This window comes from Giraffa tippelskirchi, chromosome 8, assembly GCF_054371585.1.
Source record: "Giraffa tippelskirchi isolate mGirTip1 chromosome 8, T2T-mGirTip1v1.2.pri, whole genome shotgun sequence".
NCBI lineage: Eukaryota > Metazoa > Chordata > Mammalia > Artiodactyla > Giraffidae > Giraffa > Giraffa tippelskirchi.
Genome location: NC_137282.1, coordinates 95,258,026 through 95,367,577, shown reverse-complemented (window position 1 = coordinate 95,367,577; position 109,552 = coordinate 95,258,026). Strand labels below are relative to the sequence as shown.

Sequence of the window (109,552 nt, the reverse complement as noted above, 5' to 3'; positions counted from 1 at the left end):
CCACGAAGTTATTAACTGCAGAACTAAAAGCTAACCAGAAATAAGTCAAAAATCCCTCAATAGCAGACTGAAACATCCACTCATGTCATTGAAGGGGAAGAAAAATTTCCCCTTCTTCCTTTGTAGGCTTTTTGGCTGGCCCAAAAATGCTGGGCTGGAAGAAACACAGGCTGGAATCAAGATTGCTGGGAGAAATATCAATAACCTCAGATATGCGGATGACACCACCCTTATGGCAGAAAGTGAAGAAGAGCTAAAGAGCCTCTTGATGAAGGTGAAGGAGGAGAGTGAAAAAGTTGGCTTAAAGCTCAACGTTCAGAAAACTAAGATCATGGCATCTGGTCCCATCACTCCATGGGAAATAGATGGGGAAACAGTGGAAACAGTGTCAGACTTTACTTTTTTGGGCTCCAGAATCACTGCTGATGGTGACTGCAGCCATGAAATTAAAAGACGCTTACTCCTTGGAAGGAAGGTTATGGCCAACCTAGATAGCATGTTTAAAAGCAGAGACATTACTTTGCCAACAAAAGTCCGTCTAGTCAAGGCTATGGTTTTTCCAGTGGTCATGTATGGATGTGAGAGTTGGACGGTGAAGAAAGCTGAGCGCCGCAGAATTGATGCTTTTGAACTGTGGTGTTGGAGAAGACTCTTGAGAGTCCCTTGGACTGCAAGGAGATCCAATCAATCCATCCTAAAAGAGATCAATCCTGGGTGTTCATTGGAAGGTCTGATGTTGAAGCTGAAGCTCCAATACTTTGGCCACCTCATGCAAAGGGTTGACTCATTGGAAAAGACCCTAATGCTGGGTAGGATTGGGGGCGGGAGGAGAAGGGGACGACAGAGGATGAGATGGTTGGATGGCATCACCGACTCGATGAACATGGGTTTGGGTGGACTCCGGGAGTTGGTGATGGACAGAGAGGCCTGGCGTGCTGCAATTCATGGGGTTGCAGAGAGTCGGACACAACTGAGTGACTGAACTGAACTGAACTGAACTGGCTGGCCCAATAATTAAACTGACATTAAACAAAAGGAGAAAAACAATTTTAATTTCATACATACAGGAGTCACGTAAAAATATGAGACTCAAAGAAGTGACCAGGAGTTTTCTTGGTGGCTCGGTATCAATATAATGTCCTTCCAGTGCATATTCAGGGTTTATTAACTTAAGGATTGATCTCTTTGCAGTCCAAGGGACTCTCATAGTCTCCTCTAGCACCACAATTTGAAAGCATCAATTCTTCGGAGCTCAGCTTTCTTTAAGGTCCAACTCTCACATCCCTACGTGATTACTGGAAAAACCATGGTTTTTGACTATATACATCTTTGTTGGCAAACTGAGTCTCCGCTTTTTAATATGCTATCTAGGTTGGTCACAGCTTTTCTTCCAAGGAGCAACTGACTTTTAATTTCACGGCTGCAGCCACTGTCTGCAGTGATTTTGGAGCCCAAGAAAAGAAAATATGGCACTATTTCCACTTTTTCCCCATCTATTTGCCATGAAGTAATGGGAACAGATGCCGTGATCTTTGTTTTTTGAATGTTGTGTCTTAAGCCAGCCTTCTCACTCTCTTCTTTCACCCTCCTCAAGAAGTTCTTTAGTTCCTATTCACTTTTTGGTATTAGAGTGGTACCATCTGCTTATCTGGAGAAGGCAATGGCGACCCACTCCAGTACTCTTGCCTGGAAAATCCCATGGATGGAGGAGCCTGGTAGGCTGCAGTCCATGGGGTCACTAAGAGTCGGACACGACTGAGCGACTTCACTTTCACTTTTCACTTTCATGCATTGAAGAAGGAAATGGCAACCCACTCCAGTGTTCTTGCCTGGAGAATCCCAGGGACGGGGGAGCCTGGTGGGCTGCCGTCTATGGGGTCGCACAGAGTCAGAAATGACTGAAGCGACTTAGCAGCAGCAGCATCTGCGTATCTGAGGTTGTTGATACTTCTCCAGGCAATCTTGGTTCCAGTTTATGAGTCATCCAACCTGGCATTTCGCATGATGTACTCTGCACAGAAGTTAAATAAAGCAGGATGACAATATACATCCTTGACATATTCCTTGACATTGACATACTCAATTTTGAACCAATCTGTTGTTCCATGTCCAGTTCTAACTGTTGCTTCTTGTTCTGCATATAGGTTTCTCGGGAGACAGGTAAGGTGATCTGGTATTCTATCTCTTTAAGAATTTTCCACCTGGAGAAGGAAATGGCAACCCACTCCAGCATTCTTGCCTGGGAAATCCCATGGCCAGAGAAGCCTGGCAGGCTACAGTCCATGGGGTCATAAAAGAGTTAGATACCACTAGCAACTAAACAACAACAAAGATTTAATAGATTTAAATAATATCTTGGGCAAGATGGATTGCAATATAAAAGTATATTATCATTCTTCTGTTTGAGTTGTATAATTTTTCCATTTGTTTGTTGTTATTAAAAAATGTATAACCAAAAAAAAAAAAAGAATTTTCCAGTTTGTTGTGATCCACACAGTCAAAGGCTTTAGTGTAGTCAAGTATGTTAGGTCAAGTATGGTGGCTTATATCTAAAGAGATATATCTGCTTATATTTTTTTAATGGAAGGATAAGCCAAAAATTATAAAATGACTATAAGAAAGAATAGGTTGAAAAGGATAAGAATGTGTGTCAGACTTCTCTGAATGAGTGGATTTGATTGTGAAACCATGTGATTGTTATACAAAATTATAAAACCAATCAAAATTTAAAAGGCAATCTTTAAAGTTAAAGAAAAAAAAGAAATACACTTAAATAAATGTATATTTAGTTAGTGGCTTAACCACACAGAAATTTATTTCAAATGCTTTAAAATACAGTAATTTGACCATATGTCCCTAGTGAGATATATTATAAGGCAAAAAATACTGCATAAAATCCACCAATTCTGTAGTCATATTGTCAGTAATAAACTGGTACATAATTAAGTTACTATTGTTTAAGAAGTAAGATTTTCAGTGTGAGAGAAAAGAAATTGAAAAAGAAAATCAGAGGTTAAGAAATAACCCTATACTATTACATTTGAACTAAAAATATCAGTATGAACTCATATGATATATTATCTCCTTAAAAAAACAAAATAAAAAATTTACAACACAAAGACTTCCTTACTCTGCCCACTGAAAAAGCTTAGCAACAACGACAAACCCAACAGCAGTACACATGCTAGCACACAGACTAATGTTGACTTGAAACAAAAACACTGCTAAAATATTTCTCCAGCAAAGATTGGTTTATTCAGGATCAGAAGAGAACTGCACTTTGGGGTCAGCAGCCATGCCAAACCACATGCAAGTCCTGGCATGGCAAAGGAAGAACACTTTTATAGAGAGGAGAAAGGCTTGTCAAAGCACCTGCCCAATAAGATGGGTTCCTCATAGCTCTAGAGGAGTTCCCCAGGTAGGGATAACCACTTCTAAAAAGACTTTAGCCACAGAAGAGGTAGTCTGTCTTCAAGGAAAGTCTTCAGTCCAGTGCACAAACATACAGATTATGACTAAAACAAAGAACTCGTGGTTTTTCACTGAGTCCTCCTTGTCAGGAAAAGAGTCTTTCCTCTTCCTGTTGGGTTCTATTATCATCACAGGTTATGAGAGCTCCCCCTTCTGGTCTCCCAACTCTATTTAAATAAGGTTTCTATTCATTAATTTTTTACATCTTTCCCTTTTGATCAGGATTTTTCTCTGAACGCATTGCTGATCAAGAGTCAGGGTTTCTAGTCTCAACAGCTTTTTGTCCCTCAATGTCACAAAGGACCATTACTGGGCATAGTGTCTCACATTAGATTGGAAACCCATTAAGGTCACATTTGAGGGGAAGGAGGGAAGACTGTCAAGCACTTTTTATCTAGAGTCCTGTTATCAAAATCGTCGACATTGGAGATCTTCTGAAGCATTATGCCATCATCAAAGGTTTGGCAACAAACTTCCAACAGGGCCTGGTCTAGATATCTTGGGAAAGTTGTCTCATCAGATGTCATCTGCTTCAATTCTGGAAAATCTTCACTTTCATGGCACCAGATGATGTGCAGTTTCAGTCAGGGTTTGGTGCTTTCTTTAGGTGTAGCTCAGGAATCCAAGAGTCTATTCTTTGGAGTCTAGAGGCACAAGCGTTGTTTGGAGTACTCAATAAAGGGCTTTCCAGCAAGACTGAAGAGAGTTCTTCTGGATGTATCTTTTCTAATAGATGAATCTCCAAAAAGCAAGTTGTGACAATTAAGGTCTCTGTCCCCCAAGGGTGCAATTTGAAAAGACTGATCCACCAAAACATGGTTATTTTTAATAGAAGCCATTAGGCATTTGCAATATTGGAGTTCCTCTCCTTTTATTAGTTGTGGATCAAAAGAAGCAGGAGCCAAGTTCATTGGATATACTATGACTATCTCTAAGAGTTTATAAATTCCAAAAGGAATGGATGTGAAGTTTAGCGGGATCATAGCAAGGCTTTAGGTCTTTCTGAATTTTGCCAATTGAATCTTAACAACACCCTCAGTGCGTTAGACTAAACCAGAGGACTAAGGATGGTAAGCACAGTGAAAGTGATATAAAGCCAGCCAAACAGCACAGACTTGTAAAAGCACCTGGCAAGTAAGATGGGCTCCTCATAGTTCTAGAAGAGTTCCCCAGGTAGGGGTGATCTTTTGCAAAAGGACTTTAGCCACAGAAGAAGTAGTAGTCTGCCTGCAAAGAAAGGCTTCAGTCCAGTATGAAAACATATAGACCATGACTGAAACATACTTATATCCATTAGATGGAGGAACTTGTATGAAATCCACTTGCCAGACCTCAAATGGTCCACGATGCAGTTTAAAATATTCAGACTTACACACAAAAATCTGATAAATCTGCTCATGAATATTACAATTGACTTCAGAATGTTTTTAAATGAAATTCTCATCTTCCTTCAAATGTTGAGTCCATCTGAGCAGTTTTTAAATTTCTTTTACTTTTAATTATCTCTTTAGAACTGTGGTGTTGAGAAGACTCTTGACAGTCCCTTGGACTGCAAGGAGATCCAACCAGTCCATCCTAAAGGAGATCAGTCATGGGTACTCATTGGAAGGACTGATGTTGAAGCTGAAACTCCAATACTTTGGCCACCTGATTGCAAAGAACTGACTCATTGGAAAAGACCCTGATGCTGGGAAAGATTGAAGAGGAGAAGGGGACGACAGAGGATGAGATGGTTGGATGGCATTACTGACTCAATGGACATGAGTTTGGGTAAACTCCGGGAGTTGGTGATGCACAGGGAGGCCAGGCGTGCTGCGGTCCATGGGGTCGCAAAGAGTCGCACGTGACTGAGCAACTGAACTGAACTGAGACACTAAGCAGGTTTTGATTATATTTAGGAGCCATCATTTACTGGAGTTAAAGATTAAGAACGTTGGCAATGTTCCTTTCACGCAACATCTAGAGTATCGGGGAGTTCTTTTGCCAGACTTACTAAATCTGGAGTGAACATAGTTTTCCATTCCATCTTCATCGTTTTTACTAGAAGGAAAAAGTCCCAGTTCAGCCCACTAGTACACATGAGAGTTTAAAACCACTCAGGTGGATGGAACCATGAAAGACCCAGAATTGCAAAAGCAAACATGAGGAAAAAGAACAAAGTTATAACCCTCTCAGACTTCAGACAATACTACAAAACTATGATAATCAAAACAAAATGTTACTGGCACAAAAACAGGCATATAGATCAATGGATTAGAACAGAGACCCAAGAAATAAACCCACCTCTGGTCAGACAATCTTCAACGAAGGAGGTAAGTACAATGGAATGAAAATACAATGGAGAAAAGACAGTTTATTCAGCAAGTGGTGCTGGGAAAGCTGGACAAGCACATGTAACAGTGAAGTTAGAACATTCTCTCACTATATACAAAAATAAATTCAAAGTGTCTTAAAGACTTACATATAGACATGCTACATGAAACTCCTAGAAGAGAATACAAGCAAAACATTCTCTGAAATAAACTGTACCAGTGTTTTCCAGGGTAGTCTCCCAAGGCAAAAGAAATAAAACAAAAATAAACAAATGGGACCTAATCAAACATAAGCTTTTGCACAAAAAAAGGAAACTATAAACAAAGTTCAAAAAGAGAACCTATGGACTGGGAGAAAATATTTGCAAACGATGCAACCAACAAGGACTTTACTTCGAAAATATTAAAACAGCTAATGTAGCTCAATAACAGAGAAACAAACAATCCAATCCAAAAAATGGGCAGAAGATCTAAATAGACATTTCTCCAAAGAAGACATACAGATGGCCAATAGGCACATGGAAGCTTCCACTCCCATCAGGAAGCTTCCACGAGCCTCTTATCCTTATCCATTAGAGGGGCAGACAGAATGAAAACCACAACCATGGAAAACTAATCAAACTGATCACAGGGATCACAGCATTGTCTAACTCAATGAAACAATGAGCAATGTCATGCAGGGCCACCTAAGACGGTGGGTCATGGAAAAACGTGGTTCACTGGGGAAGGGAATGGCAAAACACTTCAGTATTCTTGCCTTGAGAACCCCATGAACAGTATGAAAAGGCAAAAAGACAGGACACTGAAAGATGAACTCCCAGGTTGGTAGGTGCCCAATATGCTACTGGAGATCAGTGGAGAAATAACCCCAGAAAGAGTGAAGAGACAGAGCCAAAGCAAAAACAATGCCCAGTTGTGGATGTGACTGGTGATGGAAGTAAAGTCTGATGCTGTAAGGAACAATACTGCATAGGAAACTGGAATATTAGGTTCATGAATCAAGGCAAATTGGAAGTGGTCAAACAGGAGATGGCAAGAATGAACACCAACATTTTAGGAATCAGTGAACTGAAATGGACTGGAATGGGAGAATTTAATTCAGATGATCATTATATCTACTACTGTGGGAAGGAATCCCTTAGAAGAAATGGAGTAGCCCTCATAGTCAACAGAAAGAGTCCAAAATGCAGTACTTGGGTGCAGTCTCAAACACGACAGAATGATTTCTGTTTGTTTCCAAGGCAAAACATTCAATATCACAGCAATCTATGTCCCAAACACTAATGCCAAACAAGCTGAAATTGAACAGTTCTATGATGACCACCAGGACCTTCTAGAACTAACACCAAAAAAAGATGTCTTTTTCATCATAGGGGACTGGCATGCAAAAGTGGGAAGACAAGACATACCTGAAATAACAGGCAAATTTGGCCTTGGAGTACAGAATGAAGCAGGGCAAAGGCTAACAGAGTTTTGCCAAGAAAACTCACTGGTCATAGCAAACACCCTCTTCGAACAACACAAGAGACAACTCTACACATGAACATCACCAGATGGTCAATATCAAAATCAGACTGATAACATTATTTGCAGCCGAAGATGGAGAAGCTCCATAGAGTCAGCAAAAACAAGACCAGGAGTTGACTGTGGCTCAGATCGTGTACTCCCTAAGGTAAAATTCAGACTTAAATTGAAGAAAGTAGGGAAAACCACTAGATCATTCAGGTATGATCTAAATCAAATCACTTATGATTATACAGTGGAAATGACAAATAGATTCAAGGAACTAGATCTGATAGACACAGTGCCTGAAGAACTAAGGAGGAACATTGTACAGGAGGCCATGATCAAGACCATCCCCAAGAAAAAGCAATGCAAAAAAGGCAAAATGGTTGTCTGATGAGGCCTTACAAATAGCTGAGCAAAGAAGAGAGGCAAAAGTCAAAGGAAGAAAAATAGATATACACATTTGAATGCAGAGTTCCAAAGAATAGGAAGGAGAAATAAGACAGCCTTCCTCAGTGATCAATGCAAAGAAATAGAGGAAAACAATAGAATGGGAAAGACTAGCGATCTCTTCAAGAAAATTAGAGATACCAAGGGAACATTTCATGCAAAGATGGGCACAATAAAGGACAGAAACAGTATGGACCTAACAGAAGCAGAGATATTAAGAAGAGGTGGCAAGAATACACAGAAGAACTATACAAAAAAGATCTTCATGACCCACATAACCACAATGGTGTGATCACTCACCTGGAGTCAGACATCCAGGAATGCGAAGACAAGTGAGACTTAGAAAGCATCACTATGAACAAAGCTAGTGGAGGTGATGGAATTCCAGTTGAGCTATTTCAAATCCTAACAGATGATGCAGTGAAAGTGCTACACTCAATATGCCAGCAAATTTGGAAAATTCAGCAGTGGCCACAGGACTGGAAAAGGTCAGTTTTCATTCTAATCCCAAAGAAAGGCAATGCCAAAGAATGCTCAAACTACTGCACAATTGCACTCATCTCACATGCTAGTAAAGTAATGCTCAAAATTCTCCAAGTCAGGCTTCAACAGTATGTGAACAGAGAAATTCCAGAGGTTCAACCTGGATTTAGAAAAGGCAAAGGAACTAGAGATCAATTTGCCAAAATCAGCTGGATCATCGAAAAAGCAAGAGAGTTGCAGGAAAACATCTACTTTTGCTTTATTGACTATGCCAAAGCTTTTGACTGTGTGGATCACAAACTGTGGAAAATTCTTCAAGAGATGGGAATACTAGACCACCTGTCCTGCTTCCTGAGAAATCTGTATGAAGGTGAAGAAGCAACAGTTAGAAGCGGACATGGAACAATGGACTGTTTCTAAATAGAGAAAGGAGTACATCAAGGCTGTATATTGTCACCCAGCTTATTTAACTTCTATGCAGAGTACATCATGCAAAATGCCGGGCTGGATGAAGCACAAACTAGAATCAAGATTGTCGGGAGAAATATCAGTAACCTCAGATATGCAGATGACATGACCCTTATGGCAGAAAGCAAAGAGGAACTAAAGAGCTTCTTGATCAAAGAGGAAAAGGAGAGTGAAAAAAGCTGGCTTAAACCTCAACATTCAAAAAATGAATATTATGGCATCTGGTGCCATCACTTTATGGCAAATAGATGCGGAAACAATGGAAACAGTGACAGACTTTATTTTCTTGGGCTCCAAAATCACTGCAGATGGTGACTGCAGCCTTGAAATTAAAAGACACTTGCCCCTTGGAAGAAAAGCTATGACCAACCTAGATAGCATATTAAAAAGCAGAGACATTACTTTGCCAACAAAAGTCCATCTAGTCAAAGCTTTGGTTTTTCCAGTAGTTGTGTATGGATATGCGAGTTGGACCATAAAGAAAGCTGAGTGCCAAAGATCTGATGCTTTTGAACTGTGGTATTGGAGAAGACTCTTAAGAGTCTCTTGGACTGCAAGGAGATCCAACCAGTCAATCCTAAAGGAAATCAGTCCTGAATATTCATTGGAAGGACTGATGCTGAAGCTGAAACTCCAATTTTTTGTCCCCCTGTGTGAAGAACTGTCTCATTTGAAAAGACCCTGATGCTGGAAAAGACTGAAGGCATTAGAGAAGGGGACAACAGAGGATGAGATGGTTGGATGGCATCAAAACTCAATGCACATAAGTTTGAGCAAGCTCCGGGAGTTGTTGATGTATAAGGAAGCCTGGTGTGCTGAGGTCCATGGGGTCACAAAGAGTTGGGCATGACTGAGGAACTGAACTGAACTGCTGAGGAACATGGAAAGATGTTAAAGATCAGTAACCATTAGAGAAATGCAAATCAAAACTACAATGAAATGTCACCTCACACCTGTCAGAATGGCCATCCTTAAAAGGTTTATAAATAATAAATATGGAGAGGGTGTGGCAAAAAGGAAATAAATAGAATTGCATATTATCCAACAATCCCACTCTTGGGTCTATATCTGGAAATGACTAAAACTCTAATTTGAAAAGATACATGCGCTCCAATGTTCATAGCAGCACTATTTACAATAGCCAAGGTGTGGAAGCCACCTAAATGTCTTTTGACAGATGAATAGATAAGATATTGTACATATACACACACACACACACACACACACACATAAATGGAATACTACTCAGCCATAAAAAGTATAAAATGCCATTTTCAGTAATATGGATAGACCTAGAGATTATCATACTAATTGAATTAAGTCAGAAATGAAAGACAAATATCATGACATCACTTGTATGTGGAATCTAAAAATATGATACAAATGAACTTATTTACAAGATAGAAATAGACTCACAGAAATAGTAAACAAATTTATGGTTACCAAAGTAGAAAGAGAATGTGGGAGAGATCAGTCAGTTCAGTTCAGTCCTCAGTCATGTTCGACTCTTTGCGACCCCATGGACTGCAGCACACCAGGCTTCCCTGTCCATCACCAACTCTCAGAGCTTACTCAAACTCATGTCCATCAAGTCAGTGATGCCACCCAACCATCTCATCTTCTGTCGTCCCCTTCTCCTCCTGCCTTCAATCTTTCCCAGCATCAGGGTCTTTTCCAGTAAGTCTCTTCTTTGCATCAGGTGGCCAAAGTATTGGAGTTTCAGCTTCAGCATCAGTCCTTCCAATGAATATTCAGGACTGATTTCCTTTAGGATGGACTGGTTGGATCTCCTTGCAGTCCAAGGGACTGTCAAGAGTCTTTTCAACACCACAGTTCAAAAGAGATAATTAGAAATAAAAGAAATTTAAAAACTGCTCAGATGGACTCAACATTTGAAGGAAGATGAGAATTTCATTTAAAAACATTCTGAAGTCAATTGTAATATTCATGAGCAGATTTATCAGATTTTTGTGTGTAAGTCTGAATTTTGTTTCAATCAACAGGCTTTGGATAAGCTCTACAAATCACTCAATGAAGTCATTCAGCAATTGCCTGAAACAGGGTATAAGTTAGCAGGCTGATTTCTCAGTTGTAACTCTAGAGCTCTTTCAGGACTTTCGCAATTAGCAGTTTTCATTCAATGCTGGGCCTGGCCATTGCCAGCAAACATATAAACAAGCTGATATAAATCAGTCGATACTTCTGAATCACTATATTAAATTCCTCAGCAAATCCACGACGACCTTCAGTTACTTTGGGGAAAACTTTGGCTATGGCCTGCAGTTCAGCTTTAGTCCAGAAAGGATGAGAAATTGAACGTTTAGCCTCCAGATCCTCAGAATGCTTAATTTTAATGTGACAGGTTGTGACAAGTTCAGAGAAAAGAGGAGTAAGGAGAGTTTCAGAGAAAGAGGGAAGTTAAGTGAGAGAGTTAGTACTGGACAATGGTAAAGTGCAAGCACAGGTGGTGTAGAAGGGAAGGAGCAAGGTGGTGCTGAGGCAGAGAGACAAGATGGCACCAGAGGCAGAGCCTGAGACACAGAAGCCAAGCAATATGAGCCTGAGGCTTCTGGAGCCATTTTAGCTTTCTTTAATCATTCGTTTGCCTCAGTTAATCTCAGATTTATTTTCCAATTTTAGACTTCTGATAATTTCAGAAAGCCTCAAAAATACCCATTGAAATAAGTGTTCCACTCAGTTCTGGAAAGTTCTGAGCTATTATAGTCCAATTCTAACGAAATTAAGTTTGAGGATTTCAAGAGTTCCCCACAAAGGCCACTGATATTCTAAATTGCCTTTGGTCAAGTCAGGCTATTTAGTTAGAAGTGCACAAGAGAGAGAAAAAAAAAGAAGTGCACAAGAGGAAGGACCTTGGTTTTAAACATAAAATTGGCCACAGTTTCTGTAGAGTGTACACCCTCAGAATACTTAGATAACTGGGATCCGATTTTCTAGATGTTTTTCCTCTAGCATAAAGAACAATTTCCAAACAGTTTAAACAGCTTACAGCACAAATGTTTACAAGCCCATTCTAGCCAATCTTAAGGAGACAGCTTGGCCCCCGAGAAGCCAAAATAAAGGCCTTCTCTTCTCTTCTCCTCCCCTCTCCTCTCTCCTCTTCTTTTTCCTTCCTTCCTTCCTTTCTTTTTTGCTTTTGCCCATCTCCATAAGATAGTCCCAAAAAAATAGGTTGGAGGCTAAATCAGCAGTTCCATTTGAAGCAGCCCATTCCCAAAGAAATTGGGCCAAACTCGTTTTCAGCCAACTCGTTGAAACATTCTGATCTCAAGATCAGACCAAAGTGCCAAACAAGTACTCAAAGCAACTACTTCAAATAAATCCCAAATACAGCCTGGAAAACTCCAAATCTGAAAAGGGAGTGAGCTCATGTCCAGGAAAAGAGGGAAAGATCTCTTCTTAGAAGAATTCCAGCTAATAAATGAAAATCTGCACTCTGCGTTCTCTAGACGAGGAGGTCAGGAAACTACAGTTCTGGGAACAAATCTAGCCTAATACCTGTTTTTATAAATAGATTAGAATACAGCCACCTCATTGGTTTACATACTGTCTATGTTGGCTGCAATCATGCCACAAACACAGAACTGGGTAGTTGTTGACAGAGACCATATGGCTACAAAGCCTAAAATACTTACAACTAGGCCCTTTACATAAAATGTTTGTCAATTGTTGCTATCGGCCAAGAAAATAATTGCTGATGACCTGCGGTTCCTAAACTATGAGGTTACCACAGGGAACTCACAAGGACATCAAAGAGCATTTTAAATTTTTGAGGAACATGGCAACATCTGTCAGATGCCATGTGAACCACCTTGAGATACTTCACAGTTTTACCATTAGATCAAGCTAATTCTTTTGGCTAACATCACATCTTTGCAAAATTGAGTTTGCAACAGTTACTATGATCTCAAGTAAGTATCATGCAAAATCCAGTGTGGGACAGGACATGAAGATAGTGATGTCCCATCTGATTTCCCGGTTTGAGAAGTTACACTGTGCTCAATAGGTATACACACCCAATTAGTAAGCAATTGTGGTTCTTCAAGAATAAAATAAAATAGTTTTCTTTCAATTTACATATCTATTTAAATGGTTTAAATTGTTAGGGCATAAACACATATTAACTTGTTTGGACCTAACTACTTAGTAAATGGAAACGAAGGACACTGAGAAAAATTTACTCAGACACCAAAGATGACATGAACTTCTGGTCTAGCAGATGATCATCAATGGCTACTGATTATCAAAGAATGGTGAAAAGCTAAAGGAGAATTTTGAAAGAGAAAATATTTGAGCCCACTGAGTGGTTTAATATCGCAAGTGAGACTTCCAGAAATGTGCTTCCTAATATGATGGGGGGTACACAATACCACTTACAAAGACTTGATTTTAAAAATCAAGCTTAAATATGATCAAGCTTCTAGACTTAACTGTCATTGTTGTTCAGTTGCTAAGTCATGTCTGACTCTTTGTGACCCCGTAGACTGCAGCATGCCAGGCTCCTTTGTCCTCCACCGTCTCCCAGAGTTTGCTCAAATTCATGTCCACTGAGTAGGTGATGCTATCTAATAACAATCTCATTCTCCGCTGCCCTCTACTCCTTTTGCCTTCAATCTTTCCCAGTATCAGGGTCTTTTTCAAGGAGATTTAACTACCGGTCAACTAATTCTATAAAGTCTGTCTTCCTTGTTGCATGACCACTCTGTTCCATTAGCTTGGCGGTCAACTAGTAATTTAGAAGAGATGTCTTTATTAAATGCCTAGAAGCAAAAAGTAAAAATAAACAATCAAGATTCAAAAACACTCTTCCAGTGCTTGCCAATTAGTTGTGTCATTGGGCACTCCTTCAATGCTTAGCTAGATACTTTACAGTTCTGCAGTAGTCTTCACTTCCTCCTTGCACCAACTCTAAAGGTCAAGCAGAAGTGAAAGCTTAGGTCTTCTTAGGTCTTTTCTGAGTATGTGTCCACACCAAGGCAGGCATGTGGCCTTCTAGATTCCCCAGAATAAGAAGAAGCTTTTCAAAACACTTATTCCCCAAGTATCTGCTCCCCTAGCCTCTTCCTTCCCAGGCTTTTGGCCTGCTTATTATTTGTCTCATCTGTTATACCCTGATGGCAGTGGCTAATATATTTGCTTTAAATCCTTTTGACAAACACTGCCTGGGAAGCTAGCTGCCTCAGTCCTAGGGAGGCTCCAGGACAGCCTTGAGCCAAACCTTCAGGGAACCACCAGATAGGTCAAAACACACAATTACAACTCTTTTTCTCTTTTTCTTTTTTTGCCCTCACAGCACTGCCTGTGGGATCTTAGTTCCCTTACCAGCAATTGAACAGGGGCTCTCAGCAGAAAAGCGAGGACTCCTTAACACCAAACTGCCATGGACTCCTCACAGCTCCTTTAGAATAAGTCCATGTTGCTCTCTGTGTTACCAGCAACCTAAGCCAGGGATGTGGGCTGCTGTCTTCAAGGCCACTGACAAGCTGGAAATGATCATAGCACTCACTTGCCAATATTGAGCAGTCTCTCCTTAAGTGTTCCCCTGGTTGCTGTAATTTTTTTTATTAGATTCCAGAGTACCCAAAAAAGTTGATTCTGACAGTTTTGCCAGCTTATTCATTGCTTTTGTGGGAGGGACAATTTTCAAGTTCCCTATTCCGCTATCTTTGCTGATGTCATTCTATACCATTTCCTTTCACACTTCTCAGCCTTCCCTAAAAATATTTTCTCAGGTTGAAAAGCAGAGAAAAAAGAACATTTTGCTATCACTGGAGTTATCAAAAGAAATGTACTGTTGATCTGAAGAATGTACTGTTGATCTAAAGAGCAGTTGCAAAAGTTTTTAAATAAGGATACCATTAGCAAAATAACTTTTATCTACCTTAAAGGCGAGGAGGGCATGGCAACCCACTCCAGTATTCTTGCCCAGAGGATCTTACGGCCAGGGGAGCCTGGCGAGCTACAGTCCATAGGGTCACAAAGAATCAGACGCTATTGAAGTGACTTAGCACGCACCTTAAAGGAAACGTTCATCACATCACCTGCCTTGTATTTGTCAAACCCTCAATACCAGAGGCAGTGTTTGAGAGCACAGGTTTTGGAATAAGACCTTAGTTTGATTTCTAGCTCTTCTGCTGCTTAATAGCTTTTGTGCCTTGGGTAACTCACTTAAATTCTCTAGGACGGCTTCCATATTTGTAAAATAGGGGTAATATACACTTCTAGAATCATGGTAAAGACTTAAAGAGATATTGAATGTGAGGGTACAGTGGATAATGATTCAACTGTCAATGCAGGGGACACGGGTTTAACCCCTGGTCAGGGAGGATTCCACATGCTGCAGAGCAACTAAGCCCACGCACCACAACTTCTGAGCCCAAGAGCCACAAATACTAAAGCCAGAGCACCTATAGCCTGTCCTCCACAACAAGAGAAGCCACCATAATAAGAAGCCTCTGCAACGAAGAGTAGCCCTGCTCTCCACAACTAGAGAAAGCCCACACAGCAACAAAGATCCAGCACAGCCAAAAATAATAAAAGAAAATATTTTAAAAAGATATTTTGCATGTAAAATGCTTGGCACTCAATATTAGATATTTGTTAAATTTGGGTTATTTCATTTTTCATTAACATATTACATTGTTGGATTTATCCTGGTTGTTTTGCTTCAAAAAAAAAAAAAGTCACCGGCTTCCTGTATAAGAAGAGCTTGCTGCTGCTGCTGCTAAGTCGCTTCAGTCGTGTCCGACTCTGTGCGACCCCATAGACGGCAACCCACCAGGCTCCCCCGTCCCTGGGATTCTCCAGGCAAGAATACTGGAGTGGGTTGCCATTTCCTTCTCCAATGCATGAAAGTGAAAAGTGAAAGTGAAGTCGCTCAGTCGTGTCAGACTCTTAGCGACCCCACGGACTGCAGCCTACCAGGCTCCTCTGTCCATGGTATCACCATATGCTTTTCAGGAGGCTTACCTTAAGCTGACTTTTAATAACGAGCAAATTTTTTATACTTAGTTGTATGTTTATTTGGGGTGGCTCTGGGAGAAACAGGGATGGGGAGAGGGTGTTTAAAATCCTCCCAAATCCCCTTTCAGGCTAGTGAGTAATTTGCCAACACGTTAAAAATAAAAAAAGCTTAAGTGTCTAGACAAGGAAGGAAAAGTGCCAATCCAACAATTTTTTTTTTTCAAACCAGCTTCCCTTGGTATCCATAGAGTTCAAGCACGTGATGAGAGTACAGCCAGAACATCCTGAGATGAGAGACAGATAGCGGGAAGTCTGCCCTAGATGGAAATGTAAAATCAGCCCTTCCTCAGCGGCTTCCGGGGTGGTACCGACTGCAGGAGATCGCATCCCTCCTCTTCGACGCCTTAAGGGCCTCGGACAGACAAGAGACTCCAGCACGGACGTCAGGAGTCAAAGCAGAAGCGATTTGCCCAACCGGGCCGCCCCCCTTTCCGAAGCCGAAGCCGAAGCAAAAGCCGAAGCTGAAGCGGGAGGGTTGGGCTCTGCGGCGGGAGGCGCGTTGATTGTCGCAGAGCCCTCTGGGAGTTGTAGTCCGCGACGGCGGGAGGTTTGACTGCGGCTGCCGGCTTGGTGCTCTCAGAACTCCATCCCCCGCCGGCCCCCGCGACGTAGGCCTTTGCCTTTTCCTGTCCAGGAGACGAGAACCCTCGCTGCCGCAAGTTGAGAAGATTGGGGAAGGGGTGTCTTCCTTCCCGCCAAACGCTCTGAGTTTCTAGGCTTGGCCTGCTCAGGTAGAGCACGTTTCGGGTTTTGCAAACTCACCTCCGGGGAAGGACCGGAGGGAACAGGGGAGAAGCGGCCTGAACGACTGAGCTTGCATCGGAGCGGGCTGTCACCCGGGGAAGTTCTTTGGGGAAACGCGTCGGAACGGTGGCTTCTTGCGGGAGCGGTGAGGCCAAAGCTGGGGCTCGTGGAGTTCTGTCCGGAGGGGCGGTGCGCGGTCTTCCAGGGTTCGGGTGCGAGCAAAGCAGGGATTCAGTCCGTGGCTGGGAGACCTCGAGGGGCTGTGGGAGTCGTGTCTGTCGGAGCCTTAGGGAAAAGGCAAGGTTACAGTGGGTGAACACCCAGGTGAGAGGAGGGAGGCGGAGAATTGAGAGAATTATAGGAATGGGAGTAGGAGAGAGCTCGAGAGGGGAGGTGGGGAGGAAACCCCTTTGATGCCTTGAGCTAGGGCCGCAGATGGCGGGGGCGAGGGGTGGGGAGTGAGGGCCAGACCAGTAAGTCCTTGTCACTCTTTTCCCCAACCCCCAACCCCCGGCTCGATTGTGAGAGCTGGTGCCCTGATAGTAGGTGGCTTAACATCTTCCTGTCTTAGAATAATTCTGAGTTAGAAGGGGTCTTTGAGAGTTGCTATCAAGTGCGTTGCGACTTTCCAGATTAGGAAAGTCAAGCCCACCGAATTGAAGAAATTGACTCGCTCACCACCAGACAACCAGTTATTGACCAACATGACTGAAACCTAATTTTCATGACTCTCAAGCCTTGCCTTAATCTACTGCTGAGATCAGTAGATTAGCAAACTCTAACCTGTTCTCGCTTCTTTTATCTTTTTACTGCTGTCATATGCAAGGTAACCAGGCAACCCCTGAAGGGGAAGGCTTTAAACTTTTCAATGCGTGAGTGCAAAGTCGCTTCAATCGTTTCAGATTCTTTGCGACCCTATGGGCAGTAACCTGCCAGGCTCCTCTCTCCACGGAATACTGCAGGCAAGAATACTGGAGTGGGTTGCCATGCCCTCCTCCAGGGAGTCTTCCTGAACCAAGAATCGAACCAGCGTCTCTTCCCTCTCTTGCATTGGCGGGCGGATTCCTTACCACTAGGGCCACCTGGGAAGCCCTTAAACTTTTCAATAGGTTAAAGAAACCTTGTTTTAACTTGAACAAAAATCTTGCATCACAAACATCTACAAACTTCATGTTAAGATGACAGATCGTCATCTAAGATGTCACCTATAGATTCTTTGCCTGGAAGAAAATAAAGTTCACCTTTCCCACTGTATGCCCACTAGATCTCTGAGAACCTTTAGCCTTAGATTTCCTCTCTCAATCTTAAATGCTGCATATCTCAATTATATATGTAAAAGTAGTATACTGTTTATTGTGATTTTCATAATACCCTGAATAGTTACAATAAAGGATAAACAGCATAGGAGGATGGGGATGCATGAATTACGAATTAAAATAATGATTTATAGTATTATTTTTTTAAAAGGAGAGATGACCATAAAAATAAAAAAAAAATCATTAAGAGGTTAAAAATCTCTACCAGGCCAGCATTTTATAATACACTTAAATTTCAGTCCTTTACCAGTATTCTTTCTTTCTTCCTCCCTAAACATAACTTTAGAGCATTTATAATAGTGTTTCCCAGTGTGGGAGGAGAGGTTCTTTGGTGCTACTACATTGTATGAACTGGTAATTTCTTTATTAAACTACATTCTCTTCCAGCACTGTCAAATTTACACCTCTTGAAAGATTTGTTGATCCACTGTCACATCAGAATTTAAATATTATAGCTCCTGTTGGTTGACCATTAAGCAATTCATAAGGAAGAGGTTTGGATAAGTCCATTACTGGACTTTATAGAAGTTATAGACTTGCAATACATAGAAGAACATAAATATACATAACAAAACTGCTTTCACCAAGCTGCCCTTTTAATGATATGATTCCATTTGTTTTTGTTGTTTTTTTTAATATTTATTTATTTATTTGGCTGCATCAGGTCTTAGTTGTGGCATGTGGGATGTTTTAGTTGTGGCATGTGGAATCTAATTCCATGACGAGGGATCGAACCCAGGCCCCTGCATTGGGAACACAGATTCTTAGCCACTGGACCAACGGGAAAGTCCCCCATTTGCTTTTATATTGGCGTACTGGATAGGTGTGTAAACTATGACCAAACTTGGCCCACTGCAAAATGTATTTACTTTTTATGTAGTTTTACTGGAACACAGCCATGCTTATTCATTTATATATTGTCTTTTGTGCTACAAGGCAAAGTTGAGTAGTTGCGCAGGCCATATGGCTGGCAAACCCTAAAATATTTACTATCTGGCCATTTAAAGAAAAAAAAATTTATCAACCCCCAGCCTGGTAAACTGAATATAAATGTAGTATCTAAAACTCTACCATATGCAGAAATATTAGTTAATAGTAATTCTCACTCATAAATACTTATATGGTGGGTTCATAATCCATTTCTTTGGGCAAAAGCCAGTGCCTGTTATTGCAGATTGTTGCTAGCATCTTGGCATATATATTGAGTTGGCCAAAAACTTCATTTGGTTGTTTTCTGTAAAATGCTCCAGTAGTGCTTTGTTGTCTTTAACTTCATTTGAAACAGTTCTGTTAGATTGTATTGTAACAGCTGTCATTATCAGTGTGCGTTAAAAAAAAAATTCATCAAAATTGGTGAATTTTTGTGTAACTATTTTAATATTGAAGATGGAAGGAAAAAAGCAACATTTTTTGGCATTTTATGCTTTATTATTTCAAGAAAGGTAAAAAGGCAGCTGAAACACAAGAATAGACTTGTGCAATGTATAGAGAAGGTGCCATGACTGACCAAATGGGACAAAATGGTTTGTGGTTTGTACTGGAGATTTCTTTATTTTCTTTCTTTCTTTCTTTATGGCTGTGCTAGGTCTTTGTCGCTGTGTGGGCTTTTCTCTAGTTGCAGAGAAGAGGGGATATTGTCTAGTTGCGGTGCATGGGCTTCTCATTGTGGTGGCTTCTCTTGTTGTGGAGCACAGGCAGGCTCTGGGGTGCACAGGCTTCAGTAGTTGCAGAACATGGGCTCAGTGGTTGTGCCTTTCGGCCTTTAGAGCACAGTCTTGGTAGTTGTGGCACACGGACTTAGTTGCCCAGTGGCACAGGGACTCTTCCCAGCCCAGCGGTCAAACCTGTGTCCCCTGCATTGGCAGGTGGCCTCTTTAACCAATGAGCCATCAAGGAAGTTCGGTACTGGAGATTTCTTGCTGGATGATGTTCCACGGGGAGAAGGCAATGGCACCCCACTCCAGTACTCTTGCCTGGAAAATCCCATGGACGGAGGAGCCTGGTAGGCTACAGTCCATGGGGTCGCTAAGAGTCGGACACGACTGAGCGACTTCACTTTCACTTTTCCCTTTCATGCACTGGAGAAGGAAATGGCAACCCACTCCAGTATTCTTGCCTGGAGGATCCCAGGGACGGCGGAGCCTGATGGGCTGCCATCTATGGGGTCGCACAGAGTCGGAAACGACTGAAGCGACTTAGCAGCAGATGTTCCACGGTCAGGTAGACAAGTTGAAGTTGAGAGTCATCAAATCGAGACACTAATTGAGAACAGTCAACTTTGTATCATGAAGGAAATAGCCAACATACTCAGAATATCCAAATCAAGCGTTGAAAATCATTTGCACCAGCTTGGTTGTGTTAATCGCTTTGATGTTTGGGTTCCATGTAAGTTAAGCAAAAAAACCTTGACCATATTTCTGCATTCACTTCTCTATTTAATGAAAATTCCATTTTTTAAAACAAATTGTGATGGGCAATAAAAATTGGATACCGTATAGTAATGTGGAATGGAAGAGATCATGGGGCAAGTGAAATGAACTACCACCAACCACACCAAAGGTCGATGTCCATTCAGAGAAGATGATGTTGTGTATATGGTGGGATTGGAAGAGAGGTCTCTATTATGAGTTCCTTCTGGAAAACAGAACTATTAATTCCAACAAGTACTGCTCCCCATTTGACCAACTGAAAGCAGCACTCAAAGAAAAGAATCTGGTATTAGTCAACAGAAAACACATAGTCTTCCATCAGGATAATGCAAGACTGCATATTTCTCTGATGACCAGACAAAAACTGTTATAGCTTGGCTGGGAAGGTCTATTCATCTACCGTATTCACCAGACACTGCATCTTCAGATTTCCATTTATTTCAGTCCATCCAAAATTCTCTTAGTGGAAAATTTTCAATTCCCTGGAAGATTGTAAGAAGAACCTGAAACAGTTTCTTTCTCAAAAAAAAGAAAAAGTTTTGGGAAGACAGAATTATAAAATTGCCCGAAAAATGTCAGAAGGTAGTGGAACAAAATGGTGAATGTTGTTGGTCGCCAAGTTGTGTCCCACTCTTTGCAACCCCCTGAACCCCTGGACAGCAGCACGCCAGGCTTCCCTGTTCTTCACTATTTCCCGGAGTTTCCTCAAGCTCATGTCCGTTAAGTCTGTGATGCCATCTAACCATCTTATCCTCTGCTGCCCCTTCTCCTCCTGCCTTCAGACTTTCCCAGCATCAGAGTCTTTTCTGTGATGAGTCAGCTCTTTGCATCAGGTGGCCAGAGTATTGGAGCTTTAGCTTCAGCATCAGTCCTTTCAGTGAATGTTCAGGGTTGATTTCCTTTAGGATTGACCGGTTTGATCTCCTTCCTGTACAAGGGACTCTCAAGAGTCTTCTCCAGCACCACAATTGAAAGCATCAGTTCTTCGGTGCTCAGCCTTATTTATGATCCAACTCTCACATCTGTACATGAATATTGTAAAAACCATAGCTTTGACTATATGGACCTTTGTTGGCAAAATGATGTCCCTGCTTTTTAATATGCTGTCTAGGTTTGTCATAGCTTTTCTTTCAAGAAACAAACATCTTAATTTCATGGCTGCAGTCACAGTCCACAGTGACTTTGCAGCCCAAGGAAATAAAATCTTACACTGCATCCACTTTTTCCCCATCTACTTGACATGAAGTGATGAGACCGGATGCCATGATCTTCGTTTTTTGAATGTTGAGTTTTAAGCCAGCTTTTTCATTTCCTTTTCACCCTCCTCAAGAGACTCTTTAGTTCCTCTTCACTTTCTGTCATTAGAGTAGTTTCGTCTGCATATTGGTGAATATGTTGCAATTGGTGAACATGTTGTTCAATAAAGTTCTTGGTGAAAATGATGAAAAATGTGTCTTCTGTTTTTGCTTTAAAACCGCAGGAACTTTTTGGCTAACCCAGAACTATCAATTTGCTTTCTCAAAGAATTGTGAAAGGAAGTTTCTGAACCTGGAGTGGAAAGGACTGACATTCTTTGAAATATGCTGATGCTCACAGTTAATACCTTTTAAAAGACGTTACAAGAGCTTCCTTTTGTTGTTCTCTATGTTCTTTTTATGGAGATAATGTTTCAGCATAGGTATTAGCAAGCAAGTTAATAAGCTGTTTTTGTCTTGAGACCCCATACTAAAACCAATCTTAAATGATTAGGGGCTCATTATTAAGTGACTTATCTTTGACATTAATCTTGCATTTGGGACTTTGTTTTAAAGGTCAGAGGACTGAATGAAATAGCAGTGAGTATGTCTGTTTATGTCATTTTGTGTATTTAGTTTCCTGTATTAGTGTTAGTCTATGACAAAAATAATGCTTTGGAATATTTAACAATTTAGTCAATCATTGATAGCACTATCCTGTGTTACCATCTAACTAATATTAGCTATGAAACTCCAGTTCACCTCTCAACCTAATTCATCAGATTTTAAGATATCTTATAGTTCTCATCAAGACTTTCAAAAAAGATATTAAATTTCCTCTGAGACAGCTTTCTGGGGGAATTTAAAGTTGAGGCAACTGAAAATTATCAATTTTCTTACAGTTCTTCATATTTATTTGAATATTATTAAATCTCTGAAAGGCACTGGGAACTTTGGATTTGAACTTTGAACTCATTCATGATTTATTTTAAATCATTGAAATATCAGTTTTCTACTTGTTTGGAATAAAAGGCTAATTTGACAATGCAAATTTCAGCTTTGCTCAGGAAAAAAATGGATGTTTGTGATTAAACTGGAACTTTTATGTCAGTTCCTGAATGTCCTTCATATTTTCTTCAACCCTGATTACTATTTTTTGTTAAGGCTGACTGAAATTTAAGAACCTTTCTAGATTTTCCTGTTTTCTGGTTTTCCTAACTTTCAATAATCAGTGAAAGTATCATCTCCAGGAGTTAAAAGAATCCTGTTTATAAGTTCAACCACATCCTAGTTTAGTTTAGGAACCAATACAGTGGAGAGCATTGGTTAGCAAAGTAAGTCAGAAATGTAACCATGTATTTCCACCATTGTTTAAGCAGGTAAGTTTTTCCCCTATTCTGACTTGGTTATTGACTTTTTCTCTGTTTCACTGCTACTAGAAGGATTATTACTGTCTAAGGAAATACCTAGGGCTTCCCTGGTGACTCACACGGTAAATATTCTGCCTGCAATGCAGGAGACTCAGGTTGGATCCTGGGTTGGGATGATTCCCTGGGGAATAAAATGGCTACCTACTCTAGTATTCTTGCCTGGAGAATTCCATGGACAGAGGAACCTGGCAAGCTATAGTACATGGGGTCACAGAGAGTCAGATATGTCCATGGGGTCACAAAGAATCAGATATGTCCATGCGGTCACAAAGAGTCAGATATGATTGAGCCACTAACACCTACTTACTTACTTGGGAAATATCTAGAGTTTCCCTGGTGGCTCAGTGATTAAGAATCCGCCTACCAATGCAGGAGACCCAGGTTCAGCTCCTTGGTCAGGAAGATCCCCTGGAGAAGGAAATGGCAAACCACTCCAATATTCTTGCCTAGGAAATCCCATGAACAGAGGAGCCTAATGGACTACTGTCCATTGTGTCAAAGAAGTCAGATACAACTTAGCAACTGAACAACAAAGTGTTCCATTGTACATATACCACATCTTTATCCATTCCTTCATCTATTGATGGACACTTAGGTTGCTTCCATGTCTTGGCAGTTATACTAATGCTGCTCTAACCATTGGGGTACCTGTATCTTTTTGAATTAACATTTTCATTTTTTTTTTTTTGGATATATACCCAGAGGTGGAATTGATGAGTCATATGGTAGTTCTATTTTTAGTTTTTCTGAGAAATAGCCATACTGTTTTCCACAGTGGTTACACCAATTTACATTCCCACCAACAGTGTATAAGGGTTCCCTTATATCGGCAGCCTCACCAAGACTTGTTATTTCTTACCTTTTTGATGATAACCATTCTAATGGGCGTGAGGTGATATCTAATTGTGGTTTTGAATTTCCCTGATGATTAATGATATTGAGCATCTTTTCCTGTGCTTGTTGGCCATCTATATGTCTTCTTTATAAAATGTCTATTCAGGTCTTCCGCCCATTTTTAAATTGGATTGTTTGGTTTTTCATTGAGTTGTATAAGCTGTTTATATATTTTGAATTTTGACCCCTTATCAGTCATACCATTAGCAAATATTTTCTCCTATTTAGTACACTGTCTGTTTTGTCAGTGGTTTCCTTCGTGTTCTGCAAACGCTTTTAAGTCTGATTAGGTCATGTTTATTTTTGCTTTTATTTCCTTTGCTTTAGCATTTGTTGTTCAGTTGCTCAGCCATGTCCGACTCTTTGCGACCCCATGGACTGCAGCACGCCAGGCTTCCCTGTTTTTTACCATCTCCTGGAGTTTGCTCAGACTCACATCCATTGATTCAGTGATGCCATCCAGCCATCTCATCCTCTGTCATCCCGTTCTCCTTGCTTTAACATACAGATAAAAAAATACTGCTGTGACTTGTGTTAGCATGTTCTGCTTATGTTTTCCTCTCGCAGTTTTATGCTTTCCAGTCTTATATTAGATCTTTAATCCATTTTGAGTTTATTTTTGTATTTGGTCTGAGAAAATGTTCTAATTTCATTCTTTTACATGTAGTTGTACAGTTTTCTGAGCACCACTTTTTGAAAAAACTCTTTGCTCCATTGTATATTCTTGCCTACTTTATCATAGATTAATTGACTATAAGTGCATAGGTTTATTTCTGTGCTTTCTATCCTGTTTAATCGATCTATTTGTCTGTTTTTGTGCGTATGTCATACTGTTTTGATTTTTATTATTATTTGTTTTTGTAGCTTTGTAGTATAGTCTGAAGTCAAAGAACATTATTCTTTCAACTCTGTTCTCTTTCTCAAGATTATTTTGGCTATTCAGGGTCTTTTGTATTTCCATACAAATTTTAAAACTATTTTTCTCTAGTTCTGTGAGAAAGGCCCTTGGTGTTTTAATAGTGATTGCATTGAATATGCAGATTGCCTTGGGTAGTATGGTCATTTTAGCAGTATTCTAACCCGTGAACATGGTTCATGTGAACATATCTTTCCATCTATTTGTGTCATTTTCAATTTCTTTCATCAGTGTCTTGTAGTTTTCCAAGTACAGGTCTTTTGCCTCCTTAGGTAAGTTCATTTCTAGGTTTTTTATTCTTTTTTGATGCAGTGGTACATGGACTTATTTTCTTAATTTCTCTTTTGGGTAATTCATTGTTAGTGTGTAGAATTAACAACAGATTTCTGTATATTAATTTTGTATACTGCAACTTTAATGAATTCATCAATGACATCTGGTGGCAGTGTAGGATTTTCTGTGTATAATGGAGGCTCCTTTATAGGTTATTCTTTTTCCCTAGCTACCTTTAAAATTTTTTCTTTGTGATTCACTTTTGACAGTTTTTTGTTGTTATTTTTTATGGCTTTGTTGGGTTTTCATTGCTGCATGGGTTTTCTCTGGCTGCGGCGAGCGTGAACTACTCTCTAGTTGTGGTACAAGGGCTTCTCCTCACTGTGGCATGCATGCCTGGGCACGTGGGCTTCAGTAGTTGTGGCTGCCAGGACTTAGAGCACAGTCTCAATGGTTGTGGCGCATGGGCTTAGTAGTTCTTTGGCATGTGGGATCTTCCTGGATTGGGGATTGAACCCATGTCTCATGCATTGGCAGGCAGATTTTTTACCACTGAGCCACCAGGGAAGCCCCTTTTGACAGTTTTAATATAATGTGTCTTAGAGAAGATCTTTTTGCATTGAGGTAATTAGGTGTTCTCCTAGCTTCATGGACTTGTATATCCAGTTCTTACCACAGGCTTGGGAAATTCTCAGCTATTATTTCTTTAAATAAACTCTGTTCCTTTCTCTCTTTTCTGGGATACCCAATGTCCTAATATTGTCCTTCCTAAAAGAGTCAGTCAGCTCTTGTAGAATTTTCTGATTTAAAAAAATATCTTATTTCTCTTCCTTTTCTACTGGTATTATTTCTAGATTTCTTTCTTCAAGCTTGCCAATTCTGTCTTTTATCCAGTCTGCTCTATTTCCATTGCTTTGCAATTCATTCTTCATTTTACTTATTGAATTCTTCAGCTCTAGAATTTTCAGTTAGTTCTATTTTAGAGTTTAAATCTCTTTGTTAAAGTATTACTTCTGTTCATTAATTTTATTCCTGAGCTCATTGAATCTGCCTTTCTGAGTTTTCTTGTAGTTTGTTGAGTTTCTTCATGACAAATATTTTGAATCTGTTTCAATTAGGTCACAATATTTCATTACTTTACATTTAGTTTCTGGAGAATTGTCATTTTGTAGTGCAGTGTTACTGTGGTTCATGGTGCCTGATGAGCTGTTTCTCCATAGACAACTTTCAAGTGGCAAACACCTTGTTGCTGGATTATAACAGATTCAACAGATTAGAAGTTAGAGGCCTTTCTTCTGTTTTCCAGTAAGTGGTGCACAATCTTTTGGTTTCTCTTACGTGAACTACCTGTAGTTATATTTGAATCTTCACTCTCCACCCTCCATCACCTCTGTTAGCAGTGTTACCCTGGGCACTCATTATTGCTTCCTGCGCCTCCAGGGTTGTAGGTACCTTGCCTTCTGCTATAGCCGGAATGGTGGTCTCTTACTTTATATCCAGGATCTCCTGAATTACAGGCTCTGACATTGCAGGGGGAGGGAGAAGAGAGAGAAGAAGAGCCAGGGTTGCAGGGGCACCTATGCTGGGCGCAGTGTTGTAAGGGTCTCTGTCTTGGCCTCTGTGTTCCTGGCGGCTGCTGAGGCAGGAATCGTGTGCCCACCGCCCCTGCTGCCATCCAGTTCTTTGGGCTGCAGTCTCAGTTGCTGGAGCTGGAGGGGTAGGATTACAGGCACCACCATCACTCTTCTCTTGGTCTCTCCCGCCCTCAGTTTCCCCTCTTCTATATATTCTATCTAGTCTGCTTACTCTTAGATGGACAGATGTGTGGAATTCTCCAGCGTCCTAGTGTGTTGGGTGGAGGCACTTTTGTTGTGTTATAGATGTTTTACTGGTTGTACTTTGAAGGGAAAAGATAAAGGTAGCTTTTTATTCTACCATGTTGCCAGCATCCTCTCTTCAACTTTTAAATACATCCATTTAGTTTTAAATTTTGGCTATTATGTTTTGTTTTATTAATTTTTCTTTGTTGTTATTTATCTGAGCCTAAGCGTTCACTCTGGTCCTTTTCAAACATGCTGTTACTTTTTGAAAATATTCACTTTTTCCTTTATTTGTTTAAAGGTAGGAAGCATAATTGTTTTATAATCTTATTCTGATAATAAGAATGTGGTTGAAGCCTTTGTGAAGCTATTTCTTCTGTTTCTTCTGGTTCTTACTAGTAGCATTTTGTTTCTTTATATGCTGGTTTATTTTTGACAGTGTACTGTTCATTGTTCTTGAAAAATTGTTTGCACGTCTTTTTTGAGGCCTAGGATCAATGTTTCTTGGATCCTCAAAGAAAAGATTTATATTTGCTTCAGAAAGTTACCTATAAGCTCTACCAAGGAAGTAACCTGAAATTATGTTCACAGCTTTAAGTGTTCACCTTGCAAATCCATGAGGTACAGTTTGTAGTATATAATATTTCCACCTACACAGACACACGCAGAGACACATACAAACACACACACAGGCTGTGGTCAGTGTCAAGAAAACTTGTTTGCAATTCTCTTGTGAGGGAGTGAGTCACTTTTAAGTTCAGTTCAGTTTAGTCGCTCAGTTGTGTCTGACTCTTTGCAACCCCATGGACTGCAGCACACCAGGCCTCCCTGTCCATCACCAGCTCCCAGAGTTTACCCAGATTCATGTCCATTGAGTCGATGATGCCATCCAACCATGTCATCCTCTGTCGTCTCCTTCTCCTCCTGCCCTTAATCTTTCCCAGCATTAGGGTCTTTTCCCATGAGTCAGCTCTTCGCATCAGGTGGCCAAAGTATTGGAGTTTCAGCTTCAACATTAGTCCTTCCAATGAACACTCAGGGCTGATTTCCTTTAGGATGAACTGGATCTCCTTGCAGTCCAAGGGACTCTCAAGAGTCTTCTCCAACACCACAGTTCAAAAGCATCAATTCTTCCGCACTCAGTTTTCTTTATAGTCCAACTCTCACATCCATACATGACTACTGGAAAAACCATAGCCTTGACTAGATGGACCTTTATTGGCAAAGTAACGTCTCTGCTTTTTAATATGCTGTCTAGGTTGGTCATAACTTTCCTTCCAAGGAGTAAGGGTCTTTTACTTTTATGGCTGCAATCACCATCTGCAGTGATTTTGGAGCCCAAGAAAATAAAGTCAGCCACTGTTTCCATTGTTTTTCCGTCTATTTCCCATGAAGTGATGGGACCAGATGCCATGATCTTAGTTTTCTGAATGTTGAGCTTTAAGCCAACTTTTTCACTCTCCTCTTTCACTTTCAAGAGGCTCTTTAGTTCCTCTTCACTTTCTGCCATAAGGGTAGTGTCATCTGCATATCTGAGGTTATTGATATTTCTCCCAACAATCTTAATTCCAGCTTGTGCTTCATCCAGCCCAGCGTTTCTCACGATGTACTCTGCATATAAGTTAAATAAGCAGGGTGACAATATACAGCCTTGACATACTCCTTTCCCAAAATGGAACTAGTGTGTTGTACCATGTCTGGTTCTAACTGTTGCTTCTTGATCTGCACACAGGTTTCTCTGGAGGCAGGTCAGGTGGTCTGGTATTCCCATCTCTTTCAGAATTTTCCACAGTTTATTGTGATCCGCACAGTCAAAGGCTTTGGCATAGTCAATAAATCAGAAATAGATGTTTTTCTGGAACTCTTGCTTTTTCGATGATCCAGCAGATGTTGGCAATTTGATCTCTGTTTCCTCTGCCTTTTCTAAAACCAGCTTGAACATCTGGAAGTTCACGATTCACGTATTCCTGAAGACTGGCTTGGAGAATTTTGAGCATTACTTTGCTGGCGTGTGAGATGAGTGCAATTGTGCGGTAGTTTGAGCATTCTTTGGCATTACCTTTTTTTGGGATTACTTCCTGTTATCTCCTAATCTGATGGTGAAGCGCCCTGCAGTCACAGCTGTGTGGGAAGTAGGGATAGGGGGTGATTTCTTACTACACTCATTCCTTGCTTTGGATGAATTTGGGGGTTTGTCTTTTTATTTCCCTACTATTCCACAAGATCTTGAAAACCCCAGCACAGTTTTTCCTGGCACAGCGAATACCTTTAGAACAGAACCAACTTCTTCAAGCTACTTACTTTCTAGATTCCTTAATTTTACCTACAAATGGCCTGCTTTTCCTTACTATTTTCAAAAAAATTTTTTTTATATTTTATCCAGTATTTTCAGTTGTTTTCTGCAGGAAAATGAGCCCAAATAGCCTAATCTGTTGTATTACTGGAAATGGATTGCCTTGCTTCTTTTTTTTATTAAGCTGAAAAATAAGTAGTAACTCCTTTTCACCTTAACAAGTTTCTGATAATTTAAGTATTTTAGACATATATCTCATTAAGATATCTTCAGCAAATTCCTGTGTTTTTTGATTTCTTCTACATGCAAATTTATTACCTATCAGTAGTAAAATAATTCTTATATTAAACTTTAAATTATTTCTCTTTTCTGATTTATTACAGGACTGACTTCTTTAGTGCTTAGAGTCTGAGAAAAATGGCAAATATGGATAGTGATTCTAAGCATCTTCTCATCCCTGAGGGAGATCATGAAATAAATCCTGGACCTATGAATATCCAGTTTGATTCATCAGATATAAGATCTAAAAGGTAAGTGTTTAAAATAAAACATTTATTTCATAATTAAGACTTTTAGTTATTAAAATAGAACTCATTATAACCCAATATGTCGAGATTTTATTATAAAATATCTAATTTCTTATAGGATCTGTATGTTTGTATATAAAAGGGAATATATATGAATACATATTCTCACTTATATTTGACTTTTTAGACTAAACTCCGTATCTCTGTCAGGGATGGCTGAGGTAAGTTTTATGAAGTAGTATGTATATAACTCGTTTAACAAATACATATTGATTGTCTGATCTGTGCAACATATTGCACGAAGTCAGGCTTCCCCCAGTGTCTCAGTGTTAAAGAATCCACCTGCCAATGTAGGAGATGTAGGTTCAATCCCTGGGTTGGGAAGATCTCCTGGAGGAGGAAATGGCAACCCACTCAAATATTCTTGTCTGGAGAATTCCATGGACAGAGGATCCTGACGGGCTACAGTCCATGGGGTTGCAAAGAGTTGGACATGACTGAGCAACTGAGCACAAGTATGGGAAGTGCTGGGAATAGAACAGTAAAAATAATTCATAATCCTTACCTTCTTTGAGCTTAAACTCCAGCAGGTAGTTTAAGAGAATTAAAGTGTAAAATTTATTTCATTCCTTACCTTGAAAATCCAAAAGAATCCACTGAAAAATTATTATAAATGCAATTTATAATAACAATTTATAAAAAAACAATTCAGTAAGGTGGTTGTTTACAAAACAGGCAAAAATCAATAGCATTCTAATAAGAAAATATAATGGAGGAAAAGATAAAATACATAGGAATAGCCTTAAGAATGTGCAAAATCTATATGAGAGAAACTCTAAAATACTAAAATAACATGCACAGTGTGTATTCAAATCTGAGATGATGATTAAAAGTTGTACTGGTTTTGGTTGTTCTTTTTTTTTTAATATAAAACTAACATAAACTGTTGCCCATACCTCTGATGCAACAATTTCTTAGAACTTAGAATTTTATTTTTGTACTTACTAGAATTCTAGTGCGATCACAAAATCGAAAATATAAACAAAATATATCGGTGAAGATATTACAAATCTGATTCTTCACATACAGTCTGATTCTTCTGAATCACTTTTTGACTTGCAGTCATCAAAAATCATTATTTTTTCCTACTCACACAAAATTGTCCTTACTACCATTAAGAGCACTGATAGTATAGTATTTCTTGAAAGAATTTTCTTCCAAATCATTGACACTTTTTAGTTTTGATGCTTGTGCTTTCCTGATCTTACCAGAAGGTGTCACAAAAAGCTTTCTAACAACACTGTGGCTCACATTTCTTCCTTAAATGGTCTCTAAATGGTTTGATCATTGAAATGACCACATATGAGCTGTCATGCTACCAGGAGCAGTTGCATCCATGACTGTCACCTGGCTGACAGTGATTAAAAGATGTCCTGGATTATTAGATGCATCCATATTTTAGAAAGGACTAAATGTGTATGATACAGTTAATAAGATATTACATGTAACAAAAAGGGATATTCTGTTCTGAGTAGGGAAGGCTCTAAAATACAGTTTCATGCTCTTAAAATTTTAACCCACAAAATTAATGTGATCTGCCCTTCATCAAAAAAAATGCCAGCAACCAATGCCAAAGTTTACATGGCCCAGAAGTTTCACTTCTAAACATTAATTTGCAGTGTCAAATAGTATGTGTACAGAGTTGTTTGATGCACTGTTTTTTTATAATAGCAAAAGATTAAAAACAACAAAAATGTCTTTTCTTATAGGACTGAATAAATTATGACGCCTTGATACAATGGAATATTTTCACCCATTAAAAACAAGGAAGTGACTTTATTATATGTCAAAATGGAACAAGTCTTCAACTTATTTTGTTAAATGAAAAAAGTGAAGTACAGAGCATTCAATGTATATAGTGTACTGCCATTTGGGTAAAGACATTAATAAGTTATATATAATGCAAATATATATAAATGAGTCCAGGAGAGTAAATAGGAAACTGTAAGAGTGTTGTCTCCTCAGAAGGAAACTGAGTGCTTGAGATGGGACATGTGACAGTTACTGTTAGGTAAATACCCACCTATTCAACAACCCCACCTATTCCTTGAACTTCTGTTTTTCAGTTTTCTCAAGCTCTGTTTCCTCTTCCATTTCTCCCAGGACCTAGGGCTTTCTTACTCATCTCTGTGTGCCAGTTTTTCTCAGGGAATTCACTCAAAAATTCCCTGCAGACAGTGCTTTGTAAATTATACTTTTTCTTCCTCCCCTTATTCACTATTGCTTATCTATCCTATTTGTGCACAGCTCTGTTGTCTGTTTAATGTTATGATGGCAAAAAAATGCTGATTTTGTTAAGGCTTCAAGCAGTTTCCAATACAGGAGATGAAAGAGGATTGGTTTAAACTATTCTTGATAATCTCGTTTCCATTCTCCAGATACTTAATTTTTTAGTCTTTGCTAGCAGCTTGAGCAATATGAAATTTATCACATGAGAAATGTATCATTGCCATTTAAAGTGGCCATCAGAGAAGATAATGAAATGAATCTTGTAATTTTCACTTGTATGTTTCAGTATCAGTGAATAGAAGCACTAATGAATGCTGATTAAATGCTCAGAACTTTCTTGAAACCTCTAAACTCTATGATAAATAATTGACCACTGTGACAATAGAACATAGGTCATTAAAGTACATTCCACTGCAATAGGTTGGCAGGAGTTCAAACAGTTCTCTGAGTATTTAACCATTTAGATTGAATGGAGGTATATTTTCTATAATGAAATTTGTCAAAATAAGAGGAAATCAACTATTTTCAATCATAGGATAACTGTCTAGGTAAGCATGTTTTAAGGAAGGCAAATTTTTTAGGAGTTTAACAGTATTGAATGCTAATTTTCTTGTCAAATAATTTAAGGAACTTACTTGATGAGGGAAAAAAATAGGAATGCCTTAAAATATTGTTATTTCTACTAAAATGTGGGTTATTTCATTTTATATACATAAATCTCAGATACGCTGTATTTTTTAATTTATTAACTTTGAAAATATTAGTGTTAATTTAGCCTGTCTTCACATATTTGTGAAATGATGAAGTATTGTTTATACTTTTTTCTAATATACATTGCAATAAATACCAAGGAGTTAAAATAGCATTTATCCTTATGCTACCTAAAATCATCTTTCATATAGCCACACTTTGGGAAACTGTCTTCAGCTGTTAGAATATAAAAAATAACATTTGATACTTTTTGATTGCTTATTCTCAGCTTAACTTGTGGTTGGCTCTGTCTCTTCCACTAGGTGGCAATCAAAATCATGTTCCAGTTCAAATATAAAAATTTTAAGAAATGCTTGGGACTGAAAGTGTGTTGGATCTGCTTATCATTTTGGTGGTCTGGGGGTCTGATTAGACTTAGGAAGGAGCTTGTCACTGTAGAGGAACCGTACATGTCACAAGCATTTGGATAATTTGGAGAACTTTTGCAAATTACACAAATCCACATTTCTCTCTGCATGCCTCCTCTCCCCTCCCCTATTAGTTTTTCATCTGGTTTGGGGTGAAGAATGTGCATAGGGGGACAGAAAGGTTTAGAAATCTCCTATACTGTATTTGATATATGCCAATGGCAGTCACTGGCCTTAGAGATTGTTTTCCTGCTTTTCCCACACTTTTTGGTAACCAGATATTAGAGCTGGTATTCAGGATTGCTTCATGCTCTGCTGCTGCTCTGGGATTATAACCTTTGGGAGTTGACCCTCCCAGCCAGCCTGAAACCAAATTGGGATTTGAACTTCCCTTTTTCAGTTTTCCCAAACTCTTGTTTCCTCTTCCATTTCCCCCAGGACCTAGAGCTTTCTTACTCATCTCTGCATGCCCAGTTTTTCTCAAGGAATTCACTCAAAAATTCCTTCTAGACAATACTTTGTAAACTATACTTTTTCTTCCTCCCCTTATTCACTAATGCTTATCTATCCTATTGGTGCCAGATCTGTTGTCTGTTTAATGTTATGATGGCAAGCAATCTGATGTGTCAAAGACCTAGTCTATTACTTTTTCATGACTATTTTCATTTTAATAAGGAGAATTCTAGAAATATAAAAGCCTAAGCTAAGAATTAGATTTTTCTAATAACATTTCAAGTACTCTGGTAAGCCAGTGGGGTAGAGGTAGATATTTAAAATAGGCAGCATTCTGGGTGCCCGTCAAAGATACCAAGCATGCTTATGCCCTCTGTTTTTTTAAAGTGTCTATTTGTCTGCCCATGTGCAAACTGGCCTCTCTCACTTTCATCTGTCATTAATACTGTCACTAGATAGCAACCTGAATTGACTCTTTTTGGTATCTGTGATCTGAGAGAGAGAGAGCAAGTGAGCGGAAGCGAGCGAGCACATAACAAAGTGAAGAGTTTATCTATTAATGTGTTCTAGGCCAACAACAGTGATCGGAAGTGATTATTTGATTATTGGGGCTCGGTTATTTCATAGTTGGGGATTTATACAGATCTAGAAAAGTAGTTTTTCCAGGAGTGTTGGTTTCCAGAGCCGTGTAATTGAATTTTGAGGAACTTGCCATCCATGTTAAATAGGCAGAACCAGGGCCCTTGACCATGTTATCAGTGCCCTGGAGCTGAGGACAATTTGCTGATTGTATTACATCTTCTGTTCCCTTCTTCTTGCCTCTCTTCTTTTCTCTCCCTCTTTAGTCCTCTTCTCTTACCTCTCTTCTCCCTACTTTCCACCATTATTTTTCTCCAATGTAACACTTTTTGCTAAATGCTTAAAGAGGGCAATCCTGGCCATGGATTTAGAGATGCTTTAAGTCTAGCTATGAACTTTGTTAGAATGGGATCTTATTTCGAGTCTCATTGGAACCTTTTTATTCTCTCCAGTTCATAGGTCCTTTTACTTCTGCCAATCTTTCCAGATGTCTTTGTGTGCTTAACTATCCTTTTGTATTTATATCTGCTTTCCTGAGGTGCTTCCATTTCTTTCCCTAGATCTGTCTGTCCTATCTGTTTTTGCTGTTTCTTCCCTTGCCTGAAAACTAGTTCTTTATTTTCTTCCCTTTCTTCCTCCCTCATTAACACTATTTGGGCAAATCTGAAGAAAGAGGGAGCCTAATAGTGGAGTGTGACTGGTGCTCCTTAGGGCCAGTCAATCCAGTGTGTTTTGATGGGAGGAAAGGGTATGAAGAGTTGGCCTAGCATTTTTCTCTGTCTACTCGGTTCTACTTAGTGTTATAACACCTCCAAGTATATAGTTGAAAAGGATTTTAGTGTATCAACAACAACCAAAAAAAGTGCAGTGGGCTACAAATAAGAAAAGAGTTTTTTTGGTGGGGGGAGTCTTAAAATTATAATTCAGGAGACATGGATTTGGGTAATCCTGAAAGAGTGTTCTGAGAAAAAGAGTCAGGGGCTTATAAAGACAGAAAGCTATGAGATTGTTAAAAATTGCCTGGAAAGAATTGTTATTCATCCTTAAGGAATCACGAGTTGTTTTAGGAGGGGACAAGAAGTAAATAGACTGTTACTGGTTATTTTAGGTGAAGGGTCTGATAAGTATCTTGAGTTTCTGGCAGATGTTCTAAATAACTTGCTTATTGGGTCAAAAGGTCAGACTCCATCCAGGCTGAGACAGGCATAACTCATACTTCCTTAATGGCTTCCTGGCTCCCTTTCAGAGAACTCGCAGCAATACCAACTCCATTTGGATTTTTCTTTCATAAGTAATTATGTCATTACTGCAAAAGCGATGAAACCCATTGCAAACCCATTCAATTTTCTTATTAAAGAAAATTAAAACTCCTTTTAACAAACAGACAAAATCAAATATTTTAAATTGGAGGCACATGAAATTTAGGGATCTTGTCAAAAGCCTAATGGATGACTGTAGCCCAAAGATAAGAAATTTATATAAAAGTAACATACTGAGATTATGTATCTTTGGCTTGCCTGTTATGTTTTAGTCTTAGTGTCAAATTGTCTCCAAAAGTCTACTATATAATTTTCCTATGGCTTCTTATTTTAACATTTCATCTTGCAATCTGTTCTGTATTGCTTTGTCCCCAAGTATAGTTTCTAAGGGCTTTTAAATATTAAGAGATAAGTGAATGCCTCAACACTTCGAGCTAAGAAATACTTTTCTATAAAGCGACATAGAAAATTACTTTGGTGCTATACTTATTTTAAAAAGTTTGATTCATTTGCAACAACATCACACTTCCTCATTTTTTCTATTTCATTTAGCTTATAATTTAACTTGGCATGTATCACTACTTCAATTAAGGTTATTTCTCTTTTATCAAATTTATATCTGACTTGTTATTTATTCTAACGGTAGTTTTTATATCTACCAATGCCTCTGATTTTTTATTTTATTATACTTCTTCCACTGAACGGCTTCTAATCTTCTCTTAAATCCTGGCTTATTCATTATAAATTGATGTACCAGTTGGTCTTCATTCTGTCTTTGAGTATTGTTATGCCCTAGCTCTTATATATTAAAATTGTTATTACTTTAGTATGTTACTTTCATTTTGTTTCTCCTTTGTTATAGTTAATTATTTTTATAAATATTTTCTATTTTATTTCAGCATTATTGAGACATAATTGGTCTGTTTTATTAAGGCTAGTTAATTTGGGTGTTAAAAATAATTGCTTAAAAGAGGGCATGATCCTTAAACATTGCTAGTGGAATTGAAGCATGATATAGCCACTCATTATTCCTTCCAGTTTTATTGAGATATAATTGACATCCAGCACTTTATAAGTTTAAGCTGTACACCATAATGGTTTGACTTTCATCATGAAATGATTATCACAATAAGTTTAGTATACATCCATCATCTCATATAGATACAAAAATTTAAAAACAAAAAAATATTTTTCCTTATAATGAGAACTCTTAGAATTTGCTCTCTTAACAACTTTCATATATAACATACAGTAATATTAACTGTATTTATCATGTTGTACATTATATTCCTAGTACTTATTTATTTTGTAAATGAAAGTTTATATGTTTTCACTGCCTGTCTTCTTCCATTCCTCACCTCTACCCTGCCTCTGGTAGAGTCTTTATTTCTATGAATTTGTTTTTGAAGTATAATTGACCTGTAACACAGTTCTTTCCTCTTATACAGCATGATGATTTGACATTTCTGTGCATTTTTAAATGATCGCTTCAATAAGCTTAGTTATGATCTGTCTCCATACAAAAAAGATACTACACTGACTTTGTTTCCCGTACTATTCATTTCATACCCATGACTTCTTTTGCAACTGGTACAGCCACTTTTGAAAACAGTGTGATAATTCCTAGAAATGTTAAATATAGGATTATCATTTGACTTAACAGTTCTACACCTAGGTATATATTCAAGAGAATTGAAACATATGTCCAAACAAATATAAAGAAATGTCCAGAACATTTATAATAACCAAAAGTGGAAGCAATCCAAGTATCCATCAGTTGGTATATGTATAAACCAAATGTGATATATCCATACAACATAATATTATTTGACCATAAAAAAGGATTAAAGTGTCAATATATGCTACAATATGTATGAACCTTGAAAACATGTTATGTAAAACAGGCCACACAAAAAAAACATGTATGATTCAATTTATATGAACTATCTAAATTAGGTAAAGACAATAGAGACAGAAAGCAGATTAATGGTTGCAGATGCTGGTGAGAGGGAATAATGGAACTGAAGATTTCTTTTTGGAGTGATGAAAAGTTCTAAAGCTGATTATGGTGGGACTTTCCTAGCAGTCCAGTGGTTAAGACTTCACATTTCCACTGCAGGGGGCACAAGTGGTGCCCCTGATGGGAAAACTAAGATCCCACATTCTCCATGGCATAGCCAAAAAACAAAAAATTGGTTTTGGTGCTTGAGGGACAACTTCCATGAATGTTCTAAAAACTATTGGATCGCACATTTAAATAGGTACATTTTATGATATGTGAATTAATATTTTAATAATCTAAAAATAAATAAGAATACTTTATTAAAAATGATAAATTCTTTGACCACGCCATGCAGCATGTGGGATCTTAGTTCCCAGCCAGGAATCAAACCCATGCTCCCTGCAATGGAAATGTGGAGTCGTAGCTACTAGACCTATTAGACAGACTGCCAGGGAAGTCTTGTTAATCTATTACTTTTCTTTTAATTAAAGAGGGCAAGGAAGACTTTTGCTCATGACAAGGGCAGACTAAGGAATTTGGACCAACCAATTGAAGAAAGTAGGGAAAACCACTAGACCATTCAGGTATGACCTAAATCAAATCCCTTATGATTATACAGTAGAAGTGACAAATAGATTAAAGGGGCTAGATCTGATAGATAGAGTGCCTGATGAACTATGAATGGAGGTTCGTGACATTGTACAGGAGACAGGGATCAAGACCATCCCTATGGAAAAGAAATGCAAAAAAAAGCAAAATGGCTGTCTGAGGAGGCCTGACAAATAGCTATGAAAAGAAGAGAAGTGAAAAGCAAAGGAGAAAAGGAAAGCTATTCCCATCTGAATGCAGAGTTCCAAAGAATAGCAAGGAGAGATAAGAAAGCCTTCCTCAGAGATCAATGCAAAGAAATAGAGGAAAACAACAGAATGGGAAAGACTAGAGATCTCTTCAAGAAATTAGAGATACCAAGGGAATATTTCATGCAAAGATGGGCACAATAAAGAACAGAAATGGTATGGACCTGAAAGAAGCAGAAGATATTAAGAAGAGGTGGCAAGAATACACAGAAGAACTGTACAAAAAAGATCTTCACAACCCAAATAATCACGGTGGTGTGATCACTCACCTAGAGCCAGACATCCTGGAATGTGAAGTCAAGTGGGCCTTAGAAAGCATCACTGCAAACAAAGCTAGTGGAGGTGATGGAATTCCAGTTGAGCTATTTCAAATCCTGAAAGATGATGCTATGAAAGTGCTGCACTCAATATGCCAGCAAATTTGGAAAATTCAGCAGTGGCCACAGGACTGAAAAAGGTCAGTTTTCATTCCAATCCCAAAGAAAGGCAATGCCAAAGAATGCTCAAACTACCGCACAATTGCACTCATCTCACACGCTAGCAAAGTAATGCTAAAATTCTCCAAGTAAGGCTTCAGCAATACATGAACCATGAACTTCCAGATGTTCAAGCTGGTTTTAGAAAAGGCAGAGGAACCAGAGATCAAATTGCCAACATCTGCTGGATCATCGAAAAAGCAAGAGAGTTCCAGAAAAACATCTATTTCTGCTTTATTGACTATGCCAAGCCTTTGAGTGTGTGGATCACAATAAACTGTGGAAAATTCTGAAAGAGATGGGAATACCAGACCACCTGACCTGCCTCTTGATAAACCTGTATGCAGGTCAGGAAGCAACAGTTAGAAGTGGACATGGAACAACAGACAGGTTCCAAATAGGAAAAGGAGTACGTCAAGGCTGTATATTGTCACCCTGCTTATTTAACTTATATGCAGAGTACATCATGAGAAATGCTGGGCTGGAAGAAGCACAAGCTGGAATCAAGATTGCTAGGAGAAATATCAGTAACCTCAGATATGCAAGGGAGAAGGCAATGGCACCCCACTCCAGTACTCTCGCCTGGAAGATCACATGGACAGAAGAGCCTGGTAGGCTGCAGTCCATGGGGTCTCAAAGAGTCAGACACGACTGAGCGACTTCATTTTCACTTTTCACTTTCATGCATTGGAGAAGGAAATGGCAACCCACTCCAGTGTTCTTGCCTGGAGAATCCCAGGGACGGCAGAGCCTGGTGGGCTGCCCTCTATGGGGTCGCACAGAGTCAGACACGACTGAAGCAACCTAGCAGCAGATATGCAGATGACACCACCCTTATGGCAGAAAGTGAAGAAGAACTAAAGAGCCTCCTAATGAAAATGAAAGAGGAGAGTGAAAAAATTGGCTTAAAGCTCAACATTCAGAAAACTAAGATCATGGCATCTGGTCCCATCACTTCATGGGAAACAGATGGAGAAACAGTGTCAGATTTTGTTTTTTGGGGCTCCAAAATCACTGAAGATGGTGATTGCAGCCATGAAATTAAAAGACACTTACTCCTTGGAAGGAAAGCCATGACCAACCTAGATAGCATATTAAAAAGCAGAGACGTTACTTTGCCAACAAAGGTCCGTCTAGTCAAGGCTATGGTTTTTCCATTGGTCATGAATGGATATGAGAGTTGGACTGTGAAGAAAGCTGAGCGCTGAAGAATTGATGCTTTTGAACTGTGGTGTTGGAGAAGACTCTTGAGAGTCCCTTGGACTGCAAGGAGATCTAGTTCATCCTAAAGGAGGTCAGTCCTGGATGTTCATTAGATGGACTGATGTTGAAGCTGAAACTCCAATACTTTGGCCACCTCATGCGATAGTTGACTCATTGGAAAAGACCCTGATGTTGGAAAGGATTGGGGGCGGGATGAGAAGGGGACGACAGAGGATGAGATGGTTGGATGGCATTACCAACTCGATAGACATGAGTTTGGTTAAACTCCAGGAGTTGGTGATGGTCAGGGAGGCCTGGCGTGCTGCAATTCATGGGGTCCGAAAGAGTCAGACACTACTGAGCAACTGAACTGAACTGAACTGCTGAGAATAACTAGAAAAATTTACTCCCCTCCCCCCCAATGTTTTTAGTGTGCCTACAGACATAGGAGAACTGATAAGACAAGAACAGTAGGATCTAGGTCTCGAAGGTGGGCACCAAGAAAGGGAAGTGCAGCATTTCCTCAAGAGTATCTGCCAGTTCTAGTTTAAGTTTATTAGCTGAGAAGCTATTAAATTGACAGAGCTTTTGACAGCTTTACAAGGCTACAGGGAGAAAAATTGGAATTCAGTGCTCACTAAAAGTAGGCAGGTCCCACGCAAACTTCAAGTTGAAAAGCCTAGAAATATGAATGAACTGGAAATAGAATGGTCTTCTTTCAGAGACTGTAGCTTAACTTTAACTCATCTCAGTTCCTAAAATTGAATTAAGATAATCTAGGTCTGCTAAATGTCTTAAATTGGCTCCCCAAAGCAAATGTACACCCTTTCTAAAGAAAATATTGTTCTAAAGCTTCAACTTATTTATACTATTTTCTGTATACTAGAATTCCATTAAGTACAATGCCAGGTACTTAAAAATAGCTAGGTAGAGAAGATAAACCAACATGATTAGAAATTAGAGACCTGATACACAATAAAGACTGACAGATGATCCAGATGATGGAGTTATCAGAAACAAACTTTTAAAGACTATGTTTAATATGTTCAAGGAAACTGAAATAAGATTGAGAATTTTCACACTGGCTAAAAATATAAAAAAGAACCAAACTCATAGAAAATGTTTGCTGAATAAAAAAAGGGCCCAAATGGAAAATCTGGGACCAAAACACAGAAAACAGTAACCTAAAGTAAGAAATCAGTCAATGATGAAAACAAATCAAGGCAAGGATGTAGAACAATAGGAGTGATTATGCAGTACTAGAGTTAAGAGTAAGTATAATCACTTTGCAAGAGAGTTTGTAATTATCTGCTGGCATTTAGTATACACTATTTGTAATCAATGGAAACATTTCACCAAGTTCAGTTCAGTCGCTCAGTCGTGTCCGACTCTTTGCGACCCCATGAACCGCAGCACGCCAGGCCTCCCTGTCCATCACCAACTCCCGGAGTCCACCCAAATCCATGTCCATCGAGTCGGTGATGCCATACAACCATCTCATCCTCTGTTGTCACCTTCTTCTCCTGTCCTCAATCTTTCCCAGCATCAGGGTCTTTTCCAGTGAGTCAGCTCTTCGCATGAAGTGGCCAAAGTATTGGAGTTTTTCAGCATCAACATCAGTCCTTCCAATGAACACCCAGGACTTATCTCCTTTAGGATGGACTGGTTGGATCTCCTTGCAGTCCAAGGGACTCTCAAGAGACATGTACAAAAATACAGATTATAAGTTATTCATAACAGTGCCAAACTGGAAACAACCTGGATACCCACCAACCAGCTATGGTTAAATAAATCAGATTTTCATGTAATGGAATATTACACATTTATGAAAATGAACAATCTACAGCTGCAAACAAGAATATGGATGAACCTCAGAAAGATAATGTTGGCAAAAGAAGCTAAACAGAAAAACACATACTGTGTGATTATGTAAAGCTCAAAAGCAAATAAAACTAATTTCATGTTTGTGGGCACCTGAGTGCAGAGTGCATGTATGTGGGTCTATACTTATCTGAAAATATACTAGAATGTTAACTGATTATTTCTATTGGGTGATTTTTATTTTCTTATATAACTCCTGTTTTATCCTCAATATAAACAGTGTACTACTTTTATTTTTTTAAAAAAGCTTATCCAGAAAATATAGCATTCCTATAATTTAGGATAAAAATAGTATATACAAAATGGAAAATGCATTTTCTTACAAACAGTGTTTAAATCAACTGTACTTATATAGGATGATAAATTTATCTTTTTTCTCTAAGAGTAGATTTGTTTTGTTGTTGTATAGAGAAGGTTCTGGAAAAAGACAAAAGCATAAAGAAATATATTCCCATCATACAGAGGCAAGTGTTGTTAAAGCATTTTAGTATATTTTCTCCTATCCTTTTCTATGATTTTTTAATGAGATCATATACTATATACAATTTTAATTTTTTAAACTTTTTCAATTTAAATTTTTATTACATGCTGTTGTTACTTCTGCAAAATATTCCTTAGTTGTCTGCCTGCTTACGTGTTTTTTCTCCTTCTCTACTTCTCTCCCTTGCTCTCTACTTCCTTCCTCCCTTTCTTTTGTTCTTCTATCCCTTCCTTTTGTCAGTAAACATTCACTAAGCTCCTTTTGGTGCTAAACACTCTGGGGAAGGAGATAGACACTCAGCAAAAGTAAAAGAGAGGTTATAAATATTTGATATGTATTTTTATATATATTATATATGTATATATAATAATATATGTATACACACACACACATATGTACACACACACATATATATATTTTTTCAACTCAGTACTCATTTTTAACTAGAAAAAAGTACTGATTTAACCCATCCTGATCCAGCATTACCAAGAACCCATGGGATCATATCCCAGCAAATAACTATGCTATAGGGTCTGGCTAAGTTCAGCAAAGAGTAGAATGAGGTCATCTGTGGTACTAATGAATAGGTGCTTTGGAGGTTTCTGTGCAGTCATTTCTTTAAGAATATTCAGTGGTCAAGTGCAGGAGTCAGCAAACTTTTTTTCTGTAAGATAGTAAATATTTTAGGGTTTGTGGGTATATGCACTCAATTTTGCCATTGTGGAATGAAAACAGCCATAGACAACAGGTAACTGCATGGGCCTTGCTGTGTTCCGATAAAATTTTATTGATAAAAACAGACCATGGCCCAGACTTGTCCTATCTAGCTGTAACTACCAACCTCTGGTCTGCAAGGAGGGACTGGACTGAGGTGTAAGCAACTGTAGGGATTGGTACTTCTGTTGCTGTGACCCCTAGGGTACCTCTTGCCTTGCTTCTGAAGAAGTTTAAAAAGTAAGGTCCACTCACCTTAATTTCTCTCCACCCTCACAGTTGCTTCTAATAGTTGTTCTAATCAAAAGAGCCTTTTGGATAATAAAACAGTCTCCAGCCTCTCCCTGAACCTGAGGTGTCTGCAGCAAATCTACAGTTCTTTGGCAAGGTCATCTAAGGGTTTTAGCTGCCATAAATTCTAGGGATTGTGACTGAGGCTAAGAATGATAAGTATGGGGAAAGTACCAGATTTCAAGGAATTGTAAAAACTTTTAACAATAAAAATTATCCTTAAGAATCATTGAAATGCCCCAAAAAGCTATGATCATTTTTCCATATTAAGAATTATTTCTAAATATCATTTTATATAAATGCATATAATTTAAATATATCATAATTTAACAATGTTTAACTATTAAACTGTTTACAATTTTAATTATTTTAAATAATGCTTTGATTAGCAGCTTTCTACATGCCATATTTATACCATATTTTGATTTCTTCTAGTAGAATCTCAAAAGTATATAATCATTAGAATAAAAGGATGTAAAGCACAATTAAGGTTTTTTTATATATTACTGTGTAGCCAAATTGTTATCTAGAAAGATTGTGCAACTTTATACTCTTGCCATCTGTGTGTGGAAGTTCCTGTGTCAGAATCCCCTTTCTAGCACTGTTTATTTTCTTTTTCACTAAATTGTTTATAAAACTTGCCTATATATAAAATTAGTTGATAAGAGCCAGTTGGCAGCAAGTTTCATGTTGGACTCTTGCCTTTATCAGACTGTTTGGTTATTTTGGGAGTGGTTTGCTAAGGAACATGGCATACAACCAACAGTGGATTCTGGTCAGGCTACTACAGTGTTTGCCATTTGGGTTGAAGGCCAGTTTGTGTGGACCATTTGTTGCTGTGTCTTTCTAGTGGCAAAGCAGAAGTTCTCTTAGCTGCTTTACCTTTTTTTTTTTTTTATCTTATTTGGCTCCACCAGGTTTTAGTTGAATCATGCAAGATCTTTAGTTGTGGCATCCAAACTTCTAGTTGCAAGTGTGTGGCATCCCACACATGTAGTTCTCTGATCAGAGATCAAACCCAGGCTGCCTGCATTGGGAGCATACAGTCCTTAGCCACTGGATCCCCAGGGAGGTCCCCCATTTACCTTTCTTGAGGGTCATGATAAAGATTTCTAAAGCTTGATAAGTTGTTGTTGTTGTTCATTTGCTAAGTTGTGTCCGACTCTTTGAGGCCCCATGAACTGTAGTACACCAGGCTTCCCTGTCCTTCACTATGTCGTGGATTTTGTTTAAATTCATGTCCATTGAGTCGGTGATGCCTTCCAACCATCTCATCCTCTGTCACCTTCTTCTCCTTCTGCCCTCAATCTTTCCCAGCATCAGGGTCTTTTCCAATGAGTCGGCTCTTTGCATCAGGTGGCCAAAGTATTGGAGCTTTAGCATCAGTCCTTCCAATGAATATTGAGGGTTGATTTCTTTTAGGATAGACTGGTTTGATCTCCTTAGTATCCTTTTCTTAAGTTATGGGAGAGGAATAAGAGCAAGGCTCTTTTTCTCTGGTAATCTGTTTAAAGAGTAGATGAATTTTTTGTGTTTTCAATTTCTAGGTAACAATTGAGGTAATGAAGAAAGCAATTCTAGTGTTCATCTGAAGAATCATAAGTATATATCAAAAATAAGACTTGTCTCAATATATATATACTTACTGAAGTATTTCATTACATTTCCAGCTTTTGAGGAAATTTTAGTTAAAATGCTGACCTGGCAATTTTCTTTTCCCCTGCTTTTTTTCTTTTTTAATGGGGAGTAATTAGGCTTTGAAACTAGAAATTTCATTTCTCTTCCAGAAATTATTTTGGTAGATTTGTGTAAGAAGGAAAGTAATAATGGGTGTGACATTGAGGGTTGAAGCCTACAGTGTCTATAATTTATATTATTACTTATTTATAATTAATATAAATAATTATATAATTAAGTAAATCTTAGTTATAATTTATAATTAAGACAAATTCTTTTCTTCAAAAAATTGATAATACTCTTACTTTATTGCAGTTGAAGAAATTGAGACAATTTGGGACTTATTTTGGCATTCTCATAAAATGAGTGAGAGTGAGCTTGAAGAGTGTGCCCTCTTGGGAATTTTTCCCACATTCCTAATCTTACTTTGTAGAATGTCATTCACGGTGTTCTGTTGGAACTGCTTTTTCTAGGTAGAAAAGAGGATGGGGTGGTGGTGGTGGTGTTACTCTTTTATATCAACCTAGAGAAAAACTAAAGAACGGTTATGTTTGTATATACTTAGAGGTGCTTCTAGCATCTTAACTTTGTTGAAAGTTCCTGATGTTTATTTATATAATTCTTTTGGCCTCATTCCAGTGCTGATACTAAAATCAAAACAAACAAAAAAAATCTTACATTTCTGTTATTGATCATTTTGTAGCCATGAAAGAAGAGATTGTTTTGAGGACAGTCGAATTAAAACAATTTATGGGTTTTTAAAAACCAAATTTGAAAGCATGAATTGCACTGAAAGAATTTGTAAATTCATTCTTAGCAGCATCTGTATTTAATTAAACTATATAGTCCTGAGAATTAATATTCAGGTCAAGTTCTTTGTCCATGTGTCATTAAGGAAGATTTTTACTTGTGGCTAAGTAAACAGCCTAGAATTTTAAAATAAAGAACCCATAACCTTCAGCCAGGTGTTTATCAGCACTCACTTTTCTCATCATACCATCCTTATCAGTTAAAAAAATAATAAGCTGAGAAATTGGAACCGTATATATTTATATGTGTGTATATGTACTTCTTTTTTTTACTTTTTGTTTCGTTTTGTTTATTTTTTATTTTTTTTGTATGTGTACTTCTGTATTATGTATATTATAAAACACAAAAATAGAAATTTAAAAATTATGTAATGATCTTGATAGAATTAACTTTGAAGAAGTGAAAGTCACTCAGTTGTATCTGACTCTTTGTGACCCCATGGATATACAGTCCATGGAATTCTCCAGGCCAAAATACTGAGTGGGTAGCCTTTCCCTTCTCCAGGGGATCTTCCCAACCCAGGGATCGAACTCAGGTCTTCTGCATTGCAGGTGGATTCTTTACCAGCGGAGCCACAAGGGAAGCCCAAAATACTGGAGTGGGTAGCCTATCCCTTCTCCAGTGGATCTTCTCGACCTAGGAATCAAACCGGGGTCTCCTTCATTGCAGGCAGATTTTTTACCAACTGAGCTATCAGAGAATCCCAGTAGAATTAACTTTAAATTTTATTCATTAACAGTACGTTAAAACTTTTATTTTTACTTTATAATATTAACAATAACAATAGAATATGCTTTATTATTTTTGAAAATCTTATAACACCTTTTCACAATAGTAATTCAAGATAATTTGAAATTCATTTATGCTCATCCTACAATATATGAAAGTTTTTGTTGAAATTTGCCTGGTAAATTTTTATCCTTCCCAATATGACTCAATCACGTTTAGTGACTTCTGTGCTAGTTTGTGTATTCTGGTATTCCTTGTTATTGATATTTTTAAAGCCCCAGATACTCCTATTTTTATTGGTTTAATGCTGTTAACTTGGAAACAACCGGTAATGTTGTTCACCTTTCTTGGTTCTCTCTCCAGTCTATCCTCCCACCTCTCCTCTCCTTCAAACAAATTTTTTTTAAAAAACACACTGATTTAGAGAGAGCCTTCAGAAAGCAGCTAATCTCTTTCCTGAGGGGAGGGAGAAATTAACAGAATCATCCTTCTCAGGTTAACTGGAATTAAAATCAAAACTGTTACAAGCCAGTAGCTTCTTGGCCAGAATGGAGGAGCTACCTCACTGGTCTGAAAGCACCATTGGAGGGGAGCTAAATACTTCAGGGGTATCCATTTGGAAGGTACTCTGATGAGAAGGATACAAAGGAGAAAGAATCACTAGATACACTCAGATCTAATAATTTACATTGGAATTATAACTTTACAATGTTTTTTATACTGTTTTATACAAAATGTAAATTGAATGTTTGAAATAAATTGAATGTTTAATTGCACTAACTTTTAGCCATTTTATACTCTGAATACTTTTTAGTGAAGATATTAGTATTAATACTTGCTGCTGCTAAGTCGCTGCAGTCGTGTCCGACTCTGTGCGACCCCATAGACGGCAGCCTACCAGGCTCTGCCATCCCTGGGATTCTCCAGGCAAGAATACTAGAGTGGGTTGCCATTTCCTTCTCCAGTGCATGAAAGGGAAAAGTGAAAGTGAAGTCACTCAGTCGTGTCCGACTCTTAGCGACTCCATGGACGGTAGCCTACCAGGCTCCTCCATCCATGGGATTTTCCAGGCAAGAGTACTGGAGTGGGGTGCCATTGCCTTCTCCCAGTATTAATACTTAGTATTATATAAAATAAATACCTAGATACTGGTGTTGTCATTTGCTTCATTATTACAATTTTTGTTTTGATTTTTTGTGTGGTTAATAACATGTTCAAACACCATTTACATTCTTTCGAAGTTCTTAAACATTAGAAAATTTTTAATCCGTGTCTATAAAATTGCAGTTTTGAGTTTTATTGGTGACAGACATTATTTTCAACAATAAAGTCATGTAACAATGGAAACATTTTTAAACGTCCATTATCAGAATATTTTCTGTATAATGTGAGTTTTTTAAAAAGCAACTGTTTTTTCAGGGACTTCCCTGACAGACCAGTGGTTAAAACTCCAAGCTTCCAATACAGGGTGCACAGGTTCGATCCCTGATCAGGGAACCAGAATCCAAAATGTCACTCAGAATGGCAATAAATTAATTTTCAAAAAGCATCTTCTTTCCCAGTCATTGTTACAATATCTTTACTTTGAAGGGAGACAGATTAGGTATGTGGGGAGTTATTTTAGTTTTGGATACCTTCTGGGTACCTATGTAGCATACTGTTGATAGCCACAAGTCATCATAGAAGAGGTCAACAAATTTGGAGCAGTTGTCTTGTTATTGAAAAAAGGTAGCTAATTCGCACTTAAGTTTAACAGATCTTTAAGATATTTTGCCACAAGATAACCAGCAAATTTCTGTATGGTACACAAGAATTTTGGGGTCCCTCTTGATCTCATTACTGAATTTTGAAAGAATATGTTACTTGAAGATCTGGTTTTAAAGTTCTTTTTATCATATGTTATATACAGTATACAGAAGATTGTATGGTACATATGTACAATTTAAAAATTCATAAAGCCCACACCCATCCAACCAACAGCGACGTCTAGAAATTAGCTGCACTGCAGCTGTTTTGAAGCTATTTTGAAGGTGTGTTTCCTTCACCAAACACATCCCTCTGCCTCCCTATAGGTAATCACTCTCATGGCATTTATGTGATCATTTTCCTGCTTTTCTTTATTATTTATTGTCTATGTATCCCTAAATACTGAATTCAGTTTTACCTGTTTTTACATCTCATGTAAATGGGATCCTACTGTATATATTCTTTTGTGACTTTTGTTGAGCATTATAGTTTTCATCCAAGTGATACGTAACTACTTTCATTGCCAGTGGTTTCTAGCATTTTATTCTATAGGTATCTGCAGTTTATTTATTCATTCTACTTTCAAACATTTGGGATATTTCCATTGTGGGGCTTTTACAAAGAATGACATTATTATATGTGTCTCCTGGTATACATATACGAGAACTCTTCTAGGATATATCCCTGGGAGTAAATTTGATGGGTAGTACTGTATATGTATATTCAACTTCACTACGTAGTGCCAGACTATTTTCCACAGGGGTTATATCAGCTTATATTCCCAGTAGAGTTTCCATTGTTCTACCTCCTACTAGTACTTGATATTGTGAGATTGTTAAATTTTCACCATTCTGATGAACAATATCATGCTGTGTCATTATATGTTTTCCATGAGATTGAAGTTGGTAAAATGTTATTAATGATAACCAGTTGTGGGATTATAGGTGATGTTTATATTTTTTAATACTTTTAAAGCATTTGCCTATAGTATTTACACTTCCTCTTCAACTACCACTTCATTGCTCTCATTCCTCTTTACAGAAAACTCCTTGCAAGGATTATTTGTACTCACCATACCAAATTTTTCTCTTGAACCCGGTTCATTCAGGATTTTGCTCTAACTACTCCGCCAAAAATGCTCACATGCAGGTTACCAGTGGTCATTTCATAGACTAGTCCTCATCTCATTTAACTTAGCAGTAGCACTTGACACAATCATTCTCTAACCCTGAAAAGTCTTTAATTTGCTTGAGGATACCATACTAAATTGATTTTCTTGTAGGTTGCTGCTCCTCATTTTTTATAGCTTTTGATACTTTGATTATTCCCTCCATCATTTCTCCCCCAGGTATTTATTTAAAAAAATTTTAAACTAAAGAAAAGTTAAAAACATTATCTTGATGATTTTTGATTAACTTTTTTCTGATTATAAAAGCAATATAGGTTTTGATGATCAAACTGTGGTTATGTAAGATGTCATCATTGGGGGTTGACCTGCATGACGTGTAGATGGGAAATCTTTGTAGTGTTTTTTCCAACTTCTATATGTCTAAAGTGATTTCAAAATGCATTTATTCACTGTATTTTATTGAGCTCTTGTGATATATGCCAGGTACTATTCTAGGCCCTGGGAATAGAGTAGTGACCAAATTGACAAAAATCCCTGCTCTCCTGAAGCTTTTATTTATTAGAAGTAGTCAGTAGTAAATAAAAAGTACATATTATGCTAGATAGTATAAATGCTAGAGAGAAAATGTAAGGCAGAAAAGCAGAGATGGTGTATAAGAAATGACAGGGATGGAGAAGAGAGGTTGAAATTTTAGGTATGGTGACAAGGATAAACAAATGTCTCACTGAGAAAGGGGACCTTGAGGAAGAACTTGAAAGAAGTAAAGAAGCAAGCCATGAAAATGCTTAAGAGAAAGGCCTTCAGAGCCTTTGTTGAAAATAATAACAAAAGTCCTAAAGTAGATACATGCTTTCAGAGTGTCAGGAATGGTGAGGAAGGAACTGGGGTTAGTGTGGCAGACAAATCCTAGAGATGGGGCTGGGGAGGGGTAGCAGAGGGCAGTTATGATATGTGAAACAGGAGTTTAGGCTGGAGATAATAGTTGGAGTGCCATCAGCATGCACATTATATTTAAAGTGATGAAACTAAATGAGTCCACCAAGAGACTGAGTGTAGATAGAGAAGAGAAAATGGATTAAGCTCTGGATAACCCTGACATTTAGGGACTGGGGGTTTGAGAAGGAATCAACTAAGACTGAAAGTTTGTCCCTTTAGGATTATGTCTGTTGGCATGTGAAGTCCTTCAGGTACTAACCCAGGTTTCCCTCATCTCTTACTACTTCTCTTCTTACTACTTGTAGTTTTAAAACATTTATCCTGCTCCCTTTCTGGGTTCTTTCTACATACTTTTCCATTCTTTAAAGCATTTTTCTTTTTCTTTTCCTCATCCTTGATTAACTCCTTGGTATCTTTTCAGATTCACCTCAACAATAGTTTTCTTGTGGTCTGCCAGACATGATTTAGTTTCCCCTTCTATGTATTCTGCATGTACCCAACATCACACAACCTTCTTGCTCCTATTATTGCTCATAATCACTTTCTCTCTTATTCTATTTTTCTCTCTGAACTGAAATTGCTTACTTACCTATCTTCTCCAGTAGACTATGATCCTTGAGGTTCTATGTCCTGTTGATCATGTAATATTTAACACAGTGCTTAATACTTTGTTGGCACTCAAACAATATTTCATAAACTAGAGAACCAATAAAGTAATTAACCCTAATAAAAAGAGAAGAGCTTATACAGGCTCAACCTTTGGAGATGTTTTGCTGAAACTTTAACTTTCCTTTTAGGTTCAAAGGATTTGTTAACAAAGAAACCACTCATCACACACAACAATTTCAATAGTTAATAGAGGATTATTTGACTTAATTTCAACATACAGTCATTAAAAGAAGAGAAATAGAAACAATAGAGAAAAGTAACAGCATATACAGCACCAAATTAGGCCAGCCAACCTCCAGACTTAAACAGTGCTGGGAAGTCCCTCATTAACAGCAATCTTGGAGTCCCAATTGGGAAAAGGTCCCAGGCAGTGCGTCCAACCACTAGTGAGACTTCAGATTGCAGTTTCAAGGGCTCCCACTTGTAATTCCAGACACAAAAATGCAGCTCTGACTTTTTTTTTAACTTTTACAATGCTGTTTGTTTCACCTCGTGAGTCACAGAATTTTGCTAGACCCCAGGGTATTGGCCAGACCTACAGGGGCTCAAGAATTTCGAAACCCGCTCTCTTATCTAAAGTGCTGCCTGACTTGCTGTGCTTGCAGTCAGGCATGGAATCCGGGCAGTACCCAGGCAGGTCAGAAGCAGGTCAGAGGCCTGCTCTCCTGCTTCTGAAGTCTGAACAAGACTTCCTCCATTTTAATTTCCCTAATAGGAGACATTGAGTAAAGTTGGAGCATAGAGCAGGGTTTTTGTGAAAGAGAATGTTATTTAGGCATCAGAGGAAGCAAGAAATGTGTCAGCAAGCCAGAAATTACCAATATTTTTCTTGTAGTGGTAAATATCTAGGTACAATGGCTTGATTAACTTCTTTTCTGTCTTCTTTATTGAAAAGCTGCCTGGCAGACATAGTGTTTTACCAAATAGATAGAAACAAGTACAGTGGGTTCATTATTTTGAATGTTTATTTGCATGAGATTTTTGTGAATACTTGATTCTCTTTTCATTTTCTAACAAACAATTCCAGTTTGGTAGGTGATTGAGAGTTTCATGAGGGATGGGATGGGGAGGGAGGTGGAAGGGGGGTTCAGGATGGGGAACACATGTATACCCGTGGCAGATCCATGTCAGTGTATGGCAAAACCACTACAATATTGTAAAGTAATTAGCCTCCAATTAAAATAAATAAATTTATATTGAAAAAAAAGAAATAGTTTTAAATCAAGAGTCTTCATTTTGAGTATGAACGTTCTTAAGAGTCATGGAATTGTTAGTAAATCTCAGAGAAGCGTAACTGGTCAGTAGAAGGGTGGAGACAGATTTAAAAGCCAAAAATTTTTAAGGAATTTAAGGAGTGGAACCTAGAAAAGGTGTTAGGTAGAAATAAGGTTTCTTTGTTTATAAGTGTATTAAATGAAAATACAGGGTTTTGAGTCACATTTTTAAATATTTTTAAAATTTTGCTGAATGTTAAAAGCATTTTTTTCCTGTAGCATGACCATAAATATTTTTAAGGTGAGATAAACATAACTTGTGCATGAAATATTATAATTTCTTTCCAGTGTGACACAGTCGAGCTGCATTTCAAATGAGAAGTGCCATTGATAGGGAGCATTCATGTGAAACTGTGTTCAAAAGAAAAAGTTTCAAAAAATATTTTATTCTGAATATTCTCTGTATAGTTTCAATTTTAAAAGTGTTTTCAAATCCAGCAAAAGTTCAATTTAGAAATATAATTCATATTTTTTGCTTTCTCAGATGAAGCTTTAGCATATGTTTCTAATAATTCAGTTAAAATATGCTGAGTTGTATATTTTTAAAGAAAATCTGCATTGAAAAGATTCCAAAGTATTTGTTTGAACAGGCACTCAGCATCTTGATGAAAACTGTTGAAAAAGAAAAACTTTCAGAGTCATTCTGCTCTCTGAGTACCCAAGCCAACTAAACTGGTACAGTTAACACTTCTGTAAGAGGCCAGGAGCCAAGAAATTGGAACACTTCCTGGACTGCTTTTCAACAGGCCTTCGAGCCAACTTAGTGCTTGATATTAAATATTAATAGGATTGAATGTTCAGAGTAATAAGCTACGAGTAGAACATCCTCATCTCTTTCTATCACTGTCATACTAATTAGTCTCTATTAGTTATCATTGATTAGCTTAAAGCTCTGCTTTATGTTGGCATTAAAACTGTAGTTTGTTTTTTAATTTTGTGGGATATCATTCTTACAAAACAAGAAGGGAATGTCCTGTAGAATGTGACCCCTCACTGTCTCCCAGACATATATATTTTTATATTGCTTTTTTAATATTACTGAGTGCTACAGTAGAGATGTAGATTATTTAGAACACCTAATGCCTTCAAAAGAGTGGTAATTATCTCAGGCTACCAAATTTATAAGTAGGAATAGTTTATTTGGCCTCTGACTCTCTTGTTTTCGGTGTATCCCCTTGATATTTATTGACATCACTGATTTCATTTAGCAAGTATCTGCTTACTATAGATAATATATCATATTGATCTCTATATATACTTATTTGCTCTAGGAAATGCTCTTAAATATTTTTTGAATTGAATTAGAAAGTACCCACCATATTTAGGTGCTGTGGTGGAGAGTAAATAATAAACAAAAGATTCAAAGATACTGTATGCTAACTAGAGAGACTAGCCTAAATTTAACTTCTCTAATATTACAGAGTTATTTGGAAAAATTGCATAAACTTAAATTCCAGTCACTTGGTTTTTCAAGTGCTTCCCACAAGATTAGATTAGCAGTGTCTCCAAAAATGGTTACCATACTTTAAGAAATTTTAAGCTTATTTCAGAACCAGAAATGTAGAAGACTTATAGGGAACCAGTGATAAATCTCTTGGCTTTTTTTCCCCTTTATTATTTTGGATCTGTTTACAATCTGAAATAGCAAATTATATACAGTTTGGGAGACAGTTCATTTGTAACTTCAAGGGATCTGAGGAATACAGTCATTTCATGCACCCCTGCAGATCTTTCCATTTAAAGTAGTTTATTGCTGGAAAGAAAGCAAGTGGAGGGAGTTTCAGTAAGGAACTGAATGGGTTAATGACTGAAGATGATGATTGAAAACCAGATTCTATGGTTGATTGGGACACAATTATGAGGAGAAAGCATTGCATATAAATAGTAATGTAATGGTATGTTACTGAAATCTAAGAAAAGTAGAATGAGACAAAATATCTCTAGTATCTTGATGTTCCATTTGATAGTACTTTGGATAAGTTTCTTAAGGGAGATGGCTGAGATCACTAATCCTTAGTTCATGAACCAAGAAATAGGAATTGTGTTTATCATAGGAAGTAATTTTGGCCCATAAAGGAGTAGAGACTCTTTAATAGAGGAATGTTTTTGTCTGTAATCTCTCTGATTCAATGCCAAATATTTTTCAGAGAATATTCAAAGCTATGCCTAAGTTTCATTGTTGAAAACTGACAGCTGCTATATTTCTTTTTGATAACTGATTGAAGCTCTTTCTGTTATGTCTCCTCTGTTGCTAAATTCCTTAAGTTTAAAACAGTGTGTTTAAAGTAAGGACTTTATGAAACAAAAGCTTTATTCTGTAGATTGGATAATACTTCTTTTGTGACATTTTCTTTTCCCACCAAAAGTGAGAAGTGAATGCCTTGGTACATCCCATTTCTAATGGAGGACAAGAAGTCATTTTCTTCAATGGCTGACTTCCAGAATTTCTGCCTGAACGTTCTTTGTCAAGTGTATATTCCCTTCTCTAGGCCTTTCTATATAGAGCCCACAAACATCGTCAATGTGAATGATGTCATTCAGAGGGTTAGCGACCATGCCTCTGCCATGAACAAGAGGATTCATTACTACAGCCGGCTCACCGCTCCTGCAGACAGGGCACTGGTAAGGGGCAAGGCATTGCTAATTGTCTAAGATTAAGTTGAAATGAACAATGAACATAAGCCAGGGCAACTCCCAGTGGTTGAACTTTTTGCTGGCCATATTCTAAGGATGGCATCATGGAAAGTCAAAGATACTAATTAATACATCTTACATCTCAGACTAATTCATTCTTATTAGCCTGGCATAGAGAAATTTGAAACAATCTCTTTATGTTTACAGCAGCCTAGAGATTTGTTAGATTGAATTCTGCTAATCCATAATCCTAAAATCTTTGAGAAAGATGAACTGTTGAAGTAGTTTAGGTTATTGGTTAATAAAATAAATAATAAGTTCTGCTTAGTCTATTCAATTTTTAAGTTTGTAGCTATAAGGGGAAAATGTTTTGAGAAATTTTCTACAGGAATGAGAAACTGAAACTTATACATAGATTTTATATATATAATATGTATATTATAGATTAAAAACAAGAGTCAAAGAGCAGATACTAAAGATTTTAAGCTTTACAGTCCACCTACTGTTGCATATTCTTTTCTGCTTTTGTTTTTGAAGAATCATTTAAAATGTAAAAACTGCCCATAGACTGTAAAAAATCAGATTGAAGGCTAGATCTTATTAAATCTGTATTATTATCTTAGGTTCAAAACCATATAAGTAATTTCACGCTTATAAGAATTACCACATATGAGATGTTCAGAAATTTGAAAGTTTAAAGAAGAATGAAACATTCTGAGATAAAAATGATTTTTATAGGTAATAATAAAAAAGGAGAAGGGAATTCAACATTGTAGATGTTTACAAGGGGCAAGGACTGGGCTAGTCACTTGAACACAGGTGTCTCATATTAGGCCTTGTGAATTTCTAAGATATCCTTTTGAGTAGTCAAAGTAGGGACTTTCAAAATATTATGAGTGGGATCATTTGTTCCCCCAATTTTTTCACTTTTTCTTCTCTTGGTCTTTATGTCAGTAGTTATGGTAAAGTCTTGGCGCCATATCAGAATTATCTAAGCCCTCTGGGGAGCAGAAGTAATCCACTATCTCCAGGTCTAGTTCAGACCTCCTAGAGGCTGTATTCTCAGAAGCAAACTTCAGAGATACCAGCTGAGCCAGTCTAAGTCTGAGTGTATGTTGTTTGCCTGGAAATTGTCAGCATTATACACCAAGTTCAATCCCTTTTGTTAACTGACAGTGAGATGAGTCTAGTTAATCAAAGTATATAAACAGTGATCTAAAATTAATATGATATGACCATTTTTAATGATTGTTGTGTATATATCCATGCTCATTTTCTGAGATTCCCAAAATTATTTTTCTTAAAAGATTTTTAAGGGAAGAGAAATATGAAACCACAGGTGTCAGGTCTTTGCAGAGTTATAACTTTTTATTTCTGAAAATTTCCCCACTTACCTTAATATTTTTATTCTAAATTGGAGAAGGGTAGTAAATAATTTGGCTGCCAACATCTCCTAGATGCTTACTAATAAATGTGTGGCCTGCCCAGGCCAGCATCACTGAGAGCTTGTTAAAAAGGCAGAATCTCAGCCCTTCGTCCAGATCTACTGAATCAAAATCTGTATTTTAACAAATTCTCTGTGTGAATCACAAAATATTCAAGTTTGAAAAGCACTGTCCTAGACCACTGACAGAGTGTGGGATCCAATCTCCCAGTTTTTCTATATCTCCTAATAATTTCTTATCCTCTAGCTTTTTAATCCTATCCCTGATAACTTTAGATTTTCACTTTTTCTGAACTTGCTCTGGTAGATGCCATAGTTTATCTCCTGCCTGATGTAAACATGGTCCTGCTCCTTTTTTCTTTTACTCCATAGTGGAAGAGAGCAGAACTCAGACCCTAGAGGACTGAGGGTAGAGAGAAGGCAGCAGACCTATTTCTATATATGCTTTAGTAGCTCTAAGAAATAATTGTTTACAAACCCACAGGCATGGCATTCAAGGCATTCTTTTCCCACAAGGCACCAAAAGTTATATGCATATAAAAGAAGGATTTGATAGTCTTTCTTTTTGCACTAGTTCGTATTCTGTCTACCTGCTGCTGCTGCTGCTGCTAAGTCGCTTCAGTCGTGTCCGACTCTGTGAGACCCTATACACGGCAGCCCACCAGGCTCCACTGTCCCTAGGATTCTCCAGGCAAGAATACTGGAGTGGGTTGCCATTTCCTTCTCCAGTGCATGAAAGGGAAAAGTGAAAGTGAAGTCGCTCAGTCGTGTCCGACTCTTAGCGACCCCATGGACCGTAACCTACCAGGCTCCTCCATCTATGGGATTTTCCAGGCAAGAGTACTGAAGTGGGGTGCCATTGCCTTCTCCGTCTGTCTACCTACTGAGACCTAATATTCTGTCACTTTCTTGAGGTCTTTCCCAACTATTCCAGTCCCCATTATTGTTGTTATTATTGTTGTCATTTCTGTGTTCCAGAATTGAACACTTAATTTTTATTCTTATAGCCTTGTATAATTGTTTTATATGTTTTCTAACTGGAATTTAAACTCCTTGAAGTTAGGAGCCATATATTATTTTTTCTTGAATGCTAAACCTAGCATTGTACCTAGCACAAAGTTGTAGATTTATGTAGTAAGTACTGATACAAAAGATTCTTGCTTTATACCAGTCAGTTACTATGCCTTTAATATTATATGTAAGGACTACATATTCTCACAGGACAGTTCTCAGTGAGATGGTCAGAATTCCATCAGGAAACCATATTTCTTTCTCCCCCCAGAATAGGGAGGTAGAAAGAAATGTGTCGGGGTCAAGTGTGAGCTATGTGTATAAGAAATATATACGTATTTAATCGTTCTTTTCCTGTGTGTCTTCATTACATCTCCTGTCTTTAAGAATTTTTGTCTTGCCTTTACCTTAAGCCACTTTAGCTTACCTTTTTCTTCTACTGCCAAAGCATTTAAAAGAATAGTCTATATTTTTTATTCTTTCCTTTCCCTTCTATTAACTCTTCAATTTCTTATAGTTTGAGTTCCCAACCTGCCTCTTCACTAAAACCACATTCACATAGGAATTCGATGACCACTTGATTCTTAAAATTCTCCTCACTGAAAGTGCAGTCCCTTCCATCTAGAATCACCTAATTTCAGTCTTTGTGGCTCTTCTTCCTCCTGTCTCGTAAAAGTAAAGGGAAAATATATTGACGATTGCCTATTCTAAGAATTCATTCTCATTTGAGATGAACAGTTTCTTATTTATAGTATTTAAGCTCTTACTCCTTTAGATCTTACTATATTTAAAAAGCAATTTTTATGTTTACTAATCCAGGACACACACTGTTTATTTGTTCCTGATAGTTGGAAATGTGTCTATAGTCAGGTACTTTATTGTATAGAAAATATCCTGTGTTGAACATGTACTGGTTCTAATATTTCTTTACTTTTTTTTTTTTAACCAGATTGCCCCAGATCATGTAGTTCCAGCTCCAGAAGAGTGCTATGTGTATAGCCCATTGGGTTCTGCTTATAAACTTCAAAGTTACACTGAAGGATATGGTAAAAACACCAGTTTAGTAACCATGTGAGTTAAACTACTGTTTGGAGCATAACTTAAATTATGTGTAAATAAAAATTACTGATTATTTTAATTTTTGTCTTAATTAAAATATTTGAAGAGTCAAACTTTATGTTTTACTACTATTACTCTGCTTTCAGTTTTATGATTTGGAATACCATGCTGGGAACATCTATACTAAGTATTCCTTGGGGCATAAAACAGGTAATATAATTTTCAGCACACTTTGTATTAGAATTTTTTTCTCTTTGTATTGTAAGCTTTACAACAAGTTTTCATAAGTCTACATAAAATTATTAAAGAAATAGATTATTTAGTTTTACACTAGTTGTTAGGTTTTTATGATAATTGTTTAGGGTAACTTAATATGGTTGCATATTAATTTATTCTGACATTATATATGTTGTTCTATATTTTTATTTTTTTAAACAGGCTGGGTTTACTACTGGAATGTGTGTCATCATGCTGATGGGCCTTCTAACACTTTATTGCTGCTACAGAGTAGTGAAATCAAGATCTATGATATGTAAGAATTTACCATTGTAAAAATGATGAATGATGTGGATATTAATAAGAATTGATGTTGAGGTAGATCACTGATGTGTAATAACACACATTTCACAAGTGTGTTAACTATTTTCTCCCTAAAGGTTTATTTCTCGTTAATTCATAGCATTTGCAAAAACTGATATGTTAATGAATTTAGTGGCTGCCTTTGAAATTCTGAGAGGCTAGTTCTTTGCAGAATGCATTTACTCTGGTGCTAATTTCCTCAGAAGAATAATTTAAAAAGTCATATTTTAAAAATAAGATCTTTGTTAGAACTAAATTGAGAATTTTATGATTCTTATCTGTTAATTGTGACTCATTTTGACCTATCCCTACCAAAAAATCTAGATATTGGCATCTCCTAAAAGTGAAAATTGTAAATATGAAAATGTGAACAATGTGCCCTTTATAATCAATTCTCCAAGTTGTATCAGCATGTCCACTCATTTCTATAAATTCTAGATCAGGGATATACCTTTTTAGATTGTTTTAAAGTAGTTTAGGACCTAAATAGATGTACATTATTTCAGTCAATCTCAGCAAATGAGAATCAACAAACCAGGCTCTGCCTCCAGTTTTTTTGTCTCTACTAAGCAGTGATATGTTTTTCTTAATTGTATTATTTCATCATATCCCTTTCCCATTTATCCACAAGTCCCTTGGTGCTCTTATAGATCTCCTAAATTCTTTATATGAAGTAGGCAGTTAACCCTTTATTATGTCTTGTCAGTTTCTTTTGTATTCAGTATTTGAAATTGCTTTTGTATCATATTAGTTTGTTTATATCTCACTATCTTTTCCATTGTAGTTTCTATTTCTTCAGTTAATAGAAAAGATAATCTTTCAGTTTCTATATTCATATTGTCATCTTTAACTTAATTTTTTTATTTTTTAAAAAAATTTTAAAATTCTTTAACTTAATTTTCTGAAATTTTTTAATTGAAGTATAGTCAATGTACAATATTAAATGTCTCAGGTGTACAATACAGTGATTCACAATTTTTAAGAATTATATTCCATTTACAGTTAATTATAAAATATTGGCCATATTCCTCATGTTATATGGTAGATCCTTGTAGCTTATTTTATACATAATAGTTCATTCCTCTTAATCCTTCACTCCTCTATTGCCCTTCCCCACTTCCCTCATTGTCTGAAATTTTAATTGGCATGTTATATAAAGTATGACTCAAGAAAATATTTCTCATTGTTATTATTAAGTATGCCAAATATTGGATATTGTCTTCTATCCCTTATTGATGATTTTTTTCTAGCCTTGGTTTATCACTTGCTGTTGTTAGTTACCTTAATCTACTTCTCAGAATCTGCCTACAATGCAGGAGACCTGGGTTCGATTCCTGGGTTGGGAAGATCCTCTGGAGAAGGAAATGGCAACCCACTCCAGTGTTCGTGCCTGGAGAATCCCATGAACTGTAGCCTTCCAGGCTTCTCTGTCCAAGGGGTCGCAGGAGTCAGACACAACTTAGTGACTAAACCACCACTACCACCACTTCTCAGATTATCTGTACTATTTCATTGGCCTACACTTCTTCTTATATGTTTGTTCTATAATTTTTTGTTTTGTTTTTGTTTTTTTATTGACATATAGTTGATTTACAATGTTGTGTTAATCTGCTGTATCTAATGTTTTAATTACTGTTATTTCATAAGATGGTCTAATACCTGGTGGTGAAATACCCATAACCTTTTGCTAAATATTTTGAGTCAATTTAGAGAACACAAATTATGAATATGGAATGTATAATTGACATCTGATTTTATTTTCCCCTTTTGTATTTTATCTAGCATCAGTGGATACCACCACCTGGGAATATCCAGATGTCTGCAGATATTATTTTGGCTCCTTTGGGCAGTGGTCAAGTCTCCTTTTCTCCTTGGTATCTCTCATTGGAGCAATGATAGTGTATTGGGTGCTTATGTCTAATTTTCTTTTTAATACTGGAAAATTTATTTTTAGTAAGTATCCATATCATATGCTTTAGCATAATTATTTTCAAATATAATAACTACTATACTGTTTTGATTTCAGTCTTAAATTCTGGACTTGGAATTAATGAAGTAAAATAATATTTGTGATTCTAGGAGATGTACTTGATTCAGTTTGTTTTCTATGGTTTCTATGTTGATCACAAATATAAAATGTATGTTAATTTCCAAAACCTTATTTTTGGGTGAATATATTCCTTCAAATTCTCTAATTAACATAAAATATTTCCAAGTTCCAAAAGATGTTTTAAGCATTGTTTGCATCTCCTAGGAATGAATTTTTTTCCTACTTAAGTAATGGTATACATTTAGAAAACATGATCTCAACCTATACTCAATCTCCACCTCAACTAATATAGTTATTATATAAAATAGTATATATAATATTATTATATCATAAATACAATTCTCTTTTTTATATGCAACTTGCATTCATTAAAATATACACATCTTGGCCATATAATTTTGACAAATGGATACATCCATGTAACTCACACCTCCTTCATGAAACATTTCCATCTTCCCAGGAAGTAGTGATATATTTTTTAATTATACAAAATTCAGATTACTTGTTGCCATTATAAGAGAACCTAGTTCACTTTTTAATATTTATCTTGAATCTCACAAATGTGTTGAATTCTTATTGCTTATAATTTTGTAGATTCACTTCGGATTTTCTGTTTAGATAGTTGTGTCATTCATGAATGTGAAAACTTCTTCCTATCTAGTTATTATTTTTTGAATGATTCATATATATATGCATACATCTATATTTCATATATGCATTCAAACATACAGACTTCCCAGGTGACGCTAGTGGTAAAGAACCTATCTGCCAGTGCAGGAGACATAAGAGATGTGGGTTCGATCCTTGGGTCAGGAAAATCCCCTGGAGTAGGGCACGGCAACCCACTCCAGTACTTTTGCTTGGACAATGCCCATGGACAGTGAAAGCTGGCGTCCTACAGTCCATTATGCTGCAAAAGAATCACACATGACTTCAGTTCAGTTCAGTTCAGTCGCTCAGTCGTGTCCGACTCTTTGCAACCCCATGGACTGCAGCACACCAGGCCTCCCAGTCTATCACCAACTCCCAGAGTTTACTCAAATTCATGTCCATTGAATCAGTGATGCCATCCAACCATCTCATCCTCTGTTGTCCCCTTCTCCCCCTGCCTTCAATCTTTCCCAGCATCAGGGTCTTTTCAAATGAGTCAGTTCTTCACATCAGGTGGCTAAAGTACTGGAGTTTCAGCTTCAACATCAGTCCTTCCAATGAACACTCAGGACTGATCTCCTTTAGGATGGACTGGTTGGATCTCCCTGCAGTCCAAGTGAATTTCAAGAGTCTTCTAAAACACCACAGTTCAAAAGCATCAATTCTTTGGCACTCACCTTTCTTTATAGTCCAACTCTCACATCCATACATGACTACTGTAAAAACCATAGCCTTGACTAGATGGACCTTTGTTGGCAAAATATTGTGTCTGCTTTTTAATATGCTTTCTAGGTTGGTCATAACTTTCCTTCCAAGGAGTAAGCATCTTTTAATTTCATAGCTGCGATCACCATCTGCAGTGATTTTGGAGCCCCCAAAAATAAAGTCAGCCACTGTTTCCACTGTTTCCCCATCTATTTCCCATGAAGTGATGGGACCAGATGCCATGATCTTAGTTTCTGAATGTTGAGCTTTAAGCCAACTTTTTCACTCTCCTCTCTCACTTTCATCAAGAGACTCTTTAGTTCTTCTTCACTTTCTGCCATAAGGGTGGTGTCATCTGCATATCTGAGCTTATTGATATTTCTCCCAGCAATCTTGATTCCAGCTTGTGCTTCATCCAGCCCAGCATGTCTCATGATATACTCTGCATAGAAGTTAAACAAGCAGGGTGACAATATACAGCCTTGATGTACTCCTTTTCCTATTTGTAACTAGTCTGTTGTTCCATGTCCAGTTCTAACTGTTGCTTCCTGACCTGCATACAGATTTTTCAAGAGGCAGGTCAGGTGGTCTGGTATTCCCATCTCTTGAAGAATTTTCCACAGTTTATTGTGATCCGTACAGTCAAAGGTTTTGGCATACTCAATAAATCAGAAACAGGTGTTTTTTTGGAACTCTCTTGCTTTTTCAGTGATCCAACAAATGTTGGCAATTTGATCTCTGGTTCCTCTGCCTTTTCTAAAACCAGCTTGAACATCTGGAATTTCATGGTTCACATATTGCTGAAGCCTGGCTTGGAGAATTTTGAGCATTACTTTACTAGCGTGTGAGATGAGTGCAATTGTGTGGTAGTTTGAGCATTCTTTGGCATTGCCTTTCTTTGGGATTGGAATGAAAACTGACCTTTTCCAGTCCTGTGGCCATTGCTGTGTTTTCGAAATTTGCTGGCATATTGAGTGCAGCACTTTCACAGCATCATCTTTTTTGTACAGTTCTTGTATTCTTGCCACCTCTTCTTAATGTCTGCTGCTTCTGTTAGGTCCATACTGTTTCTGTCCTTTATTGTGCCCATCTTTGCATGAAATGTTCCTTTGGTATCTCTAATTTTCTTGAAGAGATCTCTAGTCTTTCCCATTCTATTGTTTTCCTCTATTTCTTTGCACTGATCACTGAGGAAGGCTTTCTTATCTGTCCTTGCTATTCTTTGGAACTCTGCATTCAAATGGGTATATCTTTCCTTTTCTCCTTTACTTTTCACTTCTCTTTTTTTCGCAGCTACTTGTAAGGCCTCCTCAGCTAACCATTTTGCTGTTCTGCATTTCTTTTTCTTGGGATGGCCTTGATCCCTGTCTCCTGTACAATGTCACAAACCTCCATCCATAGTTCATCAGGCACTCTGTCTATCAGATCTAGTCCCTTAAATCTATTTCTCGCTTTCCACTCTATAACCGTAAGGAATTTGATTTAGGTCATACCTGAATGGTCTAGTGGTTTTCCCTACTTTCTTCAATTTCAGTCTGAATTTGTCAATAAGGAGTTCATGATCTGAGCCACAGTCAGTTCCCAGTCTTGTTTCTGCTGACTATATAGAGCTTCTCCATGTTTGGCTGCAGATAATGTAATCTGATTTCAGTATTGGCCATCTGGTGATGTCCACGTGTAGAGTCTTCTCTTGTGTTGTTGGAAGAGGGTGTTTTCTGTGACCAGTGTGTTCTGTTAGCAAAACTCTATTATCCTTTGCCCTGCTTCATTCTGTACTCCAAGGCCAAATTTGCCTGTTACTCCAGGTGTTTCTTGACTTCCTTGGCAATGAAACAACAACAACAGATGACCATAACTGGCTTAAAATAAGAGAAATGTATTCTCTCACAGTCCTAGAAACTACAGGTCTGAAATCAAAGTGTCTGTAGGGCCCTCTCCTTCCTCTGAAGCCTTTAGGGAAGAACCCTTCCTTTTTCTTCCTGGTTTCTGATGATCAGCTGCTAGCAGTCCTTGGCATTCCTTGACTTTAGTAATATTTCTCCAGTTTCACCCTCTGCCTTCACATGGCCATCTTCCCCCAGTGTCTCTGTGTCCAAAAATCGCCTGTTCTTGTTAAGACACTCATCATTGAATCCCTAATCCAGTATAACCTAACCTTAGCTTGATTATGTCTGCACAGACTCTGTTTCCAAATAAGGTCCATTCTATGTTTCCTGGTGGACATGGATTTGGGAAAATACTATTCAACCGAGTATACTTGGTGTCAGGGTTTTTACTAGCCTTATGTAAATCTTTGGCATCAGGAATTGTGTAATTAGGTAAAGATCCATAACTTCCTATCTTGAATCACTAATAACCCATAGAGACATTATAAAAACCTAGAGCATAGATTACTTCTTTTATTCTATCTTGAGAAGCATACAGTGGAGATGAATAATTCACATATATAACTTACTTTATGACCTTAAAAATCTAATCTAGCTTTTTTTATCATCTTATTTAAGTTTTACATCACTTTCATTAATGCTTACTAAGGTTATGAAAGGCTAACATCAAACAGAATAAAGTAAATTCCCTCAGGCAAATAAAAAACATTTTTTACCCATTCTCTCTTTTACTATAGATTGATATGAATGCCCAGGTATCTGCATTAGCTTTATTTTGCTGCTACTTTTAGTAAAACTTAGTGGTACCTGTGATCAATAATTACTACATAGCTTTCACTTTATAAAAGCTGTTCTATATTTTGTCAAAACTTTAAGTGACTTTTTCAGATAAATTCAGGTGTCTTGAGTAGGGGCTTTCCACTTTTTGCAGGTTTTAGAACTTTACTATATAAGATATAATTATAGGTTTTAGAACTTTACTGTATAAGATATAACTGTACTTATATAAATCAATGTGAGTATAGGATAAGAAATTGTGCACATTATCTTTATTCCAGGACCCTTAACTTCAGCCTTCTGGGTGGTTTTTTCGTTTTGTTTTGTTTTTAAAATCTTCACTCATAAAAATTTTCCACCATGAGACTGTGACACCAATGACATCATTCCTATAAAGCAGAGAAAGCTGAAGAAGGTGAAGTTATGTTAATAATGAAGTAGTCTTTATTCAGTGTATTAAATAATATTACCACAGAGTAGATCTTAAAAGATTTTTCATAGATAAGGAAAATTTAGAGGGTGATTGATTTAACATCTTCCACTCAGTATTAAATTTTGCTTTCCTCATGATTTTTAGATTTTATTCATCACATTAATGACACAGACCCTATACCGAGTACCAACGATAGCAACCCTGGTAAGTAGTTTGGAGTTGAAAGTTTGCCCTGTTTCTTTATTCATCACCTTTTTTCAAAAACCATATAAGGTAGAACCTGTAACTTTATTTTACATAAATGACCAGCATAAAATCATTATCTTTAGGTTAAGTAAGCCATTATTAAATTGTTGATAACCAGTAAGGAAAAAAAAGAACAGCTCCACAAAAGTTTGTGTTAATGTAAGCTAAACAATATTTAGTTCATGTGATACAGTTCACAGTTATAGCTCACATCCACAGTATCCATATTTGCTTATGATCAATAAATATTTTCAAGTACCTCTATCACTGCTGATTGTTTTAGAAGTCTAGGACATTTGTTCTCAGTTTGTTAATTTAGTTTTAAACATTTATCATTTTAGTTAGTAATATTTAAGATATATAAATGTGTGTCCTAAATTTCCTTATAATGAACCAAGGCTAGGAAATATGGAAAAATAAATTGAAGATTTGCCCCCCCCAAAAAATCAATTTCTTAGAAAAGTTTATTTTAAGTAATTCATTAAAAATAAACATTTAGGGGCTTCCCTGTGGTCCAGTGGCTAAGACTCCATGTTCCCTGTGCAGGGGGCCTGGGTGTGATCCCTGGGCAGGGAACTAAGATCCCAGATGCTGCAACTAAGACCTAGTGCAGCCAAATAAATACATTAAATAAATAAAGAGAATTGAAAAATAATAGATGTTTGTGCCCTATGTGTTTATCCAGTATGGCAGTCATAGGAAAAATTAATAGAAAAGCTAATATAACCTGAGTAACAGCATAACTAACATCACCTAAAGCTTTTATGTGTTTAGGTTTCAGAGACACTGAATTGATATTTTGATGGAGGTACACATTGATCACTAAGAGGACAATTCATTCAATGCATATTTATTAAATCTATTATGTGTCAGAAACTATTCTAGGCTCTGGGATATAATGGACAGACGAGAGTTTCTCTTGTGAAGTATACATTCCAGTGTTTGCTGTTCAGTGTCTACTTTACCCCTGAATTAAATTAATTAATCTGTCATTTGTTAACACTAGAAAATGAGTGAAGTACCAGCATTATTTCTGAGAATGCACATAAACACACACATACTTTTCATTAATTATACTAAAATATATTCATATGATTTAAACACATACCTCTTGAACCCTGTTCCTTACCTCAGAATTTTCAAAAGCCCAAGAAACATACTGGTTTTAAAATTGAAATTCGTTTACTGTAGCTACTCTGATATCAATTGATGAAACTAGGGTATTACTATCTAGTAGGATTTCTTGAGTAGAGAGTCAGTTCATTGTTGAGTTCATGAATATTACAATTACACTAATAATTTGGAGAGCATTATCAGCAAAGTCAGTTTACTTTGCATAGTGATATCTTACGTTGATAGTAGCACTTCTTGATTCTTTGGTTTATTTTAAACAAAGTATTGAATAGAGTATCAAGCAATCCATTTCAGTAAATATTAGAAATTACAGCAGATATTTATTGGATACTGTGTGCAGGCATTGTTATAAATGTTTTACAGCAACTTCATAAAGTAGTACTGTTCTCTTAATTTTCTATAGGGCTTCCCTGGTAGCTCAGCTAATAAAGAATCGGCCTGCAGTGCAGGAGACCCTGGTTCGATTCCTGAATTGGGACAATCCCCCAGAAAAGGGATAGGCTACCCATTCCAGTATTCTTGGGCTTCCCAAAGCACAGAGAATTTAGTGACTTGTGTGTTGAGTGACAGAGTAAAGATTCTTTATTCAATCAGTTTACTTCCATAACCTGTGTTCTCTACCACTCTAGTTATGAGCACAGGAAAAATTCAAGTTAATTTACTTTTGTCCAGAGCATAGAAGGAAAACAATACAGGTTAAAAGTGCTGGCTAAGAAAACTATTTGGCTTTGTGGCATGCCAAGTAACAGAGAATAAAATTGTTGCTTAGCATTTTTCTACAGCATTAAACATTCTTTACAAAGAGCTGATTATTAGCAAAAGTACTATTATGAACTTGGAAGCACAGTGAGAATGATTTGTATTCTCTCTGCAAACAGAAGAAACTGCTACTTGCAGATCAGTGTTAGGAAAAATACATTTTATTCACTTCACAGTTCTCTGGATATCATCTGGGCTTTCAGCTGCTCTAAGGCCTGAGAAACATCCAGGACAATTACTGTGGATTGCTGGGATTCAAGGTTCTTAAGCTATAGGCAATTATTAGATTTTGGCAGTACCATGGCAATGCTTCAATGGTGTCCGCTTTTTATTCCAAACCCATCGATTTTGCTTATTGTTACAAGAAACCTGTTCTCTGGACTTTGTGTGGGTTATTAGCAAAACGAACAATTACGTTGAATGATGTGTCTTATATGATTGTAATAATAAGATCAAATATCATCCAACCTGGTATTTTCTCTCTGGCAGTGGGACAGAAGGATAGTTGGTAGAATAATTTTATAGTTTCCAGTAGAAAGTAGAAATCAAGGCTATACTTCAAAATTTTCTAACATTCTACCTTTAATTATTTATAGGTAAAAGTTTTCTGCTATAACTACATATAAAGTAGATAAACCACAAGGACCTACTATATAGCACAGAAATGTATATTCAATATCTTGTAATAACCTATAGTGGAAAAGAATCTGAAAAATAATATCTGAATCACTATGCTGTATACCTGAAACTAACACAACATTATAAATCAACTATACTTCAAAGTTTTTTTTTTTTTTAATAAATTTATTTATTTTAGTTGGGGGCTAATTACTTTACAATATTGTAATAGTTTTTGCCATACATTGACATGAATCAGCCATGGGTTTACATGTGTTCCCCTTCCTGGACCCCCCACCCTATACTTCAAAGTTTTTAAATAAATAATTAAAAAATTTGAAAAGACCCCACATATATCTAAACATAACCTTCTATTTTTTTTTCCCAAAAAGGAGAAACTTAATATTCATGGTAAAACTTAAGGTCAGTAGAGCAAGTATAAGTCTCATTGTTCTTCTTTGTTGCCTCCTCTGATCTGTTGCTTCCTTGTTGCAGTGATTTGTCCAAGTGCCAGGAGCGGTGGCCATCCTGACAACGGCTCTATGATTTTCTATGCCAGTGACTCGGGACTCCAGCAGTTTGAAAAGTGGTGGAATAAGTCCAAGACAGTGCCCTTTTACCTCATAGGGCTCCTTCTGCCACTGCTTAATTTCAAATCTCCTTCATTTTTTTCAAAATTTAACATCCTAGGTAAGCCAAGGCACTGACTGTGTCACAGAGCCTCTGTATACAGAATACATGCTGGATTCTGTGGGATCACGGTCTGACAAGCAAAATAGTTACCTTCCAGGTCTGTTCATCTGTGTTTAATTTGTTCACACATATATTGCCCTACTTTTTTGCTTTTCTTGATGAAGTTTGGCACAGAAAAAAATAGAGATGGCCATCTCAAGCCCAAGTCTCTTTTTAAGATGAGTTACTAGGATTTCCATTCTATCCTTACTGAACTACTATTCCTCATTTCCTCTACAACTAGTGGCAGTAGATTAAGATTTCAGCAGGAGAGGTCCAAAGTGAATATTATAGGAATTCTCAGTTCTAAAGTTTGGAAATGTTAGAACTTAAGTGAGAAAGTTGGCTTAAAGCTCAACATTCAGAAAACTAACATCATGGCATCCGGTCCCATCACTTCATGGCAGATAGATGGGGAAACAGTGGCTGACTTTATTTTTCTGGGCTCAAAAATCACTGCAGATGGTGACGGCAGCCATGAAATTAAAAGACACTTACTCCTTGGAAGGAAAGCCATGACCAACCTAGACAGCATATTAAAAAGCAGAGACATTACTTTGCCAACAAAGGTCCATCTAGTCAAGGCTATGGTTTTTCCAGTAGTCATGTATGGATGTGAGAGTTGGACTATAAAGAAAGCTGAACGCCGAAGAATTGATGCTTTTGAACTGTGGTGTTGGAGAAGACTCTTGAGAGTCCTTGGACTGCAAGAAGGTCCAACCAGTCCATCCTAAAGAAGATCAGTCCTGGGTGTTCATTGGAAGGACTGATGTTGAAGCTGAAACTCCAATACTTTGACCACCTGATGCAAAGAGCTGACTCATTGGAAAAGACCCTAATGCTGGGAAGGAATGGGGGCAGGAAGAGAAAGGGACAACAGAGTATGAGATGGCTGGATGGCATCACCGACTCAATGGACATGGCTTTGGGTGGACTCTGGGAGTTGGTGATGGACAGGGAGGCCTGGTGTGCTGCGGTTCATGGGGTCGCAAAGAGTCGGACACGACTGAGTGACTGAACTGAACTGAACTGAAGGGAGATTATGGAATATTTTTTCCCTACAGCTTCTATTTAAGAGTATAAGCACAGAATTATCACTTGACTTTGAACCTGGAATGTTGTTCTCTAGCTGAAGCACCTTAGGCTTATTCTGCTTTTGCTCTGTTCCTCAGTGCTTTTTCTTTCTTTTCAGCACTATTGCCTCTTTAAAGGAACAGACTTCTTTTTGTGAACCTGTTTTTCAGAAATTTCTGAAACCACTGAAAAAATTTCATAAAAGGAACCCCTATGAAAACTCAGATCTGGTTAACTAAAGACACGGGTATCATTCATAAAGAACTGATAACCCAAATAGATAATAGGATTTCACCTTCTCCCTGTGTGTAAATTGGTCTCTTGGTAGGCAGACTAGAGTCTGGTTAACTAAAGACACAGGTATCATTCATAAAGAACTGATAACCCAAATAGATAATAGGATTTCACCTTCTCTCTGTGTGTAAATTGGTCTCTTGGTAGGCAGACTAGAGTATGAAAAAATTAGATTACATCAAAGAGATGGCTTTTGGGGTTTTCAAAAGACCAAAAAGAAGGTAAGGATATTTCTCTATACCTTACCTTCATAACAAAATTCACCATGAGACTACAACAAACACACACAGAAAATGAAGAGTTGTGGTTATATAAGCTTCAGCCTCTTGTATGCATCCTTACTGAATCAGCTAACCTCCAAACCCACAGTAGAGCTTATAGAGCTCATTTGTGGTTTCCTGATTTGCTGGCCCACTTTCCTATGGAACAGATCTTTAAAAGTTAGCTTGTGAACTTACAGCAGAACTTGCTCAATCAGGCAAAACAATCACTAGGCTTCTAACCAGGTTAAATTATTCTCCACCTCCTTAAGATATTTTGGTTTTGCCCTTTCTCTTGGCACTTTCCCTTTTAAAACTACATATAGCTTCTTTAGAGAAATCAGAATCTAATTCCTCTAAAAACTATCCTGGATCTCATGACTCTGCTCAATAGTGATTGGACTTAATTCCTTAAGTCCTCTAATTTCCAGACTACTAAAAAATCCTGAAATTCTGAAATCCTAAAATTCTGCACTTTACCCTGCATACAGTAGGTGTTCACTGTACACACAGTGAATGGAATCTGAAATCTTTCCATGGAGCAAGTAGTACTATGCAACCAAAACTTCATCTAGATACTAGATCAGATTGTTCATGCACTATTTGACTTATTGCCTTTCTCAAATAAGTTTATGATCCATATTTACTGCTTTTCTTTTTTTACTTTCTACCATCTTACACTAAATATTTTGACAGATTTTCCCAACTTGTTGGCTGTCTCTAACTTGTAATACAGAGAATAAGAGTCAGGGACTTCCCAGGGGTCCACTGGTTAAGACTTCGTGCTTCCAATTCAGGGAGTGCAGGTTCTATCCCTGGTTGGGGAACGAAGATCCCGCATGCCACACGGACAAATTAAAAAAAAGTCAGTTTTGTGTTTTGTTTTGTTTTTTTCCCAAGTAACCTTATAATCTTATAATAGACTCTCTGCATGTATCATCACCTAAATTCAGCTCATAACTTCTTAGGCCATAGTTTTGTGCTTTGTTTTCTGATATCTTCCAGGGTTTGTTTCTGTTCTTTAGATCTCACCTGGGCATAAATACTAATGCTAATTTTCCAAACTTTGCTGAAAGTGTAGAAACAAAATTTGATTTTGAAATAGTCTGTAAAACAAAGATGATTAATGGTTTCTGAATTTTTCCTTGCAGGCACAGTGTCCGTTGTCTACTTGATTTTTCTTGTCACTTGGAAGGCTGTTCGCTTGGGATTTCATTTGGAATTTCACTGGCTTACACCAACAGAATTTTTTGTCCCAGGTGAGCTATTTCAGCCAAGTAAAGAAATAATAAATTACAATAATGTGATCTTCAGTTAACTATTGTTAACTATTGTTACTGTAAAACAAATAATGGTAGTTTTTATGATGAGCATTTTTTATTAATGCTGTTAAGCTAAAACCAGGAATACAGTTGAAATTACTATGGTTTTCTTGCAGTTGGGGATAACCAGGACCCTTGTCATTTCTACTTGGGAGTTAAAAGTCACAATGCAATTGAAAAATCAAGAACTCATTCTCTAGACATTTCTGAGAAGGCATAACCCTAGAATTATAGAGACTTAGAACATAGTCAGTAATAAATATATGTGGATTATACTAGTAATTGTAGGTCGTCTGCTTGGTGGTTCTATGGTGGGTAATGCCACGTGACCCAGGTCTGCTGCAGCCAGAGCCCCTGTCCCCATGGCAGGCCACTGCTGACTCGTGCCTCCACAGGAGACACTCAAACACTCAAAGGCAGGTCTGGCTCAGTCTCTGTGGGACCTCTGGGTCCTGGTGTGCACACGGTTTTGTTTGAGCCTTCCGAGCATCTCTGGCGGGTAGGGGGTTTGACTCTAAATGCGATCTCACTCCTCCTGCCATCTTGTTGGGGCTTTTCCTTTGCCCTTGGACACGGTATATCTGTTTTTGGTAGGATGCAACATTCTCCTGTCAATAGTTGTTCAGCAGCAAGTTTCAGTTTTGGAGTTCTCACAAGAGATGAGCACACGTTCTTCTACTCCTCCATCTTGTTGCAGAATGATTATACCAAAGAAATTCTCGCAGTGTTGAGAAAGTTCTAGGACCCACAACAGATTTCCCAACTTGGGGATCCGGCAAAGGGACTGAGAATCCCCATGCAATTTGAATTTGGAGACAGTGGGATTTGATTACAGAACTCCCACAGGACTGGGGAAACAGACTCTTGGAGGGCACAAACAAAACCGTGTGAACACCAGGGCCAGGAGAAAGGAGCAGGGACCCCACAAGAGGCGGAGTCAGACTTGCCTTTGAGTGTACAGGAGTCTCAGGCCAAACAACAGAGATGGAACACCACCGCACCATCAGCAGAAAATTGGATTAAAGATTTCCTGAGCATGGCCCCACCCATTAGAGTAAGACCCAGTTTCCCCCACAGTCAGTCTCTCCCATCAGGAAGCTTCCATAAGCGTCGTATCCTTTTTCATCAGAGAGCAGACAGAATGAAAACCACAGTCACAGAAAACTAACCAAACTGATCACATGGACCACAGCCTTGTCTAACTCAATGAAACTATGAGCCACACCATGTAGGGCCACCCAAGACGGACGGGTCATGGTGGACAGTGCTGACAAAAGTGGTCCACTGGAGAAGGGAATGGCCAACCACTTCAGTATTCTTGCCTAGAGAACCCCATGACCAGTATGAAAAGGCAAAAAGATATGACACTGAAAGATGAACCCCCCAGATCGGTAGGTGCCCAGTATGCTACTGGAGAAGACTGAAGAAATAACTCCAGAAAGAAAGAAGACATGGAGCCAAAGCAAAAACAACACCCAGTTGTGGATGTGACTAGGGATGGAAGAAAAGTCTGATGCTGTAAAGAACAATATTACATGGGAACCCAGAATGTTAGGTGCTTGAATCAAGGTAAATTGTAAGTGGTCAAACAAGAGATGGCAAGGGTGAACATCGACATTTTAGGAATCAGTGGACTAAAATGGACCGGAATGGGAGAATTTAACTCAGATGACCATTATATCTACTACTGTGGGCAAGAATCCCTTAGAAGAAATGGAGTAGCCCTCATAGTCAACAAAAGAATCCAAAATGCAGTACTTGGTGCAATCTCAAAATGACAGAATGATCTCTGTTCGATTCCAAGGTAAACAATTCAGTATCATAGTAATCCAAGTCTATGCCCCAACCACTAATGCTGAAGATGCTGAAGTTGAAAGGTTCTATGAAGACCTACAAGACCTTCAAGAACTAACACCAAAAAAGGATGTCCTCTTTATCATAGGGGACTGGAATGCAAAAGTAGGAAGTCAGGAGATACCTGGAGTAACAGGCAAGTTTGGCCTTGGAGTACAAAATGAAGCAGGGCAAAGGTGAACAGAGTTTTGCCAAGAGAACTCACTGGTCATAGAAAACACCCTCTTCCAACAACACAAGAGACGACTCTACACATGGACATCACCAGATGGTCAATACCGAAATCAGATTGTAATCCTTACAGCCGAAGATGGAGAAGCTCTATACAGTCAGCCAAAACAAGACCAAGAGCTGACTGTGGCTCAGATCATGAGCTCCTTATTGGAAAATTCAGACTTAAATTGAAGAAAGTAGGGAAAATCACTAGCCCATTCAGGTATGACCTAATATCAAATCCCTTATGATTATACAGTGAAAGTGACGAGTAAATTCAAGGAATTAGATCTGATAGACACAGTACCTGAAGAACTTGATGACCAAGACTATCCCCATGAAAAAGAAATACAAAAACGCAAAATGGTTAGCTGAGGAGGCCTTACAAATAGCTGAGAAAAGAAGAGAAGCTACAGGCAAAGGGGAACACACAGTTCCAAAGAATAGCAAGGAGAAATAAGAAAGCCTTCCTCAGTGATTCAATGCAAAGAAATAGAGGAAAACAAAGAGTGGGAACACTAGAGATCTCTTCAGGAAAATTAGAGATACCAAAGGAACATTTCATGCAAAGATGGACACAATAAAGGACAGAAACAGTATGGACCTAACAGAAGCAGAAGATATTAAGAAAAGGTGGCAAGAATGCACAGAAGAACTATACAAAAATATAAAAAAAATCTTAATGACCCAGATAACCACAATGGTGTGATCACTCACCTAGAGCCAAACATCCTGGAATGTGAAGTCAAATAGGCCTTAGGAAGGATCACTAGGAGCAAAGCTAGTGGAGGTGATGGAATTCCAGTTGAGCTATTTCAAATCCTAAAAGATGATGCTGTGAAAGTGCTGCACTCAATATGCCAGCAAATTTCGAAAACACAGCAATGGCCACAGGACTGGAAAAGGTCAGTTTTCATTCCAATCCCAAAGAAAGGCAATGCCAAAGAATGCTCAAACTACCACACAATTGCACTCATCTCACACGCTAGTAAAGTAATGCTCAAAATTCTCCAAGCCAGGCTTCAGCAATATGTGAACCATGAAATTCCAGATGTTCAAGCTGGTTTTAGAAAAGGCAGAGGAACCAGAGATCAAATTGCCAACATCTGCTGGATCATCACAAAAGCAAGAGAGTTCCAGAAAAGCATCTACTTCTGCTTTATTGACTACACCAAAGCCTTTGACTGTGTAGATCACAACAAACTGTGGAAAATTCTGAAAGAGATGGGAATACCAGACCACCTTACGTGCCTCCCGAGAAACCTGTATGCAGGTCAAGAAGCAACAGTTAGAACCAGACATGGTACAACGCACTAGTTCCATTTTGGGAAAGGAATACGTCAAGGCTGTATATTGTCACCCTGCTTATTTAACTTATATGTAGAGAACATCATGCAAAATGCTGGGCTGGATGAAGTACAAGCTGGAATCAAGATTGCCTGGAGAAATATCAATAACATCAGATATGCACATGACACCACCCTTATGACAGAAAACAAAGAGGAACTAAAGAGCCTCTTGATGAAGCTGAAAGAAGAGAGTGAAAAAGTTGGCTTAAAGCTCAACATTCAGAAAACTAAGATCATGGCATCCGGTCCCATCACTTCATGGCAAATAGATGGGGAAACAATGGAAACAGTGACTGACTTTGATTTGGGCAGCTCCAAAATCACTGCAGATGGTGACTGCAGCCGTGAAATCACAAGACGCTTGTTCCTTGGGAAAAAAGCCATGACCAACCTAGACAGTATATTAAAAAGCAGAGACATTACTTTGCCAACAAAGGACCGTCTAGTCAAAGCTATGGTTTTTCCAGTAGTCATGTATGGATGTGAGTGTTGGACCATAAAGAAAGCTGAGTGCTGAAGAATTGATGCTTTTGAACTGTGGTGTTGGAGAAAACTCTTGAGAGTCCCTTGGACTGCAAGATCAAACCAGTCAATCCTAAAGGAAATAACTCCTGACTATTCATTGGAAGGACTGATGCTGAAGCTGAAGCTACAATACTTTGGCTACCTGATGTGATGAACTGACTCGTTGGAAAAGGCCTTTTTGCTGGGAGAGATTGAAGGCAGGAGAAAGGGATGACAGAGGATGAGATGGTTGGATGGCATCACCAACTCAATTGACATGAGTCTGAGCAAGCTCCAGGAGTTGGCGATGGACAGGGAAGCCTGGCATACTGCCTTCCATGGGGTCGCAAAGAGTCAGACATGACTGAGGGACTGAACTGAACTAAATGCTGGTAATTAACATCATTTTTCCCCTTATGGGTTTTTTCTTTTAATGTTGATGTTTTTCAGACTAATTAAGATGGTGTTCTTTTCCTCCTCTTTTTCCCCATAGCAATTTTTTGTTTCACCCAAATTTAGATTATTTGAACATGATAGATAGGCATCTTTCCAACCCAGGGATCAAACCCGGGTATCCCGCATTGCAGGCAGGATTCTTTACCTTCTGAGCCACCAGGGAAGCCCAAGAATACTGGAGTGGGTAGCTTAACCCTTCTCCAGGGAATCTTCCCAACCCCAGAATCAAACTGGGGTCTCCTTCATTGCAGGCAGATTCTTTGTCAGCTGAGCTACCAGGGAAGCCCAAAGCAATGAATGGATAATGCTAAATGAGGAGACAGACTAGAAAATAGAAGTGGCTATTATGCTTGTATCTTAAAAACTAATAAGGAGAAAGAGAATAGTACAAAATCCTGTTGTTGGTTTAGAAAGACTGCTTTCCTTCCATTCTTCAACTGTTGATTCTGGCAGTGTAGATTTCAAGTCTTTATTCAATTTCCCCGGTTTGTCTCTAAAGCCTACAACTATAGTTGTCTTCCTTTGTTTCATTTATTACAGCATTCTTGAGTTTTCCAGGTGTGCTGAGTTGGTGATCATTGGAAGTGTGGTTTGTGTTACCATGGTTATTTATTTTTAGTTCATCTGGCTGCATCAACTTTAATTTTTTTAATTTCTATTAGAAGCTCACAAAGACTAAAAAGTCAGTTTAAATTCAGAATAAAGGAAGCACTGGGGCTTGAAAGGCATCCTCTCACAGATTGTATTTAAAATTGGATAGTGATAAAAATGGCAACTTTAAGCTACTTCTTCCACTGATTAGTAAAAATAGTCTATTTTCTAAAAGTAGATTCATAATGATTTATATTTAGACTTAGTGATAAAAGTTCCCGCTAATGATAGAACATTAGAGATAAATATGAAAGGATGGGAGAGTATTAATAATTATTTAGAAAATGGAGAAGAGAAACATATTTAAGTAGTTATCAAGCCATTTATTTCACTTTGCTTCATTTCTAAATGATATGAAAGGAGAATCATGAGGACTGAAAGGAGTTTTTATAAATATTTATGGCTCTGAGACTTACTGTGATTGAAGAATTTTTCAATAAAGAAAATATGTCATAAATCTTTCTCAGTAAAGTCTAATTAAAAATCAGAGAATTTGGAGGGTGTGAATCTTTACTGTCCTAAAGAAAAATTCTCATAAACTTCTGGGTCTAATTGAATCTTTATGTACTCTTGTTTCTAAAAATTCATTTTTCAGTTCAGTAAGTAGATCCCATCACCCTTCTTCCCAGGTAACTGGAAAAATAACAAGAAAACCTGCTCATGTATTTCATCCTATCCTTTCCTGCCTACTCAGGGACTTTACTTTTTGCAGTTATCCTTTCTTTTTTAATTATGCATTATCAGATTTTTCCTACTGAACTATTCCTACTAGTATGCAAACATGTTTCCCAGTCTAAAAACAAAAACTCGTATGACCCCATTCCCTGTAACTGTTATTTCCTTTTAAAGAAAAACTTTTTGTAAGAGTTGTCTGTGCTGTCTCCACTTCTATCATTTTGCCTTGGACTCACTTCTGTTAGGCTTTTGCTCCAGTCACTCCATGCCTGATGACCAATGACTTCATCTTTCCAAACCCCATGACCAAATCCCATACCTCTTCTTACTCAACCTATAAGCAGCATGGGGCACATTTGGCCACATCTTCCATCTTAAAACACTATTTCAGTTCAGTTCAGTCGCTCAGTCATGTCCGACTCTTTGCGACCCCATGAACCGCAGCACGCCAGGCCTCCCTGTCCATCACCAACTCCTGGAGTCCACCCAAACCCATGTCCATCGAGTCAAAGACGCCATACAACCATCTCATCCTCTGTCGTTCCCTTCTCCTCCTGCCCTCAATCTTTCCCAGCATAAGGGTCTTTTCAAATGAGTCAGCTCTTCGTATCAGGTGGCCAAAGTATTGGCATTTCAGCTTCAACATCAGTCCTTCCAATGAACACCCAGGACTGATCTCCTTTAGGATGGACTGGTTGGATCTCCTTGCAGTCCAAGGGATTCTCAAGAGTCTTCTCCAACACCACAGTTCTAAAACCCTATTCTCTCTTGATTCTTCTACAGTTTTTAGAAGACACTACATTTATTCCTTTTCTTATCTCTGACCTCTAAATGATAGTCATCCACGGTTTAGACACAAACCCCCCATCTCTCTACCTTTATTTCCTAAATATTGTCATCTAGTCACCTGGCTTTATATGTTGTCATCATATATGATGACCAATCCCAATTTTTTTTATCTCTAGCTCAGATCTCTCTATTGAAATCCATACTCATATATCTAGCTGCTGCTTCTTGGATGTCCACTTTGTATTCTTAATTTACAAAAATCCAATAATTATTTTCTGCCTCATCCACTCCCTCCCACCAGCCTGCTTAACCTGCTCTTCTCCCAGGCTTCTCATCCTCAGAAAATTGTAGCCCCAGTTTACCACTTGACCAGGCCAAACACTTAGGAGTCATACTTGACTGTTCTTTATTTCCACTTCCCCTCCACCAATATCTGCACAACTGACCTTCTACTTTCAAAATAAATTGAGAATCTGATTATTTATAATTTCTACCAAAAAAGAACTATGTTAAGCTCCTAATCTCTCAGCCAGATTATTGAAGTAGCCTCATAACTAGCCTCACTGTTTCCGCTTTGTCTCCTTCTCCATAGTCTGTTCCACACCTAGCAGATAGAGTTTGCTTTTAAAACACAGCCTTCAAAAGCCTCCAGTGGTTTCCCATCTTATTCAGAATAGAGGCAAGTCTTTATCATTGTCTATAGGCCCTATTGAATCTGACTCCTGGCTTTCTCTCTGACTTCATTCCCTGTTACTTTCCCACTCATTTAGTCTACTCCAACAACACTGTCTTCCTTGCTGCTCTACAAAATTGCCACCCTCCTAGCTCAGAGTCTTTGCACTCAGTGTTCCCTGAACGTAAAATGTCCTCTTTTTCTCAGGTTTCTACATGATTGGTATTGTTAGAGAGGTTTTCCCTGACTTTGTACCCACTCTCACACCTTCTTCTTCTTTATTTTCTTTAGAAGTGTCATCACTACCAAATCTTATATGCAGGTATCCCTGGTTATCTAAATATTAAATTCCTGATTCTGACTGGTTGGAGTATTGAGGCATATTCATTATTCTAATCAACTTGGCTCCTGAATTTCAGATAGAAAGTAGCAGACATTAGATAACAAGAGACTTACCTAAAAATGTTTCTAAATCTGTTTGATTCTTGAATTTGGAAAGTGGAGATGTTATGAAATGTCTGTATTTATTTATTTTTTTTACCTGGGTATCTAGAATATTCGCTCTCTGAGAAATGTTCTTTGTTTTTTTTATGCTTCTCTATTACTATTGTATCCCCAAGACCTATGATACTTCTAGCATATAGTGAGTGCTCAATAAATAACTGAGAAAATGGATTTATATCTACTTCTCCCCAAATCCCATTAAAACAATATTTTAAAAAATGTAAAAATCAAGCACAAAAAAATTCTCCAGAAGAGACAATAGCAAGCGAGAGACAGCAACAGATTTTTAGAAGTTAGATAGCTGATATGTGGTTGGTAATTGACAGCAAAGAAGAGAAAGCTGAAATGTAAATACCTGTAGAGAGGGGGCCAATGTGAATGACACAATCCTTGAAAGCCTCAGTATTTGGAGACATTTGGGAACTCGGAAAGCAAAGATAAGGAGAAGGGCTTAAAATGGGAGAATTCCTTGAAACTTTGTATCAGTAATAATTAGATATAATCTATCCCCCTTCCCTTTTCAATCTAGCAAGAGATGGAAGAAACTAAATCAGATACTCTCTGGACTTCGGTTTGCCAAGCTCAACAGAAGGGTAGGAATAAGACTCAGTTCTGAAAATGGGTTAAGTGAAAGCATATGTGCTGAATGGTGAGGCCAAACCCCATCTCCTACCCCTGCAATTCTCTTTTCTTTACACCTTGCCTCTCAGAATGCTGATAGCATAGGAAAATAGAGGGTTCTCCTCAGGAGAAACCAATAAGCCCAAGAAGAGCTGGAGTCTCAGATATTTGGGTTCTATCAAAGAAATGGCAGGTACCTTGCTTGTCTCAGATCGTTTAGATGTCCACTAAGTATGCTTTTTTTTTTAGTGCTTCACTTTTGCATATTAATATAACCGAAGACCACTGGATACATGTGGAAAACCTCTTACATAAAAATTAAACAACAAAGATAAAAAAGGAACCTAAAGGGAAAATAATGAGGGAACAAAAGCAAAATTCTAAAAATTTGCATCCTCAAAGTGACAAAAGACAGTGATATCCACGAAACAATATTTGAATACCATTGGAAATAAAATATGAATAGAAATTAAGAACTCAAAGAAAATTTGGAAGATAAAGCTAACTTTCTCAAAAGACTAGACAATGTGGATGGATGATTGGAAGGAAGGAAGGAAGGAAAGATATAGGACAGAAAAGATGAGGAAATAGAGAATTCATCTAGGTGGTACAATATCCAACTGAAAATAGTACCATAGAGAAGAGAGAAAATGGTGAGGAAATTATCAAAGAAATTATGTAAGAAATTTCCCCAGAGCTGAAAAACATGTGATTCTAAACGTAACGGCCCAAAGCATTGTGAATAAGACCCACACTGAAGCATATCATTATGAAATTTCACAACGCCAGGGATAAAGAGAAGAGCTTTCAAGGACTAAGAACAAGTCTGTACAAAAGGTCTGGAATCAGAATAGTATCAGACTTTTTAACAACAACTCTGAAAGAAAAAGACAATAGAAGGTCATCAAAGATCTCAGAATAAATTATTTTGACCTAAAATCCTAAAGCCCACCATACTCTCATCCAACTGTTAGAGTATATAATAAAGGTATTTTCGGAAAGTCTCACAAAATTTTGCCTTCCATGCACTGTTTCTCAGGAAAATACTGCAAAATGTGCTTCACCGAAAAGAAGTAGAATATCAAGAAATTCTCAGAATGATGGTGAAGGGAAATCCTAGGAAACAGCTGTGCAACAGGCCTAGGGAGCAGCCAGCCCAGATTACAGCAGGTAGACAGATGGCTCCAAGAGGCATTTTTTCAAAGAAAAAAAAAAAAATGGAAAAGGTTATTTGGATAGAGTGGAGTTTTTCCATTCTTTTGGAGAGTTTAGGGAAGAATTAGTGTTAACTAGAAAATTAGGCAACCAAAAAGGAAAAAAGTCAACTATTACTTCCAATAAAACAGGTCAACACAAGTATTTTATATAACAAAGAAGAGTGTAATAATAGTAATAGATTCCATGGCTTAACTATGAATAACAAATAATAATCATAAAAATGAAAACTTTGATTTTACAAAATCAGAATTATGATTCTATTAGGGGAATAGAACATGGGGAAGTGAAGGGTGATAGTGATATAAAAGTCCTAAAGCCTTCTGGTGGAAAATCAATGGATCATGTCTAAAATTTAAAAGTAAAGAAAAAGGAATATAAGCATATTACTTAAAAATAGATTATAAATTTAAGATATGCTAAATAGTTATAAGAGTTATAATTAGTTGCCTCTGGGAAACAGGATTCAGGATGGGAGATGTGAAAGGTATGAAACTGGTTTTTGTTAGAAACCTTGTGATACTGTTTAACTTTTAATAATTAGTATACATTTAAGACTGCAATTAAGATTATATTTTTAAAATGAAAAGCTGTTAAATGCTTTGAAACTGACTTCAAAAAGAGATTCAAACACTGATTTTCAAGGATTATGGGGTGATTTGCCATTTGATAGCAGCATTGTGTTAATCTGCAACCAGAAAAACATAATTTTCTAACCACATGTACTTTAAATAGTATGTATATACCCCACGTTTTTGTTGTTTTTGCTTTTGAACTTTTTATTAAAGTATGGCATACATTTATAATAAAAAGTGCACAGTTCCTAAGTGTACAACTTGATTAACTTTCACAAACTGAACAAACCAGATAACCAGCACCCTGTTCAAAACCAGAAATTACTATTAATAGCACCCCAGAAATCCGTCTCATTCTTCCTACCCGTTGGTATTGCCCTGAAGAGATAACCACTGTTCTTTTAACCCCAAAGATTAATTTTGTCTGTTTTTTGACTGACTATAGTTGGTTATGTCCGTATTTAGTCCTCTGCCCATGTTTTTAATCAGATTGTTTATTTTCTTGCTATTGAGTTATATGAGTTATTTATATATTTTGATTATCAGCTGTTTATCCAATACATGATTTGCAAACACTGTCTCCCATTTTGTAGGTTGCCTGTTCATTTCGTCAGTGGTTTCCTTTGCTGCACAGAAGCTTGTTAGGTTGATGTGGTTCCATTTGTTTATTTTTGCTTTTGTTGCCTTTGCTTTTGGTGTCAAATAAAAAAATCACTGCCAAGATCAATATCAAGGAGCTTACCCTCCTGCCCATGTTATCTTCTAGGAGTTTTATGGTTTCAGGTCTTTCTTTCAAGTTTTTAATCCATTTAGAGTTGATCTTTGTGTATGGTTTAAGATAAGGGGGCCCAGTTTCATTCTCTTGCATGACTCTCCCAGTTTTTCCAACACCAATTATTGAAGGGACTGTTCTTTCCCCATTGTATATTCTTGACTTCTTTACCATAAGTTAATTAACTGTATATGTGTGGATTTATTTCTGAGCACTCTGTTCCACTGATCTATGTGTCTGTTCTTTGTCAATACCATGCTGTTTTGATTACTATATCTTGTAATAAAGTTTAAAACCAGGAAGTGTGATGCCACCAGCTTCATACTTTTTTCCCCAGGTTGCTTTGGCTGTTTGAAGTCTTTTATGTTTCTATACACATTTCAGGAATATTTGTTCTATTTCTGTGAAAAATGTCATTGAAATTTTGATGGAGATTGCAATGAATGTGTAGATTGTTTTGGGTGGTATGGACATTTTAACTATTGATTCTTCCAATTCATGAACTTGGAGTCACTTTCCATTTATTTGTGTCTTCAATTTCTTTCATCATGTCTTATAGATTTTAGTTTACAGGTCTTTCAACTCCTTGGTTAAATTTATTTCTAGGTATTTTATTCTTTTTGATGCTACTATAAATGGGATTGTTTTCTTAATTTCTTTTTCTGATGGTTTGTTATAGTGTATAGAAACACAACAGATTTTGTATGTTAAAATAGTACTCCCCAAGTTTTCTGATTTTGTGTATTGGTTCTAAAAGTTTTTTGGTGGCATTCTTAGGGTTTCCTGTATATAATATTATATCCTCGACAAATGGAGGCAGTTTTATTTCTTCCTTTCCAATTTTGATGCCTTTTGTTTCTTTTCTTGCTCTGACCAAGACTTTCAATACTGTGTTGGATAAAAATGGCAAGAGTAGGCATCCTTGTCTTGTTCCCGTTCTTGGAGGAAAAGTTTTCAGCTTATCATCATTGAATATGATATTAGTTCTGGGTTTGTCCTATATATGGCCTTTATTGTGTTGAGGTACTTTCCCTCCATACCCAGTTATTTGAGAGTTAATATCATAAATTGGCGTTCAGGCTTGATTTTGGAGGGTAAGTCCCTCCAGTGTGCACACTGGGAACATTTTTTCCCATCAATCTGGGCTTTTCCTTTACAGGACAAGCCAATTTGGTTGGGTACCCATTTGCAGAGGGGAGGTGTTGTTGGACTCTACTCTGAACCGGTTCATTGAGAACTAGTTCTCACGGGACAGGCCCACCTTAGTTGGAATTAGCTAATTTGTAGGGTACATTTATTTACCTGATTTGGGAACTGGTCCAGTTGGAACTGGTTCATTTGGGAGCTAGTTCTTGAGGGGGTGGGTAGCCTAGTTGGAATTAGTTCATTTGTTTTATAGGGTAAGTTTATTTTATAAGGTAAATTTATTTACCCTGTCAGGGAATCAGTTCATCTATATTCATCGATGCTGGAATCTGTGCCGTTTTTCTTGGAATTTGTCTGAATGTCTTGGAATCTTTTGTGTTTTGGTGTTCTAAAGCTTATAAAAATGGGAAATATTTCATGTGTACCAAGGGAAAGATCTTTGGGATGCATATTAGATACGTTAAGGTCAGAAAGACAGTGGACCCTGAATGGTTCACAATTAAACAGCCAGAAGTGCTTTACAAAGGAGAGGAACATTCTGATAATGAACATGCCCAGGAGGCTCCCTTGGACTTGTGGCATCCAATTCTAATTTCCCCTACAGGAGCCCAGGAGAAGGAAATGGCAACCCACTCCAGTATTCTTGCCTGGAGAATCTTATGGACAGAGGAGCCTGGCAAGCTACAGTCCATGGGATCTCAAAGAGTTGGACATGACTGAGTGACTTAAGCTTATTGTAAAATGCTTTTTCTGCATCTATTGAAATGATCATATGATTCTCATTCTTCATTTTGTTAATGTGGTGTATCACACTGATTGATTTGTACATGTTGAACCATACTTGCATCCCTGGAATAAATCTCATTTGATAATGGTATGTAATCCTTTTAATGAATTGTTGAACTTGGATTGCTAATATTTTATTGAAAATTTTTGTATCTGTGTTCATCAGGGACATTGGCCTGTAATTTTCTTTTCTTGTAGTGTCTTTGTCTAGCTTTGGTATCAGGGTAATTCTGGCTTTGTAAAATGAGTTTGAAAGTGTCTTTCTCTTTTATTTTTAGAAGAGCTTGAGAAGGATGGTACTAATTCTTGATGGGTAGAATTCACAGTGAAGCTATCTGGTCCTAGACTTTTGTTTGTTGAGAGGGTTTTAATTATTGATTCGATCTCTGGTCTGTTCAGATTTCCTGTTTTTTCATGATTAAGTCTTGGTAGTTTGCCTGTTTTTAGCAATTTATTCATTTCTTCTAGATTGTCCAATTTGTTGGTGTGTTGGTGTATAATTACTCACATAGTCTCTTATGATCTTTTGTATTTCTGTTGTATCAGTTGTGGTGTCTTCTTTTTCATTTATAGTTTCATTTATATGAATCCCCTCTTTTTTTTTTTTTCTTGGTTAATCTAGCTGAAGTTTTATCTATTTTATCTTTCAAAAAAAGCCAGCTCTTAGTTTTGTTGATCTTTTCTATTATCTCTTTAGTCCCTATTTCATTTATTTCTTGCTGATCTTTGTCATTTCTCTTCCTTTTAACTTTGGGATTTATTTGTTCTTTTTCTAGTTTCTTTAGGTATAAAATTAGATTGTTTATTTGAGATTTTTCTTATTTCTTGAGGTAGGCCTATCATGTGTAAATGATAATTTTATCATCTTCTAAAATATTGGAGCTTTGTTATAATTATGTAAGTATAATGCTGTTGATCTGAAGTGATCATTCTTTTTCTTGTTAGAAAGTATCCTGTTGAGGTCTGTCTCAGTAGGGCTTTTTTTTTTAACCTATATTATTGGAACACCTCGTAGAGTAACTGCTATGAACGTTGGAATGCATTATCTTTTCAAATTAGTGTTTTCACTTTCTTCAGATAAATACCCAGTAGTGGAATTACTGGGTCAATATGGTAGTTCTGTTTTGATGATAGCCATTTTGTATGAGATGCGAGGTAGTATCACATTTTGATTTTAATTTCTCTGATGATTAGCAGTCTAGATCATTTTTTCATGTGCCTTTTGACTATCTGTGTATCTTTTTTTGAAAAATGTATATTCAGGTCTTCTGCCCATTTTTCATTCAGACCCTGAATTTGGTCTTGCTCTGCAACATACTAGTTGTATGACCTCAAACAGAAATAACTAATATAAAGTACCCTCACATGGACTTTTCTGGTGGTCCACTGGTTTCGACTCCATGCTTCCAACACAGGGGCATGGGTTCAATCCCATGTGCTGCCAAGCATGGCCAAAAATGATAATAATAATAAAGTATCCCCACAGGCATGATTTCTTAATTCCTTTTCTTTCCCTTTTCAAGTATTTGTTCAAGTATAATGTTAGCCTTGAGGAACTTTATAAAGGCATTTTATTCAGCAACTACTACTCATTTTCCAGTTGTCAGTTTTAATGCATGTTTTTTCCTCTTTCTTTTTCTCCTAGAGATAAGATTTCAATTTCCACAACTGACTGGGGTGCTTACCCTTGCTTTCTTTATTCATAATTGTATTATCACACTCTTGAAGAACAACAAGAACCAAGAAAACAATGTGAGTAATTACATGAGGAATTAACTTTTGTTACTAAATCTTAATTTTTAAATGTAAACCACAAAACAATGGTTAGCAAACTTCTGTAAAGGTTTGGGTGATAAATATCTTCTTAGACCTTAGGGGCCATGTGATTGCAACTACCCAACTCTACTATTGTGGTACAAAAAGTAACTATAAACAATATGTAAGCAAATGGGTAGTGCCTGTGTTGCAAGAAAATTATATTTACAAAACAGACAGTTGGCCATATTTCATCCATGGGCCATAATAGTCTGCTCTAGAGCAGTCACTAAAAAAAGGAAAAAAAAAAGAGGTATAGCTGATAGCCAGTAGTGGTGAGATCTTTAAAAATACCCAAGTAATCTAAAAGAAAACAGGAAAAAGGAAACAAAGAATATATGGTACAAATAGAAAACAAATAGAAAGATAATAGATTCAAACTCGGTCATATTAATAATTACATTAAAAATGGTCTAAATACTACAATTAAAAGAGATTGTCAGTCTGACTAAAAAAAAAAACTACTATATACTGTCTGCAAGTAACTTACTTTAAATATAAAGATATAATGCAGACATTAAGTGTAAGAGAGTTTTTCAGTCACTAAGTCGTGTCCGACTCTTTGCAACCCCATGGACTGCAGCATGCCAGACTCCCCTGTCCTTCGCTATCTCCCAGAGTTTGCTCAAATTCATGTCCATTGAGTCAGTGATGCTATCTAATCAACTCATCCTCTGCTGCCCTCTTCTCCTGTTGTCTTCAATCTTTCCTAGTATCAGGGTCTTTCCCAGTGAGTCAGCTCTTTGCATCAGGTGGCCAAAGTATAGGAGCTTCAGTGTCAACATCAGTCCTTCCAATTAATATTCAGGGTTGATTTCCTTTAGGTTTGACTGGTTTTATCTCCTTGCAATCCAAGAGTCTCGCAAGAGTCTTCTCCAGCGCCACAATTCGAAAGAGTCGTTTCTTCAGTGCTCAGCTTTTTTTGTGGTCCAGCTCTCACAGCCATATATGAGTACTGGATAGAAAACAAATAGAAAGATAATAGATTCAAACCCAGTTGTGTTGATACTTACATTAAAAATGGTCTAAATACTACAGTTAAAAGAGATTGTCAGTCTGACTAAAAACAAAACCTAATTATATACAGTCTACAAGAAACTTACTTTACATATAAAGAGATCATGCAGACACTAAGTGTAAGAGAGATGGAGAGGCTATTTTAATATCAGACAAAGCAGACTTCAGAGCAAGGAGTAGTGCCACAGATAAAGAGGAACATTGTATGATGATCTTTAAGGACCAGTTCATCAAGAAGACATAATAATCCTAAACTTGTATGCTCCCAGTAACAGAGCTTCCAAGTAAAGGAAACAGCAGCTGTCTAAACTGTAAGAAGTAGAGAAATCCACAATTATGTTAATAATTAGTGATTTCATCAACCCTCCCTTAATAATTGATGGAGCAAATGGAAAATAAGTAAAGATATCAAAAGCATGAAAAACACAATCAGCCTACCTGGCATTTATAAAAGTCTTAAACAATAGCAGAATTCACATTCTTTTCAAAAACATGAAACATTTACCAAGATCGACCACATGCTGAGTCAGAGAACAAGTCACAATACACTTGAAAGGACTGAAATCATACCAAGTATGTTCTTTGACCACAATGAAATTAGAAATCAATACCAGAAAGAAATCTGAGAAATTGACAAATATGTGGAAACTAAACAGCATACTCCTAAGTAACTAATGAGTTCAAGGAAAAAAATTACAAGAAAAATTAGGGAAGTACTTCAAGATTACTGAAAATGAAGATAAAACATATCAAAATATATCGGATGCAGTAAAACAGTGCTTAGAAATTTATGGCTGTAAACACCTACATTAAAAAAAAATCTCAAATCAATAACCTAATCTTCTACCTTAAGACACTAGGGAAAAAGCAAACTAAACCCAAAGAAAGCAGAATTTACCCAGTTACCTGTGGCCTTGTTTGTAAAATTTGAATTCAGCTTGATAGCTTCTAACCATATAAACAAAAATCATGATGAAGTTCTAATAGGAGTCGATACAATTATTGAAAAGTGAAAGTGTTAGTCACTCAGTCATGTCTGACCCTTTGCAACTGTGGATCTTTCTGCTAACAGGAGAGAACAGCTTTCATGTTTTTTTCTAGTGCCTTAAATTTGTCTTGCAACGAGAACATATTAAGTCTTCTTCAAGATTTCTTTGTATGATATTGATAAGTTAGACTCTCTGAAAAATACTCAACCATATCAGTTCTTTCTTTCTTCTCTCATCACTGTACTAGATTTTAATGTTAAAAGTGGCTTTTATCAAGGGTTCATGGTAATACAAGAAAGCCATGTGTATAATGTTGCTTCATTGTTTTCTAAGAACTGTAATTGAGATATTCTTTGTTAAATTGCTCAGCGTCCTTTATGCAAAGACTGGAGAGAAAATTCTCTCTGTTCAAGGCTAGGAAAACATTTCCTTAATGAACTCATTATTTGATAATAAGGGTCATATAACTATTCTTGTTTCTAGTTTTGCTTTGACGTTTGGAAAACTTAAGGATTAAGTTCTCTTACCATTTTCTATAACTTTTCCTAGACAAATGTATTTTTACAGTTTTTTTTTTTCTTTTTCTATTACCCTCACACTTTAGATTCAGTTTTTATTTTGGAAATGTTTAATCTTATTGTGCTTCTGTCATAAACAGTTTTAAATTTTTGGAGGGAATAGGAAGAAAATCTTCTTATCCTAAATGAACATTTGGAACTTTGGAGTATAAAGGAAAAATTGAGAATATACTTTATGGCTTTTACTTTTAAATCCCTCTCACTTTCTTCACAAATTTCCTGACTCCTTGCCACTTGAACTAAGCTGCCAGTCACAAATTTTAGGAATTTTAGAGATATGTGGAAGTTATCTTTTTTATTGTCACAGGAATAGTGTATGTACTTAACAGTGTATACTTTGGTTTCAACCAGGTCACCTTTCTATCCTACTCAACTGATCTCTAATGCTAATTTAAACCAAGTACCACAGAAACCAATTTTGTGAAGTTGGATTCCCATGTTTTGGGTTATTCTATCCATAAGGCTGTGTTTCTCAAACTTCACCACCAAAGTCCCCTTAATGAGAGAGAACACCTTGTATACCTGAGAATCTGGGGGTGAAGAAAACAATTTCAGTGGAATCTCATGTTTTATCCTAAACACTCATGCATATTTTTATTGTGCTCATAATTAGTTTGTCTTACCTAGAAAACAGTCTTAAAACAATGAGTTAAGTTACAGGCAGACTTCACTTTGCACAGTTCCCATATGCATGAATTTCAGTTACTGTGGCTTAGTTAGATTATATCAGTTCCCCCTAACAACATGGTTTGAATTTAGGTTATCACAGGATTTGAACTTGTGTAAAGTAGTAACTGGGGGCTTCCCAGGTGGTGCAGTGGTAAAGAATCCACCTGTCAATGCAGGAAAGACTGTACAAGTCAATGAATCACTTATGGACCCTCATCTGGAATCAGCTTCAGAAAATCTTAGCACCTTAGAAACCTTCACCTCAAGAAGTTTTTTTTCTAGTGACTCCCAGAGTCTTGATTGGCATCTGAACTGGTCGTTTCACTTTTAGATTATTTTCCTTTGTGCCTCTGAATTAGTCTGCACACCCCTTCTCCAGAGATTTTATGTTGTGGCTGGTTGGATTAATTCTTCCTCGGTGAGGTGTTAAAGGTATCTTCCCAGTATTTGCAAGCCTTGGTTGCAGCGCACCTTCCTGACTCACCTGGTCCCAGTGAGTGAACAGCATGAGGGAGGAGCCAGAGTGCTGCAGCTGCAAAAGCATCTTCCTCAGAGAGGTGTCGGGGCACTTTCACAGGCTCATGTGTGTGTGTTAGTCGCTCAGCCGTGTCCGGCTGTTTGCGACCCCAGGAATTGTAGCCCACCAGACTCCTCTGTCCATGGGGATTCTCCAGGCAAGAATACTAGAGTGGTTTGCCATTCCCTTCTCCAGGGGATCTTCCAAGCCAGGGACCAAACCCAGGTCTCCTGCATTGCAGGCAGATTCCTTACCTTCTGAGCCACCAGGTAAACCCCATGACACAGTTTCATACTATCATAAAAAGAGAAGAGTGTCTGTACTTAGTTTTGCCCCTGAAAATTTTTAAGTGGAATAGCTTTTCTTGAAATTCACATCAGCTTATCTGAAGGTATGCATTCCTCAGTGCGAGAAGAAGACTGAATAGAGAGATAAATATTTCTGTTTATGGTCCCCAGAGTACATAGGAAGAGTCCTGCCTTTCATACTAGAACCCTCAGTGGACCTTGAAATCTATATTCCATATGTAAATAACCATAAATGTTTCTACTGAGTTTGGGGACTAGCATTTTGTAGAACTAGTGTGTGAGGTTCAGGTAATAAAATTTGGCTGAACTTTTGTCACTTGTGGAAAATATTCTTTTAAAGGCTTAGAAGTAAAAGTTTTAATGGATGATGTCTTCTTACTGTCTTAATTGGTTGAAACCAGTGTGTAAAATGCTTCCCCAGTGACTCAGAAGTAAAGAATCTGCCTGCAGTGCAGGAGATGCAGGTTCAATCCCTGGGTTGGGAATATCCCCTGGAGAAGGGAATGGCTACCCACTCTAGTTTTCTTGTCTGGAGAATTCCATGGACAGAGGAGTCTGGCAGGCTACAGTCTGTGGGGTCACAAAGAGTCGGACACGACTGAGTGACTAACACATTTTTCATTGTATAAATTAAGCTAAATATGTACTGTATTCTGAGGAAACTTTGTCATTTGATTTATGCAAGGAGGTTTCAGTAAGTAATTTGAATCATTGAAGTTTTGTTAATGCCATGATACAATATTTTCTTGAGATTTAAGTCAGAAAATGTGAAGCTTGTCAGGAATGTGGAATTTTTAATGTTGATTTTGGGTTAGTCATTCAGAGAACAGTAAAAAAAAAAAAAAAAAAAAAAAAACTTAGAAAATAGAGAAGAAGACATAAGAATAGAAAAGGCCTCATTCTCATCTATATAAACTATAGTTGTACTTGGATCTGAAGACATTTGTGAAGGAGAACAGTGAGGCTCCAAACAGGGGTAGTGCTCAAATTTTCCAGGTTTTCCAAATTTGACATAATTTCATGAGGTTTTCTTTTCACTAAACATATTTTTACATATGTAACTAAATGAGATATAGTTTCTGTCCTTTAGTAACACATACCTTACCCCAAAGAAAGTTGTAAAGTTGAAGATCATCCAACTCATTCCTCATCATCAGAATATATTTGCCCTATAACCATCCTGGATCTGTGGACCACCCTCTTCCTATTTCCTCATCATGTTTGAATCAGAAGCTATACCATGCTTGTTTTGTTTTGCCTATCTTTATTTAGTTTTATTCCCTGCTTCCTTCTTTAAAAACTATTTGAGGTGCTCATATCTTAATTTGTAATTTACTTTTTTCTTCTTATGAATTTTTGTAGTTTACTCAACTATATATGTCTGCAGTAGTTTTTATGTAAATGTTTGGGGTAGGCCTGTCTCGTTTTCAGTAAATGCTCCACTGGATAGTCACTATGAAAAGTATATGGAACAGAAAGATTATAAACCATTTTTGAGAAACAGAATGTGCTCCCAGGCCCACTTGTGCCCCACTTGGCATCCTTCCTGTCATTACTTCTGTACTGCCAGCCCTGCCAGCTGTTGCTTATTTGTGAGGCAGAGTAAGTTACTTTATTAATGTACACGGTTCTTGACACATTTACCAGTTCTTATGGTCACTTGTGCTGATTTTTAAATATATTTTTTACTTTGAGCCTCATTTCCTAAAAGATGGGTTTTTTTCTGCCGTTTTCCATTAAAGAGGCTTTTAAGAGGCCCTATCTCCAGGCCTAGAATAGTGATGGCTTGGGTTCAAAGCCCACATGTGTGCATGCTATTCATAGGTGGCATGTTTCCCAGGATCGTGTTAAACCTCAGCTGCTTTTATATTAAAACATCATTTCTGTTCATTAGAGTATTTTCAGATGAAAACAGTTACTTTACAACTCTTGACATAGTTCTACTGAATGTACATTTAAACTACTGTGAAATAGAACTTTTCTAATCATTTGTTATTTCTCTTGCATCTGTATGTGTACTTTATTGTTATCTTTTGTTACTCGTTATTTGTTACCTCTCTTTCACTGTTTTCTTTACTTTTGTTTATTAACTGTGACACAAATGTATTATTAAACTGGTTAACTCTCCATTGTAGTAGCTAAGGGCATGCAGTTTGGAGCCAAAGAGTCTTTGGTTTGAATATTGACTTCACCAACTATTCATTGTGTAACCACGAACAAGTGTTATAACCTCTCTGCACTAATTTATTTATCTATAAAATGAAGAAAAGAATTGTACCTACTTTAAATGAGATAATGTATATAATGTGCTTTGTACAGAGCCTAGTACCTAGAAGCACTTAATAATTGTAGACAACATTTTTATTTTTATCTACATTTACTGAGTTCCTGCTGTGTGCCAGGTATTGTCCTGGGTATTGGGGATATAGGGCTTCCCAGGTGGCACTAGTGGTAAAGAACCTACTGTCCAATGCAAGAGATATAAGAGATGCAGGTTTGATCCCTGGGTCGGGAAGAGCCCCAGGAAGAGCCCCTGGTAGAGGGCATGGGAAGCCATTCTAGTATTCTTGCCTGGAGAATCCCACGGACAGAGGAGCCTGGCAGGCTACAGTCCGTAGGATCACACAGAGTCAGACACAACTGAAGCGATTTAGCACGCACGCACACATTGGGGATATAAAGATGAAGACAGTCCTTGTCTCGGGGATGTCATAGTCTAGTTGTATGGACCAACTTGGATATAGAAAAATTGAAAGACCAACATAATAGAAGAACTATTAACCTTGACTACTTCGGGGTGTGAAAGAATATTTTCTTTCCAGTTGATATCCTCATATCATAAATACAGATTACTTTATAATAAAATTAATGATGATTACAATATAGGGTAGTAGATGCCATATTTCAGATGTGTATTCAGTGCTATAAGAACAGGGAAGCAGAAGGGAAACTCATCAGGAAGCTCTTGCATCCTCGCCTTTTTATCATAGTCAGATTTTCCCCAGTGTACTAAGGTATACATGTTTGCAGAAAGCCTGCCCAAAATAATATGCTGATCAGGTGGTATACAGGCTAAAGACTATCCATGAAATCGTAGCTGTCCCTCTTTATATGGATACATAGCTCTCTCTGACACAACCATTTTGGCCTTCCAAGATTTTGTGTTTTACAGAACTTCTTTGTTCTTGAGTAATATTGAGTAAGCTGAGGGTGGAATGACTTTCAAACATCACTCTGTGAGACACCTGCCCATTGTTATGAAAATGGGTGTTGCTAGTCCATTTCTGTTCATACCTCACAAGACCATCAGGCAACTCAAAGGGTGACTGAAGTCTAGCCTGGGACGGGCCCTAGAGCTTCAAGAACTAGAGAAGAGACTTTGAAACTTCTCTGGAGGTTTTTTCAGCCTCCCCTTGTTCACTCCTACACAGTTAGAAACTCTTAAAACGCTGGAAGCAGTCTCCATAATCCAGGTTCCTGTAGTTCCATAGCCTAATGAAAGTGTTAGTGAAAGTGCTAGTCGCCCAGTCGTGTCTGACTCTTTGCAACCCCATGTGCCAGGCTCCTCTGCCCGTGGGATTCTCCAGGCAAGAATACTGGACTAGGTAGCCATTCTTTTCTCCAGGAGATCTTCCCAACCCAGGGATCGAACCTGAGTCTCCCGTGTTGCAGGTAGATTCTTTACCATCTGAGCCACCAGGGAAGCCTCTACCATCTAATTTAGGGATTGAACTCCCTGTTTTGTTTTCAAGCTGATTGTCAACTTAGACTTGACTTTTGGGTTTCTCATCGTTTGTTTGTTTGTTTACTTGCTTTTGAAGTGAATTTATCAACATTTAAGTTTAGAACTCTCTACTAGTGCTTTAGCCCATTTAAGGAGAAACATTTTCCCCAAAATCAGAAACGTTCCCTAATACCACATGTCCAGTTTTCTTAACTGTGGTATCAAACTAAAGCAAAATTGTATATAATTTTTTTTCTTATCTGTTTTCTTAGCTTTCAAAGTAATTTGTGTTTAAAATGAAAAATGAATAGGCTTATTGCCATAATTTAGTTGTGTTGAATTGTTTGGCCATAACTTTTGTGGTGATGGAGACCAGATTTATGAGCTGTGGGATCTGTTCTGTTTGGATCTGACAGCTGGCTCCATTAAATATCTTGGAGCTTTTTACTTTGCATGGGGATGGTTGGGAGGGTGGGAACAGCAGTGGAAGAAAGCAATCCACTTTATTTAATGTTCTGCATTTGTTTACTGGCTCCAATCATAACATTGTGCAGCTGTTTGAACAGCTGCCTTTTGATTTCCTTTTGTTTACTGTTTAGGTTTATTAAGCTTGCCCTTAATACCTGCTTACTGTCTGCTTTTTAACTAGCTTTCTTACTTTATTCAATATATTTTAATATATACCAGTCTCTTTTGGTCTAGGCATGCTTGATGATCTAAGAAGTTAATTCACTAAAAGAAAAAAAAGTTTTTTAATTCATAGGTCATACAGAAAGTAGCCTATTCTTGATTTCTTGTTGTCCGTTAGCTTTATTATTTTAGTTAAATATTTTATAATTTGGTAAATAAATTGCATTTCAAAATTAAGTCCAAGTTTCAATCATGATAAACCACCATTTATGTTAACTTTCTAAGCCTGTCAACAGGTAGCTTAATCTACATACTCCAGATAGTTTTTAAAAAGTTGTCAGACTAGTTGTAAAGTATGTGAATTATGTTTTAACAAATGTCTCTGAACAACCTGGATACCTAGGAGATATATATTTACACAGAGCAAAAAGATAAATATTATATTATTTGTCAGTCTTATTATTTAGCCTATTCAGACATACTTACTAAAAATTTATTCATCATTGTGGTATTATTCTCTCTTTACAGGTGAGGGACTTGTCCATTGCTTATATGCTGGTGACATTAACTTATCTCTATATTGGAGTCCTGGTTTTTGCTTCATTTCCTTCACCACCATTATCCAAAGATTGTATAGAGCAGGTAAGGCACTGTGTACCCTCTCTGTGTGATTGTTTACACCTTCATATCTGCAAGGCAAACAGTGTGATACAGTAGCCATGTATATAATACCAGACAGGCCTGGGTTTGAATCCGGTCTCTTTTATTTACCATACATGTGGGAATTCAGGCACCTTTCCCATTCTTTGTGAGCTTCAGCTTCCTCTTCCACTAAATATCATAATAGATACTCCATAGATTTTAGAAGGACTCTCAGAAAACCTTCTGTATGCTGACACCTGTGGTACTCAAATAAATGATTCCTGTTATTTGCTTCATATTTCTCTGTGTGTGTGGATAATTATGCTAGTAGCAGTCTTGAATTTATAAACCCTCACAGAGACTATATTCAGTTCCCTGATTTGCTAAAGTCCAGATCTGGAAATGTCCTGAATAAACTGGTTTCTTAATTCATCAGTCCCTGATAATAGATTCGACACTCATTTTGGTACTAGGTGGCAAGCATAAAAGCAAAGAAAGACTATTTCTTAAAAAGAGAGAGGAAGAGACAGAAAGAATAAAAGAAACATTCTTTTACTAAAAGCCTGCCATAAATAATATTAATTATTTGATTTGACCCATCATAAACCTGGGAATAGCATAATCTCTAGTTTTATGTAACTGAAGAAGTTCTCAGAGAAAGTAGCATTCACAGGTGATTTTCATTCTAGTCAGAAGAAATTCCTCTAAAAGAGTGTAGTGGAGTACAAAATATGATTTATTACCTATGAATTATAATAGTTATTTCAGCAAAATAATGGTAATAATGTTCTCATCTTTTCAAGATAAATAGGTTTGACTTATTGCTCTTTTGATAGTATGAAATGTTCTCTTGATTTCCTTTATTCCAAAAGTTCTTTGGCAGCCAAATGTTTGCTGAAAATTCCCCTGATATGAACAATCCCATATAAAGCCCACTCCCTTGGGAATAAGAATATCTGTGGTATTTGTATTTGAAAGGGAAAAAAAATCTAAGTGATTGGCTTTCTTTTTCTTAGATGTCAAATGAAAATGGAGAACAGAATCATGTAAGGAAGTAGAAAACATTTCTTTTCTATTTATTGATAGACTATAGATATAGATAATAGGAACCAGAGATCAAATTGCCAATATCCGCTGGATCATCGAAAAAGCAAGAGAGTTCCAGAAAAACATCTATTTCTGCTTTATTGACTATGCCAAAGCCTTTGACTGTGTGGATCACAATAAACTGTGGAAAATCCTGAAAGAGATGGGAATACCAGATCATCTGACCTGTCTCTTGAGAAACCTGTATGCAGGTCAGGAAGCAACAGTTAGAACTGGACATGGAACAACAGACTGGTTCCAAATAGGAAAAGGAGTACGTCAAGGCTGTATATTGTCACCCTGCTTATTTAACTTATATGCAGAGTACATCATGAGAAACGCCGGGCTGGAAGAAACACAAGCTGGAATCGAGATTGCCAGGAGAAATATCAATAACCTCAGATATGCGGATGACACCACCCTTATGGCAGAAAGTGAAGAAGAACTAAAGAGCCTCTTGATGAAGGTGAAGGAGGAGAGTGAAGAAGTTGGCTTAAAGCTCAACGTTCAGAAAACTAAGATCATGGCATCTGGTCCCATCACTCCATGGGAAATAGATGGGGAAACAGTGGAAACAGTGTCAGACTTTACTTTTTTGGGCTCCAGAATCACTGCTGATGGTGACTGCAGCCATGAAATTAAAAGACGCTTACTCCTTGGAAGGAAGGTTATGGCCAAACTAGATAGCATGTTTAAAAGCAGAGACATTACTTTGCCAACAAAAGTCCGTCTAGTCAAGACTATGGTTTTTCCAGTGGTCATGTATGGATGTGAGAGTTGGACGGTGAAGAAAGCTGAGCGCCGCAGAATTGATGCTTTTGAACTATGGTGTTGGAGAAGACTCTTGAGAGTTTCTTGGACTGCAAGGAGATCCAATCAATCCATCCTAAAAGAGATCAATCCTGGGTGTTCATTGGAAGGTCTGATGTTGAAGCTGAAGCTCCAATACTTTGGCCACCTCATGCGAAGGGTTGACTCATTGGAAAAGACCCTAATGCTGGGTAGGATTGGGGGCGGGAGGAGAAGGGGACGACAGAGGATGAGATGGTTGGATGGCATCACTGACTCGATGAACATGGGTTTGGGTAAACTCTGGGAGTTGGTGATGGACAGAGAGGCCTGGCGTGCTGCAATTCATGGGGTCGCAGAGAGTCGGACACGACTGAGCGACTGAACTGAACTGATAGATAATAGTGATAGTAGGTAATAGATATACTCTCACTTTACTCTATAATCTTTAAAAGTGCTACAGTGCATCAGAGGAGAAAAAGAGAATTATTGAGAATGAAATAGCATTGAATTAGCTATTTAAATTTACTAAAACAAATTTATACTTAAACCTCATATACTAATAGAGCAGTACTTCTCAAACTATCAGTGGTAAACAAGGTCTTCTTTGTTGTTGTTTCAATGTCAAATCAATTGCAGATTGATACTTTTGTAAAATAAAAATGTGCCAATGTCAAATTTCTTTAAGTTTATAAATACTTACTTTTAATTTCTGTACTTAGCTATTGAAGAGTAATAGCTATACTTAGCAAATAGTTTGTGAATGGGTGCCAGCCCACAAAACCACACAATTTGAGTGGCACCTGTGTTCAAAATAAGCAAAAAAAAATCCATTTTATAAATTTGTATATACTGAATTTGATTTGTAACATTACTTTATTATCTTTCTTGGATTAGAATTTTTTAGACAACTTCCCTAGCAGTGACATCCTGTCCTTCATTGCAAGGATATTCCTGCTGTTCCAGATGATGACTGTGTATCCACTCCTAGGCTACTTGGCTCGTGTCCAGCTATTGGGTCATGTCTTCGGTGACGTTTATCCTAGGTAAGGGCTCTTCTCTTGACCAGCAAGATGTGCCAAGCAACAAATGACTGTGCAAACAGGTCAGTTTAAAATGTGACTGATCCTTTTGCTATGAAACTTTGCCTAATGAAAATGGTTACTAAGGATAGACCTTTGGTGTTCTTTTCCCAGAAGATCTTTAAAAATAGAAGCCACTCCCTTGTCCAGAATGATTTAAAGTTAATTCCTGCCCGTGTAGTTATGTTAGCTCTGATATTAGCTCTATTTATCTTGTGATTTAGTTGATATTAATCTACTCTTTGCCAAGAAGTTAGTAGTATGTAGTACCTGTGTTAGTAATGTATGGCTAATGAGAAGCAACTCGTTTAGTTATTGGTTATTGGTATTTACTTGTATATTTATTACCATTCATGCAGTTTTACATAAACAATAATGGTTTAGGATTGAAGGTGAGATACAAGCAAGTTTAAATTATTATTTGCTTCTGTAACGATTGCTGTAATTTTTAATGTCTTATTGGTGATGGAAGAGTTTGAGTCCTCTTGAAAATCTGTTCAAAGCTAGTCACCCTCACCCAAGAGAAGTTTCCATTTACTGAAACTTCCTTGTGAGCCCCTGGTTAATGCCTACTCTTACATTAAGTTTTATTATAGATTATTCTAGTAAAAAGTACCTAGTCCTAACCTATTTTATTGGGAATAAATTATCTTAAATGAAGAAAGCTTTTGGATAAAATTTGAAAAAAGTTACATTTACTGTAACCAATTAAACAAGTGGTCTTAACCAGTTTATTTGAAGTGAAGTAATACAGTCTTTCCCCTCATTTAACAAATAATTGGTTATAAGTATGTAGTTTTAAAAACAGAAAACTTTTAAAAGTGAACAGCAAGAGTTACCAAGCCTCTAGCCTTAACAACAGCAGCAGCTACAGTTCTCATATTGGATTTCGTAAATGTGAGAATCCTATTGTGTTTATATGCCCTGCTGTATTTACATTTACCAAAATAATAAATACAGTTTAAGTCATGGATGAAAAAAAATTCTAGGTAAATGCATTATTCCTGTTTTCTGCCGTTATTTTGCATAATGTTGGCTGTTAGAATGTTTTCTCTTCTTGGAAAAAGTCTGGAATTTCCCTCTTGCATTCACATTACATTTCTTCCCCTACCATCAAGAACACATTATCATTTATCCTACAGTTGCAAGTACTCTACACACTGCATACTTTGGAGCATACTTTTTGATCTCAGGACTCCTTTACACTCTTAAGGTTTATTTGAGGACCCTCAGGAATTTTAGTTTATGTGGGTTATATCCATTAATATTTAACATGAAAAATTAGAACCAAACTCTTAAAATGTTTATTAATTTATTTAAAAAAGCAATAATAAAACCATTACTTGTTAACATAAATGATATTTTTGAAAACTAACAATTTCCAAAAAATCTTCTTTTACATTTCAAAACTCTTTAATGTCTGATTTGCTAGTAGCTCGTTGGATTATCCTATTTTCTACATTCATTCTGTTGTAATATGTAATTTTTGTTTAAATATATGAAGAAGATACACCCTCCCATGGATACATAGTTGGAGCAAGAAGGAAGTACTTTTAATAGCCTCTCCAGATCATTGTGGATATTTTTCTTTGATACTGTGCCAAACCTTGACGAGTTAGTTGAATCTGAAACTCAGTTACATTAAAAGCCATTGGTCTGTCTTACAATTTGGATCTTCTACCCATGTATGATTTTATAACATTAGGTTTAGTCATTTGGGAAATATTGGTTCACTGAGTTCTATAGATCTTCCAAATATTGACCCATTTCATTATATATTATCAAAACTCACTTTTGCTATTATCACCACCAATTGCATTATAAAAGTCTTAGATAATGGAAAACTGTCTAGCTCTCATGGTGGCAAATACCAGCTTTCCAAATACTAATTTTTACTTCAAAGCTCAAATGTTATCATTGGCAACACAAGCTACCAGTTGTTTTTCTTGAAATGATAAGATCATATCATTTATTTTCAAGAAAATGTCTGTCACATACCCAAATCTAAAGAACCATAGTCTGTCTGTCTTTCAATTAAAAATGGTCTTTGGAAAAAACAACACGGTTGTCCTCCAGTTCAGTTGCACAAGTACTTTTCCTCAAGGCAGCCATTGTACTTCAGTATGCAGCAGATGTGCTTTATTATATACTTCCTATTTGATCACACAGAATATTAAAAAGATGTTTGTTCAAAGTATGAGATTTTGCGCCACAACTAGAGAAAGCTCGTGCATTGCAATGAAGAGCCCGCGAGTCACAACGAAGACCCAGCGCATACAAAAACAAACAAAAAACAACACCGAAGTATGAGATTTAATAAAACTAATCATTTTCAGTCCTTTATCAAGGAAAATTTTTAATAAAAAAATTTTTGAGAGTGTTTGCAGTAAAGAATACAGTATAGAATACAGAGATATTTATAGCTACCTCTATCCAATCTAAGGGAGCAGCAGTTTACCCACCATTGCTTTTGCAAAGCAAGTAATGTTTTATCTGACTGGAAAATAATTTTTACCTCAGAGCTCCCTGGAAGGGAATTGGAAACTTCCCTGAGGTTCGTGGTTACACTTTGAGAACCACTGCTTTGGAAAAATACACAAAATTGTTTCCTTTTACAATACAGAAATAACAGAGGCCCAGCCAATGTCTCAAAGCTCTGAAGCAATTTTAATGTTGGAGTTTTTAGATAAATAGTAAGATCTGTAAGCCTGAACATCTTTGTAATTCATCAAGATAGATGACTAACCATTTATTTGTATAAATAATTTTCCTTATTTTTAATTCTTTCTGTAATCTTTCCCAGGGATTAATTAACCTCTGATAACTTGGGCTCGAAATATTGCTTTGATATGTAACTTTGACTGTTAAGGATCATTTGGGGAGGAAATGGAGTTATTTCTCAAGCATCTCATTCCATCTACCATATGATTATTTCTGTCCCAAAATTGATTTCCCGAGCCTTGAATTGTTAACATCTAGTTCAGTTTACTTAGCTGGTATTCTGTTCATGGTAAATACTGAATAGCTTTACATGAGTAAATCTGAAAAATAAAAACCTGCCCATTTTGCCTTTCCCTTGATAAAATTTATTTTTCTAATTATAAAGTATTTAAAATAATACTTCACAAAGGAATACTATAAAACATATGAAATTTATCAGGTGTAGAAATGAAGAAAAATTACCCCAAATCCCCAGTTGTATCACAGTCACTACTCCCTTTTAGTGTATTTCCTTCTGATATTTTTTCAAACATTTTAAGATTTTCTTGTGTAGTAAAAATCTAACTAGCTTTTTCCTCAAGTTGCCTAGATAGATTTTTACTGTCTAGGTAACAGTGATTATTTATTTTTAATATTTTAAAATGTATCCCATCAAGTAAATTGTTACCCTGCCATATATCTAGGATGCTTCTGTCTTTTTTACAAATCAGTTTAGTTCAGTCTCTCAGTCGTGTCCAACTCTTTGAGACCTCATGGACTGCAACACGCCAGGCTTCCCTGTCCATCACCAACTCCTGGAACTGGCTCAAATTCATGTCCATCAAGTTGGTGATGCCATCCAACCATCTCATCCTCTGTCGTCCCCTTCTCCTCCTGCCTTCAGTCTTTCCCAGCATCAGGGTCTTTTCCAATGAGTCAGTTCTTCTCATCAAGCAGCCAAAGTACTGGAGCTTCAGCTTCATCATCAGTCCTTCTAATGAATATTCAGGACTGATTTCCTTTAGGATTGACTGGTTTGATCTCCTTGCAGTCCAAGGGACTCTCAAGAGTCTTCTCCAACACTACAGTTCAAAAGCATCAATTCTTTTTACAGTTCAGAAGCATCAGTTCTTTTTACAAATACTTTTATGTTAATAGTTTTTTTAATTTTCTTATGATATTCCACCCAAATGGAATTACAGATCAAAGAGTGTAAACCCTGATATACACTACCAGTTTGCTCCTACAGAATTTAACCTAGTTATATAATTGCAGAAAAGGGCCAATATCACTGTCCCACCACCAGTATTGAGTACTCCTGTTGCCTTCTATTTATGCCGTAATTTTATTCTCAAGTTTAAGACATTCTCATTTTAGAGATGATAGTAATGAATTTCATTCTCATGTTAATTGTTATAATTTGCCTGTTTTTATATTTTTTCTTTCTCCAAACTCTCTTCTCAACTTTTAGCATTTTCCACGTGTTGATTTTTAATCTGTTTATTGTGGGAGCTGGAGTGATCATGGCCTGTTTCTACCCAAACATAGGAGGAATCATAAGGTACTGCCTGGAAGGGAGCTTTGCCCCTTTACATATTGGTCTTCATTTTTATGCTTTTCCTATTGTCATCTTGATATAATTGTTTAAAATTCCAGTGAGTATTTAAAACTGATAACATTCAAGTGCAGTTCACTGGTATCAGTTAAGGGGCTCTTTGTCTTCCACTTTTGCTTATTCCTCACTCTAGAAGCACTATTTTCTTTAGCCTTAGGTACCTTTCCCCTTCTCTTTTTCTTGTAATTTTCCAATGTATTTCTTTCTCTTTATCCAAAATAAAGTTATTTTTAATATATAACATATAACTTCTTGGGGTACCTGGAAGGTCTCTAATATGTCAAGGCTATGTCCTAACTTTCTTAATCCATTTCTACTCAAGAACATATTTCAGTGTCAATTGTAGTCAGAAAGTTTAGATCCCAGATGGCTCTTTCCTTAATATCCATTCCCCAAATACATTGTGATAGGTTGAGTAGATTGGGATTAAAGTTGTGACCTCAGATTCTCATGGGAAACTGAAATTTAGAATGATCTGCTTTTTCTTCCTTAACCTTGTAAAAAACAGGACTGAGTTACTTTTTTTGAAGACCCTTTCCTATAAAAGTAGCGAAAGACAAAAGAGGAGACCTTTAGCCTGACACTTGTGAAATATAATGGATTTATAAGTTCCCTTTAAGCTGTTTACAAGGAAATTAAGTATAGGGAAGGAGAGATGTAAGTGTAGGTTCCTCAGTCACGTTTTTAGGTATTTTTGTTACTATCTTTGATAATTATGCTGAATACCAACAAGGCACTCATCTGTTCTCAGTCTTAAGCAGATGCTTGCAGTCCTTCAACAACTCAGAATTTATAATTAGTTTATAAAAGATCAAAGATAGGAAGCCTATCTCCAGATGTTTCTAAGGAAGTAGCCATAATCACTGAGATACAGAGGAACTACAGAGACTTGAGAGATGAATAAAAAGCTCTGTCAAGCAGATGCTATAAAGATGAACAGGAAATAGTATTTTATATTAACTTAGCAAGTAAAATAAGTTTTAAACTCAGATGCTTTATGTCAACAACAAATGAATCAAAAATAATTTTATTGTTACATCCGATTGAGGACGATTTAAATTATCCTATATTTACCATAATTGTAAATCAGAAAAATGCAGAATGAATATTAACCTAAAAACTTTTTTATTCTGCAGGTATTCAGGAGCAGCATGTGGCCTGGCCTTTGTATTCATATATCCATCTCTCATCTATATAATTTCCCTCCACCAAGAAGAGCGTCTCACGTGGCCTAAATTAATCTTTCACGTTTTCATCATTATTTTGGGCCTGGCTAACCTAATTGTTCAGTTTTTTATGTGAAGTAGTCAACTGCCTTCTCAAGATCTTTCATGGTATTTTGAACTTTGACAACAGTTCCACATAAATTCACTTGTAAATGCTGTTCTTGCTGTGACTATAAATGTTTTCCTAAGGTCATTTGATAACAAGGAAATAAGGGTCCATTGGTAAGTAATTATTAGAGTGGGGAAAAGGGCAGTAAGAGTGGTCTTAATGTCTTTACCTTTCTCATATTCACTCATCTCTTCATTCTCACTGTCTTTTCCAAGTAGAAACGTATGCCTCTAGGAAAAATCATACTAAGTTTTACTTTTAAAGATATAAGGTGGGTAGGTTTATTTTGGCTACAATAAAGATTCTCAGGGTGTCACAGCAACTGTATTGCCAGGTCCCATTTCTATTTTATGTTTCAGTGATTTAGTTTCATTTTATTACTTGCTAGATCATTTCTGCAGTTTGCCCAAACCTTTACTGTTTTGGACAGTAAACCAAATACCTCATTTTAAAAAAGTGTCCATGACATCAGTGTTAGTAGAGAGAATTCTTGTGTGAGTCTTTAATATCTGTTTTAAAAACAGGAAAAAAAAAATCTACAATGTCAATACAGACCCCATGGTTGTGAAACTTATACAAAATAAAGGAACTAAGAGAGTTTGTTGCAGTCTGACTCCTCTTTGTTTCTGATCCAGTTCTAGTTCCCCAGCCCCAGTTTGCATAGGAGCAAGTATGGTTGTCCTTCAAGACCCAGGGAGCTCTTTTGCTTTTTGGATCCCTAAGGATTGCATAGGATGTGATGACTGGACCAATGAGGAAGAGTATAGGAAGCATGGAAGAGAGAGATGTATAAGGTGTTAAGGGAATAGAGAGGAGCCAGAAGGAGTGAGACCTCCTTAAAAGTGTATTCTTTGCAGGGGGTGAAAGAGATTTCTTCAACACAGGAAAGGATTACTTCTGTTTAAAGTATGACCTCCAGAAGGAGACCACTCCACCCCCACCCCCACCCCCACCCCCACCCCCACTCCCACCCCCACCACCACCACCCAGCTTACTTCTGTAATTGGCAATGTGAAAGTGTTAGGTGCTCAGTCGTGTCTGACTCTTTGCAACCCCATGGACTGTAGCCTGCCAGGCTCCTTTGTCCTTGGAATTCTCCTGGCAAGAATACTGGAGTGAGTTGCCATTCCCTTCTCCAGGGGATCTTCCTGACCCAGGGATTGAACCTGGGTCTCCTGCACTGCAGGCAGATTCTTTACCACCTGAGCTACCAGGGAAGTAATTCACAGGGTAGAGGTTAAATCCCCATAAGTTTCCTCCCTTGTCTTTAAAAACATGAGAGACAAAGTTGCATTGCCTTTTTTCAATGATGTTAAAACACTGGAATGTTTTAACACATAGAAAAAATGATTTGATATGTTTTTTCCATTTAATAAAGTGAATATGAAAATGAATATATTATTTATTAAACTAAAAACCAATGTGGATATTTGCTTTTTGTTTTCTTTGAGAGATTTGCTAATTCAGAACTTCCAAAATCCTATGTTAGATTTATGCTGAGTGACTTTGCCTCCTTAGGTTTTTCTTCACAAAGCCAGTTCCTTTGGCCTGGTGATTAGCTTGGTTGGAGCACTCTTTGTGTGAGTCTGTGTGTGCTGGCTCACACATTAGAATGATGAGATAAGGTCCCATTCCAATCATTCTACAATGAATTTTAGACTTTTTCTACTGTCATCTCTTTGAATTTTCTAATTAAATTTCTTTTACTTTTTGCTCTGATGTGATTTATTTTAGTTTCTTTGAATTTAGCTTGGTTAACACATAATCAAGGACATTTTGAAATTTAAAATAGCTTGTTTGGAGAGCTCTTCCTTGGAAAGGCTCTGGATGAATATGTAGTATCCTAATACTAAGCCAGAAAAAACAAAGAAGTATGCTTTGACATCCGACATGTGTGGGTATTCATCCAAAACCTGTTTCATCTTCACACCCAAAAAATGCAGTGGAGGAAAGAATAAACTTACCCACAAAAGGGACTATCTTAGAGGGAAATATTCACTTTATTTACACTAAATATACTTTGCAAATACAATGCAAACTCTAAATGGAGAGGCAGAAGAGTTTTTGGTTCTACTTGAAGTTTATTAGGAGAATTTTTTAATCTATATTTTAACTTACTCCACAAATAATTGAATAACACTGTCAGGGAAAGGGAAATTTCCACCCCATCTTTCTTAGTTCTTTTGGGTGATCTAATAATTAAATTGACCCAAGACAGATTAACAGGAGAAAAAACAAAACAATTTAACTCACATGTGTGGAATTCTCATAAAAATAGGATTCCCCAAATGATCAAAGCAAGCTCTTTATATATCGTTTTTTTTTTTTTTTTAATTTTTTTTTTTATATTTTATTTTTTTATTTTTATTTTTTTTTATAAATTTATTTATTTTAGTTGGGGGCCAATCACTTCACAACATTGCAATAGTTTTTGCCATACATTGACATGAATCAGCCATGGGTTTACATGTGTTCCCCCTCCTGGACCCCCCACCCACCTCCCTCCCCATCCCATCCTTCTGGATTATCCCATTGCCCCGGCCCTGAGCCATTGTCTCATGCGTCGAACATGGAGTGGTGTTCTGTTTCACATATGATAATATACATGTTTCAATGCTATTCTCCCAGAACGTCCCACCCTCACCTTCTCCCTCAGAGTCCATAAAATTGTTCCATGCATCTGTGTCTCTTATTCTGTCTCGCATATAGGGTTATCGTTACCATCTTTCAAATTCCATATATATGCATTAGTATACTGTATTGTTGTTTTTCTTTCTGGCTTACGTCACTCTGTATAATGGGCTCCAGAAGGAAAGAAATTGGTGAAGATTTAATGTATGCTAGGATAGCAAACTAATGAGGAAGTAACAAGTTTGTTTAGGTATCTGTTTAAGCCTTGAATTCCCTAACTCTGATGATAAGGATATTTTCTAGCCTCCTGGTATAGGGAGGATTCTTTCACCTGAGAGATTTACTTCTTGCTTTCATGAAGGAGGAGGAAATGAGTGTTTTTTATATCTTTTTTTTTTCTACCAGCTGTTTCTCAAGTAACTTCATTTCAGAATAATCTGTATACCACTGTGCCATATCTTGGGGCAGCCTGCCCTGAACCTCAGCACTGCAATGTTCAGTACTTTAGAAGAGGCAAATATGTATAAGACATCATTTATATCCTAAAGGAACTTGTAGTCTAGTAAAGGAGCTATGCCTACAGTTGACTGTGACACAGGGTTCCGTGAGACCAAGAGAAACAGATCCCTTCCAGTTGGGATCCTCAGGGAGGGCAGGTAAGGAAGCTGAGTGGTAAAGCTGCAAGGATAACTGTCCAAGATTTTAGATCTTTGATGCATTCACCATCAAGTGGGATCTTATAAAGTGTAATTGCTTTTGGCAAATTGCCTCTAAATAAGAGAGGTTTAACTGCTTCTATGTGCTATTTATTGTTCTGTTTGCCTTTTCGCACTGCCTCGTCCACTTCTGTACGTCTTGGACAACAAAGTACAATTGATCAATAGGGGAAATAATCAGTAATACACTGGGCAATACGAGCAGAAAGATTTTATAAAATGTTCTCTCCAAAAACTTGACTTATTTAAATATCAGTATTCAAAATGTCAAATGTTTGGGCCCATTGATTAGAGCAGGAAATATTGATGTTGCTTGTTCTCTTTACAAAGCACTGACCTATTGCATTTTAGAATCTGCTGCTGCTGCTGCTGCTGCTGGTTCATTTTCTTATCCCAATTCAAATGTCCAAAACAAAATCCAAACCTCACTGATACCTAAACAGTAGAATGGTACATTAGTTTGTTGTACAAAGTGGAACGCACACAAGGCAGCCTGGCTGGCCTCAGTTTCACAGTCGACTGCCGACTTGACTTCTGATTATATAAACATGTATTGCAAAACAGCTCTGATGGGAACCTCGTAACCTAAACAGTATTCTCTGAAATGTAATTTGTTGTCCTTTTATATTAAAGAAGAAATTAAATCAAAATTATTTTGACGAAAAACAACTCTGGGATTTTGTTTAGTTGAATTTTGCCGGGAAATGCTATTGCCTGCTAGCAGCACTGACCCCAGGACAGAAGGAGTGCATCTTTTGCTGGGTCAAACTTCTCAAGTGACTCTGCGTGTGTCACATCAGGTCATCCAAGTGACCAATGAGTGTGTCTCACAACAGGCCACATAGTGCCCTCCTTTGTGTTCTAGATCTTAGAAAAAGTTATGTGCTTCTTTATGCTAACCAAAACCTAAAATGATCCTTTTCGAACAATGAACTGTTATGACTTCTCGAATGTGGCACTTCAGATAAGCATAGCCCAGTTTCTGGCATAATCTTACAGAGCCATTAAAAGCAATAAAGAGCTCCGTTTTCTTTAAGTTAAAATTCCTTTTGTTCCCAATTTTTTTTCATTATTGCTCAACTCTTCTGCAAAGATAAAATAAGGCTATGTCTTTTTAAAGATTAAAACTTTCTCCTTTCTCTTCATTCATCTCAGGCAATAAAGTACAGGATTGGGATAGGGATTAGAAAGAGCACACTATGCAAAATTTTCCTCCTTTGGGTCTCATGATATTCCAAGTAATCCAGTTGTGTTTGTTCCTAACAGACACTTTATACACTTGTTTAATTAATCAGTGAATTAGCAATGCGATTCCACTTTAATGAAAAACAGTAATTGCTATTTTTAAAAGTTTTTTGTTTCTACTTGGCAGTTATATTACCCCCCTGCCCCCCCAAGAAAAAAATCAACAAAATTGGATCAGTAAGGTTCAGAATTAGTCCCTTGGTCGATATTTACATACTAATCAGATGCCAGGCCCTGCTAAGCATGGGGCATCCAGTGGTGACAAGCTGAATGTGGCCCTGACAGTCAGCATCCTTGCCCACCCTCTGAACTCTGGCAGCTGGTCATTTTTTTCTCGGTGCCATGAAGTACCAGGCTGTGATCCTTTTCTGCTGCCGTCTTTCTGGTGAAGACTGTGACGTAGCTACATCATACACATTTGGAAGAGACGAATATAGAACAGTGGTGCAATAAATGCAAGTCTGTAAAGTGAACTATGTAGGCATGTGGACAAAAACTGAAAGGGACCATAGAATAAACACACATGACCTGTTGAAGTGATGAGATTCTAACCATGTATGTTGTTACTTTATGATTTGCATGACAAACTTCCTAAAAGGATATCTTACAAATCACAGAAGAGAAGGCTTGTAGAAACATATCTACACTCAACCCATGAAGTAAAGGACCAACTTACAAAGAACTTTTGGAATGGGGGATAGAGGTTGCTGGTTATAGAGCAAATCTAGGTTTTGTGGGCTCTGAAGGTTATATAATTTGTTGTTACCTCTTAAGGAAAAACATAAAAACTACAGAGAACCCCATACAAATGAAAATCTCTTGCTTTAACTTT

At 37.4% G+C, this 109,552-nt stretch overlaps 1 protein-coding gene across 27 annotated transcripts; it reads left to right on the top strand.

Annotated features, from left to right (window-relative positions):
• The first annotated feature begins 16,380 nt into the window (after positions 1–16,380).
• On the top strand, positions 16,381–104,728 carry SLC38A9 (solute carrier family 38 member 9). Of its 27 annotated transcripts, XM_081517804.1 has the most exons (17): positions 32,293–32,445; positions 37,800–37,892; positions 42,135–42,189; positions 46,250–46,436; positions 54,548–54,803; positions 58,220–58,341; positions 58,476–58,539; positions 58,768–58,861; positions 60,691–60,861; positions 65,555–65,614; positions 68,663–68,857; positions 71,679–71,786; positions 86,278–86,384; positions 95,408–95,521; positions 98,294–98,442; positions 102,650–102,739; positions 103,930–104,728. In XM_081517804.1, the coding sequence occupies exons 5-17, from the start codon at positions 54,558–54,560 to the stop codon at positions 104,093–104,095; spliced, it is 1,686 nt and encodes a 561-aa protein (XP_081373930.1). In that variant the 5' UTR covers positions 32,293–32,445; positions 37,800–37,892; positions 42,135–42,189; positions 46,250–46,436; positions 54,548–54,557; the 3' UTR covers positions 104,096–104,728. The 27 variants fall into 27 exon arrangements, 21 of the variants coding, with proteins under 21 accessions (XP_081373942.1, XP_081373929.1, XP_081373941.1 ...); XM_081517816.1 differs by lacking the exons at positions 32,293–32,445; positions 37,800–37,892; positions 42,135–42,189 and adding exons at positions 16,381–16,462; positions 29,465–29,611 and having other exon boundaries at positions 54,671–54,803; XM_081517803.1 differs by lacking the exons at positions 32,293–32,445; positions 37,800–37,892; positions 42,135–42,189 and adding exons at positions 16,381–16,462; positions 29,465–29,611.
• Positions 104,729–109,552: the final 4,824 nt, after the last annotated feature.

Excerpts from the sequence above, each read along its gene's own strand:
- SLC38A9 (XM_081517809.1), top strand. The coding sequence starts at position 29,499 with ATGGCAAATATGGATAGTGATTCTAAGCATCTTCTCATCCCTGAGGGA. Across the intron at positions 86,385-95,407 it reads ACAAGAACCAAGAAAACAAT|GTGAGGGACTTGTCCATTGC; the intron begins GTGAGTAATTAC and ends CTCTCTTTACAG. Across the intron at positions 95,522-98,293 it reads CCAAAGATTGTATAGAGCAG|AATTTTTTAGACAACTTCCC; the intron begins GTAAGGCACTGT and ends TTCTTGGATTAG.